The sequence below is a fragment of the Canis lupus genome, chromosome 35 (assembly GCF_011100685.1).
Source record: "Canis lupus familiaris isolate Mischka breed German Shepherd chromosome 35, alternate assembly UU_Cfam_GSD_1.0, whole genome shotgun sequence".
Classification (NCBI taxonomy): Eukaryota; Metazoa; Chordata; class Mammalia; order Carnivora; family Canidae; genus Canis; species Canis lupus.
The window spans coordinates 11574403-11718581 of record NC_049256.1 but is presented as its reverse complement, the minus strand read 5'-3'; the positions used below and the strand labels follow the sequence as shown (position 1 = coordinate 11718581).

The 144179-nt window shown below is 42.2% G+C and overlaps 1 protein-coding gene, 1 long non-coding RNA gene and 1 other non-coding gene across 12 annotated transcripts; 1 reads left to right on the top strand and 2 right to left on the bottom strand.

The window, feature by feature from the left end:
• Positions 1-29625: 29625 nt before the first annotated feature.
• GCNT2 (glucosaminyl (N-acetyl) transferase 2 (I blood group)) lies at positions 29626-112633 on the bottom strand. Of its 6 annotated transcripts, none has more exons than XM_038584149.1 (3): positions 62247-63202; positions 36674-36766; positions 29626-32239 (listed from the first exon to the last, which is right to left on the bottom strand). In XM_038584149.1, the coding sequence occupies exons 1-3, from the start codon at positions 63169-63171 to the stop codon at positions 32049-32051; spliced, it is 1209 nt and encodes a 402-aa protein (XP_038440077.1). In that variant the 5' UTR covers positions 63172-63202; the 3' UTR covers positions 29626-32048. The 6 variants fall into 6 exon arrangements, with proteins under 6 accessions (XP_038440077.1, XP_038440078.1, XP_038440079.1 ...); XM_038584150.1 differs by lacking the exon at positions 62247-63202 and adding an exon at positions 111108-112606 and having other exon boundaries at positions 31707-32239; XM_038584151.1 differs by lacking the exon at positions 62247-63202 and adding an exon at positions 86498-87599 and having other exon boundaries at positions 31707-32239.
• LOC119867650 lies at positions 63595-84838 on the top strand. Of its 5 annotated transcripts, none has more exons than XR_005384317.1 (3): positions 63595-63915; positions 81119-81230; positions 84239-84838. It is a non-coding gene; the product is annotated as an uncharacterized LOC119867650 (long non-coding RNA). The 5 variants fall into 5 exon arrangements; XR_005384320.1 differs by lacking the exon at positions 63595-63915 and adding an exon at positions 79581-79716 and having other exon boundaries at positions 84243-84838; XR_005384318.1 differs by lacking the exon at positions 63595-63915 and adding an exon at positions 79581-79716.
• On the bottom strand, positions 98247-98318 carry TRNAK-CUU. Its single transcript has one exon. It is a non-coding gene; the product is annotated as a tRNA-Lys (tRNA).
• Positions 112634-144179: the final 31546 nt, after the last annotated feature.

The window sequence follows — 144179 nt, the reverse complement described above, 5'->3', positions numbered from 1 at the left end:
AATATATAAGGATTTTTTTGAAGGATTTTATTTATTCATAAGAGACACAGAGAGAGAGACAGAAAGAGACACCGGCAGAGGGAGAAGCAGGCTCCATGCAGGGAGCCCGACGTGGGACTTGATCCCGGGACTCCAGGATCATGCCCTGGGCTGAAGGCAGGCACTAAACTGCTGAGCCACCCAGGGAATCCCCAAGGATTTTGACTAAATGGGTTAGATTTGTAGTTAAACACTAGGAAACAGCCACTTGTGCCTAGGTGCCGAGTACAGAAGATTGAACTTTGTTCCAATGTTATCAGCCTTCAGAGTGACCTGAGGATATTCTTACTGCAAGTTCACAGACTGGCCACGGGTCTGCAATGTGTCTTGGGCAAGATCTATGATGAAAATAGGGCACACACACACAAATAGGGCACATATTCCAAAATGAGGGTTATTGCTTTTCTTATTGCAGCATATTCATATTTGTAGTATATTCCTTAAAATAGCTCATAATTTAGGAGCAAATACCAATCTGGTTCCACTGGGATTTCAATATGATTTGGGGCTCTCTCATGAATCCTCACCTCTAAGCATTCCTATGGATAGAGGAATGTTAACAGACACGCTGGAAGATTTATAGACACCCTTCAAGTCATTGGGTCTAGAGATACTCCTATCTTAACAGTGACCACAAATGAACAAGACATCAAAAAACACAACGTAAAACAATAACTGAAATGAAACATGAAAGACTCCTAACTCTGGGAAATGAACTAGGGGTGGTGGAAGGGGAGGTGGGCGGGGGGTGGGGGTGACTGGGTGACGGGCACTGAGGTGGGCACTTGACGGGATGAGCACTGGGTGTTATTCTGTATGTTGGCAAATTGAACACCAATAAAAAATGAATTTATTACAAAAAAAACAAAAAGAAATTAAGCCACCTTATATTGTAACTGATATATATTTATATACTTATAATTGAAAAAAATAAAAATAAAATAAATAAATAAAAAAAAATAACCGAAACAAAAAAGTCTTATGTTCCTGAGAAGGAAAACATTTTAAATTCTTTGGACTCTCTAAAATGAGTGCTTGGTATGTAAGATATGCTTTTTCTTCACTTTTCAATGAACAGGTTGTTGCAAATGAATTTATTAACTGCATTCATTTGCATGAGCAGCAGGGGTGAATCTGAAATAGAATTTTGTGGGAGAATGCACATTTTAAACTGAGAAGTTGCAGAAATTTATAGCACTAATTTATTCAATAAGCAAATATTATACATTACACTTCAGATTTGCAAGATGAATCAGGCATCCGGTCATACCTGGAGAGGCTCATAAGCTCAAGAAACTCTTCAAGCTGCTAAAACATAAGATAAAATATGATGCATCCCCTGAGATGTACAGTGTCCTGTGGACGTTATAATGAGATAAAGAGGTAGAAATCTCTATGCGAGGTGGTGGATTCATTTTATTTTATATTATCTCAAATTGTACCTTAATCTCACTTAACCATCTTTGTATAGTCAAGAAGCAAGGATTTGGATGAGTCCGTGTTCGTCATGAGGGGATTTCCTTAAAGTCACCTGTGGCTTCATGGCTTCTGTGACCACGTTCCATGACCACACTACAGTTATGCTATGTGTATAGTTGGAAGTTTGGGAAGTAAAGCATTTCCCCTGCCAGTAAATCTGCAGTCATTACATCCTCCCCAAGGGACCCTTCCTCTTCTTCTAGTACCTTCTTGTTGAGTACCTCCTCTGTCCAACTAGAACTTAAGAAGCCACCCATTCCTTTCTTCCTCCCCACAACTGTTCACCTTGACAGAAACGTGGGTAGCCCACAGGTCATGTTGCCAATCCCTTAAGAAGCCTGATCTCAAGATGTTCTGTTCTCCTCTAGCCTTTTGTCATCTCTCTTACTCCTTTAGCTACCATGCCACCCTGAGGGGAAATACATTTGAAGGGCTCCTGGGTTCTGAGCACACAAGGGCCGTGGGGAGTGGTTCAGGGCTAGATGGCTCTTGTCCCTTTTGACAGGACTCCACTGAGAAGGTAGGGAAGAGTTGTAAGCAGAGTCATGGCCTGCTTGCCTTTGTGGCTTTCAAAGAAGACACTGGCAACATTGTAAAGGAAGAATTTAAAGGACAAAGATGGCTTTACCTGACAACCCAGTGGTGAATTCACAGGCATAGCAGGAATGGATGAGGGACAAGAGCTACAGGAAGGGGCTAGTTGAGCTATTTGGAGAGAGGCGAAAGGTATCAAGGCTCAGGAGTTTCACTGAACAGCAGGTGAGGGAAATAGGATCAAGGCAATGCTCAGAAGTGATATCAGTTGGCACAGGGAGAGAAAAACATGGTAGTAATTTTCCTTCTTAATGAAGTGCAGTCTTGGGAAGAAGAGTGGGCATACCAACACATCCACACATTTCCAGCATGGCTCATTTTAGAGTTCCAAATGGAAAGTTAGCACAAGGATGATGACATCAGTGGTCCCATCCAAGTAACAGGCAAATGCTATTTTTCAGAGTATGTTTCCCCAGCTGTGATCCATGAAACACCAGAGTTAAGAGAAAGACATTAAAAAGATACTTGGGGCACCTGGCTGGCTCAGTTGGTACAGCGTGAGGCTCTTGATCTCAGGCTTGTGAGGTCGAGCCCCACATTAGCTGCAGAGATTGCTTAAAAAGAATATCTTTAGGGGTACCTGGCTGGGTTAGTTGGAAGAGCAAATCTTGATCTTGGAATCATGAGTTTGAGCCCCACATTGGAAGTGAGAATGTAAAATGCTATAGTCCCTTTGGAAAACTATTTGACAGTTTCTTTAAAAATTAAATATAATTTTAAAAACAATAATAATAAAATCTTTAAAAAAGAAAGATGAACTACCAAAAAAGGGAATGGTCGTTCTGTGGCCAAATAAGTTCAAGAAATTCTACAATATTACTCCCCATATTACCAGATGAAAGATGCTGAACATTTTCTAAATGGATTGGACCATAGAGTCCCTTTGCCCATCACACCTTGGCAGGCCCTGGTGTTGGAAAGAGTGTGATGTCGTAAATGAAACTTTCAGTGTACTGAAAATGTGCCTTGCAGACCAGGGCTAGTCCACTGACTCTTTACCAGTCTGCAGCAAGGTTAATGCAGAAATTGAGCAGCTTTGGAAGCTTGTATAGCAATCATCAGATTGCTGCAACATCCAAGCAACATTTTATTTTTCTAATAATTTACGTCATTGGTTTTTTACAAATTCATCACTACACAACTTGTTGGAGAGAATATACTGGCTTTTCACCGCAGATGGTTAACAACCACTTTATTTTTTTAAGATTGCTTGATTAATTGATTGATTTAGAGAGTGAGAGCATGGGAGGGGCAGAGGCAGAGGGGGAGAGAATCCTAAGCAGACTCCATGCTGAGCCTGGAACCTAAAGCGGGACTTGATCTCATGACCCTAAAATCACAACCTGAGATGAAACCAGGAGTTGGATGCTGACTTTGCCACCCAGGCTCCCCAACAAACACTCTTAAAAAGACCAATGGCCCAGAGACATTGTTCTCATAGACATTTTGATTTCACAGATTAAAAAAATTTTTTTTAAGATTTTACTTATTTATTCATGAGAGATACAGAGAAAGAGGCAAAGACACAGGTGGAGGGAGAAGCAGGCTCCCTTCAGGGAACCTGATATGGGACTTGATCCCGGAACCCCGAGATCATGCCCTGAGCGGAAGGCAGAAGTTCAACCACTGAGCCACCCAGGTGTCCCAAAATAAAAAATTTAAAAAATTTAGGTGAAATCTATATATAATGGCCAACTCTCTGTTTTAGCATTTATTTGTTTGTTTCATTGTTTTCAGATTTCCATCATCCATTCTCATCATCTCATTTTTAAATGTGGCATCTTAAAAATGAAAGAGGAAGAACTTAATTTCAAAGAAGGGACAGTACAGCTAAGAAATCTAGCTTTATGAAAAACTTGCTACAATTTTTTTCTTCTCATTTTGCCAAAGACCAGTGAGACCTTGTCACCTAATGACATTTTCAGTAAACCAAGCTGTGAAAACGACTGACAGAGAAATATGAGTTGTTGGGTTCTGACACAGAGAGGAAGAGGTAGTGGGAGGGAGGAAGGGCTTTCCACAGACTGTTCTCTAGAAAGTGACTGAGAACAAAAGCAGAGCAAACCTCTGTTGTGGTTCACAAATAGGAGGTCATTTTCATACCGTTGTATACATCAAGGATGAGGCATGAACCAAGAAGACAAAACGTCAAAGAATTTTTGTAAATGATGCCACATCAAACATACGTACGTGAGTGGGGAAGGCTGGTCAAATGTTAGCACTTAGAGTGACCTCCTAGGACTTCCAGGGTTCTATGGAGCTATTACTACAAGAAACTAGATTTAAGGGGAAGCGGGTTATAGAGACGAAAATCTTAGACTCAAAGTTAGGATGGCCACATTTGGTGCCTGGTTCTGCCTCTCACTAGCTTGTCATTTAGTCTTTCCATTTCAATGTCTATAAAATGAGGGAAACTAGAGGATTTCCAAAGTTTCTTAGAGTCCTAAAACTCTAAATCTCTAAGATAAAATAATTACTGTGGATCCACTGCCATGTTTTTGGAGCTATTAATTCTTGATCACTCACTCTGTGACCCCGACACAATTATTGTAGCTAGACCCTCTCTTTCTGCCATTCCATCCCCTCTTTTTATTCTCATGGCAAAAATGTGGCTCCAATGAGGGGGAAAAAATGAGAAGGAGAGTGTTCCCATGGCAACTTTTATGAATATTTTTCTGGAAAATGTACTTCATGGTTCTAAGACTCCTATCTGAGATTCCTAGAGTCCTGGGTCCAGGGACACTTGGAGAATCAGTGAGGAGAAAGCCAGAAGAACTAAAATAAACCACTGGAACTTGTGGAGTTTCCCTGAACAAACCATGTTTGGAGGGACCTTTTATGAATTTGAATTTTTTTTCCCTTTGCTGTTTGTTCTTCCATCAGCTCTTTTTCTTTAAAAAACAGATCAACCAACCAACCAACCCAGAACCACTCTTTCCTTGATCCACCTCTGTTCATCTTTGACTTAATGAAATACTGAAATTTAATACATTAATTAGAGATTTCATTTTTTAAAATATAATATGTTGTTAGCCTTTTAATAAATATGATTTAACATCTACAATAAAGATTCAAACACAAAGCTACTTTGAATTTCTCATGAAACAGTAAATTGTAGCAAGGACAGCACCTCTCAAAGGTCAGCATGCACCAATATCACCTGGCCAGCCAGCTAGGTAAACACACATGGCTCTCCTCTCACCCCCAGCATTTCTGATTCTATAAATCGAGGCTGGAACCTGAGAATTTGCATTTCCAGCAAGTTCCCAGGTGGTGCTATTGCTTCTCCAGGGACCACATATACTCTGAGAATTGCTGAGTTACAAAGCACCTGCATCTTGATGAATTTATTTAAAAAAAAAAAGAAGATTTTATTATTTGAGAAGTGAGTGTGAGTGTGAGAAAGAGCTTAAGCAGGGCGACAGGCTGATGGAGAGAGAGAAGCAGACTCCCTCCTGAGTAGGGAGTGTGACACGGGGCTCCATCCCAGGACCCCGAGATCATGACCTGAGCCAAAGGCAGACACTTAACCAACAGAGCCACCCAGAGAGCCCTCAACTAATTATTAAATTATGTGTTGTATACTTGTTTTGTAGAGGAAGAGGTAATACCATCCCCCACCACACACACACACTGGAAACACACAGTCTTTCTAAGACAAAGAAGGAGTTGGGGAGATTGGGTCCTATCAAGTTTCCTTGTAAATAAAGAGTTTCACATAAAAATACTAAATCTGCTACTTCACCATCCTCTTCCTCTCTCCTGGTATTTCTGTGGCAGCAAGTTTGAGGTGATCAGCCCTCAAGTCCAACTCCCCTTCCCATCCTCCTCTTCTTCTTTTGTAAGCTGCCTGTTGATGCCATTTGCACAATTTTCTATGGAGACAGTCCTCTCATAGATTTATAATTGCCCTCTTCATATAAAAAGAGAATATTAAATCGGTGTCAGTTATATATGCTAAAATTATTTTTCCCACCTTGTCTTTTCTCTTGAACATTTCTTGTTCAGATTATTTATGTGTACTTCATGTTACTGGGATCTTCTCCTATTATATTTCTTAGAGATATTCCAAGAAAGGGATTGGATTTCTTATGTTTCAGTTGGTTCATTTGGCTAACTTCTTAAGCTCTCTTTTTATTTCTAAGGCAGTTAACCTAGCCCAGTAAGAGGCACCAATGTCCATCTTTATAGGAAGTCACATAAGGATAGAAAGAAATCAGTAGTCACTGGGGTTCCAGGTAACTCAGAGATTGCCCAGCCCTCTGACCAGTTCTAAGACAACCACTTGGCTAGCCTCTGCTGTGCTAAAAAAAAAAAAAAAAAAAAAATGTTTGGTGGACAGTGTGCAATGGAGTCCAAGGCCTTGAAGAAGAGGGGATTTGTATCATAATATTCTGATCTGTTGGGGCTCCTGGGTGGCTCAGTGGTTGAGCATTTGCCTTCGGCTCAGGGTGTGACCCCGGGGGTCCTGGGGTTGAGTCCCACATCGGGCTCCCCACAGGGAGCCTGCTTCTCCCTCTGCCTATGTCTTTGCCTCTCTCTGTGTCTCTCAGGAATAAATAAATAAAATCTTAAAAAAAAAATTCTGGTGTGTTGTGATAGCTTACTAATGTTCAACTATAAGGAAGGCTATTGACAACATTTCTGTATCTAGTCCCTGCATGCTACCACTACCTGTGAATGAATTATTGGGCTTTCGGAACGCTCCCTAGACTACACAGTCTCCAGGTTTAGGGAAGATGTAATTCATTTGTCTCAGTTTCTCCATTTGTGATCAACATTTATGATCAATATTACCAGAATGGGAGGACTCAGATTATTAATCTGGGGCTCATAGCTGAACACACTGTCTGTTTTTTGAGGCCACAGGTTACAGGAGAAAGAGTGTTCATAAACATGTGGTCCTCACCCTTTCCCTCTGCCAGGAACACACAGGGGCCTTTTAGCAAATGGCTGCCTGTGACAGTGAAAAAAAAAAAAAAGACCTGGGGAGAATGACTTTAGGGCGTTCTGAAAATTTCAGGAAGTTCAACAACAAAAACAAAAACAAAAACAAAAAAAAAAAAAGAAGAAAAGCCTAATTTTATCACTGGAAGCTCTTAAAGGAAAGATGATTCAAAAGGGGACAGGAAGTTCTAAAGAACAAGAATCAGACAACACAGTCATGAATGACTCCAGGGAAGAAGAGTGGGAAGTGGCTCATGAAATTTGGGTAAGGTCTATTTGATGGTCCCGGTTCTAATATAAGTATAGGGGTGCCTGAACTGCTTAGTTGGTTAAGTGTCTGCCTTCAGCTCAGGTCATGACTCTGGAATCCTGGGATCAAGCCGCACACCAAGCTCCCTGCTCAGCAGGGAATCTGCTTCTCTCTCTCCTTCTGCCCCTCCCCATACTCATGTTCTCACTCTCTCTCTCTCTGATTATCTCAAATAAATAAAAATAAAATCTTTAAAATTTTAAAAATAAAACGATAAGTATAGAAAGGCATACAAATAAAAATAAATTGTGTGAGCATTGGGAAAACAAATTTTGATTCTGAATGAACGAAGGCTTGTAGAAATTTGAAGAAAAACAGAAAGGGCCTCTTTAATTATATTGAGTTCAAGGAGAGAAAGAAAGGAATAGATTAAGCTTAAAAAGCCAAAGACTCTAGAAGAGTCAAAACAATCTTTAAAAAGAAGAAGGATAAAATCAGAGGACTTATACTTCCTAATTTCAAAATTTACTACAAAATGATGGAAATCAAGATGATGTGGCACTTCCATAGAGTAGACATGTAGATCAATTGAAAAGAATCACCAATCCAGAATAAACCCTTATAATTATGGTCAATTAATTTTCAATAAGGTTGTCACAACAATTCGATGGGAAAGAATAATTTTTTTACAAATGATACTAGAATTGGGGCCCCTCAGTTGGTTAAGTGTCAGACTCTTGATTTCAGCTCAGGTCATTATCTAAGGGTCATGAGATGGAGCCCCTTGTCTGGGCTCCACACTGGGTGTGGAACCTGCTTAAGATTCTCTCTTTCCAGGATCCCTGGGTAGCTAAGTGGTTTAGCACCTGCCTTTGGCCCAGGGTGTGATCCTGGAATCCCAGGATCAAGTCCCCACATCAGGCTCCTGCATGGAGCCTGTTTCTCCCTCTGCCTGTATCCCTCTCTCTCTCTCTCTCTCTCTCTCTGTGTGTGTGTGTGTCTCTCATGAATAAATAAATAAAATCTTTAAAAAAAAAAAAGATTCTCTCTATCCCTCTGCCCTCCCCCCCCACTCTCTCTCATATAAAAAAAAAAAAGATACTAGAATAACCTACTATCTACATGTAAAAGAATGAATTCAGACTCCTACCTCACATCATTAACACAAATTAAGTCACTTCCTGATAAAATTTTATATATTCACAAAGGCAAAATCTTCAGATTCTATATAGAGGAGAGAGAATAAATTACCTATAAAGATCTCATTGGTAACAGATTCCTCATTAGTGACACTGGATGCTACAAGTGATCAAAGCAAAGCTCCAAGAGAAATTATTTTAAAATAAAAATTATCTATCCAACTAATACAATATTCAAGAGTGAGATCAGTGCATTGACCCAAATAGCTTATACTACCTTCAGGACATTTATTTAAAAAATCACCCAAGGATATACTCCAACTCAATAAAATATCAATCTAAGAGAAATGAGGGGCTCTTGGCTGGTTCAGTTGGAGGAGTGTGGGACTCTTTTTTTTTTTTTTAAGATTTATTTATTTATTTGAGAGAAAAAGAGAAAGCACATGGGGAGGGGCAGAGGAAGAGGGAGAGAAGTAGACTCTGCTTAAGTGTGGAGCTCAACGCAGGGCTCCATCTCACCACGCTGAGATCATGACCTGGGCTGAAATCAAGAGTCATTCGTTCAACCGACTGAGCCACCCAGGTGTCCCAGAGTGTGGGACTCTTGATCTCAGGGTCATAAGTTCAAGCCTCACATTGGGTGTAGAGATTACTAAAAATAAGTAAGCTAATTAACTCTAAAAAATAAGAGAGAAATGGCATAGAAGAAAAAAAATAGAGAAATTAAATGCATAGCTAAGTCTAAGTAGTTGTTAATGACATTACTTTGAGGCTCAGGGCAATTGTGAAGAAAATGTTCCCAGAAAGTAGTAGAGATTGGATAGACATTGTGAATCCTCCCCTCCTACGCTAAATCCTACCTACGCTAAATCCCCTCCTATGCTAAATCCAAAGATTTCTTTCTTAGGAAAGATATGTATCTTTAGATATGACTAATTATTGGCAGCACTGGAGGGTAGTAAGAGTAACTCTGGAGGTCCTTTGGAAGGCAGAGAGCAGTAAATCAAGTTCAGAGCTTATCGGAGGGATGTGTTCTGGTCAGAGTAGGAAAGGTCCTAGGATGGCATCAGGCACAGAAACAAGTGGTCAAGAGGAAGAAGGTAGGACCCTGGGCAAATGTCAGAATAATTGGTTATAAAATGAAATTAGCAGGAATCTGATAAGGAAGTCCTCTCTTTCATCCTCCACTTATGAAAGAGACATTTATTCCAGGTTAGAGGAAGAATGTAGAATCAGAGCAAGGGCTGGCAAACCATGGTCCACAGACCAAATCCACCTGTGAGCTAGCTTGTATTGGCTGCAGGCTAGCTATAGTTCTTACATTTTACATTTAAAACATTTTAAAAAGGCAAAGAATACACAACAGAGACCAGAGGAGGCCTGCAAACCCTAAAAACTTTATAGAAAAAGTTTGCTGGCCCTTGGTGTAAATGTCTGGGAAAAAGAAGTTGTGCTCTATCTGAATGACTAGCGATGCTCAGGATGAGTAAGAGCAAAGCTATAAGTGAAAGGGTACAACCTGCACTAGCTGCAAGCACATCCTGCTGGTTCCCCATAATCACAGGCCATGATGAATATAACCAATGTGCACAGACAGGAGGACAAGGCATCTTAAAAACAAGGAAGCAGACATACCAACAAATATCAAAACAATTGAAGAAAATAGAAATATGAAGAATCCCCAAATTCAATAATAGGAGCATGAATACCTAAGAAAAACAGTTAATAAAGAAAAGGACAACTAAAATAAAACTATAGAGCCATTCTGTTTGGGGTTCTTTTACTGGCAGATCAGTACTAGGAACAGCTTATAAAGCTCTGTTAAGAATCCTGCTGTGATTTTTATTGGAACTGCAGGGAATTGGGAAATTAATTTGGGAGAATTGCCATCCTTAATATATTGAGTCTTTCAGGGCACCTGGGTGGCTCAGTCAAGCATTTGCCTTCAGCTCAGGTCATGATCTCAGGGTCCTGGGATGGAGCCCTGCATCGTGCTCCCTCCTCAGTGGGGAGTGTGCTTCTCCTTCTCCCTCTGCTGCTCCTCCTGCTTGTGCTCTCTCCGTCAAATAAATAAGTAAAATCTTTAAAAAAAAAAAAAAAAGAAGAAGAAGAATCACGCGGGCTGGTCCAACCACAACACTGACCCTGTAAGTAATACAGTTGGGACAAGTGGCTCAGGCATTGCTAGCCGATAGCGTCATTATCAGGAGACTGGGACCCATACCACATGAACAATCCAAATGTGGCCTCACATCTTCCTGAGCATCCTTTTTCTATTCTGTGAATAGAAATAGATGTAAATTTTTTCCTACATCTTACATCAGATTAAGATTACGAACATAGCGGGATGAGCACTGGGTGTTATGCTATATGTTGGCAAATTGAACTCCAATAAAAAAATAAAAATAAAATAAAGATTATGAGCATAAAACTGAATTTAATATTTTAAACATTTAAACACAATTTAATAACTAATAAAAAGAGCTGGAAAACATACTACTTACCCAAATACTTATACTACTTATTCAAATGTTAGTACTGCCTGTAAGGGAAACATTCATTCAGCAGTGAACATTTAATGTAGCCAGGTATAAGGAATTTAGGGCATCAAATAAAATCTGGTTTCCTCTAAAAGGATTTCCATCCTGGATATGAAGAGAAATGGACACTAAATTTGTAATGAGATATTTCCAATCACAGAGGAATAACAAAAGTGCTATGAAAATAGAGTGATGATTATTCTATCTGCGAGAGTCAGAGAAATGAATCTGTGTCTAGTTCTATTTACTTCAAGCTTACTCAAATATCTCCATTCTGGAATGTTCTCTGGCTAAGGCAATGTGGTATACACAGAGAAGAAGCTGATACAAGAAATGCTCCTTGTTTAGAAACTAACTGGAATATGGTAATCAGTGGAAAGAGAAGAATGCAGAATGTCTCAGAACATTGTGCCTTGAAGATGAATAAAAGAGGAAAAGCAGTTTGGGCCGGGATGGGGGAGCGAGGGATTGGGGGAGGGGGAGATATCTTTGGGAAGAGATATGTTGGTGGGGAGATATCCTGGAGATATGTTTATGGGGCAGTTAAAGGAAGTGAATCTTCCTGAAGTCACTTGTGAATTTTTGCATCCCTAAAATGGAGACAACCAGACATGATATGTATCCTTACTCCATGCAAGATGATCCCCTTGACCTCCTGGCCAATCTAACCTTAATCTAATCAAGCTTTTATTTTAGATCTAATCTCCAGTCTGTAAGCAACTCATGGGATAGAGAAACAAAATGAAAAATGAAACAAGAAGGCAATTAGTCAAATCTAGAATGTGGGATGTTCTGCATGAGTAAAGATCTGTTCTAGAAGAAAAGAAACTTAAAGAGCTTTGAGATGTGATAAACAAATTCAATTGGTGAAACTTGTTCAGATCCTTATTTCAACAAACTAACAGTACAAACCTTTTCAGACAATTAGGAAATTTGAATTTGAATTGAGTATTCAGTGACATTGAAGAAGTATTGCTAATTTTCTTATATGTGTTAATGGCATTTTGTTGAGTGAGAAAAGGTGTTTTTTTTTCTTTTGAGATGCATACTGAAGTTTTAGAGGTGAAAAGAAATAATGACCTGGGATTAGTTTTCAAATATTGAAGTTAAAGAAAATGTGGAGGGTAAATAATTGAATCAAGTATAGATAGCATTATACGGATCATTCTTTAAAAAAAAAAAAAAAAAGATTTTATTTATTTGAGAGACAGTGTGCATGTGCACACCAGGGGGAGGGATAGGAGGGGAGGGATAGAAGAGGAGGGTCAGAGGGGGAGGAAAAAAAACAAGCAGATTTCTTACTGAGCACAGAGCCTATTGTGAGGCTCAATCTCATGACTCTGAGATCATGACCTGAGCTGAAATCAAGAGTCGGACGCTTAACCAACTGAGGTGGCCAGGTGTCCTGGATCATTCCTAAATCTGATTGATAGGATTATGAGGTTCATCATACTCTATATTTAAAGTATGTTTGGATGCTTTTATATTAAAATATTAAAAATAAATTGCACCAGGAAAAAGGCTGGGCATGGAGCTGAGTAGAGAGTAATAAAAGTAATAGGCTAGTAATAGAAATATACGGCAGGGTTGCACCACTCAAAGTGGACAGCTACAGCTTTATATTCCAGTTGAGGGTGACTGAAGGATAGTGCTAATGGGAAATCCTCCAATAGGCAGAAGTTTGAGTATATCTGGTAGTTTGCTTTGTCTGGAGGGAGAGATGGCCAAAAGTATGGATCTATACTCACTACATGGGCAGCTGCATAGTTGGGCTGGATGTTAGGGACTTGGGGAGAAATAGGATTGGAAGATGGGTGACAAAGAAGTCTGGGGAAGAGACATGTAGATGGGTCTCTCACAATGGGAAAAGACCATGAAGATATTTGCGTCTAATGTGAATGCCCACCAAATGCCATATACTGCAATGGAGGCTCTTAATTATCAAGTGAAGCAAATGACACATTCTGTGTATATTAGCCAGCCACTTTTCCCCGTCATCCAATCCTTATTCTTTGGGCCCATGAACAAAGTGACTCTGGTGGAGGGGTGGAAACTAAGCATGGGCTCAACCATGTGGAATTTCCATTACCAAGGCTACGGCCAATGCTACTGCTGAATGCCTAGCCCACTAACAGCAGAGACCAATACTGAGCCAGCTATATATATAGCTATATAGCTAGCTGTCAGGTGTCAGGGTAATCACACTGGACCTCTTTCATCATTGAAGGAGTAAAAATGTGCCCTCACTGGAATAAACATACATTCTAAATATAGAATATGGATTTGCCTTCCCTATCTGCAATGCTTCCACTAGCCCCACAATCCATAGACTCATAGGATGACTTATCTATCATCATGTCATTTTATATAAAGATCAAGGAACTCATTATAGAGCAAAGGAAGTTTGGCAGTTCACTCATGTCCGTGGAATTAACTGGTCTTGCTACCTACCTTATCAAGTATGAGTGGCTGGCCTAATTTAAATTTATAATGGATTTCTGAAAACTAATACCAGCTCCTCTTGGAAGGCAAAATCCTGAAAGAATGGAATTCTCTTATAAGGGATGCCATATATACTTTGAATCAGAGATATTTATATTGCAGTCTTTTTTTTTTTAAGATTTTACCCATTTATTCATAAGAAACACACACACACACATACACACACATACACACACAGAGGCAGAGATACAGGCAGAGGGAGAAGCAGGCTCCCTCCAGGGAGCCCTAAGCAGGACTCAATCCCAGGACTCTGGGACAATGCCCTGAACCAAAGGCAGATGCTCAACCACTGAGCAACCCAGGTACCCCTTATATGGCAGTTTTACCTGTAGACAGAATACACGGGTCTGGGAATCAAGGACTGAGTCCCATAGAATTTTCACTTCTCATCCTGGCAACGTTGAATTCTATGATTTGGAAGTCTTGGTTTCTAAGGTGGAGTGCTCCCTATAAGGGGCACCACAATGGTTCCATTGAATTCAAAGGTGAGATTTCCTCTTGGTCATTCTGGACTCTGTGCACTGAACCAACAGGGAGAAAAAAATATTATTCTAAGAGAGAGAAAAAGAAAAAGCATCACTCTATTGACTGGAGTGATGACCGTTTTCTTTTTTTGTTTATTTTTTTTTGTTTTTTTTGATGATGACCGTTTTCAAAGGTAATTGCATTGCACTGCCCAGTAGGGACAAGATGGACACTTTTGGGAACTGCGGGAATTCTCTGGGCATTACCTCTTAATATTCCCATGCCCAATAGTAAAGGTTAATGGAAAACTATAGCAACCAAAAAGAGGCAAGATGATAAAGGACTCGTACCACTTAGGATTGAAGACTTGAATCATGAGGAAGCTGAGAACGTGAGGAATATGGGATGGGTGGTGGAAGAAGGAAGTCATAGCTATAATGTGCAAACTTGTGACTTTTTATAAAAGTGAGGACTGTAGTTGGGAATGTAAAATGGTGTAGTCACTATGAAAAACAATATGGAGTTTCTTCAAAATATTAAAAGTAGAATTATTCTACAATCCAGCAATTCCCACTTATGGGTACACATTCAAAAGAATTAAAAGTAGGATTTTGAGGTTGTATTTCCATACCCTTGTTCTCTTCAGCATTATTATTCTTAATACCCAAGAGGCGGAAGCAATTCAAATGTCCATCAATGGATAAATGGATAAAGAGAATGTGGTCTACACATACAAGGGAACATTATACAGTCTTTGAAAAGGAGATCCTATCCAAAAGGAGAGGACATATGACTCTACTTTTATGAGAAATCTCTAAAGTAGCAAACTCATAGAAATAGGAAATAGGATGTTGGTTGCCAGAGGCTAGCAGGAAGGGAAATGGGAAGTTGTTCAATGGCTATAAAGTTTCAGTTTTAGAAGATGAAAAAATTCCAGAGCTCTGTTTCACAATAATGTGAATATTCTTAACACAATAGAACTGTACATTGAAAAAAATGATTGTGATGATAAATTTTATGTCATATATTTTTATTTTTTAAAGATTTTACTTATTATTAGAGAGAAGGAGACAGAGTGCATTCATGCATGCATGCATGAGAGGGGGTAGGAAAAGAGGGAGAGAGAATCTTAAGCAGACTCCACACTCAATGCAAAGCCCAACTTAGGGCTCGATCTCACGACCATGAGACCATGACTGGAGCCAAAATCAAGAGTTGGATGCTTTAACGACTGAGCCATCCAGGTGCCCCTGTTATAGATTTTTAAGCACAACTTAAATAAATGATTAAAAAAAATTAAGGCCTATGATGGTTTTTCATGTTTTCTCATTGCTTGTGCTTATTTGTACATACTAACCGTTTTTCTCATTCTTCCCATTATTATGATTATTATTGTATAGATTTTTATGTACACAAGTTATTGAAGGTTAACTTTCCAATGTTTTCCTTAAGCAATGGGATATTTAGTGGGACTGTGACTACACTTGAGTCATTAACATAGCCAGTAACTGTTTCGACTGTGGGTCCCCCAATTTTGAAGTGTGAGGTCCTCTTACATAAGTGGTAGCCAGATCTTGTTGGGTGGAAACAAAGAATTGTTTAATTGTTACAGGGAAGTTCAAATGTGTAGAAAAAAATGACATCTAAGCTCCAAGTACATCCCGTGTGATACTAGAACTGGACCCTCGCTTTCTCTTATCATTTAGCTAATTCAGCTCTGCGTAAAGACTTGAGTAGTTCACAGAGGGATATAAAGAAGAGGCAGGGGGCACCTGGGTGGCTCAGTGGTTGAGCGTCTGCCTTCAGCTCAGGGCATGATTCTGGGGTCCAGCGATCAAGTCCTACATCAGGGTCCCCTCAGGGAGCCTGCTTCTCCCTCTGCCTATGTCTCTGCTTCTATGTCCCTCATGAATAAATAAATAAAATCTTTTTTTTAAATGCTTTAAATAGAGAAGAGGCAGATTTTCCTTCATAGATGTGTGTGTGCCTGTGTACCTATGAGTGTGTGTTCCAGTTTCTTGACACTGGCATGTGTAGCCAAAAAGACTAACTATGTAGACTCCAGATTAATGAGGTGTTACTATACATTGATATTTAGTTTTCAAATAGTCTCAACCCAGGGATATATAAACACTATGCCTTTTCCTCCCAGGAGGCATGGCTCCTAAATGTGCTGCTTTAACTCTCCTTGTCTTCTCCATGGCAGATTTGTTAATAAATAGCACCGTGAGCAGATTCTAGAACTTCCAGGTCACCCTCAGTTATGAAAAATCCATTCCCTTTAAAGCTACAACCCCATTCCAACCTAAGGCTTTCCTTCCCCTACCACTGACCACGTTCCTGAATCGAGGAAGGCAAGGTCTGTCCTTTGAGCCCCCTTGCACCTCACCTCTGAGTGTGTGGTCTGGTGGAGAAGAGAGGATATGTGGTCTGGCCCTCACTCTTCTTGGGAACAGATGAGTGTCTTCTACTGATCTGGCTGCTAGTGTGGCCTTTTGTTGGCTGTGGCTACTTGTTTTTTTCACTCCAGCTGGTTGTGGATACCTACTTGTTGGCAGGTCACCAACGACTCTCTCTTTGTGGCATGGTATATATTCTTGGGGAAGCCTGGAAGCCTCCCTATTTACCAGGTTCTCTACCCTGGGAAGTTTGGCCCCTGTTCAAACGCATTTACAACTGATTGGGTAGTCTTTGGGCCAGGATGCAAATCCTCTTATATGAAATTACAGCAAAACCAATCAAATCCAGTTTCCTTCCATAGTGACCCCTGGAACTAAGGGAATTCTGCACGTCTTCGTCACAGCAGTTGGTTGTTCCTTCCTCGGCTATAAACTACCTCGCTCTGCCCTGCCAACTCCAGTTCTTTAGCTTGTTTACCTAGATGAAGTTCAGAGCTATAAGTTCACTCCCTGAAAGAAGATCTAACTAGAGCAGGAGACTCCAGTCTTCCCTTCAGGCACACTTTGTATTTTCAAGTGATTTTCTTGTCTCCCTCACTTTGCTCAGGAGTAGAAAGTGGGGGGGCAACCACGGCATTCTCATTCACATCTACGATGATGCTCTTTCTCCTTCATCAGTCTTAGCCTGATATTAGGGCTGTGTTTAGATCAGGAGTCAACAAACTATAGCTCATGGGACAAATGAGGCCCATGGCCCATTTTTGTAAATTAAGTTTTATTGAAACACAACCACATTCACATATTGTCTATGGTGGCTTTTGCACTACAATGCAGAGTTGCATAGTCTTAACAGAAACCATACCCACATAGCCTACACTATTTACTATCTAGTCCTTCACAGAAAAAGATTGCTGACCTCTGAGTTAGAGAATCGTGGTTGATTGTAATAAGACTGGTTTTGGGGATGCCTGGGAGGCTCAGTCAGTTAAGCATCTGCCTTCAGCTCAGGTCATGATCCCAGGGTCCTGGAATCTGGCCCCCACATCAGGCCCTCTACTCAGTGCGGAATCTGCTTGTCCCTCTCCCTCTCCTTCTGTGATCTCTCTCACTCTCTCCCAAATAAATAAATAGAATTAAAAAAAAAGAAAAGATTGGTTTGCCATGTCTTAAGAATCCCTGATGAGTATTTATGACCCCAGGAAATGTGGAACTTAACCCCTCTTTGACCTCAGTTCTGGCTCTTGTCACTAATTCCATGGACAAGAAGCTAAATCCTATTTAATATTTTGTTACAGTTGCTTAGACACACACACGCACACACACACACCATTCAAAATTTAACTTTTTGCTTGATACTTGATTCTTTGGCTCATAGACTAAAGTGACCCATTTAAGTAATAATTAGATGAAACTTTTTTAAGATCTTATTTTTAAGTAATCTCTACACCCAACATGGGGCTCAAATTCACAACTCCGATATCAAGATTGCATGCTCTACCAGCTGAGCTACCAGGTGCCCCTAGTTGAATTATTTATAGCCAAGATTCAATGTGAGTTTCAGAGACAGAAAGAAACAGAATTATTTCTCACTCTACCCTTCTATTCACTCTACCTAAACTTATGTCTGAGACTTCTAAATAACAAAGAATTAGCTCTTGACTTTGTTGATTATCTTTATTGTATATTTTTTCTTATTTCATTAATTTCTGCTATCTTTATAATTTAATCTTCAGGTGCTTATCCTCTCTAACATATGCATTTATTCCTATAAATTTCCCCCTTAACTATACTCACATACATTTTATCAAATTATCAAAATTTTAAATTATCATTATCAAAATATTAAAAATATCTTCTACATTATAAAAATATCTTCTAATTTTCATTTTGGTATCTTCTTTGACCCATGGGGTATTGGAAAGTAAATTGCTTAATTTCTGAACATATGAGGACCACCTAGTTACTTTTTAAACATTTCTTACTTAATTGCTTTTTGGTCAGAATATATACTCTGTCCATTACCAATTCTTTGAAATCTGTTGATTTTTATTATATGAAAGATAAATTATTGTAAATGTTTCAAGTGTGCTTGCCACAAAAATTGTTGGTTAGTGTTCTTTTTATGGACAATAAACCAAATTTGTTAATTGTGTGTTCTTAAGTAGACTCTACCGGCAATATGGGGTTTGAACTCACAACCTCGAGATCAAGAGCTGCATGTTGCACCCACTGACTCCAGCAAGCATCCCTGTAAATTATGTTTTTAAAATCTTATGTAGCTATACTGGTTTTTTTTTTTCTGCTTATTTTATCAATTAACAAGAGAATGTGTTAAAATCTCCTCTTATGATTATAAATGTGGCTATTTTCCCTCATTCTGTAATATATTTTGAGGCTATGTATTGGGAAGATATAAATAAGAGTAGTTTTATCTTCCTGGTGAATTAAGCCTTTTATGAAATGACTCTTCTTATTTTTTTTTAAAGATTTTATTTACTTATTCATGAAAGACAGAGAGAGAGAGAGAGAGAAAGAGAGAGAGAGAGGCAGAGACCCAAGCAGAGGGAGAAGCAGGCTAGGGAGCCTGACGTGGGACTCAATTCGGGGTCTCCAGGATCACGCCCTGGGCTGAAGGTGGCACTAAACCACTGAGCCACCCAGGCTGTGCCTGACTCTTCCTATTAATACTATTTTTTTCTCTCAATGACAGCTTTTTTTCTATATTTACGTGGTATGCCTACCATTATTTCAACTTTTGGTTTCCTTATATTTCTGATGTGTCTATTGTGAACAACAAATTTTTTTTTCTTTTAAAAATCTTATCAGACAACTGGGACATTTAGTTTACTTATAATTAACACGATAACTATTACATTTGAATTTAATTTGCCATTCTATTCCATTTTATATTTTCCCAACCTTTCCTTGTTATCGTCCCTTCGTTTGACTTTTTATTTTTTTTTAAGTTTTATTTATTTAAGTAATCTCTACACCCAATGTGGTGCTTGAACTCATGACCCTGGAATCAAGAGTCACATGCTCTTCTGACTAAGCCAGCCAGGCTTCCCTCTTTGACTTTTTTGAATTAAGTATTTTTATTGTGCCCCCCCCACCCCCTGCTATTTTTGCTCTAGTAGTTCAGAATGTATATACTCCCATTAATTTTCTCATGGTTGTCCTATAAAATATGACATGCATTCTTGACATCTTAACATTTAACATTAATTGGAACTTTTACCCTCTTCCCCAACAATGCTATAGAATACTTAACATTAGAATACTATACCTACTTAATTTTGAATACTATAACTCTATTTATCTCTTCCCAATTTATATGCTATAATTTGCCATGAACTTTGGTTACCAATATACTTTTAACCTCATAACATCATCATTATTATTTTATGTAGCCAATGCTCATTTTACCATTTTCATTTCCTTTCATTCCTTCTACTATTTACAAGCTTTCCATCTCGGATTTTTTTTTTTCCTGAAGAATATTCTAGAATTTCCTTTAGCATAGCTCCACTGGTACTAATTACCTTGTGTTGTTGTTTTGAAGTGTCTTTATTTTACCTTTATTCTTGCATGATTTTTGCTGGGTTCTTACTTGCCATTTATTTTCCTTCTATTTATTATAACGTCTTTTAACTGTATTATGGCTTCCATTGTGATTTTGAGAAGTCATCTGTCAGTTGAACTCTTGCTCTTTTGAGGATAAATCCAGGAACCCCACCCAGCTCTTATTTTGGGATTTTTTGTTTTGTTTTGTTTTTGTTTTGTTTTGGGTTTTCCACAACTTCGCTATGGTGTCTCTGGGTGTAGAATAATATTTGCCAAATTTCATTGATTTTAAATTTCACTTTTTTCCTTCATATTTTAATATCTCTGAAATCAGGATGTGTCTTGTAACTAGAGGTCTTTTACAATAAGCTGCTGGCCGGGGTGCAATCCTGGTGTAACTGTCATTGCTTGCACATGGACAAGGTCATGGCTGAGCTTGTGTGAGCTCAGGGCTTCCATAACCAATCGTTTTGAATTTTGACTTTGTTTTTCAGCCCAGGGTTCAGCAAACTCTGGTTCACAGGCCAGCTGCCTGTTATTGTCCATAAAGTTGTATTGAAACATAGCCACTCTCGTTTGTTTATGTATTTTCTATGACTTCTTTTTTAAAAAACATTTTCAAACATTTGATTCCCAAAACTTTGTTTCCAACAAACAATCCTGATCACTAACTACATGAACAACCTCACTGATACTCTTTTCTGTTATTATTACATACATTTTTTGGTTGTGGTAAAACAACAACAACAACAACACACACAGAACGTAAATTTACCATCCTAACCATTTCTGAGTGTACAGTTCAATCATGCTAAATATGTTCACATTGTTTTGTGAAACAGATTTCCAGAACTTTTTCATCTTACAAGCCTGAAACTCTATATTCATTAAATAACGATTTACCTTTCCTCCTCCCCGAGCTCCAACATATTCTCTATGATTTTCCTTCCTTGTTAAGGCTCAGTAATATTCTATCGTATGTATTTACTACATTTTGCTCATCCATTTATCTGCCAGTGGACATTTGAGTTGTATTCACCTCTCGGCTATTATGAGTCGTGCTGCTATTAACATGGATGTGCAGATATCTCTGCTAAAACTAAAATTTTATTCTACAATGACAAAATTGAATAATTATGACAAAGAACCAGAGACTGTATGGTCTGCAACCCTAAAATATTTAACATCTGGACTTTTAGGAAAAAAGTTTTCAGACCCCTGTCCCAAACCAGTCAGATTGTTAGTGGTGCTGTTCTGACTCTCAGCTGTTTCTTCTCCCAGAGCAGAAATCTCTGGATTTCCATTTCTATGGTATCTTGGTTTAGTCCTGCCTCACTATCTTGCCATCTCTGTGATGCCGTTAGGAGGGACACATTTGTATTTCATCCAGCTTTCTTAGTTGTTTTCAGCAGAAGGGTTGGTCTGCGTTGCCCAGTCTATTAAAAAAGTAAAAGTCAGGGGTGCCTGGGGGGCTCAGTCTGCTAAGCATCTGACTCTTGGTTTCAGCTCAGGTCATGATCTCAGGGTCCTGGGATGGAACCACATCAGGCTCAGTGATCAGAAGGGAATCTGCTTCCCCCTTTCTCTCTCCCCCAGCCCCTCCCCTCCTCATGCACACATACTCTCTCTAAAATAAATAAATACATCTTTTAAAAAATTAAGATCAGCTCTAGTACCTTTTAATAAATCCCTTTTCTGCTTAAATCAGCCAGAATCCATTTCTTATCCTGTAGGGATAACTTCAATCATACCACCAGATGAAGCAGCTTAACCAGCCGAGGTTTGGGGTATGTTTGGTTGGTTGGTTAATTGGTTGGATTTTTGGTAATTTTTCGTATTGATCTATTTTCATACTTACAGAAAGACTGAAATAGCAGTACAAGGAATTCTCTTATACCATTTCCCCAGATCCACTAAATGTTTGCATCCATCCCCTTTGCTTTACCATTCTGTGTGGATGGATGTATACATTTTTTGAGACTTTTGAGAATATGTTGGAGACATTATGCTACCTTATTCTCTAAACACTTTGGTATAAAGTACAAAGAAAAAACTTTTTATATAATCAGGAAATTTAACATTGACACAATATTATCTAACCCATAATGCATATACTATTTTTCTCGGTGGTCTCAGGAATGTCCTTCACAGCTTTTCTTTATATCTCCAGTTTAAAATTGAATCCAGGATCATACATTGCATTGATTTTCAATCTCCTTTCATTTAGAACAATTCGACAGTTTTTCTTTATATCTTTGAAGAGTCCAGGGCAGTTGTTTTGTACAATGTTGACCAGTGTTGGCTTGTTTGATGTTTTCTCATGACTCTAAATTCAGTATGTGGTTTGGGTATGAATACCACTGCAGGGATGTTATATCCAACTCTGCTTTCTTTCAGGAGGTATGTGAGTTGATTGTCCCAGTGTGAGTCATGTCACTTTGCTCACTTGATTAGGTCATATGTCCAGGGTCTTTTTTTGCACTGTAAAGTTAAAAATCTACCTTTACAATTAATAAGTAATCTGTGGGAAGATATTTTGAAACTATGTAAATATTCTATTCCTTATCAAACTTTTATCCATGAGTTGTAGCAACCATTAATGATTTCCTAACTCCATCACTCCGTCTGTGTTATTAGCTGGACTTTTACTGTAAGAACATTCCATCCTCCTCCATTTATGTATGTATGTATGCATGTATGGGTTCATGAACTCATTTTATTTTGGGAGTTACAATGTATTATTCCCTAAATATGAATTTTGATGCTCAAAGTGTCCCATGGTGGCCGGTAGGAGCTCCCTCAAGGTGACTCTGGCGCCTACAGGCCACCATGGACACTACAAGCATCACAACGAATATGTCCCTCTGAGGAGAGGCCTTGCCTGACAGCCTAATCGTCAAAAAAACAAACAAACAAACAAACAAACAAACAAAAAACAAAAAAAGGGTATTTTTCTTACTTGAAGTATAGTTTATATGTAATATTCTATTAGTTTCAGATGTACAACAGAGTAATTCCCATTTTTATGTGTTATGAAGTGACCACCATGATAAGTGTAGCTAGTCAGCATACAAAGTTATTACAGTATTTTGACTATATTCCCTACCTTATACTTTATATCTCTGTGACTTACTTATTTTATAACCGGAAGGTTGCACCTCTTACGCCCCTTTTACCTGTTTAACCCATCTTCCCACCCCTATCTTCTCTGGTAACCACCATTTTATTCTCTGTACTTAGGAGTTTGTTTCGGTTTTGCTTGTTTATTTGTTTTACTTTTGCGATTCCATGTGTAAGTGAAACCATATGGTATTTGTCTTTCTCAGTATGACTTATTTCACTCATCATAGTGTCTTCTAGGTCTACCTATGTTATCAAAATGGAAAGATTTCATTCTTTTTGGCTGCTGAGTAATATTCTATTGTGTATACATACACATAAACATCTTCTTTATTCATCTATCAGTGAACACTTAGGTAGCTTCCACATACTGGCTATTGTAAATAATGCTGTAATACACACTGGGGTGCATATATCCTTTTGAATTAGTGTTTTTGTTTTCTTTGGATAAATGCCCAGAAGTGGAACGGCTGGATCATATGGTATTTCTATTTTTAGTGTCTTGAGGAAACTTCATACTTTTCCCATAGATCCTGCACCAATTTAGATCCCCACCAACAGTGCACAAGGGTTTCCTTTTCTCAACCTCCTCACCAACACTTGTTATTTCTTGTCTTTTTAATACTAGTTATTCTGGCTGGTGTGAGATCATATCTCATTGTGGTTTAGCTTTGCATTTCCCTGATGATGAGTGATACTGAGCATCTTTTCACACATCTGTTTGCCATCTGTATTTCTTCTCTGGAAAAATGTTTATTCAGATCCTCTGCCCAGTTTTTAATTGCATTGTGGTGAGGTTTGGGGGGGTGTTTGTTTGTTTGGTGTTGACCTGTATGTGTTCTTTATATATTTTGGAAATTAACTCCTTATTGGATACATCATTTGTAAATATCCTCTCCCATTCAGGAGGTTGCCTATTTCATTTTGTTGCTGGTTTCCTTAGCTGTGCAAAAGTTCTTCAGTTTGATGTAATCCCAACTCTTTATTTTTGCTTTTGTTGCCCTTGTCTGAGGAGATGATCCCCCAAAAATATAGCCAAGACCCAAGTCTAAGAATTTGCTGCCTGTTTTCTTTTAGGACTGACAGCTAATCTAAAGGAGCCCCTCTCCCTCTCTGTCTGTTGATCTCTATCAACTCACTTTGCTTTATCTACTTCACAGAACTAATCACTATTTAAAAGCATCTTGTGTGTTGATTATCCTTGTAATTTTTCTATCTCTTCAGCTTGAATATAAAAGATCTATCAGTCCTAATACATAGATATATTACTAGAAGCTGAACCTGGCACAATTTCTTTGTTAAATATATAAATAAATAAGGGAAATCTTCCTGCTTAAAAATCCTACGAAAACACAACATATTTCTGTACCCTTATTTTACATCTAGACCACTCTCTTTCACCATACACAAAGATAAACTCAAAATGGATGAAAGATCTAAATGTGAGACAAAATTCCATCAAAATCCTAGAGGAGAACACAGGCAACACCCTTTTTGAACTCGGCCACAGCAACTTCTTGCAAGATACATCTGTGATGGCAAAAGAAACAAAAGCAAAAATGAACTATTGGGACTTCATCAAGATAAGAAGCTTTTGCACAGCAAAGGATACAGTCAACAAAACTAAAAGACAACCTACAGAATGGGAGAAGATATTTGCAAATGACGTATCAGATAAAGGGCTAGTTTCCAAGATCCATTTATGAAAGTTTTTCAAGTGACATTTGCTCTGACTCCCACCATTCCTCAGAGAAGTTTCTTGATTACACATCCAAGTAGGAAACTTTTGATGTATGGTAAGGACTACCACATTAGTGTGGTTTTTTTTTTTTTAATTTTAAAAGATTACTTACTTATTTATTTGACAGAGAAAGAGAGAGAGAGCAGAAGCAAGCAGAGAGGCAGGCAGAGGGAGAGGGAGAAGTAGGTTTCCCGCTGGGCAGGGAGCCCAACTCTGGCTGATCCCAGGACCCTGGGGTCATGAAGGCAAATGGTTAACCGGCTGAGCCACCCAGGCACCTCCCACATTGGTGTTTTAAATTTCCAACATTTTCATAGATTTGTCTACCAGTCTCTAACGTATTTAAGTCACTCCATTGTTCTTTGTAACTGTATCCCCAGAAAATCTCATGCTATTATTGTAGTTACTCTTTAAACCATTCTTCTTCCACTGGGTCATCTCTGATACACAGCCATGCAGGCGGAAAGTCTACTTTAAGTACTCCTTGCTGAGTCCTCTGTAAAAGCCACCACATGAATGCTAATTGTAGAGCTTCCATGCCTGGCCCACTCAGAGGTATGCAGAAGGGGATCACCAGAGGTGTTAAGCGTCAGAGTTTCAATGTGTAGACATGGCAGTAATCAGTGCTTTTCCTCCTAGCTCTTCATGACCCATTAAATCTATTTAGTGAAATCCTGAGAAAATGAATCTAAAATAGAGTTTTCCAACCAGTGACCTGTAAGATACAAGATACATTTTAACCACCATACACCTTTCTTCTCCACCATTTTCTCAGTGATATGACTTTGGATCTGCTCTTTTGTCTTTTTCTTTTATCTCACTTGCATAGCCTGGAATAGAGAATATATATAGAATCTTCTTTTCTGTAGTACAATTTTCATCAGGAAATATCACTTGAGACCAGTCCCTCGCTCTCATTTGGTCTAATATGATGGTACTACATGTTATTGGGACTCATGTACCATCTAGTCTGTCCTGTGCAAAGGTAAAAGTCAGTTGGCTGCAACCCTCAACACACAGCCAGTACAGAGTTAAAAACCAAACAAACTGGTTTTGATAATGAAACATTGGTTATGTAAGATGTTAGCATTAGAAGTGGCAGGTTGAAGGAATATATAAGAACTCTTTGTAATTTTTGTGACTTTTTCTCTAAGTTTAAAGTTATTTCAAAATAAAAATTTTTAAAGAATCCCTCTAAAACCCTACATTTTTGCCGTGTGTACCCGGCCTGAAGTTCACTGATAATTCATTTTAACTGAAATAAATGGCCTGAAGTTCATGAATAATTCACTTTAATCTTGCACTAACTTTCTTAACTGTTTCTCCTAATATCCTTAGCTTCTGATGACATTATGCCCAAAATTCCCTTCTACAGTTTGACACTTGACACTGTCCATCAGCTTCTGGATTTTGTATTTTCTTAAGAACCCTTTATTTTTGGATCATTCAGCCCATTTATCTGATAAAACCCTTCCCAAGGATTCTTCCCAAGATGTAGGTTAGGCTTCCTGGGCTCAGCAATAGGACTCATCAGATTAGTCTTCCAGATAGCTACAGTGGGTGCCCCACTTTCTAAGTGTGTAAGTGTTCCTCATGGAAAAGTGAGTATGGACAGCCTCACCTCTTACCCTCCTGCTCTCAGAGATAACGCTGTTAGTCCTCTTTCCAAAACCAGAACTTGGCTCTGAGAGGTTGACTTCTGGTCTGTTTTCTGTTGGTGCTTAATCCCTAAGCCATCCTGACCAGAAGAGGGAGTAGTTATGATAAGGAACCTTCCAGCTCAGTCAACATTAGTCTCAAACTTCAATTGCTTGCCTAGTCTGTTCAAATGGACCCCTGCTATAGTTTCCTATTTGGCATAGACTACTATAGACTTACTGTTTAAAAAGATTGGAATAGTAACTTTTTGCTCCTATTTCCTGAAGTAATATATGCAAAGAAAAAATTTTAAAAACCACTCACCCATAAATTGCACCAAGCAACAAAAAAGAGATAGCAACCTATATATATATGTGTGTGTATATATATATACATATACATATGAATCATGATATATTTCAATGTATATTTATTTCCTAATATTCTCTTCAATAAATAGTATCTACCAGAAACTTATATCAAAACTCAAACATCATGCACAAAAGTTAACATGCCCTTTAATGTTGGGAATAACTCAAGGATAACTGCTATCACTGACACCATTTAAAATTGTATCACAAATTTTTGCCAATGTAAGAAGACAAGAAAAAGAAACAAGAGGACTTAATATTGGGAAGGAAAAGGCAAAACTGGTAATTATAGATAATTACCAGAAAATGTGAGGTATGATAGATTGAGGAACCTATTAGAAAACACATTGAAGGGGTGGTGTCTGGGTGGCTCAGTTGGTTGGGTATCCAACTCTTGATTTCAGCTCAGGTATCAATCTCGGGGTCGTGAGTTCAAGCTCCGCATTGGGCTCGATGCTGGGGATGAAGCCTACTTAAGAAAAAGAATGGTAAGGGATTTCTCGTCTTGCCAGAGTAGAGATCTACCGTAATGTTTGAAATATAGTTTTGGCATGTGGATAGACCAAAAAAATCAATAGAACAGAATAGATTCCAGAAAGAGACTCCCAAATTTATGAGATTTAGTGCATAATCTTCAAATCATCCGGGAGAAGATGGTATTGGCATAGCTGGTTCTCCTTAGCAGAATAAAAATTTAGGTGTCTACCTGAAATCATATGACAAAATAAATTCTAAATGGCTTAAGTCTCGAAGAGTTAAACATAGAGGGAAAACAAGCAACAAACAATGGAGGTTAAAGAAAAAAATATAGGTAAATTTTTGTATCATCTTTTGTGTGGGGAAACACAGTATAGGTGAGGTTCTCCAAAAATCAGGCTCTAAAATGGAGATTAGTGTGCAAGGGAGCTCTTCACATTCCGTACTTATGGAGGAATGGAAGGCATTGGGATTATAGAAAGAAGCTGTGCTGTGATACAATTATAGTAAGGCCTCGCTTCACCCCAGAGAGCTAATCAGGTGCTATGGGCGCAAGTTAAGGTGAGGGTATTGGCCTTTATAGCCCCACACCCTCCTGGCATTAGGTGTAGGCTCACCCCAGATGGGACGTGACCTGGGATGGGGTCACTTTCCTAGGCTGAGGGTAATTCCCAGAGAAGGCTGACAGCCTAAGTCCTGAGAAAACCCCATTTGTGCAGTGCACCATCCACACTTTAGCAGCTTTGATCAATTTCTTCCTATAAACTTAAGGAGCAGCTCCTCCAAATCCTTGGAGTGTCTTTTCTTGGGGGAAACTAACAAAGGGAAAATTAGTGGAATGACCTACAGCTTCCACCATTGCAGCTGGTCTTGAAGCCCTAAGATACCCAATGTCTCCTTCTTCTCTCTCTCTCATTCCAGAATCTCCATATCCTTCACTAGCACCTCTGCTAGTCTGTATGGCCTACTTGGTGAGGTGATCCAGACCCTCATCTGAGAGTCTGAGCCTCTGATCACCATGTACTTCTCATGCCATTGCTATTGTACTTGTCATGCATTCCTCAAAACTGAATAAGAGAACAGTAAGAGTTGCTTGAGTGGAGCATTGTGCAATGCCAAAAAATAAGAGTGTTCAAGAAAACATCCACAGTCTTGAGGATATGTCAAAGAGATTCAGGAGCTGACTGAAAGAACTACCTATGGCCACAGCTGGAACAATTGGAGGAATTGTATTATAACCTGAAGTTTAAAAGAAACATCTATGAGCCCACATTGATATAAATTTTTAAATAAATTAGTAAATTTGGGGAAAGAGAAAAATCTCCTTTTTGATTTCTAAATAATTTTTGTAGGTACTTCTACTCTAAAGAAGGTGGAGCATAATTCCCCATTCCTTATGTATAGTTGTGAATAATGACTTGAGTACTATATGGAAAGGGGAGAACAGTAACTCTACAGTGGAGAAATCTGACAAAGACTACTTAAGTCAGGTGATCAAGGTTAGCCTCAACTGAGAAGTCATGTTGATAGAATGTACACTTTGTATGATGTGATGAAAATGGCACTTCACCTCTGTGGTCTTCCTCCAAACCCAAAAGTGCAATCTGATCATGAGCAAAACATGAGACAAAACCAGGGGGGCAACTTTACAAAATGCCCAACTAGTACCCCTCAGGATTGTCAAGGTCATCAAAAACAAGAGAAGTCTGAGAAACAGTCATAGCCCAGTAAAGCCTGATGATTAAACGTGATGTGGCATTCTAGATGGGATCTTGGAACCAAAAAAGGATATTAAGTAAAAATTTAGGAAATCTAAATAAAATGTGCCATAGTAACATAATATGTTGATAATGGGAAACTGAGTAGGGGTGTGTATGGGAACTTTCAGTACCATCTGCCATTTTTCTGTAAAACTAAAGCTATTCTAAAATTAGAAGTTTATTTATTTTCACGTATTTTTTTAAGATTTTATTTTTAAGTATTCTCTTCACCCAACATTGTGCTCAAACTCACAACCCCAAGATCAAGAGTCATGTGCTCCACAGACTGAGCCTGCCAGGCAACCCTTTATTTGTATTTTTTTAAAAAACACTAGAAGAATTAGCTTGTTAAACATGGTCTTTAGTGGATGTTAACCAGCCATCAAATAAGAAAAAAAAAAGGTGCCCACAAAAGCGGGCACCTGGGTGGCTCAGTGGTCAAGCATCTGCCTTTGGCTCAGGTCATGATGCTGGGGTCCTGGATTGAGTCCTGCATTGGGCTCCCCCACAGGGAGCCTGTTCCTCCCCCTGCCTGTGTCTCTGTGTCTCTCATGAATAAATAAGTAAAAACCTTTTATAAAAATACACAATAGCACCAAAGGTGGAAAACAATATATTAATTTATTTCCAAGACAATAACACAGAACATCATTGCAAACAAGGACGGATTTAGTAGTTTCAGCCATCCCCATGGGCTAGCAGAAACCCACTCACCCAAACACTATAATCCTCCAATATTAAAGTATTTAAGACATAGAGATGACCAGCAAGACATGTAAACATCTTCTATTCCAAAAGGCTTCTCGTTCTAGATGAGAAAGATCCAGTGTAAAACATTTCTTCTTCTCAGGTGGGGTCATTTAAAGAAGTTAAAAAAAAAAAGAAAAAAACATGATTCTTGGACTCCACCATTAATTCCAGGCGTGTTCCCTATGCTCTAACCCTTTACCACTCCATACAGCTCCATCTTTTTCAGTGGCAGGAAGAAAAGAAGACTTACTTCAAAGGCATTCCCATAAATATGATTAATATTCAACAGGCACAATCACAGAAAAAAAATAATAAAATTGTGTTAATTAAAGGTATCATTAGTTATAGCAACTTTTTCTTCTGTTAGAATAAATAAATATTGAGGAGCTCAATGGATTTAGGAGTACAAAAGTAGACTTCACATTTTTCTGAGGTGACGGCATGTGTTCTCATTTAACACTGAGACCATTCATAAAACCCACCCTCTCTGGTATACTAAATATGGCTTTATTTCACCTTCTCCAAATCTTCCACCTTAGGAAACTGAACTAAGGAGACCAATGAGAACATCCCAGTCCTCAGAGAACTTGTTTCCTAATGCTTATTAATAATTTCTCTAAGACTACTTACTTCATCTGCAAAATGGGGGTAATCACGTGGGCCTCCCAAGAGTGTTGTAAGGTTTTAGTGCAATGAGCCATAAGGGAGCTATCGGGATGCCTACAACACAACTGGCTTGAGCTTCTATTCCTTGCCTTCTTTCTTTGGAATCCTCTCTGATTTCAATATTGATTTCTATTTTTTGTAATATTTTTAAAATTTATTTGAGCGATAGAACAAGTTGGGGGGAGGAGTAGTGGGAGAGGGAGAAGCAGATTCCAGCTGAGCAGAGAGCCTGAGGTGAGACTCGATCCCAGAACCCTGGGATCACAGCCTGAGCTGAAGGCAATGCTTTAACCAACTGAGCCACCCAGGTGTCCCTAGACCTCAATTTCTAATTACTTATATCCTTGGCCTGATCTCCCAATCTATAGCCCTGCACATGAATGTGTTAAAATATTAGCAATCCATGAGATTCTCTAGTGTAGCCTTTCCAACGTTGATGCTATGACCAAGAATTTGAGAGTGGAAAAGCTCTGTCTTCCTTTTCTCCTGTGTCAAACATGGGTCTGGCCTACAATAGACTCTCAAGAAATATTTACTGGCTGCATGCTGAATGAATGAATTGGATAAAGGAAGGGGATGGGGGTTAAGTGACACAAATGCTGATTCACAATTGAAAGCTTTTAAAAATCTAGGCACTCTTATTAGCACTTAAGCATTGTAAAGCTACTCAGAGACTACTCTCTGAGAATAAGCTACTCAGAGAATACTCTGGAGTCCTTAAAGCCTCATGGCATAGAATTTGGACTCCATTGTGCAGGTAAGATCACTTTGGTGGGGGTGGAGGGTGGTGACCGAAGAGGAAAGTGATTCATTCTGAGGTTAGGTTAGAGACTTGGGACAAGATCCACGCCATAGCACCTGTCTTCTAGAAATCTCTTCGTTCTGTGGGAAAGTTTCACTGTTCTCCACAGAAAGCAATGGCAGAGGGACTACAGTGCATTCTGACCCACAAGAAATGCCCTGTTTCCCTGGGATTCCTTTGCTGAAGCGGCAGGCAGTGGCCACTGTCTAAAAATGCATCCCGCCTTCTGTCCGTGACTTTACCTCCCATGCAGAACTTCAGACACAGTAAACCGGAAGGGCTTGGGAACAAGACCGAACTCTCCATTCTGTAGCTTAAGTTGTAAAGGAGATCGCTGAGTTGCCCCAAGAGCTGTTTCTACGCTTATGTGTGACTGAGCAAAGAGGGGTGGTGTCCATGCACACGTGGCTATAGATCTGTCCTAAATGATTCCTTCTTCAAAGAAATGCACCTATTTTCCTAAACAGTATTATCTACGGTTCTTTTCATGAGAACATTTCCCGAGGATGAGTATCTGGTGCAAAGGTTTGATGCCAGTTAAACTGACCACTGAGCAGGACCTTAGCCCGCCGTAGAAGGGGCATCAGGAGGCTGCCAGGGGGGCCAAAGTGCCAGCATCGCCCTGCGCAGTCATTCTGATAGCAGAGTCCACAGTCTCTGGTGGATGTTTTCACGGGGGATAGCACGGCCAGGTCCTGGGGCTGCCACCTTGCTCGGGCAACTCTCAATACCAGCAGGGCAACGCTCTCTCCCAAAGAGAGGCTCTTCTTGGCTGCGGGGGCCTTGGAGCCTGTGCTCCAGGGGGTCAGAAATACCAGCTGGGCTGTATCACCGTTTCACTCTGGTTCAGAGTCCTCTCTCGAAGCCTCAGCTCCAGGCATTCCACGGTGAGGGGGTAGGTTGTCAGCTCAAACTTGTTAGCGAAGAGGCTGGGCGAATCAATCAACCACTTCAAGTCTCCGTTTCCATAGATACAAATGCCACGTACGTAGCGGCCTGCAGGGGAAGCACAGGAGACAGTGAGGACACACTGGTCTTCCAAAGTGGGGGGCAGCTGCCCCGAGGTAGAGGCTCGCCTGCCTACCGAGTAGCCGAACATGTGCCAAGTGCTATGGGATTCTAATGGAATCGGATCGGTGCAGGCCCAGGCCCACAAGGAAGTTAAGCCCTTTATGGGAAGACAAAGGGTAGGCATACATACTTAAAGAACAGCAGGGTTAAACAATACAAGGCAAGGACACAATAGGCTTCACCAGACAATACGTGTATTATCAAATGACAGTGATGGATGGAAGGTTCTAGAAGGGTACAGATGGGAGAGGTCATTATGGGTTGCTCTGGTCAAGTCTGTTCTTTGAGCCCCAGCCTCATTTACCCAAGTATCTACTTCTATCTTTGCTTGCATGAGAATCAACCTCACTGGTGTGACCCATCAGGCCTCAACTCCTAACCCCCTCCAAGTGTTCCCCATGTAACCCACAGCAATCCTATTCCTCGGGGCCCTTTCTCCTCCTTTCTCCCACAGCCCTCACCCAATCTATCAGCAACTCTGTAAGCTCCACCTTCAAAATACAGATAGTACACGAGCCCTTCCCACCACCTCCACCTCTACTGTCCTGGCCCACAGCACCTCCACCTTCCTGTCTGAATTATCACGATGATAACTGGACTCCGTCTCCACCTTTGTCTGTTAGTCTCTACTCAGCACGACAGCCAGAGTGACTGTCTTGAATATAATAAGCACATCATGATGTCTCCTCTGCTCAAAACCCTCCGAGGGCTTCTCATCGCACTTGGAGGAAGAGCTGAAATTCCAGCAATGGCATCAAAAACTCCTCAGAGTCTGGCCTCTACCTCCAAGCACCTGCTCATTTGCTTACAACCCTTGACAAGCATTGCTCACTCACTGAGGCCACACTGGCCTCCTTTGCCAGCCCTGTGCACACCAGGAGTGCCCTACTCGAGAGTCTACTTGGCTCTGCCCCCCTCTCCCCTTCCACCAGACCTCCCAGAGGCTCCTTCCCACACCGCACCCTGGGATCTGCCTCAAGGCCGTGTTCTCAGTGTCTCTCTGACCCCTCTTTCTTCCTTCCCTGATTCATTTTTCTGGGCTCTCATCACCAGATAATTATTTATTGTCTCTCTCCCTAGGCTAGAACATTAGGTCCAGAAGAGCTGGGCCTTGAATCTATTATGTTCCTCTCTGCATCCCTGGCATCTGGGACAGTACCTGGTAACTATCAGGTGTTATGCTAATAGCTGTTGAAGGAAAGGACAGAGAAGGATGAGTGGAGAGTTAGTGGAAGGACAGACCCGTGGGGAGAGGGAGCGGCATCAGGGGCACAGACAGTGGCTTCAATGGGGACAAGGCCTCTGGAAAAAGGTGCCAAGGTGGGAATTTTCTGGTAGAATTGGGAGTTTGGTTGGGAAATGGATTAGGAAAAGAATGGTAGGACATCGAACCTCTTTTCTAGAGGCTTCTTGGCATGGAGTAGAACAATTACAGTTGACTGACTAAAACAAACTGAAGGGCTGGGCCCTTTTTACCCCATAAATAGGGAGAATTTTTGAACGTCTCTGAATGGAAGACTCAAATGGTGAAACAGACTTTAGCAAGATGAATTTCGCAAAGCTTTGCAAGGTACATTAGGAATCAATCATGAGGCCACAGTAACAATTTAATGTAAACCAGAGAGCTGGTTCAAAGTTAATGGTGGCCATGAGTGGGAAAGGAAGGGTATTAGAACAGAGGAGGGGCTGGCAGGACTTGTGATTAATCTGACGTGGCTGGGAGGAAGTACAAGGGAGAGTGGAAACCTCAGGGCACAGAAGCCAGAGGCGTGGGAAGTCAGAGTGGAATGGGGGTGGGGGGGGGGAGTGGTGGTGTTGAGAACTGAATACACAAGCAGCGTGCCCATGCTTAAGAAAATGAACAAGAGAGATTGTTTCTGTGCAATTGAAGTAGAAGTAGCACAGACAACTTGGTCTTCAGGCCAGAGGCAATCTTCACACACTTGGCAGAGAGAAAAGAATCACTACCCAGCAGCCCAGAAGGCAAGGCTGGAATGCATGGAGAGTGAGGGGATCACTTAGAGGAGCCTACACAGAGCTGAGACCCCAGATGGTGACCCTAGCTGTGAGGATGGGTGCTTTTCTTCGGGACACAGGAAGGAACAATGAGAGGGTGAGATGGAGGGATGGGCATGACAAACTGGTATGGGGATTTTGATCAAATGTCTTGAAAAGGGACGCCTGGGTGGCTCAGTGGTTGAGCATCTGCCTTCAGCTTAGGCCATGATCCGGGAGTCCTGGGATCAAGCCCTACATCGGGCTCCCCACAGGGAGCCTGCTTCTCTCTCTGCCTATGTCTCTGCCTCTCTCTCTGTGTCTCTCATGAATAAATAAATAAAATCTTAAAAAAAAATAAATTAAAAACCCCCACAAATGTCTTGAGAGTTCTTCCTCAAGTTGAAATCATTACCTTTTGAGAGTGGGAAAGGCCATTTTAGCGTAAGATTGAATTTAAAGCAAGCAGGAAAGATGAAAAGGACACCAGGAAGATAATGAGATCCAAAAAAAGAATAATTAGGCAGCCAGGAGGGTCTAGCCTCCCTCTTGGGGCTGAGTTTGGGACAATTCTCTAACAGTCTCCAGTAATGCTTTGCTTAGGGAAACACACGTTGTAAAGCAGATGGTGGTAATTGTCAGGGATAGGAATTGACCTTGTAGGGTCAAATGCAGGGGAATCTGGAATGTTAAGTGAGAACAGCATGGGACGGCTGACCCAGTACACAGGCTGGACAAGGAGCCCTCTAATCAGAGGACTTGGTCATGAGCTGGACGTGCTCATTTCTCCTCTGGAGAAAATACGCTGAAGAGCAGACTGTATGGTGATGTGAGGGTGTTGCCCTCCACAGTGGAAGAGGATGCTCAGAAAGACAGGAGACGGGGACCGGGTGTGAAAAAGAGCTGCAGACAGGCAGCCATTAGGAGGTTTTCCTCAGAAACAGCAGGTCAAAGAGATGCACCTGAGAGGGAAGCCAGAGGCTGCGGATGGACAGACTGGCAGACAAATGGAGGAGGCCAAGCTTTGTAACCATGGGGAGCAAACGTCAAAGCCTCACACCTACTTATTCACTTAAACACTCACCTCCTGTTATGAGCTGAATTGTCCCCTTCCCCAAATTCGTATGTTTTAAGTCCTAGCTCGGCACCCCCCTCCCAAGTACCTCAGACTATGACCGTATTTTAGACAGAGAGCCTTCAAAGAAATATTCCAGTTAAAATGAGGCTGTATAGGATGGGCTCTGATCCAATATGAGGGATGTTGGTATAAAAAGAGATGAGGACCCAGACACACCCAGAAGGAAGACAAGTCTCTCAGGAGAAAGCAAATCTGTAGCCACCTTGATCTTCAACTTCTAGCCTGCAGGAGTGCGAGGAAATAAATTTATGTGTTTTTTTTTTTTAAAGATTTTATTTACTTAATCATGAGAGACAGAGAGGCAGAGAGAGAGGCAGAGACAGGAGAAGCAGGGTCCATGCAAGGAGCCTGATATGGGACTCAATCCTGGGACTCTGAGATCATGCCCTGAGCTGAAGGCAGAAGCTCAACCACTGAGCCACCCAGGCGTCCCTAAATTTCTGTTGTTGAAGCCACCCCGTCTCTGGTACTTGGTTATGTTAGCCCCAGTTAAGGAATACCATGCTCGCTATGGACCAGGCAAGAGAGTGAATGGACTGTATAAAGTCCAGGACTGATAAAAACCCTTCTTTATAAAGTTCCGTGGAAATGAAAAACTACTTAAACTTTCTCATTCTTGTGTTTTTGGAGAACTATCTCTTTTTAGTGTTGCTTGCCTGCCATCATGCAGCAAATTCCTCAGGGCGGAGAGGGGCAGAGGCTGGCGTGAGGGGTAGGGGAGGCTCCGGCTTGCTCTGTGGTGAGAACATGATCTCACTTCTCATCCTGACCACTTTCCCTCCTAACCACTACACTCCCAAAAGGAACAGAAAGATGAATAAATAAGAATAAAGCAGAAACTAGCAAGAAAGTACCATTATAAGTTGAGCCTACCTCTATACCCCCTCATTGATCATGAGCTGGAGAACATCAGTGAGATACTTAAATTTACTTTTCTTTTTTTTTTTTTTTTAATTTAAGTAGGTTCCAAGCCCAATGTGGGGCTTGAACTCACAACCCTGAGGTCAAGACCTAAGTTGAAATCAAGAGTTGGCCGTTTAACCAACTGAGCCACCGAGGCACTCCCTAAATAGACCATGTCTTGAAGCCTCTGGTTACTCTAAGAACTCACAGATTATTCTAAATAAACCAGCAGTTCTCTCCATGAGAACCCCTGTATTCCACAATGACCTTCATGCCAACACCAACAAGCAGTGCAGCCTCCAAGTGTGGAACTAATGGCTCACCATGGCAGCCTCCATGTTTATCTTCCATGTCAATCCACTTTATAGCTCTGAGGTTACCAGTCCACGATGCATTTGGCATGGATCCAGGGACACCTGCGTGTTAATAAAGAAGAAAAGCAGAAATGAGAACCAAGAGAGAAGCATGTCATCTCATCAACGAAGTCTCCAAGTTTTGCTTACTTTTTTTTTTTGGTAGGTCATCTTTCAGGTTAGATTTTCCATCATCAGTGCAAGACCTCAAAAGCTTATGGTATGAATATGTGGGGGTCATGAACTCTACCTTGCCACCAGCACAAAAAATACATACATATATATATATATGCATATATATATGTATATATATATTTTTTATTTTGTCATCACGTGTGCCCAAGTCTGCAAAATGAAGTTTAAGAAATACCATAGTGTGAAATCGTAATGCAGATAGCGGAGTTGGGGGATTTGGAGTTCTCTCTCAATGGCCTTTAACTGAATTGACTTTCAATCCTAATATTCTACAGCTTTGTAGGATTTTCCAGATGACTTCTATCTTAAAATGAAAGCTCAGAAAGCAGGCTGCCCTTTGTGCTAAGTGCTAATAAGTGAGAGGAGAGATGCCTGGGTGGCTCAGCGGTTTGGCGCCTGCCTTCGGCCCAGGGCCTGATCCTGGAGTCCCAGGATCGAGTCCCACGTCGGGCTCCCTATATGAAGCCTGCTTCTCCCTCTGCCTATGTCTCTGCCCTACCCCTCTGTGTGTTCTCTCATGAATAAATAAATAAAATCTTAAAAAAAAAAATAAGTGAGAGGACTTCCAGGGCTACTCTTACATGAAGTTGCAATATTAGGCATACAGAAGGAAAATAGTTTGTTCACTACTTATAAACTCAAATCCCTTAACACAGTACCCTTTATAAAATTATTTTAAATTTTTTACACCCAACTTGGGGCCCAAACTCATGACCCCAAGATCAAGAGTTGCATGCTCCACTGACTAAGCAGCCAGGCGCTCCCAACACATGATCCTTTTTTATTGGTTAAAGTGCTTTTTGAGCATTTGGTGTTGCCAAGCATTGTGCTAGGCCCTGGGGAGAGAGAGAGAGAGACAGACAGAGACAGAGACAGAGAGAGAGAAGGAAGACATGATTCTCCAACACCTAGTGCAGATGATCTGTTGACCTCAAGTAGTAGGTTTCAAGGTTTGAGTTTCTCCTAGGATGATTGCACTGACCTATACCCAACTTCTCTATTTCTTTCAGCTGTTCTTTGGCCAAAAGTTTAGTGGCTAACCCATTATGTAACTCGTTATCTAACTCATCTTTGAAATGTAAAGAGCGTTAAAAAAGGAGAGGAGGACTTTAGGTCACCATCTGGCTAAGCCAGGGCTTTTCCACCTTGGCATTATTGACACTTTAGATGGGATAATTCCTTGTGGTAGGACCTGCCCTGTGCATTGTATGATGTTTAGCAGCATTCCTGGACCCCACCCATCAGATGCCAGTAATACATACCCCTCAATTTTAACAATCAAAAACATCTTTAGGTGTTGCCGAATATCTCTGGGAGGAAGTGGGAGTGGGCAAAACTGCCCCATTTGAGAAACACTGTGCTAAACTATTTTTCTTTTCTTTTCTTTTCTTTTCTTTTCTTTTCTTTTCTTTTCTTTTCTTTTCTTCTTTTTTAGTATTTAATTATTTATTAGAGAGAGCATGAGCAGAAGGGGCAGAAGGAGAATCCCAAGCCGACCCCCCACTGAGCATGAAGCCCTATGCAGGGCTTGATCCCAGGACCCGAAGATCATGACCTGAGCCAAAATCAAGAGTCAGACGCTCAACTGATTCAGCCATCCAGCTGCCCCTGTGCTAAACTATTTCAAATTACCCTCTCCATCTCAGTAAATTTTGGATAAGTCACAGAGATTAAAGGGTCTATTTAATTCTAGAGAGTAATTTTACCCCCAAAGATTTCCTTTACTGGAATGTAAGTATATGGGAATCAAAGGTAAATGCAATGGAAGAATAAATACTTTGCTTCATAAGAGCTCCAACTTCACCAACTCCAATTTCACCAGTGGGCAATGCAATCTGAATGTCACTTTGATGTAATGGCACCATTTGCATGACATCTGTACCTAGACTGCAATAGTCCTTTCTCAGAAGACCCAGTAGGCGGAATAATGCCCCTCCCCATGACATACATTCAAGTCTAGATCCTAATCTCTGGAACTTGATATTATGTTATGTTACAGGGCAAAATGGAATTCAGTTTGCTAATCAGGTGACCTTAAAATAATAGGAGATTATCATGAATTATCCAGGCTGGCCCAGCCCAATGCAATCACGAGGATCTTTAACAGTGGTCTTGGTTTTTTTTTTCTTTTTTCTTTTTTTTTTTTCTTTTTCTTGTGTGTGTGTGTGTGTGTGTGTGTGTGTGTGTTTACCATTTGAAGGTAGAGAAAGGAGCTAAGGAACATGGGTGGACATTAGAAGCTGATAAAGGCCCAGATCCTACAGAAAGGAATGGAGCCCAGCTGATGCTTTGGTTTCAGTCTGGTGAGACCCGCGTCAGACTCCTGTCCTACAAAATTAGAAAATAATATATTTGTGTTTAAACTGCTAAGTCTGTGGTAGTTTGTTCCAATGGCAAATAAAAAAACTAGTATACATACTAATGAGAAAAATATTATCCAAGATGATAGATATTTTTTAATAACTGAGCAAAACCAATATTTTTCCTAAAGTTTAATTGGATTAAGCACATAAACATGTTTCCTCTTTAGAAACATTAATAAAAATGTGCATTTTCAGAAGAAGAAAGCTCTGTGCTTTTGCCCTGATGTCACATATTATATGAGGATCTAAATCAAGAATTGTACCAAGGTCTCCCAACTAAAATCAAATTTTGCATAACCTTTCCTGTAAATGGCATGAATCCTTACCCTAAGGGCTTGCTATAAGACAGATTCTTTTCTTCTCGCTGCCAAACTCAGAAAGTTTGCTTGGAAATATTGAGCGGTCCCCAAGAAAAATACCATTTATTTAGCAATATTTCTTTCTATTGCTTTGATTTGCATTTATTACTTTAAAAATCACTGTAGCAAAAAAAAAAAAAAAAAATCAGTTTAGCATTTGCCTTTCCCAAAAGAAGCTTCCTTTATTCTGCAGCTGAGTACTCCAGGTGGGGGTGGGGGTGGGGTGGGGGGGAGCTTTCCTGCCATTGGGCACCAGGAAGGGAGTCTCATGCCTGTTGGGCATCAAGGTGGTGGGAACTTCAAGGTGCTCTCTGGAAGCTCCTGAGCCCAAGCCCCTGGCCAAGGGACACAGGCAGGAAGTGTCTAGTGCACCAGGGCAGGTGCCGCACAGGTGTTACAATGTACACATTGATAACGAATAAAACAAGCCTTGGTTAAGTTAGTGGGGGGGAGGGGGACCAGGAAACAAAGAGATAATGTGGTATATTTACTTGTGCCAGCAAGATTAGCTGACACGGAAGTGATGTTTATGAGTCTGTTTTGATGAAAAGCTACCGCAGAAGAGTGTGAACAACATGCTACCAATAACATCAAGTCCCTACTTTCCTTTACATGATTACAGTCTTGAAAGGACAAGGTATTCTTTTCCTCATTCATTCTCACCAATACTGATCATCATAAACAGACTCTTCCTCAAAAACACATTTCATTATTCTAGAGATAAGACGGTGACATTTATAATTAATGACTGCTGTCTGTAAAATAAACACACAACTTGTGTGAACCTCCTGCTCGTGGGATTACAAACCTCAACTTTCTTTCTTTTCTTTCTTTCTTATTTATTTATTTAATTAATTTATTTATGATTTTGTTTATTTCCTTGAGAGAGAGCACAAGCAGGGGGAGCAGCAGACAGAGGGAGAGGGAAAAGCAGACTCCCTGCTGAGCAGAGCCTGATGTGAGGATTGATCCCAGGACCCAGGCAGATGCTTAACCAACTGAGCCATCCAGGTGCCCTGAAACCTCAACTTCTATACTTTCTGTTTAATGACAAATCTCAAGCATGTCTGTTTAAATATTACTCATATCCATGCATACAAAATTACCTTCTTTTTGTTATATATATATTTTAAAGATTTATTTATTTATTCATGAAAGACACACAGAAAGGCAGAGACGTAGGCAGAGGGAGAAGCAGGCTCCAGGCAGGGAGCCTGATGTGGGATTCCATCCTGAGACCGCGGGTCATGCCCTGAGCCGGGGGCAGGTGCTCAACCGCTGAGCCACCCACGTGTCCCTTGGTATATTTTTTTTATTGGAGTTATGATTTGCCAACATATAGTACAGCACCCAGTGCTCATCCTGTCAAGTGCCCCCCTCAGTGCCTGTCACTCACTCTATCCCCCTGCCCACCTCCCCTTCCACTACCCCTTGTTCAAAAATTATATTTTTAAAAGTAGAAGAGGGGAGAGGGACAAAGTCAAATTGTACTGTGTCTTCTCTCGCAAAGAATCCGGAGGTCCAGAAATACTGGGCAGGAGTGGGCACAGCCTCTGGCTTTGCAAGTGTGGTGGCTGCAGGCCTGGGCACTTGGGCATCCCCTGGGAGCTCGTTAGAAATGCTGAACCTCAGGGGCACCTTGGTGGCTCAGCGGTTGAGCATCTGCCTTCCCCTCAGGTCATGATCCCGGGGTCCTGGGATCGAATCCCGCATCAGGCTCCCTGCAGGGAGCCTGCTTCTCCCTCTGCCTGTGTCTCTGTCTCTCTCTGTGTCTTTCATGAATAAATAAATACAATCTTAAAAAAAAAAAAAAAAGGGAGTTGAAGCTCAGACATTCCACACCAGAATGGGCATCTTCACAAAGATCCCCAGAACCTCCTGGCACACGAGCAAGTCTGAGACGCTCTGGGCTGTAACCAGCATTGCAAAGAGGACACAGCTTCTGTCTCCTGTCTCCCTGAGGCCCCTCCCTCAGCCTTCACCAGGTTGCCATCTGCCATCTACCTTTTCTCTCTCCTTTGCCCGCATTTTGCCCTCCTGAAGACATCTGGTACTATGTACCTGCCATCCTTCAGTTAATTTAACAAACCTGTCCCCACCTCAGGGAACACAGGCCTGTGAGCAGACCTCTCAAATCATCACTTCCTTGAAGACGAGCAGCCCACCTCATGTGGGAAAGGCCACTCTGAGCAGAAAATGGGTCTTCATGGTGCCTTTGGCTTCACAGCTTTGGGCCCATGGGGGGATTCTCGGTCCCAGGTAAGGGAGTGAGCGAGTGTGGCACACAAGGGCTGCCCATCAACTCAGTCCCTGGGGATGACGGTAGGACTGCTTGGCTTGTCTGTGGGTAAGACAGGCCTGCTTGCCATCTTGGTTTCCCACCAGGTCACTGTACTTGGAGGTGTAATCATGCTCTACCTCTCGGTATCAAAAAGTATTTTTGATACCCTCTTAGCCCAGGCCAACATGTTTCAGTTTGCCCTACAGCAATTGCTTAAGTGGCCATCAATCACCCAATTCTCCACATGGGGCCTTCCAAGGAGCTTTGGGAGGTGATGAAACTCTCAACAAGACTTCTGGTGACTCCAGCTCTAATATCAACTCAATGTGTACGCTTTTTTTTTTTTTTTTTAAGATAATGTGTCAATATCCAGATGCTCCTCTACCTCCTTTTTTTTTTTTAATTTTTTTTTTTTTTTTTATTTATGATAGTCACAGAGAGAGAGAGAGAGGCAGAGACACAGGCAGAGGAAGAAGCAGGCTCCATGCACCGGGAGCCCGACGTGGGATTCGATCCCGGGTCTCCAGGATCGCGCCCTGGGCCAAAGGCAGGCGCCAAACCGCTGCGCCACCCAGGGATCCCTACTCCTCTACCTCCTAAAAGTATCTACTAAGCATAATTTTCTTCCAGAGATTGACCTGAGGCGGACACCGCCCCTAGCCCACCTCACACATCCCGTCATGGAACACACTGGCCTTCTCACTGGGATTGGGGGACTTAGCCCTTACCCCAGCTTTGTCACTAACCAGCTGTGTACCCTGGAACATCATTTAACACCACACAGACTCACCTTTCAAATGAAGTATAGAACAGATCAGTGGTTTTTCAGCCTTTTAGACTGCAATCCACAGAAAAACAACTCTATACCATCGTAGGCACACACGCGTACATGAAGTAAACAAGAGTTTCACAAACTACTTAGGCTTATTACGTGCAATGCACTTGTTTATGTTGTGTTATTTCCTCATATTAAAAATTCTGGTCCATACCTACTAAAGTGATTTCTGGATCCACTTATGGGAAAGAGTGCTTCTTAAAGATACTGGACTGGATGACTGTGTTATTATTGCTGTTATGACTACGCTCATTATTACTTGCCAGGATTCTAGGAGGGTAGTTATGAGGTATATGGATAAAGTCTACCCTCAATTCACCAGTCTCCTAGGAAGGGTCTATTTTGCATTATTTCTAGGATAGGGCAAAAAGAAGGCAGCAGTATCATCAGAGAAACCACTTTAAGCTATAAACCCCAATTCTCTCATTTGCTCTTCATAGGCTTCTTTAAACAAAATATTTGAGATGAGTTTACACAATAATCAAGAATGTTTTTCTTGGAGCTTAGCCACTATTAGTCAAATAGCTGCATTTGTTGAATAAATGAATTCTTTGAAATGCAAGCTTTATTTATATTGACTTGAGTTTCTCCTTGTTCTTACACAGGGTGGTCCTCATTTTGGGAAACCTACTTGTGGTAACAAATTCCAGAAACTGCTTCTTACTGATGCTCAGATATATACTTTTTAATGTATTGAATAAACAAGGAGTTTTGTTTTTAAATGTCAAAAGCCAATGCTGATGTCAGTGTATTGACAAGGGTTTTCTCACAAATTACTGGTGGTGCTCTAAGTTGTTATAACTCTCAAAAATCAATTGGGAAGTGTGTAGGGAAAACCACTATAATCCCCAATTCCCTTTGGCCCTTTAAACCAACAGCTGCAAAATAAGCGAAGGAACTAAGCTTCTAAGTGTAAGTATCTGTATACGAAGATGTCCATTTTGACATTATTTACACATAATGATGAAGAGCACAGGCTTTGAGGTTAGAGTCAACATTTCAAATCCTTATCTTTGCTATGACTGGTTGTGTGACTTTGAACAGTTAGCAATCTCTTTAAGATATCATGTAGTAATCTTCAAAACCTTAACAGGGTTTTGTGAATATTAAATGAGAGAATGTGGGGCACCTGGGTGGCTCAGTGGTTGAGCATGTGCCTTGGGCTCAGGTCGTGATCCCAGGGTCTTGGGATTGAGTCCTACATCGGGCTCCCTGCTCAGTGGGGAGTCTGCTTCTCCCTCTGCCTATGTATCTGCTCTCACCCTGTGTCTCTCTTGAGTAAATAAATGAAATCATAAATAATAAATAAATAAATAAATAAATAAATAAATAAATAAATAAATAAGAGAACGTATGTGTTGTGCTTAGCACAGGGCTTGGCATACTTCACTAAATAAGTGGTCGAAAGCATAATCCCTCTATTAAAATCATGGGGACAGCTGTAGCTGTGGAAGAGATTGCTTCTTTACTAGAAGCAGAAGCAAGTTTACCCACCTTGGTGCTACGGACATCTGGCTGGATAATTGCTGTGGGGGCCTGTCCTGTGCTTTGGAGGATGCATAGCAGCTGCCCTAGTCTCCCCTGGTCTCTCTGCCCTAGATGCCACCAGCAGTCCCCACACCTGTTCTGTCCTCCTACCTCCCACTCCCTGCCCCGGTGATAACCCAAAATGTCTTCAGATGTAGCCAAATGTCCCCTGGGAGGCAAAACTGCCCTGACTGAGGACATGAAATTGTACATTATTAATAAAATCATGTAAATATTTGTGCATAAAATGAACATATTCTTTTTAGTTTACAAAACCTTCTTTAATGTTCTTGCTTTTATACTTCTAATATGTTTATTTATGGACCTCCAAGGCTTACTGGCTTTGCTGACTTAGTAACTGTACTTGCAAATATCCTAAGACTAATTCAACAAAAGAAAAAGAAATGCAGAATGTTCACTGGTGATTCACTTTAACAACGACAAAAAAAAAAAGGAAAACTACCTAATAGGGAAATGTAGTGTGGAGTAATGCGTAGCCTTTTCATTGTTGGTTGGGGTCATGGGTAGCAATAAAAAGGTACGTTTTGTTTTTACCTACAAAGTGTTGCTCGTTACTCAGCTAGGATTTTTAACACAAAAAACTTACTAAAAGAGATCCTGTCTTGTTTCCTATGGATATTTTCTGGAGTTCTGCTGTCTTTGAGATCACAGCATAGTATCCTTAAAACGACACCCGTCGGGGCTCCTGGGTGGCTCAGTGGTTGAGCATATGCCTTCAGTTCAGGTCCTGATCCTGGGGTCCTGAGATCGAGTCCCGCATCGGGCTCCCCGCATGGAGCCTGCTTCTCCCCCTGCCTGTGTCTCTGCCTCTCTCTGTGTGTCTCACATGCATAAATAAATTAAATCTTTAAAACAGAACAAAACAAAACAAAAAAACCCCACAACACCTCCAGTTATTGTCAACAAATTGATTCTTCTTTGGTTGTAAAAGGAAAAGATGAAATGAGTAAAGGAAGAAAACCCCAGAATTTTAGACTTGAAGGGATTTTAGACATTTTAATATGCTCTAATATTTTAACATATTCCTTCTCATTGGCATGCCGTGAAAACTAGAGCCTAGGAAACTTAAGTGAATTGCCCAGGCGTGTGGACGTACTAAATAACTTACTGATTTTTTTTTTCAAGATCAATTACCCAGTTATTCAGTTTTCTTGAATGTTTCTTGTGTTCTAGACTAGATGTTGAGGGTAAAGCTATGAATGAGATGTTCTTGGAGCCTTTGGCCCTACTGTAACCAGAAGGGCTTATATTTATTAATATTTCTACTAGCACCTCAGACACCTATATTCGTCTTTCCTGGAGAGTGAAGAACAGAGAAGGTCAGTGACACAAGTAGGAAGGTGGAAAATCTTTGACCCAGAGCAGTTCACGTTTCACTACAATCCTGACCTAAAGGCTGACCTTGACCCATTGACCCTCTGCCTACTTTTCTCTTTGGCTGCTTATCACCTTTACATCTTGTGAAATACCCTTTTAATTATGGCACATTTTTCTAAGACGGTGAAGACCTTCAGTTTCACTACTTCCAGGCTAACAGGCTGTCAACTTGCCTTTCTTTCCTCCACTAAACCATGTGACAGTTTTCAAAATCCTTCACCTTCCCAATGAACCCAAATCCACTCACTAGTGAATCCCTTCCAGCCAAGACTTGGCCATTTGGTGCAGTAAGGGAGCCCCCAACTGATTTCCAATGGACCAGGGGTTCTTTAAACTCTACGTGGCTTATAACAGTGATGATTCCCTTTGCTGGCGCTGTCCTAATTCAGGGCCTTGAGATCTCTCACCAAGAGAATTATGATTGCCTCTACTCTGTCCACTTCATTGGCGATGCCACTACATGGCTTTTTCTATAATCAGCGTTGACCTTGTGCCCTCCTCTTTTAGTGAGGGATGCAGGAGTACTTTGAACCTCCGGCCCGTGTGTTTCTTCAAGCCACTCTGAGATGCTTACCCACCAACCACTCATCCCCCAACAAATGAAAGCACATTCAGACTTGCCATCAACCCAAACCTCTCCTCTGGGTACCCCCATTCTACGTCTTACAAGAATTCTGACTCCTTACACAATTACTCATTTTACAGGGCTGCTTCTGCCCCCCCCACCCCCCCACCCCTGGACCCAGTGTGACATTTATCTCCTTCCTCAAAAGCTTGACTCTCAACTGGTATTTTTAACTTTTTTGCTTCAGACTGTCCCTAGTCAAGCAGCCAGCCCCAGCTAGCTCCTCAGAACCGAAATCCTATCTGGGACCATTAGTTCGATGCTATCATTCGCATCTGGCCAGGAAGATATCGAAATACTGACCATGACAACAAAACGATTGTTTCGATCCTGTCCCTAGACTACACACAGCAGACTGGCAGCTCATAAGCCACATCCGATCGCAGGCCTATTTGGTTCAACCCTCGTAGAAGTGGAGGTTGAACACTGAAAAAAACCAGAAGGTTCCCCACAGAAGTTTGGACTGCCAGTGTCCCTTGACAACAATTCTCTGGGGCTTTAAGAAGCCAGGAAATCTCCTACCACCCTGGTCCCCCACCATGCTCCACTCACTCATATTGTCTATCCGGCCCTGTCAACATGTAGTTTGTAATACTCGGTTTCTAGACCTCATCTTTCACGCTGCTCACCTCACCGTGCATCACTGTCCACACACACTGGGCTGTCCTGCCACCCTTTTGGGAATTCCTGAATTGGTCTTCCATCTTCGCTGGTCAGGGGTAAGGTCCAGATACTGGTGTTTTAGAAAATGCCCATATTATTTTAATGCATAGCTAGAGTGGAGAACACTTGTTCTTCACAGAATATTTTATTGAACATCTCTTCGTAAGGATAATACTTTTTAGCTTCTCAAATACCAACCATTGTGCCTCAGTAAGGAGCGATTTCATTTTTCACCAGATAAAGCAATTTTAAGTTTTAGGGATTGTAAAAGCACAGAAAAGTTCAAAGAGACCAGTTGTTTATTTTCCAGCTCCCCCAAATTAGCCAGTGTCAAGCTTTGTGGCACATCCGCCTGGTGAATCTTTTCTTTTTCTTTTCCGAAAAATATTACTCATTAATTTGTGAAAAACTGAACCCTGGTTATTAGAATGGGTTCAAATAATGCATAAAAGTACAAAGAACAAAAATGAAAGTTAAAAAAAGAAACCAAAATGTTACAAAATCTTACACCTACAGATAACAATCATTGAGAAAACACAATTTCATAAGAAACAAGTGTTAAGGATGTGGAGAAAAAGGAACCCTCATGCACTGTTGGTAACGCAAACTGGTGCAGCCATTGTGGAGAAGTATGGAGGTTCCTCAAAAAGTTAAAAATAGAACTACCCTATGATCCAGTAATTGTGCTACTTACTGGCTATTTACCGGAAACCCACAAAAATACCCTGCTATTTCTAGCAACATAATTCACAATAGTCAAATTATGAAAGCAGCCCAACAAGTGTCCATCAATAAATGAATGGATAAAGATGTGGCATATTACTTAGCTATAAAAAAGAATGAAATCTTGGGGGATCCCTGGGTGGCTCAGCAGTTTAGCACCTGCCTTTGGTCCAGGGCGCGATCCTGGAGTCCCGGGATCGAGTCCCGTGTCAGGCTCCCGGCATGGGCCTGCTTCTCCCTCATCCTGTGTCTCTGCCTCTCTCTCTCTGTATATCATGAATAAATAAATAAATAAATCTTTAAAAAAAGAATGAAATCTTACCATTTGAAACTATATGGATGGAGCTAGAGGATATTATGCTTAGTAAAATACATCAGTCAGAGAAGGACAAATACCATATGATTTCACTCATACGTGGAATTTCAGAAACAAAAAAAAATGGGCAAAAAGAGAGAGAGAAACCAAGAAACAGGGTGATGTATGGCAGTGTTGAATCACTATATTGTACACCTGAAATTAATACAGCACTCTATGTTAACTATACTGGAATTTTTTTTAAAAAAGCATTTCATAAAGCATCTTCTTAGACAAATAAATACTTCCATGTCACCTTAAGACTTCAACACAGCTATTAACTAGTTGACTAACCTATATTGGATATAGATTGCAAATAACCTTTCACAAGTGGCTTTTACCATGGGGTGCTGGGGCGGGCACCTGGGTGGCTCAGTCAGTTAAGCATCCAATTCTTGATTTCAGCTCAGGTCATGATCTTAAGGTCATGAGTTCAAGCCCTGAGATGGGCTCTACACTGCTGAGTGTGGAGCCTGCTTAAGATTCAATCTTTCTCTTTCTTCCTCTCTCTGCCCCTCCTCTGCTCACATGCATGCTTTCTCTCACTCTCTCTCTCTTAAAAAAGAGACTGGCAGTTCATAAGCCACATCCGATAGCAGGCCTTAAAAAGAGAGAGAGAGGGAGAGGAGAGAGAGAGAGAGAGAGAGAAATGGGTTAGGGTTCTTTATAAATGAGTCTGGACAGTCCTTATGTACACATTTACCACTTTCATAGGTTTATCAATTCAAAAAACTGTTTCCTTAGGACTTAAGTTTTGATAGATTCTAGAAATGAGAGATTCTGTTGTGACTTGCAACATATAAACATCAAGTACTATCATTTTCTCTGTGATTTAAACAAATAGATATTTGCAGCTTCAATTAAGTTATTTGCCCTTCCACTTAGCGGGATGAGCACTGGGTGTTATGCTATATGTTGGCAAATTGAACTCCAATAAAAAAATTTTTTTAAAAAGTTATTTGCCCTTCAAGTAGCATTTCCTAAATTTTATGTGACTCTTTCAAATAAAAGCATTCACCAGATAGACCTCTTCTCACTCCATTACACGATAAAGGATTTCATGTCAGGGTTGCTCTCTATTGGAGTCACCAGAGCATAGCATGCCCTGTACTACTTCATTTGTTGTCTGGGAAAAGGTTCTTAACAAATCCATTAGACAAATTTTCATCTTGTCCAGGAAACACTACCTCCTTCACCTTCAAAACAAGGACCAGGCTACAACCAGTTGGACGTAAATCAAGAATTTATCGTAAATTGTAAAACATTCCTTCTAATTCCATGTAAAAGCAGCCAAATAAAAAATCATGCTGGCATTAAGACTTGTCTAATTTTAATCCCTATTTTCAACCCAAGACAGGTCCAAAGGAGTTAAAGGTCAGTGGTAAGTTCCATTTGTTGCTGCATGTACCGGGGTATATATAAAGGTTGCTAATTCTGGAACCTAAGTGCCTATCTATAGCAAGCCATCTTTTATACAGAACTGGAGAAGTAGTTCTTCTGTTTACAGTCTTCTTCTGCAAATATGAGAAACATCTAAATAAACTTTCAAAAGAGAAGAAACATGGGAGGAAGAGTCTTGGGATGTGCCCCGGGTATGTGGGTATCCCCTACCCTCCATCCCCTTTCCTGCAACCCCTATTCTGCAGCAGTTTTTAGAAATACAGAAAGTCACAGGACAGGCCTAGCATTTCTTCTGGAAACATCTATTGAACCTGAACATTTGGATAAGAAGCACTGGGCTACAATTCGAAGTTACATAACAACACAAAGACAGGCAAAAGTCATTTAAGGGGTGGGGATGGCTGTCACTCTTGGAAGTGCCTGGAAGGGTTTCCTGGAGTGCTAGCTGTAACATATATTCTTGTGCGGGTTACTCAGGTAAGGATCAGCTTGAAAATTCAGTGATCAATTCCAATAAGTGCAGTTTTATGTATATGTAATATTTCAGTAAAAAGTTTAGGAATGTTATTGATGTGAAGGAATGTGATATTCTTATAAATTTGTAAAATAAAAGATCAGACTTCAAAGGAACATTGGCCCCTTTGGTTCCTTGCCTGCCCCCTTTCCTCTGCCCAGGGTCACCCTTGGGATCACAGTGCCCATTTTGAGTGTCCAGCTTTCAGTTTTCGAGGCCCTGATTTTTAAGTACTTGATTTCTATGTTAATTATTTCAATATTTTAGAAACTCTGACTTACGGACATATTTAGATCAAGACCAATAACTAATACATCGTTCAATTTATAGTAAAAGATAAACTCAAGCCACCTACAAATCTAGACAAATCTTCTATATGAGTTTTTTTGTTGGTTTGTTTTTTAAGTAGGCTCCACACCCAATGGGAGGCTTGAACGAACAACCCTGAGATTAAGAGATTAAGAGTTGCATCTTCTACCTACTGGGCCAGCCAGGCACCCCACCAAATGAGTTCTGGTAAGAGATCATATTGGGATGTTGTGACTTGCTCGTTATGATGTCCTCGTATGCTGACTGAAAGGACTCACAATGGAAGTTTTGTGAGTCACTTGTTTCTGGAATAAAAGTGAAATAGCTTTTGTTATTCATATATTCTTCCAATTAAGTTTGTGATGTTACAAATTAAGTTTGTTATTATTGGATTAAGTCCCAATAAACCCACTCTAAATGGAAAATATCAAGCTGAAGGGCGTCTGGGTGGCTCAGTCAGTTAAGTATCTGCCTTTGGCTCAGGTCATGATCCTGGGGTTCTGGAATCAAGTCCCACATCGGGCTTCTCACTCAGTGGGGAGTCTGTTTCTCCCTATCCCCCCTGTTCATGCTCTCTCTCACTCTCTCTCAAATAAATAAATAAAATATTTTTTAAAGTTAAGAAAAAGGAAAATATCAAGTTGAAAATACATTTAATACACCTAACCTACGGAACATCAATGCATAGTCTAGCCCACCTTGAAAATGCTCAAAATACCCATATTGCCTTTGGTAGGGCAATATCACCTAACACAAAGCCTATTTGTTTTTGAGGGTTTTTTAAAAAGATTTTATTTATTTGTTTATCAGTGAGAGAGCACACAAGCAGAGGGAGTGTTAGGCAGAGGGAAAGGGAGAAGCAAACTCCCCACTAAGCAGCAAGCCCCATGTGGGGCTGAAACTAAAAGGGGAAAATCAGAGAGGGAGATAAACCAGGAGAGACTCTTGACTCTGGGAAACAAATTGGGAGTGGCTGTGGAGGGGTGGGAGGATACAGGGTAACTGGGTAACGGGCATTAAGGAGGACACGTGATGTGATCAGCACTGGGTGTTATACTATATTGGCAAATTAAATTTAAATGAAAAAAATAAAAACTCCATTTTGTAGTGTAACAATAAAATTTTTCACTTGAGAAAAATTAGTATTATTTTTTGATGAATTCCGAACACGTTTATAGAATCTGACCATTAACATCTATCTTTCAGTATTAGATAACATATATATCAAAATGTTACAGCCTTTTTGCTCCAAAATCTAGAGAATTTCAGAGAGAAATTGTGAGAACCACTAAATGGACAGACCATTGTATTATGACTTGGAAGTCCCATCTTCAAGACTCACTTCAGCTGCTAACGCAGGTCACCTTCCTGGGCTTGGTTTCTCTAAGCCTAAATGATGGCAATATCCCTTCCAACTCCAGAATGAAATTACACAAAGTCATCTTGTTTTTCGTGAAGTCACTGTTCCATGTTCTTTACTCTTTCTAGTATGGTCCATTTAAACCAAAACCAAAACCAAAACCACATTCAGTGAGTACCTTCTTTTGTGTGTCAGGAGGGGCATTCCAGGCTTTAGAGCTACGACTGGAGTTATAAGTTACCAGTTCTAGAGTTATGGTACAGGTAAGAGTTACTACTTTATTTATGTCTTTCAACACATGGCTCCTTTCCCATCACTACCATGAGATTAGCGGTATCATGCTCTGGTTAAGGAAATGAAGTATGAAGAGTTGAAGGGATTTGTCCAACATCACAAGATAGAAGAAGCCATGATTTGAGTCCCCTCTCTTTTGAGGGAAGGGGACCCACATACTTCATTCTACCCCGGTTCTCAATTCCATGTGGACCACTGGAGGACTCTGAAGGTCAATGAGGCCAAGCCTCTTTCATTCGGCACGTGTCCTTATTTGTTTTTTAGTGTTTTTAAGAACATTTTTTAATGAAGAAATAATCCCATTCCAAAATACAGATACACAATTAAATAGCTTAATCACTTCACAATATAAAATGTCCCCAAGAGGTTCCAACACATACATGCACACACCACAAACACACACACAACTCAATGGATGGAAGTTGACAGGGAGATGGACCAAATGTCCCTTACTGAGACACCTTGTTTCAGGGGGCACCTCATTCTAGAGGAGACAATAGTGCTTTTTTTTTTCACTTGGGGCAGAGAGAGGAGATTCAAAGCATCTGTAAGTTGCAGGTATCCTCACAAGTCAAGATGTCAACATTGATGTAGGATTGTTGTTGTTCACCTGTGTTTCTTTGCCCCTAAGCACGAGTTTGCGCACCTACCCATGATGCACGTGAGACAAGCACTCTCACTAACCAGTGTCCTACCATCAGTTACTCTGTTCCTCTTATTTACCCACACGGAACAGTAGTATTGGAAGCTGAGGGGAGGGGGAAATTCAAGCTGATTCTGAGTTCTAGAAAATCGTCCAGATCCTTTGTAGTAATTTCAGAAGCCTCTGCATCATGGAAAACTTGCATTTTTCCAGTACCTGATGTCTCTTAATGAGGACAACTGGGTGGAATAAAGAAACAAAACCAAAATAAAAAACCTCACAGTTATTAATACTTACCAGGCACCAAGCACCATTTTTGGCAACTGATAAGTATTACTGCACATAATTCACTGACAATGGTAGGTACGATTATCGTCCCATTTTACAAACACAGAAACTGAGATTCAAGTGATTATATCATTTGTCTCAAATTGTATACAGTAGGAATCTGCAAAACTGCATTTGAAGCCACGCAGTCTGGCTCCAGAGGGCCTCGCGGCTCTGCCTAGCTCAGTATTTATGGGTGTGCCCAGAAAGTACTCTCCAGAAACAAGAAGAAATGTGCCCTTCTTACATGGTCCAGTGGCTGGAGTTTGAAGAACTTGTAAAAAGGAAAATGAAACATTCACACCAGGCTCATGACACTTGTCCATTTCTTTAGTATTCTGCTGTTTTTAGGTGTGTGGTGTGAAGTGTTTAAAAACTCAAAGTCCACACACTGCTATTCTAATTCTTTTTTTTTTTTTAAGATGTATTTATTTACTTCAGGGGGGTGAGAGAATGAGGGGTGGGAGGGGAAGATAGGGAGGGAGAGAGAGAATCTTAAGCAGACTCCCTGCTGAGCTGGGAGCCCTACTTGGGCCTGGATCCCACAGCCCTGAGATCATGACCTGAACCAAAAATCAAGAGTCAGAGGCTTCAGGGACTGAGCCAACCAGGTGCCCCTGCTGTTCTGATTCTTGAGTGTCCTTGGGAATCATCTAAAACTCTCACTGTTAGAGCTACCCAGAGATTCTTCTGGCTCTTTTACAAACATCTTTGAAAAGAAATAGTAGCAAGTCAGAGCCACTGCTGTGAAATGCATTATTCTACACATATATATTTTTTGGTGGGTTGGGTGGGGGAGTTTAATTGAATTCTATGAGAACAAGTGATAATGGAAAATACATTCATATGTAGCTGACAGCAAAAGATCCTTGTGTTATTTCCACGGTCAAACATACAGAGACTCCTAAAATAGGAAGACTATCTATTTGTCCTTTTCCGCCCCCTAAATAGAGGAAGTGGATATTCAGTAGTAGCAAGAGAGGAACAAAAGTATCACAAAACACTGCACATGAACAGTCTATCCCACTAAATCGGTTTACTACTTTTAGTAACATCGTCCTCCCATTTTCCCGGGCAGGAAGAGGAAGGCCAAGAGAAGAGAAATATTAACAAGCATTATTCTGACTCTTGCTTGTAAAGGCTAAAGGCTTAAAGAGTCTGTAGATTCGGCTTTGTTCATTTAAAAAAAAAAAAAAAAAGGAAGACAAAAACACAGTCTGGTTGATGTCATATATCCTATAAGATTAGGCTGGATAAAAAGATTTTCACTTTTCAGGAAATCATTATTATGGGATATGTAGAAAGCATATTTTATATTTCCTTAGGAACTTTATATTGGAATTTTATCTTTCCTTTGAAAAGAGGAAGCTACTCATTTCTGAATATTAGAATCAATTCAACAATTTTTCATAGATTTTGTTTTCCGGCTTTGAGTTTGTGCAGTATGTTGGTAGTTGTAGAAACTGACTGATGGGCACAAGGGGGTTATGGTGTTGTTGCGTGTTGGTGAATTTGGTACTGGAACTCATAAATTATCCCTGTGTAAGTAGCTAGGAGGGGCAAAGTTTGTTTTCACTTTGAGGAAGTTGAACACCCAAAATGGGAAGGATGTGGCTGCGCCAGCAAAAACCTGTATTGAATGATTGCGAAAAAGCTCACATTTCTTTTGTGTCCTGGCTGTGCTGATTTCCTTTTCTAAGAAATTATATTATGTTCTAAACAAATATCTCTGTAAGGCCCATCTGGTTCACCATATGCTGTCAGAAAACAAAACAACCTACTAATCCCGATTCCTGTTCCTTTCACCTGATGTGATCACAAAAATAAAGTCTCAAAGACACTACCGAAACCCTTTGGATTTTTAAGGAACCACTTCTCATAGATAAATATACACTTGGCAGTATTCGTGTGAGGACAAAGTGAGCTGTTTCAGTAGTTTCAAAAATTACGCCGATAACATTAAGGGAAAACAAAGTTACAAAGATTAAGTACCCATCCCAACATGTTAAACTGCTTACATTTTCTTCTACTTCCTCCTCCTTTTCTTTGGGTTTATCTATATCTACTTGTACATGGTGGTGGAGCCATTGTGTAGACATCCTTTTTTTATTATTATTTTTATTTTTTTAGACATCCTTTTATAGTAAAAAGATATTTACATTAATTTTAACACCTTGTTGGTTTAGGAACTCTAGGCCACATTAAGGTTTTCTTTATATATATTCATATTATTAAGAGGATAAACACTTATCCTGTCACTTGACACTCAGCTTTTTCATTTAATTCTCAGAACTACTTATTTTTTATTTTTATGGTTATGTTTTATTTTATTTAAGTACTCTCTGCACCCAACGTGGGGCTCAAACTCATGATCCTGAGACCAAGAGTCACACATCTACCAACTGGGCCAACCAGATGCCCCTCTCAGAACAACTTATTAAATAGTTGTTGTTATCAGGACGGTACAGGTGAGGCGTTTGAGGTTAGGGTTACCTGTGGTCACAAAGCTAATAAGGACAGAGCTAAAATCCATCAGCAGGTTTTGCCCCATTCCTGAGCCCAGAAGATATTTACTCAGTATGAACATTTCCCAATTAGCCCTTTACGCACTACTTTTACGACATCCTCTACATGCAACTGACACCATCAAGCTTTTCTTTACACAAGCTCATTTTCCTTTTTCCTGGTGGCTGCCTTTTCTCAGTCAAGGAGAGTCTCTGATGGAAATCAACAGAAACAAGAGTTGCTGCAAATCTATAAATGGGCCAATCTCTGGAAAAGATGGTTGATATCCGCAGTTCTCCAAGCATGCTTCCTAGACAGGAAGCATCAGTATCACCCGGAGCTTGTTAGAAATGCAGATTCTGGGGCTTGCTGCAGACCTGCTGAATCAGAAACTCTTTGAGGGGAGGGCCCAACAATCTGTGTTTCTACAGGCCCTACAGTGGATGCTGGGGCTCTGCCCGGGAACCATGGCACCATACACATTATGTCACTTAATACTTAGAACTTCTTTGGGAACCAAGTGCTGTTTATTATTCCCATCAGTGGGTAAACTGAGAGGTAGCATACATCAAAGCCAATACCACATAGTTAGCAAAATGGGAGCCAGGACTTAAACTTTGTCTGGCTCTGAAGCCCTTTACTTCTTTTCTTTCTTTTCCTGTTTTAACCCTCTGTCTCATTTTTTTAAATTTAAATTCAATTTGCCAACATATAGTATAATACTCAGTGCTCATCACATTCTGAAGCCTTATTCATAGTACCACGTGGACTCAAAGGGGGTATAAGAGATGTAGTGGTGGTAGTGGTTCAGAGAAATAGACATATTTCTGTTAGATAATGTTGACATTATAATACTATACATCTATGAGGGCTTTGACACACAAAATATTTTATTGGATTGCTTCAAGAGTCATTGAAATGACATTTCATGTTTTTGTTTTTAAAAAAGGCAACTGCTGCTTCTAGAAAATATCTTATACAATTAGTAGACAATGATGACAATGAAAGAATGTTGGAAATATGGTCTTGCCAGTTCTGAAGTGGTAGCTCCATTAATCCTTTCTGCCAGGATTCAAGTCATGTTAAGCTCTGTGAATGTTTACCAATCATAATGGTATTTATATTTAATTAAATCTTCATATATACTGTAATCCAATTTCTTCTGTCTTGCATAATGTTGTTCTGGAGATTAGGAATTAAAAGCTAATTAAGAGCAGTTGTTTCCGGATTATTTCCTTCACAGGGGTGGGGAGCAAAGAATGTTTGGGCACAGATTCCCCAGTAAAGATGATTCAAATATTACAGCACAGCCAATGGCTGGAGGCATCATAAATGATCTTTCAACTGTCTACAGTTTCAGCAGAGCTTAATTATGTAATAGCAGGCAACCTGCCTAAAATTTCTCTACCAGGAACTCACCATTTTATGATATAAACTCATCAGTCTAGGTACTCAAGAGCCAGGATGAATTGTAAATTATAAATCTTCCCCAAATTACTGACCTGAGAAGAGCCTAGAGCTCTTTTCTTTCTTTCTTTTTTTTTTTTCTAAAGCTCTTTTCTAATGGTGGAATAAAAGGCCCAAAGGCCCAAATCACTGATACAATATTTTTTAAATGATGCACAAATGTATTATGTGTAATTAGTATTATCTGGCTATACAAAGTGGTATCATTTATTTTTTATTCTTTTAAATATATTTTTTTTTTGAGAGAGAGAGTGTGCATGCATGCACGGTTGGGGGCAGAGGGTGGGCACAGAGCGAGAGGGAGACAGTCTTAAAACAGGCTCCACACCCAGCCTGACACAAGGCTCCATCTCATGACTCTGAGCAGAAATCAAGAGTCAGATGCTTAACTGACTGAGCTAGCAAGGTGCCCCCAAAGTGGTATCATATTAAAACTCTGTTAAATAGATAGGAACCCGCGGAAGTTGTTGTTTTATATAATTTCTCCTTCAACTGGAATTGATCTCCATATTGACAAAAGAAGTACCAGAGTGAATTGACATCCGGCCCCATTCACAAAATCAGCTTTATGGTAGACCTGACTGTTCTAATGACATTGAGACTCGATTCCACTAGTCCATCAATTTGTTCTCATTCTCCATCATTGGTACAACCGGCATGACTGAATGCACCCTTTGTGGTTCTAGAAACTGATTTCTAAATTTAGGCTGATGTACAGAGAGCACAATGCATACTTTGAAAAAGACTGGGACTGATCCAGCCCCGCCCAGATTTAAGGGCCTGGTAACCTTTCTGTAGAGAACACATACCTTCTCAATGGCTCAGTGTTTACATTTGCTGGGAGCTACACCTGGAGAAATGTTTCAAGTTTCTTTCTATTGTTGTCTTTTCCTAACCTTTCATTTCCTTATATTCTGGGTTGGTTGTTTTGTTTTGGCTTTTTTTTTTTTTTTTTTTTCCTAATCCAGTAGCTGAGATGCAGCCTAGATCCAAATAAGACAGTAGAAGCCCACTGCATGAATGGTGAGTGGGCCAGAAATAAATACTAACAGCGGGCTTGGATGGGTGCCAGGTGGTGGGAGAAACTCAAACCAGGTGCAGGGAAGGTAGGAACTAACTGGAGGCGCCCACATAGGGTGCCAGTGCTTTCTCTTGGAATCAGATGCAAATGCATGATGGGCCCCCGGAGTGGCTACCTGATAACCAGATTTTTTTAAGGAGGAACTTTGCCCTATGAACTTTCCAGTTGGAACTCTGGGACTTGCCAGTTCTAAAGGTCTACCTGATACCTTTATCTTTCTCTTTACTGGTATCACTTGAGGGATTTAGCTATTTTGGAATTATACCTCCAAGCAGTATCTTATCTCCTGTTTCTCTAAATCCTTCCTATCAAAAATTAACCCCATCTCACCCAGATACAGGACCCTTCTATACATCCTTCCAATCTTCTCCTACCTATCCAGCCCCTCTCCAAACCTAACCCACAGCCACCCAGCAAGCTCCATTTCCTCAAATCAGGATGGGTGGTAGTATGGGGTAGTGATGGGGAAGACAAGGACGGTTGTCCTATTTCTAACCCTTAAGGAACTCAAACACTGAGGGTGTAGGGCAGAGGAGAGATTCACTTAGCATGAAATTATAATCCAATGCTGGCAGCAGAGACATTGAGCAGAAGAACCCAGAGTTGGGGTACCAACCATTTAGGAAGTGAGTGATTGGAGATGGTTTCCATAAGTGCCATCCAAGGTGGGTTATAAAGGATGAATCAGAGTCAGGCAGAGATGGCAGGAGGGATATATTCCAGAGAGGACATCACAAAAGGCCACCATCCCTCAGCCCTAAATTAAGTGAAAATTGCAAAAGTGTGTGGAGCCAAGAAGTCTCTTGGAACATAAAGTCCAAGGCATCAAGTAAAAAGAAATGAAGGTAGCAAAGGGAGGAGGAGTCAGGTCATGGAGGTCATGTCAAAATATGAATTTCAACGTGATCCTCAAGATAATGAAAAGTCACTGTAACGTTTTAAGTAAGGAAACAACACGTATTTTACTGGCCTGAGAGTTCTATGCACTCAGCATTGTTGGGGTCTGGGAAGCAAAGATCCCTGGTGCCTTTGTCCCACAAAATTGTTTGGGTCCAGATTATAAAATGCTTCAAAATAAGAAAAACTTGAGCATTTAAATTAAAATTAGCTCCTTAAATATCCGCATATGATCTATGTAAATAAAGAACACATTTGGTAGTCTTTTGTTTCTCACAATTGGGCACCTAAAATAAAGATCAATTTTCTTTTTCTGTGTATTTTTGTAGTAAACTTAAAAACAGTGTATGTAAACATTGTTTACATACAAGAGGGGCCTGGCAGGCTCAGTTGGTAGAGCAGGTGAATCTTGATCTCAGGGTTGGGAGTTCAAACCCCACATTGGGTGTACAGATTACTTAAAACAAAAAACAATCTTGGGGCACCTGGGTGGCTCAGTCAGTTAAGTGTCTGCCTTTGGCTCAGATCATGATCTCAGGATCCTGGGAGTGAGCCCTGCATGGGGCTCCCTGCTCGGAGGGGAGCCCGCTTCTCCCTCTCCTTCTGCCTGCTGCTCCCCCTGCTTGTGCTCTCTCTGTGTGTCAAATAAATAAATATAATGTTAAAAAAAAATCTTAAAAAAAAAAAAAAGAGGACCTCTCTTCATTGTAAAGACAAAGTCCTCAGGATGCCTTGGTGGCTCTGCGGTTGAGCATCTGCCTTCGGCTCAGGGTGTCATCAGTGTCCCGGGATCGAGGCCCACATCGGGCTCCCTGCGAGGAGCCTGCTTGTCTCTCTGCCTGTGTCTCTGCCTCTGTGTGTGTTTGTGTGTCTCTCGTGAAAAATAAATAAATAAAATCTTAAAAAAAAAAAAAAAAAGACATAGTCCTCAAGATGCTCCACCCAGTGATTAGGTTCAAAGTCAGCCTGGCTGCTTCTCCCCTCGCCAGCCTTTTCTAAGAACATTAACAGAAAAACACCCCCCAGTTCCACAGGCTCACAGAAGGAAGAGCCAGACCAAAGCCTGTTCCAGATGGGGACCGAGGAGGCTGGCACAGCAGCCTGTGTGGGGTTAGTGAGCAGTTGCAGGAAGGCCACCTTCCCATGACTCCAGCTAGCACTGGGCCCTGCTACGCCGCAGCATGTTCACTGTGTTCCTACACGCACACGCGCGCGCGCACACACACACACACACACTAGCACTTCATATTCCAGCGAACCTTCTTTCCAGCAAAAGTTTGCTGGAAAGTGAAGGGAGAGCTAAGTTCCCCTGTTTCCCCACAACCCCTCGCCCTGCCGCGCTCCTCACCCTGTCTCCTTTCTGGGATTCAGCAGGGAACTTGCTTTAGATATAGGAAAAAAGAAGTGACTATTCCTTCCTTTCCTGGTGCAAATTCAAGCTTCAGGTCACACAAATCCAGGACTAGATCCCAGCTTTGCTTGGGCAAGCCGTGTAAAGATGAGCATGTTAGTTCAATCTCTCTAAGCCTCCTTTTCTTCCTCTCTCTACATGAGGGTAACAATGATTACTTCTCATCCTTGAAGAAATGATGTAGAGCCTGCATCTGGAGCAAACTGGATCAACCAAGACTATATCAGATATATCAGATGCCACCTACAGCCTATTGACATGGGTTTGAAATAGTCGTTTGTAAATAATAAGAATGAACACTTACTACACTGTGATAAATGTTGGTTTACTCCTGTTCCTACAAGTCTTTGCGATCTGACAATTCAGTGGCCCATGGGAGAGCATACGTCTCTGTTCCTCGTCACCTGGCCCACGCTCTTTCTGCCCTGAATAGATTTTTGTGACCCCCACTCCAATTTGGCTCTTAGGAATGCTGAGTTATTGAGAAAAGAGGCACCGCTGTGAATCCACTTTCAGATATGAAGGTAGCTTCAAACTGCACTCAAATGTGCCCATGATAATAATACTACATGTACAAGCAGGGAGTTATTGCACATATTGGCAGGCACAGGGCCACCCTCACACAGAGCTGATACACACAGCCTTGCTGTCACAACAACAGAAACTCGTTTATTGGGACATCACCAGGAACAGGTGCTGCAGGCCACACTGGTGTTCTTAGACAACACACAGAAAACAAAATTTTGAAAAGAAGCTCAGTCCTGAATCGAAGAGGGAATCTGGTGCTGTTTCCTGCCTTCAGTTGCCTAGTATATACCTTGGACCCCCTTCCAAACGATCATGAACAATGGGAAAAACTTCACAGTATATGAAACCAAGAGACTGCCGGGTGGAATTTCCAATAATCTGTGACTTTGAAATTGGGAATTTCCTTTGGATCAACTCCGTATATTCCAACTCATTTTACCCATTCTTCTCGACAACGAGATATCAGACTGTTTTTGTTGAACCCAGTCGGTTGAGACCTGAGTACTTGATGAGGTCTTAGATTAGAGACATTTAACTGAAGAGATAATTTATCAACTTCCAAAGAGTCACAGATTTCTAAAAACAGCCCCACCAACTTTGAGCAATGACTTTGAGGATTAATGTGATACAGCGTCAATGTGCTCTGAAAGAAACACTACCTATTTCGACCCATAAATTCTAGAAGGCTTATTAAAAATCAATTTCATCATGTTGTAGCCGTGCTTATCAAGGGCTGTGAAAAGCATTTGTTCACAAGACTGAGCTGGTGTATGTCAATTATACCTCAGTTAAAAAAAAAAAAAAAAAGACAAACAGGGAGGCCTGGGGTGGCTCAGGGGTTGAGCATCTGCCTTTGGCCCGGGGGTCCTGGGATCGAGTCCATATCAGACTCCCTGCAGGGAGCCTGTTTCTCCCTCTGCCTATGTCTCTGCCTCTCTCTCTCTCTCTCTCTCTCTGTCTCTCATGAATAAATACATAAAATCTTTAAAAAAAAAAAACTTTAAAAAGACAAAAAGAGTGAGCTACACGATACATGATCAGAGACAGCTTTGCCAGAGCTCCTGTAGCTCTGCATACTTCTTCCATCGCTATACTGAACATAGTTGCAAGACAACACAGTTGGCATTAAACTGTCACTAAATGGGATCCCTGGGTGGCTCAGCGGTTGAGCACCTGCCTTCAGCCCAGGGCATGATCCCGGAGTCCCGGGATCGAGTCCCACATCGGGCTCCCTGCGTGGAGCCTGCTTCTCCCTCTGCCTGTGTCTCTGCCTCTCTCTCTCACTCTCTGTGTCTCTGATGAATAAATAAAATCTTAAAAAAAAAAAAACTGTCACTAAGTAGCAACTTAGACTAACAGCTTTCTAAGCATTACAATTTTTCCATCAAATAACTTCAGATGAGTCTGTTCTCTCTGGAAGAGCTGAATGCCAGTGCGCCCAATCTGTGAATAAGAAAACCGGCAACGGAAATTGGCACATACCTGGAATCCTGTTAAGTGTCACCCAGAAATGTTCATCGGGGCTGTAGGTATCTTTGGACCAGTGGAGTAGATCAATGGCCCTCTTGTCATGAAAGATAAAGTCGACAAACTCTCTGGTGAGGGCCACGTAGGCAGTGCCAAAGTAGATGGTCATCTGATGTGGAGGCGAGGTCTTCAAAACATTGGTGTTTTTCACAAAAGAGCCATCCTTGCCTATGTGCTCCCGGTGCACGAATTTCGTCCGCTTGACGGCGTGACTGGGGGGCAGCACCCCGGGGGTGATGTTTTTCCCTTTAAAACCCTTCAGATGCCGGACGATCTCCTTGTTGGTCTTCAGGGGGAAATCCTGGCCACACGTGTTGATGGCGTACTTCCAGGGCACCTGGGAGGCCGCGAGGTCCTTGAGGCAGTTCAGGTCGGCCTGGAGCCTGGAGATGCCCCCGTAGACCACGGGCTCCATCCTCGAGGCCAGGAAGGCGTTGGGGAAGCAGCTCAGCAGCTGCCGCACAGATTCCTTAAACTTGGCCGCGGCTTTCTCATCCACGTGCACGCAGTAGACATTCTGGGGCATGTAGACGGCCCTGAAGAGCCTTTCGAAGGTCTCGAAGTTCTTGTGGATGACCATGACATAAGCCAAAGGGAAAGCCACCTCCTCCTCCGACAGGGGGCTGGTGATGTAGTGGCTCTGGAGCAGGTAGTCCTTACAGGGGACGCTGCCCACGGGCGACGGCAAGGTGTTGGCCCACAGGAAAGCCGCCTTCCCTTCGAGGGCGACCTCGCAGGCGCGCAGCCTCACGTGCCTCGGGCCGGGGCCACTCGGCTTCCCCAAGCTCCGCGGCAGGTGCAACTGGCTGTGATAGACCATCAGCAGGATGAGCGCGCTGAGCAGGGCGAGAGCGAAAAGGCAGCACCTCCAAAAGTTCATGCTTTTCACTTCCTCGGGGGCGGGGGGGGGGGACCTCTGTCTCCAGGGGCTGAGGAGAGGTGGCCGGGGCCGGGGTCCGGGCCGCGACGGTGGAGGGGCGGCACCGACTCCTCCCACGGGGCCTGCGGGCCAGCGGGGCAGCGGCCTCCACGCTCCGGGGCGCGGACGGCCCGGGGGATGCTGCGGCGGCCGCGCCACTCGCCCGCCCCGGGTGCCGAACCCCCGCCGCCCGCGCCTCCGACCCGCGCCGCCCGCGAGGTGCCCTCCTCATTTGCATACGAAATGCAAGCGGCGGAGCTCGGCAAACCGCGTTCTGGAATCGTCCTGTCCACCCGGGCCGAGCTCCCCTGGCTTCACCCCGCCCCCGCCCCCTCCTCCCCCCGCCTCCTCCCATCCCATCGATTCCCATCCGACCTCCCGTCGCTCCTCAGGCTCCCTCCCCGCCCCCGCTCAGCCCTGCAGCCCGCGGGCGGCCCTTGCAAACCGCGCTCTCAGGACTCCCGTTCCACCCCACCCCGCCCTCCACCCCGATTTTAGGAACAAAAGGGTTTATTCCCTTTTCCCGTTCCGCAGCCCGTCGTTTGCGTTTCGGTGGCATTTCTACCTCTGGGCACGCGGACGCGGATGGGGGATGCGGGGGCTGCGCCCGTAGGGTGTGAGTTAGGAGATTCCGGGGCGACGTGGGTGCGCCCTGGGTCACATGAGACCGTTTCCGACGCGGTTCCAGCGCCTGGACGTGCTTGGGTAGGTTCGTGGGGAGAGGGAAAGAAGAATCCCACCCTCGGGTTGGGGGGGGGGGGCGCCCGGGAGGAGGGTGGAAGGGACCTGGCACTGCCCTGGCTTGTGCCACCAAAGGAGCCGCGTGGCTGCCACGGGCGAAACAGTCACACCTCAGTCTGCACGCCGCGGGGCAAGGGGATGGTCGCCGTTCCCAGAAGGCGGGTTCCCATTTCACACGAACTCATGACTCGGTATTATCTGCATCTGCAGCACGTGGCGTCACTGGCCACTGGGTCGTCCGAAAAGGCTGACACCTTGATTGGAGGTCATTTCACAGAACTCAAAGGAGCCTCCCTCCCACCCAGACCCGCCCCCCCCCCCCCCCCACTTCCTTACTCTGAAGCAAGAACAAAGGCTTCAGGGCTGCTGCAAAATTCCTGGAAGTCTCAGTCAGTGTAACTCAAGGGGAGGCAGGAAGGGAAGCAGGTCTGGTCACATTACAGAGGGGTTGTCATAGCTCACCTGTGCCAGGTGCCTGGAGCACTCAGCAAACACGAGCCCGTGGTAGACTTAGGAGGGCGGTAAGGACGTTTCTGGGGGAAGGTAAGTGGGCCAGCTCAAAAACCACTTGTGGCAGCCTGGGTGGGATGCTACCAGCGGCCTGCTCCCATCTCCGGGCAGTCACCCAGCCATCCTACCCGTCGGGGCACCATGTGGCAATGGCAGCAGGTGCCTCTGTTAGGAAGGGGTTCGGTGTACAACGCAGCAATCTCCCTGCCCCCCTTGCTGTCCCACACGCCCCTTAGCTTACTGTAATTCGCGGAGCTAATAAATGACAGCAGTGCGGTGGAGATGACCGATATTGATTTGCAAACAGACTCAGAGAGCTGGCAGGGACTTTAAAGATCATCTAACATGACCCTTTATTTTACAGATGAGGAAATGGAAGCCAATAAGAATATTTTTTTCCCAAAGTCATTCAGCTGGATAGAAGCCAGAGACCTGCACTCCGCAGCTCCCTTGTCCAGATGCTGAAACCAGTCTATTTGGCTTCAAATCCCCACTGGTCAGTGACCAGCTGTGAGACCAGGATAAAGTAATTTAACCTCTCTTGGCCCTGGGTTCTTCATCTGTGAGATGGAAAATCACCGTGGTTCCCATTTCGAGTGGTTGTGAGGAGCAGTGAATGAGAGGACTCCTGTTCGGGGTTTGTGTATATGATCTCATATGTTCAACACCCATTGCCAGTTACTGTTGTCATTTCTCTTTTGAAAAATATCCAACATTTCCGACCGACCCTGTGAATGAACTGATACTTTGACTTCTGTTCTTAGTAATAGAGAAGAGAAACATCCTGCTCAGGCTTTCCCACTGGGTTGATTTATTCCCACTGAAAAAGAGGGGAGTCTAAATCTCGCTCTTTTCCTTTCCCATCGCAGAAATATGGCCATAGGAAGAGAAGAACTGAATTGTCCATTTGGGTGCCTTCACTTCCCTTTGTTCTTATTAAGCCACACCCTTTTCTGCAAAATATATCCTTGGCCGGACCTGGGGAGAGCAGAAAGGGAAGTGCTGAGGAGGGCAAGAGAGATTATAGGTTCCATGGGTTGTTCCCCCCTTTTAGCCTTGAGCCTTGGTACAAGAGGGAGCCCGGTGGAATGCCCCTCCAAATAAAACTCAGCACATCTTTAATCATGATTTAGCCGAGGCCGATTGCAAATGGGACACGGAGTGGTGCGAGGTGATTCATGGTTCAAAATGCCAGCACCCCAGAAACCCTCCTATAGTCTGTCCTGCCTTATTTACAGTGGTTTAGACGAACAACCTGACATGAAAATGGGATGCCTGCTAAGCACTTAGCCCAGCGGGTAGGTTTGTTTTGCTTGGTATCTGTGGCAACTGAACAGGCATTTTCTTCTAGCAAACCATTGGGCGGGCTAAGCTATTAACTTCCACCCAGTACACTATTTCTGCTCTGTTCACTTGAGTTGGCTTAACATTCTGAACACTGTCGTCATGTAGACATTCTATATCACACTCCCTGCCTCTCTCTGTCCCAGGATAATTTTTTTTTTTTTATTTATGACAGTCACAGAGAGAGAGAGAGAGGCAGAGACACAGGCAGAGGGAGAAGCAGGCTCCATGCAGGGAGCCCGACGTGGGATTCGATCCCGGGTCTCCAGGATCGCGCCCTGGGCCAAAGGCAGGCGCCAAACCGCTGCGCCACCCAGGGATCCCCCCAGGATAATTTTTAACAGCACCAACAAGAAGACAGCACCGGGATGGCAGCGAGCAGCACATAATCAGCTCAGCTGAACAGTCAAGAAAGAGGCGAGGCTATCTGGGGCTTTCTGAGAACACGGTGGGATGTCTTTCCCTTATGTTCCCATAGTTCTCATTAACCTTCTAGGAGCTACATAGCCCTGGCTGGGTCATGAGAGGTAACTGCAAATGCTGGTTCAGTTGTCACGGGGGCCGGGGAGGAATCCGGGCCCGACTCCTTTCCAAGTGCTTAGAGTCCTCCTTTACCTCAGATTGCTTCTCTCAGCTTAATTATTGCTACTGAATCAAGGTGATGCTTTTGGTTGGGTCCCCCACATCTCCACCAAGCATACACCGTGAGGGGTCAGTCTGCCAACCCCCAACACGTTGGCTTCAGGGGAGACACAGAAAGCAGACAAGAAAAGATCTCCCAGCAGCCAGAACAACGATCACAACTCTGTGGACTGGACTCACACTGGAATGTGTATAGGAAGATAAATAAAAAGAGGAAGCGAAGCTGGTGGAGGAAGGGAGAGACGGGGCTCGTAAGTTCAGGAGTGGCAGCCAATGTTTGGCCAAGGTGTCATGGCCATAGAGGGAGGGTGGGGACCACAGTGAGGAGCCTGGGTCCCACCTAAAGCAAGCAGCTCCCTCTCAACGCTGGCTATTAATGCCATGCTGGTCATCGGGCCAGTGCTGCTAGCTCTTCAGATATTTTTAGCTGAGAAATCTGACTTTTATATATTAAACGAAAAACAACCCAAACTCTTTCAATGTTACCAAGTAACTAACACATTTTTAAGACACAAGGGCACGCATACATATGCATCCTGAAGATTGCATTTGGCCCAAAGGATCCCAGTTTATCATCTTCGCTTTAAGCATTAAAGGTCATGTCCTTTGAATCCCTCTTGAGACTTAGCCTATGAACTTTTAGTTTAGACACAATCCTAACAAACCCACTCAGAACTAAGCAGATAAAAAGCCACAAATTAGGGATACCTGGGTGGGTCAGCGGTTGACTGTCTGCTTTCGGCTCAGGGTGTGATGCCGGGGTCCCGGGATCGAGTCCTACATCGGGCTCCCTGCACAGAGCCTGCTTCTCCTCCCTCTATGTCTCTGCCTCTCTCTCTCTCTCTCTCTCTGTGTCTCTCACGGATAAGTAAATAAAATCTTAAAAAAAAAAGTCACAAATTAGAAGAGGGATGCAGCACTGGGAGATCGGGGCATGCCATTGTCAGCAATGGGTGGCAGACAAAAGATGAGGTAGGTTCCAGAAAAACTCCAGAAGCAGAGCAGTGCACAATCATTCAGTTAAAGGGTGACTGCCACTCATACAGCTTGGTGACCATTTTATTACAGTCGATTGGTACCTCCAGTATTTGTAAATTATCAAATAAGTTAATGTGTATGAAAGAGCTTGACAATCGTAAAGATCAGGGCAAACATTGGGCCAACCAGATCTTGTCTGAAAACAAGCAGAGTCCTAACATGTAGTGAATAAGAATATAAATGTATTTCTATATCTTATCCATGTGTGCTGGATATGCTATTTAAAAAGTCATTTGTGGGGGTGCCTGGGTGGCCCAATCCGTAAAGCATCTGCCTTAAGCTCAGGTCATGATCTCAGGGGTCGTGGGATGGAGCCCCGAGTTGGGCTCCCTGCTCAGTGGGGAGTCTGCTTCTCCCTCTCCCTCTGCAACTCCCTCTGCCTGAGATCTCTCTCTCAAATAAATAAATAAATAAATAAAATCCTTAAGAAAATTGAAAAAAAAAAGTCATTTGTGAACTCTTTATTCAGAATCTTTTTTCAATTAGCCATTTTCTGCACAAAAGGGGAGGTGTTCAGTTATTTAATAACCTCACAATTATGACAAATTTTTTGCTGAAAGTATTAGGTAATTATGTTGACCACATGATTCTACATCAGGCATTGGCATTTTTTCTTTTTTCTTTCTTTCTTTCCTTTCTTTCCTTTCTTTTCTTTCTTTCCTTTCTTTTCTTTCTTTCTTCCTTTCTTCCTTTCTTTTTTTAGCATTTTTTTCTGTAAAGGGCCCCGTAGTAAATATTTTAGGCTTGTGGGACTTCTGACCTCTGATGAAACCACTCAATGCTGTTACCTTCACAGCATGAAGGTAACAATAACAATATGTGCCTGCGTCCTGCTAAATCTTTATTTGTGAACACTGATATCTCAAGTTCATGTAATTTCCACTTCACCAGTTTTTTTTTTGATTCTTCGCCAACCATATAAAAATGTAAAGTCACTCTTAGTTTGTGGACAGTACAGATAGGGGCCAGATTTAGCCCAAGGGCTTTATGTTGTGTGCTAATCTCTGCTCTAGATTGCAATTATGTTCCTCTAAGGTCCACATTTTGCAATATTGGAGTCTTTGCAGTCACCTGTAATTCCTGTGTAATTTCTGTCTTGTCTTTCCAGATAAAGAAATGTGAAATGAGGGCAAAGAGTAATGTTGGTAAAGACTCCTAACTCTGGGAAACGAACTAGGGGTGGTGGAAGGGGAAGAGGGCGGGGGATTGGGGTGACTGGGTGACGGGCACTGAGGGGGCACTTGACGGGATGAGCACTGGGTGTTATTCTTATGTTGGCAAATTGAACACCAATAAAAAATAAATTTATTATTTAAAAAAAGAGGAAAAAAAGTAATGTTGGTCCTTACACCTGCACGAAGCCCTTTTATATACACCATCTGGGTTAGAGTGCAGGGCACTGGACTATGTACCTCAGTGTCCTTCCTTCTTCTATAAAATTGAGATGTTAAGAAGCCTGATCACATAGAGTTCTAAAGAGATTTAAATAGTATGGGACATAAAAAGAGCTTAAAACAATGTGTCTGCTAAAGACACATAAGAATTACTCAACACATCTTAAGGCATCTCTCTGTTGGTAAACTTGGTTCAACTAGGAAACTACCTGCCCTGCCTGCCTTCTTAGGTATGTTTAGTGCAGCACAGCAGCTGTGCTTGAAGGGTCATTTGCTGCCTATGCTGGGGGCACCTTCGTGGCTCAGTTAGTTGAGTGTCCGACTCTTGATTTTGGCTCAGGTCATGATCTCAGGGTGATGAGATAGAGCCCCATGTTGGGTTCCAGTCTCAGTAGGGAGTCTGCATGAGATTCTTTCTCCCTCTGTCCCTTCTGCTCATTTTCTCTCTCTCTCTCTTTCTCAAATAAATAGATCTTTCAAAAACAACAACAACAACAACAACTCACAAGGCTCTGCTGCTTTCTACATGACCCTGAAAAAGTCTCTTAGGATCACTGTGCCTTAGTTTCCCAATTTTTAAAAAACGAGTAGTCTATCCAAGTGGTGGAAAGTAAATCTGGCTAAGAAGGCTTCTTCTGCATCTTCTTCTGCTATGCCACATACCACCATCCTAGCCCACCTTGTTCTTCTGGGGTCACACTCTTTGTCCTACTTCCCTGGAAGCCTGCTTCAGGTATCAAAGTTCTTTCCCTTCTGGGGTTAATCGCCCAGATTTAATTCTTTTTTTTTTTTTTTAAGATTTTTGTTTATTTATTCATGAGAGACAGAGAGAGGGAAGGGCAGAGATACAGGCAGAGGGAGAAGCAGGCTCCCTGCAAGAAGCCCAACGTGGGACTCAATCCCAGATCCCGGGATCATGCCCTGAGCTGAAGGCAGATGCTCAACCACTGAGCCACCTAGGCATCCCCCAGATTTCATTCTAATTGCCCAAACAAAAACAAAAGTAAAAATCAAATAAAAAATGCAAACAAAAATTATATCGTTGGTTGTAAGCTGGTAAGTTTCAAGGAATGGGATGGGTGACTGTCTCCTCTGCCCCTTTTCTAAATATCTCCTTTGAGGGAAAAAAAGATTGCAAATTCATGAAGGGAGCTTGCATGTCCAAGGTCCGTCCAGATCCAGGATAGTCTCCTGCCTCCCTTCTAATACCAACTACCTCCAAACTCCTCCACCTCCATATTTTTGAACATCGCACTGACATTGCAACGGGGATGGTATTTCTACTAAGAGACATTTTATCATTCAGCAGCTTCCAGAGATCTGTATCTGGAAGATACCCTTTATCTTTTTAACATTTTCAAATAAGTGGGAGCCAAACAGTCTTAAAATAGAGATAGGCAGTGGTTCCCTCCAACTTCTACTTTTAATAGCTCTATTAAATTCTTGACTTGTGCTCAGTTTATTCAAACCACTGTCCTACTAGCTTTTTTTCCCACAGAACCTGTTATTAACTTGGGTTTAGACTGTTTATAGGACAGAGGGCTTGGATCAATCCCAAAAAGCAGACACTTCTTTCTTAGACATTAGAGCTGGAACACATTTTTCTCCAAGATATGTCCTGTGCAGTTTATTGAAGATCTTTGCATTTGATTCTCCCACTGGCTAACATGGTTTTCGATTCAGATTTTATGTGTACCAACTTATCCTTTTGAATGACTTCCTTATACTCTTATCCCTTCTCCTCAAAAACAATGGAAAACTTGTTATAAATAGAGTACACTTGGTCCCAGGCTGCTTTGGTTAGGGCCCTCGTGACTGTTAGTACAGTTTCAATCACTACCTTCCAATGAGTCTTTGGTATAATGGAAGCTGCATACCTGAGTGGTTTGATTCTAACTTTCCCCCAGTTTATTGATCAGTGCTGTTCTATGGAACACAAGTATCTAAGGCTCTAATTCTTGATCCTGAGATGACCTTGGCATTGGGAAGTGAGGAGGAATGTGCTGGGGCAGCACTTAGGGTAACCATCTGTCCCAGTTTGCCCAAGACTGAGGGACCTCTGGGGAAGTGGGATTTTCAGTGCCACAGCTGGGAAAGTCCTGGGAACACCAGGACGAATGGGTCACGCTAGACACCAGCAGTCTTACCCACTCACAGCTGAAATATATTTGACTAAAGAGTATACAATAACTGATCAGTGTGTGGGGTGCTTGGGAGGCTCAGTCAGTTAAGCATCCGACTCTTGAATTCAGCTCAGATCATGATCTCAGTGTCCTGGGGTCAAGTCCTTCCTCCACCACCCGATGCTGGGCATTGGTTAAGATTCTCTCTCTTCCCCTCTCCCCCTCCCCCCCTCAAAAAAAGGGAAAAAAAGGTTAAAAAGAAAATACCAGGTGCACCTGGGTGGCTCACTTTTTTTTTTTTAATTTATTCATGAGAGACACACCCAGAGAGAGGCAGAGACACAGGCAGAGGGAGAAGCAGGCTCCATGCAGGGAGCCCAAAGTGGGACTCGATCCCGGGTCTCCAGGATCACTCCCTGGGCCGAAGGCAGATGCTCAACGGCTGAGGGTAGCTCACTTGGTAAAGCATCTGACTCCTGACTTCAGCACAGGTCGTGATCCCAGGGTCATGAGAGCAAGCCCACAACGTGCTCCGTACTCAGTGGAGTCTGCTGGAGATTCTTTCCCTCTTTCCTTCCCCCTGGCACACTCGCCTCTTGCACCCCCCCACCCCGCCAATAAATACATAATTTTAAAAAATAACTGATCAGTGTGGGAGGAAAAGAAATGTTCAAACCACTGATCTGGGTTGTGGAGCATACAGGCCATCAAAAGTCTGCAAACTGTAATGCATAAAAACTGCATACCCCTTTCCCACATATCCCAACCACTGAGGACTGGGGACAAAGTGATTAGTGTTTGTGGGATAGCTTCACCACGAACAAAGAGAACACACAAGTCAGTTGTGCTACCTGCACAGATGCTCCCCCAGTGGATATAAAAATGTCTTAATAACAACCTGGGTAATGGAGGGAGAACCTGAAAGGAAAATAAGTGTTATTAAAGTGTTAATGGATTCTGAAATCCCTTCCCTCCACGTCACATGTGAATTGAGAGACATTTTTCTATTAAGAGGAGACTAATAGAAAAACGTGGGAAGGGGGGTTCTTATGAATAAAAATGCTCATTTTAACATTTGCAACAAATGGGCAATAAAGCCAGAAAATGTTCACTTATTTACAGAGCAGCAGAGTCAACCAGCCATTTGAGCTCTCCGGCTCTCAATTTCCAAATTTGTACACCCTTAAGATTGGAAGTAGACGCTCCCTCAGGCTTCTTTCAGCTCTAAATGCTGTGATTATTCTAAATGCTGCCCAGAATAAAGAGGAGGCTGTCTTTACAGAAAACTGCACTGGGGAATTTTGTTTCGATTCACTAAGTGCAGAGGAAAGTCCAAAATGTGGCAGGATAACTGACCCGAGATAAAATCAAGAAGTTTTGGAGGTGGGGTGGAGGGCAGGTAAGCTCAGATAGACCAAAGCCCTGGGAAAGGAGAACCCACATGGGGGTGTGCAGCCTCTCCAGGAGACTGCCTGACACTTAGCCAGGACTTCAGGGTCTTAGCTGGACAGTTTTCACATGGGATGTGGGAGAGTGTTTGGGGTCCTGGGCAGGAGGGCTTTCCTTCTGTAGACTCCCAAGGAGCTCTGACTTGAATTGAGGTCAGAATTATAGACTTTCATGAAAGAGGAATCCAATGAGTTTGTGGGGCTAAGGAAGGGGGTGGCTAAAGAGGAAGCGTCTAGAAGAGGTGACTGATGATGGCAGGAAGCCAATGCATTAGGGTGATCTGAGTATCTGCAGCTTGATTAGTAAAAATAGGCAGTTTTGGAGCACCTAGGTGGTTCAGTCGGTTTTGGCTCAGGTCATGATCTCAGGATGGTGGGATCAAGCCCTGCATCAGGCTCCATGCTCAGTGGGGAGTCTGCTGGAGTGTCTCTCTCTCCCCCTCCTTCTCTCCCTCCCCTGCTTGTGCTCACATGCACACGTGCTCTCTAGCTCTCTCTAAAATAAATAAGTCTATGTAAAAATGGCAGTTTTATCCTCCAATGTATTCACAATTAAGTTCTGATCTTTTAAATCTGGCTGAAAAGAAAGATTATGGGGAATGAATATCATCCATCTATTCTCTGAAAACATGGCACTGATGTGGATACGGGATAAACAGATTTGGGGGAAAAGCTTCTGCCACTAATGATGGCTTTTGTCCAAAAGCATCTCAAGAAAGAATGTCATATACTCTGCAGGTCAGAGGATGAGGGAAAGACAAGCTTATAAACAGCTCTGGCACTGAGAAACCACACGAAGAAATGGTTAGGAAACTAATCTATTTACTGCTTTGGATGTAACTTTCTAAGATTGCAAATTGTCTACTCAGAAAAAAAAATCACCTAAAATCTTAGCAAGGTCATTTCCTTTATCAATTGATGAGTTAATTCCATTAAATAAACAGCCCTATGGGGCATCTGGGTGGTCCAGTTGGTTGAGTTTCTGACTCTTGGTTTTAGCTCAGGTTGTGATCTCAGGGTCGAAGGATGGAGCCCCGAATTGGGCTCTGTGTTCAATGTGGAGACTGCCTAAGACTCCCTGGCCCTCCCCATTGTACTCTCTCTCTCGTTTTTCTCTCTCTCTCTCTCTTTCTCAAATAATAAATAAATCTTAAAAGAAAAAAGCAGATTTATGAAAACCCAGATCTGATCTTTAAAGCAGGGCCTCTACTATTGAGGTTTTCTTTTTACTTCTTTGGTGCAGAGTAAGGCACCAATTTGGTAAGCTCAGGCATGAACTTATGCTTCAGACTGAAGCATAGTCTGGCTTGAGCCAGTACAGTTCCCAAAATAAGATTGGCATTGCGAAGCGTTCCCAAGGTGAGCAAGATGCTTTGGAAAAACTGAAGGAGAAAGAATAGTCCCATTGCTGTTGACCAGGAGCAGAAAAGACTTCAGGAAATGTCTGAACATAAGTAGAAAATGCTATCTGAAACTGATCCTTGGTGGTGGAGGGGATGATGATTTGCACTGGGCAGCAGGGCTGAGGGGCATACTAAAAATTATTTCCATTTAGAAAGAACAGCATTGGAAGTATCACAATTTCAGATGTCAATATATACTGCAAAGCTGTAGTAATCAAAACAGTTTGGTTCTGGCACAAAAATAGACACATAGATCAGTGGAACAAAGTAGGGATTCCAGAAATAAACTCCAGCTTATGGTCAATTAGCCCATGGCAAAGAAGGCAATAATATACAAAGGGGGAAAAGACAGTCTTTTCAACAAGTGGTGGTGGGAAAACTGAGCAGCTACATGCAAAAGAATAAAAATTGGCTTTCTTACACCATACACAAAACTAAACCCAAAATGGACTAAAGACCTAAATGTGAGACCTGAAATGGTAAAAATTTCTAGAATACAGTAATTTCTTTGACATTGGCTGTAGAAACATTTTTTCTAGCTATGTCTCCTCAAACAAGGGAAACAAAAAATATGTAAACTATAAACTGTTGGACTATACCAAAATAATTTTGTCAGTGCAGGAAAGCAACAAAAGACAACTTATTACATGAGAGAAGATATTGGCAAATGATATACCTGATAAGGGTTAATATCCAAAGTATGTAAAGAACACAGAAACTCAACACCATAAAAACCCAATTCGAGGGATCCCTGGGTGGCGCAGCGGTTTAGCGCCTGCCTTTGGCCCAGGGCGCGATCCTGGAGACTCGGGATCGAATCCCACGTCGGGCTCCCAGTGCATGGAGCCTGCTTCTCCCTCTGCCTGTGTCTCTGCCTCTCTCTCTCTCTCTCTCTCTGTGACTATCATAAAAAAAAACCAAAACCAATTCGACTACAAAATGGGCAGAGGCCCTGAACAGACATTTCTCCAAATAAATAAAAAATACAGATGAACAATAGACACATGAAAAGATGTTCCACATCACTCATCATCAGGGAAATGCAAATCAAAACCACAATGAACTATCACCTCACACCCAACAGAATGATTAAAATTAAAAAAAAAAAAACAAACTAGTGTTGGTGAGGATGTGGAGAAAGGGAACCCTCATGTACTATCTGTGGGAATGCAAACTGGTCCAGCCACTCTGGAGAACAGTACAGAGGCTCCTCAAAAAATTAAAAATAGACTTACCATATGATCCAGGAATTCCACTACTGGATATTTACCCAAAGTAAATGAAAATGCTAATAATTTGAAAAGACATATATAATGCACCTTTCCTTTTATTTCAGAATTATTTACAATAACCAAGACACAGACGCAACCCTAGTGTCCATCTATAGATGAATGGATAAGGAAGATGTGGTGTGTGTGTGTGTGTCTGTATACACAATGAGATATTACTCAGCCATTTAAAAAAGAAGGAAATCTTGCCATTTTTGACAAGACCATACAAAAGGAAACAAACAAGAACCCAGACTCTTAAATACAGAGAGCAAACTGGTGGTTTCCAGAAGAAAGGTGGGGGGAGGGGGTGGATAGGTGTTAACAGACAAGGAGGGGTAATAGTTTGGGGGTAACACTTATTTAGGGGTAACGCTTATTTTGATGAGCACTGGGCAATGTACAGAATTGTTAAATCAATATGTTGTACACCTGAAACTAATATAACATTACATGTTAATTATATTTGAATAAAAAATATTTCCATTTAAATCAATTCAATAACTATTCTCATCCCGCTGGATGCTCACTATGTTGGACTGCCAAAAATGTAAAAGGTCAGTCAGGGCAATATGATATTCACATAATTATAATGTACAGAAGACTGTAGAATGACATAAAGGAGTTACAGTAAAGGTTTACAAAGTGTATAATTGGAAACCAAAATCAGGAAAAGCTTCCTAAATGACAAGCCATTGAATGCAGACATATTAAAGCTGTTATTTAAATGGGAGAGGTGGAGGAGAATGGTCCATGTAGAGAAGATGACCTGAAGAAAAGTGCCAAAGGCAGGAACACAAGGCACAGTGGTTTTTCTGGAACATTCTTTCCAAGGAAAGCAGCAGTGGGAATTGACAGTGAAGTGATATTGTGATAATGAGGTGATATTTACTAGGAATATGCTGATATCCAATACGCCATGTTGAGATGTTTATACAGAGTAATTCAATAAGCTGTGGGAACTCCCTGAAGCATTGGGTTTGAGAAGTTATTCTTAGAGCCATGCCTTGATTAGAAAAATATGTCAAGAGTGTTAGAATGGTTTGAAGAGAGAGACCTGAGCTAGAGAGCCCACTTGGACGGGTCTAACAATCTATTTGAGAGGCACGATGGGCTGGAGTTTCAGTGGTAGTGATGGAAACAGGGGGGTGATACTCACTAGAAACCATCCCAGACAGAATGTACAGAATGTGCTGATTAGATATGGGGCAGAAAGGCGTTGGCTAACAGGGGAGAATGGTGGTACCAGTTAGAGAGACTCTGGAGACCTGGGTTTGTGGGAGTAGGGAGGTGGAAGGGGAAGCATCTCAGCAGGTGCCAGTGGGAGTCTCAGGAGGAGATATCCAAAAGACAAGGAGAAAAGTAGGAGAGGGCATGGGGAGCGTGATGCAGGATTATGATGCATTAGTACCCAAACAGTGTTGAGCTGTAGACATAAATTAGAATCACCAAGGGAAAGAGAACAGTAAGAGCAAAAAAAAAAAAAAAAAAAAAAAAAAAAAAAAAAAAAAAAAAAAAAGCAAGCTGAGGAAAGACTCCACGGGGATGCTTCCTGAAAATTCAAATTTCCCCAATTCTGAATTTCTCTGAGAATAGTGACTCTAAAATCAATTATCAACCAAGTCTTAACTCAATAGTCAGTAACCAAGAGTATGAAAAGAACAAAATTATTCATTTAAATACAAGTTTCTCAAAGAGAGATTATAAAAGCAATGCCCTTTAACACATTTGGCAACATGATAGCCTTTCCATAGTGTTGAAATCATAGCTGAAAAAGTTAAAAATAGAACTACCCTATGATCCAACAATTGCATTACTAGATGTTTACCCAAAGAATACAAAAATACTAATTCACAGGGATACATGCACCCCATGTTTATCTCAAAATTATCTATAATAGCCAAATTACAGAAAAAACCCAAGCATCCATTGACTGATGAATACATAAAGAAGATGTGGTATCTATATATAATGGAATATTACTCAGCTATTAAAAAAAATAATTAAATCTTACCATTTGCAATGGCATGGATGGAGTTAGAGAGTATTATGTTCAGCGAAATCAGTCAGAGAAAGACAAATACCCTATAATTTCACTCATAGGTGGAATTTAAGAAACAAAACAAATGAGCAAAAGGAAAAAAAGAGAGAGGCAAACTTACCATAGACACACACTCTTGACTATAGAGAACAAACTGATGCTTACCAGAGGGGAGGTGGGTGGGAGATGGGTGAAAGAGGTGATGGGGATTCAGGAGGGCACTTGTGACGAGCACCCAGTGGTGTGTGCAAGTGCGGGATCACTATGTTGTACACTTGAAATTAATGTCACACTGTATGTTAACTAACTGGAATTTAAATAAAACTTTAAAAAGATCATGTACTTCTTCCAATATGTAACAGATTATAAATAAATAAATTAAATAAATAAATAAATAAATAAATAAATAAATAAATAAATAAAACTAGACAGTCCTCAAGAAAAAAAATTGCCATGACAAAGTATCATTCAAAGACTACTGGCTTGAATCTTCGGTAATTATTTCCTTGTGGCTCTTACCCTATCTGCCTTTCTAAGTAAAAATGACTTACAGAAAAGAACAATTCTACACATGAACTGTAGGGAGGAGACAAAACACTGGATTAGCCCTAAGACAAACTGAATTTGTGTTCTGACTGTGCTAATGACCAGCCGTTCAATAAACTCACGATATATTGAGAGAAGGATGTGCATCCTACAGGGAGTTTAGGTTGAAAAGTCAGTGTATAAAGGGGAAACAACATTCAGTCAAAATTCCTCTGGAGAAATCCCTTGGGAATGTGCCACATTAAGATGACACAGAGTCTCCATAATCCCAACACAACTGATTTTTCCCTTAAATCTTAGTCCAGAGGGTGGTTTCTTCTAACAAGAGCCAGATGAAGAAGTTGGCTCGAGCTGAGGAGCTATCTTATGAGATGTACACGATGTCTTTAACACTAGGGAGCTGTGGGAACCAAACCCATGGTGGGTATAAGTAGAATCCACCTCATTCTCACTCTGAGCCCCAGACAAACTGGATGGAATGGAGGGCAGAATGGCAAAACCATTAAAATTTACACACACTGTGTGTGTGCGTGTGTGTGTGCATGTGTATGTGTGAAAGCAGTTGAGTTTGTGCAAGTGAAATGAATATAAGTTGAGACTCCATTGTATTGAGCATTGCTCATGTACCAAGGGTTGTGCTGGGTATAAAGAAAACAAAAACTAGCAGGTGCAGCTTCTACCTTTGAAGCTCAGCCTAGAAGGCTACGGAGAACACAAACACAGCACTCCAAGACTAAGGATAGTACAGTGTGGTATGGGAGGAGTGAGTCCCCAGGAGTGAGAATTAGGAAAGTCTTTTTACAGAATGACTTTAAGCTGAATCTTAAAAAATAAAAAAGTCATATGTCAGTCAAATGAGTGAGAGGGAAGAAAAGCCCAGAGATCCTGTCAGGGGGACTGGCATGAGTCAAGGCAGGGAGGGTGGGAATGGCACATCTGGGACTCACAAGTCATCTGGTAGAGCTGGAGTACAGTATGGGATGGGGTGCATAGCAAGAGAAGGTGCTGAAAGGCTGAGAGGCCAGACTGCAGTGAATGCCCTGTGCCCAGTGAAGGGGCTGAGATGTCATATTGGAGATGATGAGGCTCCACTGAAGGTTGTCCAGGAGAGAGATGATTGCATGATCAACTTTTTTTTTTTTTTTTTGCATTATCAGTTTTGATAAAGGTCATCCTGTCACTATGGAGGATGGGTTAAAGTAGGCTGGGAATGGAGTCAGGGGAAATACAGTCAACCCTAGAACATTGCAGGGCTCAGGGGTGCCAGCCACTGGTGCAGGAGAAAATCCACAAACATCTTTGGACTCCCCCCAAACTTAACTATGAATAGCCCACTGTTGACGGGAAGCCTTCCCAATGACACATAGACAACAGAAATTTTGTAAATGATACGTATCGTATACGATATTCCAACAATAAAGTGACCTAGACAAAGGGAGGTGCTATTTGGAAAATCATAAAGAAGAGAAAATACATTTGTAGGACCATACGGTAAAAATGTGTAAGTGGACTTACCGAGTTCAAACCCACACAGTTAGAAAGAAAGGAGAGTGTTGGGGGGAGGGGGGGCAAGGGGACACAGATGGGCAGCACCAGGGGTGCAGAGGAGGCAGGGAGCCAGATTCAGTTTATTGACTGTTTAGTCTGTATCCAGCCCGGTGCCAAGAACTTGTACTCATCGTCTTGTTTTGCCTGTTGCCAGGTCATGTCATCCCCGTGGCCGTCACATGAGGGCCGGGCCCACCTCATGCCAGGTCCAGAACTCACCATCACTCACTTGGCCACGACACACTGGCTGCTTTTCTAGCTCCTGAACCCCCAGATCTCCTGCTCCCCCAGGGACATTTGCCCCCCCCCCCTCCCGCCTGGAAGCTCTTTCTCAAGGGCTTGGCTGGCTCGTTCTCATTTAGGAGACGCAGCTCTTGTGCTACTTACACCCAAAAGCCTTCCCCGACCCACTCCATGGGTCCCTTTCTGACCAGCCTGCGTTTCCTTCAGAGCATCTACGGTAATCTCTAATTATCTTATCTGTCTGCTTATTCTTATCCGTGTTCCGCGTCTGGAATATATGCTCCGTGAGGTGGGGGGGCCTTATTTGTCTTGTAAAGGACTATACCCCAATGCCGAGCCTAGTATCTAGGTGCTCCACAAATATTTATTAAACAAATATGCATTTTATAGATGAAGACATCATAACAACAGTAACAGTAATAAAAATTAACGCAGGGCACTGGCCCAGTTCATTTAAGCTTCACATGCTTGATGTGATGTAAATATTGATGTAAATATTACTCTCTTCTTCATTTTATAGATGGGGAAACTGAGGCCCCCAGTTCAGGTAACCTATCCAAGGTCACACAGCTTGTAAATGGCACAACAGGCATTTAAATGCAGGCAGTTTGGGGACACCTGGGTGGCTCAGTGGTTGAGTGTCTGCCTTTGGCTCAGGTCGTGATCCCGGGGTCCTGGGATCAAGGTCTACATCAGGCTCAATCCCCACACAGAGCCTGCTTCTCCCTCTGTCTATGTCTCTGCTTCTCTCTCTCTCATGAATAAATAAATAAAATCTTTAAAAAAATTAAAAATTAAAAAATTAAAGATACATAAATAAATCCAAGCAGTTTGGCTCCAGGCTGCCCAGGCTTTCAATACCTTTGCTCTACTACTCGAAGACTGTGCTTTTTTTTTTTTTTTTTTCTAAATAAATGTCAGGCCACGTGGCTGGGAAAGGAGGAGCTGAGATTCCAACCTGGGTCTCTCCAAGCCTTGGAACCCAAGCTCTAGGGAAAGTCAGGTCCACAGAGATGAGGCAATGAGAACTGCCGAGAGAGAGAGAGGGAGAGAGAGAGAGCCCAGGCCGTGAGGCAGAGCTCAGAGAGGATGGTGTGGGATTCGAGGACACACAAAAGTGAGGATGTAGGCTGAGGTCCAAGTGTGCAGGATTTGAGGTGCTCTCTCCTTCGCCGTGCCTTCTGCTTTTGGAGCGAGGCACATAACTCAACCCTTCCGATTCCATCTTCACATCGGGTTCAGGTACTGACCAGACAAGATTCTTGAGATTAAACTAAGATAAGACAAACCCATTGGCAGATGTTCAGTAAATAGGCTCCTCATTTTTCCTGTACCTCTCACTCACACGGAAAAGCCCGAGTTCCCGGAAAATGGCCTAACTATCCAGATGACATAAGGAACAAGACAGGACATTCTTGGGTGGCCCCAGCCATATAACCATTCCACAAGCTTAAAGAGACTTAACCAATTAGCAAACTTGCATCTTCTGAACATTTGCAGTTTTTGCAACAATTAAATGAAGAATTCATAAAACTCGGTGCCATTTAATCTAAATGTATTAACACAGGTCTCACCTCTCCTTCCTTTACATGTTTCTTTTTATTTTTACTTCTTGCTAGGTATACGAAATATTTGCCTTTGTCACGTATTTTGATCTTCGAGTTTCTCGTCTGCAAAATGGGAACGATGGTCCTTTTATAGGGGTCTTACAGGGGTTAAAGGAGATCACGCGTAAGTACTTTTCACAAAATATTCTTTGAACATAACAAAGGAACATTATTAAAAATATTTTTATGGGGGTGCCTCGCTGGCTCACTTGCTAGAGGATGTGAGGTTTCTTTTTTTAAAGATTTATTTATGTGAGAGAGAGAGAGACAGCAGGGTTGAAGGGCAGAGGGAGAAGGAGAGAGAGAATCTCAAGCAGACTCTGTGCTGAGCATAGAGCCTGACTTGAGGCTCGATCTCACGACCCTGAGATCACGACCTGAGCCAAAATCAAGAGTTGGATGCTTTACCAACTGAGCCACCCAAGGGCCCCAAGCACCCCAAGCATGTGACTCTTGATCTCAGGGTTGTGCATTTGAGCCCCATGTTGGGTATAGAGACTACTTAAAAATAAAATCTTTTAAAAAAAATCTTTTAGGGCACCTGAGTGGCTCAGTGGTTGAGCATCTGTCTTTGGCTTAGGTCGTGACCCTGGGGTCCTGGGATCGAGTCCCACATCAGGCTCCCCTCAGGGAGCCTGCCTCTCCCTCGCCTATGTCTCTGCCTCTCTCTCTGTATCTCTCACGAATAAATAAATAAAATCTTTTAAAAAATGCTTTTATGAGGCAGAAAGGATAAGCTTATTGAGATCATGCCACCTCCAAGAAAGTAATTTAACTAGTATTCTCCAAATTACAATTGCCCAAGGGCTTAAAGTTTTGTAACTCAGCTAAATCTCACCCCTCTAAGACCAGGTGGAGATGCTCATTAGCACTCTGCCCACAGGACCAGGATCCATGTTGCAGTGGGGAGTTGTGCTGTCACCTCACCAGTGTCACCCTAAGGAATCATCTTCCTCCATTGCCTGCCCTTTGGGAAAGTGACCCAAGAAGAACTGGTCAGCATCCTTCACTGCACCCCCTCCCCACCCAGTTTAATTAGGGATAGGAATTGAGACTGAGGAGGTCCAATCTGAGGACTCTTAAACTATTGCTGGAACTCTCAGGAAAAAGACTTTCTTGCCTTTCTTGACTTTCTTGAATGGGGCTGACACAGAAAGAGAGGGTGACCAACTTGTTCCAGTGCACCTGGGACTTTCCTAATTCTAGCACTGAGCATCACTCAGACCTCCCTTTAGCTCTGGAGAAATAGGGATGGTTTTTAACCCCCCAGAGAGACAACCTGGCAAGAGAGAGTCCTGAATACATTGTTTCCACTCTGCATCTAGCTTTATTTGGAGCCCTTGAGCATCTCAATTCTGTGACCCAGGGGGTTCTGGGATCTATTTCAGCAACTTTCAGTTGTGTTTCTGTCACTTGCCACTTAAGGAGTCAGAGCACACTCCCAAAGAATGTGCCCATATAAATAAAACTCAAAGTGAAAAAAGCAAAATAAATTGAAGTAGGAAACACGCTATTTTTAGATTTGAAAAATGCGGAAATGTGATCATGCGGTCACTTCTGAGGTTGAGATAATTTATTTGAAGAAGGGGCTCTGAAAAAAAAATGTATACAAAATGGAAAAAGGAAGAGAGGCAAATGAAAACATTCTTATGGAAGAAAAACCGCATGGCATGAGAAAGGTCAGAGTAATGCATGAGCAAAAATTCAAAAGAACAAACTTACGTGAGAGAGAGGGTGGTGGTGGGGGAAGTAGCTGGGAAAGGACCGGCCCTAAAGTGGGACCAGAAGACAATTTAGCCACGGGAATGGACTTGCAAAACAGCAGCCCAATAGCTGTTTCTGCAGATACTAATCAAGTCCACAAGATTGAAAGCAAAGACTTAAATGGCCTCTGGCTCGCCACCATGGGGCAGGTAGGCCAAAAACAATGTTATAGGAATAACCAGAAAAGTTAGAGAACTTGGTCTTTTTCCAAGGTGACACAGATCAATGATTACAAAAATCTGATCAGTTAGAAAATAAAAGCATACACCAGAATTCAAGGTGGACTATTGCTAAGCAGAGCCTTGTGTTCTGTGGTGTCAATCAGCGAAATGTTGAAAATTGTGCTCCTGGAGGGTTTTCTTTGGGAATATGGCCTGAGGGAGAGGTCTAGACTGTTTGTCCAGGAGCCACATAGAGTGGCATCATTCCAACGATGTGAGACTGGGGCCTCTTTTCCCCAAGGGACTCTTTCTGGCCCATTTCAATATCACTTCTAATTCCATTGCAATATGGGAAAAGCCTAGGGGTTGAAAACCAAGAGAGAAATCATTTTCTCAATAGAAAGAGAACATCAGGGGAAAAAAAGCTACATGAAGCTATGTGATTCGGTGCTACCTCTGTGAAGGTACTTTTTATTGAGTCTTACTTACCAACTTTAAACCAATTTCACTTGTTTTTCTGATGTCATCTAATTATAAGGAACTAGTCGTGTTCTTGGTCCTGTTACTCTTGTGGGTGATTTGGAGAACCTGATGCACCCATGCACTGTCTTTCTAGCACAACCCTTTTAATTTAGGATGTGTGATAGAAGAGAGGAAGGGACTTTTGAAGGAGGAAAGGAACAACACTATTTGTACTTTAATTTTTTGAGAAAAGATGTTGACACTGTGCTTGCGGAAGGACTTTTCTTCTCTCTTTTTTTTAATAAATTTATTTTTTATTGGTGTTCAATTTGCCACCATATAGCATAACACCCAGTGCTCATCCTATCAAGTGCCCCCCTCAGTGCCGGTCACCCAGTCACCCCCATCCCCCACCCACCTCCCTTTCTACCACCCCTAGTTCGTCTCCCAGAGTTAGGAGTCTCTCATGTTCTGTCTCCCTTTCTGATATTTCCCACTCGTTTTTTCTTTTCTTAACCTGACATTGAAAACAGAAGAGCTACTATCGTTAAAGGTTGGTTGGTAACCAAGAACCAAATTTACACACTAAATCTCAAGTCACAAGGAATACTCAAGCATAAAACCCCGGAGTTACTTGAGTGTGTGATTGGATTTTACATTGCCTTTGAAGATGGAGACATCCAGCATGGGTTAGAGCGTTTGATGAATTGGTTTTTGTTTTTCTTTTTTTAAACTTGCAATTCAGGAAGGCCCCACCTACAAGCAGGATATCCTTTCTCCCTGAACCAGGATGCCATCCAGCGTCTCGGAAAGGAAGGAGGCAAAGCTGCAGGAGACGTCCTGTTAGACTGTAATGCATCCCTTGCAGAATCACACCTGAGGGATCACTGATCCTGTGTGGTACTTGCCTTCCTCCCTGGAGGATGTCTTTGGGGGAGCTCTTCCTTTCCTCCAAAGGAAATGGAATGCATTCACCAAGGCTAATGGTCAACCCAGAATCCAGACTCACCAGAATTTTTACCTTCCTACAAATTCCAGGGTCTTCTGCAGTGAAAGGCATAGGTAGAGACAAAGGGGGGTCTTCTTACCTGGGCCCTCATTTGGTAGTTGGAGAGATTTGAGTTTCCAAGAGGTTATGTGACTTACAAGGAGTCATACAGTTGCTCTGAGAAGCTATAAAGCAGCATATGACAAACCTATGGCAAAAATGTTTTCCTCGGGATCCTTGGGTGGCTCAGCAGTTTGGCGCCTGCCTTTGGTGTGATCCTGGAGTCCCAGGATCGAGTCCCGCATTGGGCTCCCTGCATGGAGCCTGCTTCTCCCTCTGCCTGTGTCTCTGCCTCTCTCTCTCTCTCTCTGTGTCTCTCATGAATAAATAAATAAAATCTTAAAAAAAAATGTTTTCCTCTCCTGTGCTTATCTACATATCAATCTTGGTCTCTCACCTTGTCTATTGGACTAGGGCTGGAAAGGAGAAGGAGGCTAAGGAGATTTAAAAAAAAAAAAAAGGAAGAGGGTGAAAGATTCCTTCTTCCCTTGGTTTTCTTCTATTGATTTGACAGACTGACTGTCCACCTGTCACAGTAACCAGGAACATTTAACTCCAGCCCAAATCCACATTTGTCGTTTTTTAAAAAGGAGAGATTCCAGATTTTGTTAAGTTCATGAAATGCCTTCATCTCAGACCATATGTAAGAAACCACATAGCTAGTACTGACTTTTTAGACATCAAAAGGGAATAGTGAGAACAGAAAGGGACTACATATTTAAATATGAAAATCAGCCTCTAAGGCCCTGAAGCGCCCAAATTATCTGCAGATGATGGAACAACAGACAAGAGGTGAAAGTGGGGTCATGCAGAGAGGGAGGTCAGGAGAGAGAGAGCTCACAGTACAAGAGCAAACCCTGTTCACCAGGCCAGTCACCCTGGGATTCAGAGACCAAACACGGTATTTTCCAGAGAATACTGGCATGTTTATCGCCCAGCAGGCCCTACCCTGCAGCCTGAGAGCACCTACCAGTGTTTCCAAGTTGGCAGCCCCCCAAAACCAGAACAATGATTGCTTTTCTCTTGCTATAATAATGCTGTTGAGTTCATCAGAGATCCATTTTGTATTTTTTTATTGAGTCCAAAGCATGCGATTTCCTTCAGAGGAAATCCTATCATGTTTTATGTAGCTTAAAAAATAATTGATCTCGTCCATTAGTAAAGGCAGAAATGTTTTGATGAGAGAAGGAGCTGCTCCTAGAATCTCATTTGTGATCTGAAGTAAGATGTTAAAAAAAAAAACCCACAAAACTCTACACGTGTGATACAGCATATGTATGAGTCCAAATATTTTCAATTCAGTGGGTCTTAGGGAGACAACCATAGTGTGAAGCCTTATGCTTGTCCATTCATTCATTCATTCTATCACTCAATCATTTATTTAATTTATCCACCATGCAGTAGATAACAAGATAGAAAATGACCCCAACATCATGGAGCTTATAATGCAGAGGAGGCCAAGAACAAACCCATGCAAATAAGTAAATATGATTATTCCGAATGAAAAAAATGGTTGTTCCAAATTCCTTTGAAAGAAGAACAGTGGGGTGGGGTGGTGAGCTCAACCTCTGTGAGCTATAGACATCTGGCTGACAAAAAGCCTATAAAGGTCTGGGGGTAGGAAGGAGATTGGCTGAGGCCAAGGCCCTGGCGTAAGAGCGAGTCTGACAAATCTGGGGGAGAGCAAGACCACCACCATGGACTGAGAACAGTAATACCTATTGTGGCAAAGATGTAGCAAGATGCACACAAGAGACCATGATCAGTTGTCAGGCAATACTGCTGAAAGGTAATACTTGGCCACGCCAGGCCCCGATTCTGCGTCTGGAAAGGATCCAGAGCGAGAACCATGGATTTCACTTTTCATCCTCTACGTCCACTACGAAGGACCAGGCTCTTGAAAAGCCTTTCCAAGTACACCACGTGCCATTATGTGAAACACGGAATCGCACATACCTGGGATCCTATTGAGCGTCACCCAGAAATGTTCATCAGGACTAAAAGTGTCTTTGGACCACTGGAGCAAGTCAACAGCCCGTGGGTCGTGGAGGACGAAGTCGGTAAACTCTCTTGATAGAGCAACATAGGCAGAGCCAAAGTAAATGGTGAGATTATGGGGAGGGGGTGGTTTCAACGCTGTGGTTCTGATCACATAGGAAAGCTCTTTGCCCAGGTGCTCCCGGTGGACGTACTTGGTGCGGCCGATGGCGTGACTGGGGGGCAGCACCCCGGGGGTGATGTTTTTCCCTCTATAACCCTTCAGATACCGGACGATCTCCTTGTTGGTCTTCAGGGGGAAATCCTGGCCACACGTGTTGATGGCGTACTTCCAGGGCACCTGGGAGGCCGCGAGGTCCTTGAGGCAGTTCAGGTCGGCCTGGAGCCTGGAGATGCCCCCGTAGACCACGGGCTCCATCCTCGAGGCCAGGAAGGCGTTGGGGAAGCAGCTCAGCAGCTGCTCTACTGCATCTTTAAATTCAGCTGTCGCCTTTTCATCCACATGCACACAGTAGACATTCTGGGGCATGTAAATGGCTCTAAAGAGCCTGGCGAAGGTCTCGAAATGGTGATGGATGACCATGGTGTACGCCAAAGCAAAGTCAGCCTCTTCTTTAGATAAAGGGGCTGTGATGTAGTGGCTCCGGGTCAGGTAATCCCTGCACGAAGTCCTCTGGTGGATCATCAGTTTGTTTCTCCACGGGAACGGCGCTTTGCCTTTGATAAAGGATGTGCAAACCTGAGTCAGCATCAGAGCCTCCGAGTGATTCAGCTTCTGGAAGCTTTGCTCTCCCCCAGGACCCAACATGTAGCACACGATAAAAACGACCACGCAGGAGACGGAAGCTATGAAGAGGTAGCGCGTGGATGAAGGCATGCCTCCCAGGGGGGCGAGGCTGCAAGACGGCCAGGATCGGCAAGTCCTTCCCCAGACTTTCTTCTGCCTCGGAGTCCTGGCTTCGGCACATGCTCCGGTGCCTCCTGGCCCGAGGGAGCGCGGGGAACTGAGTCAGTGTCACCCGGGAGGCCTCCCTGGGCTGATACCAGCAGCCTCGTTCTGCTACTGGATCGCCTTTGTCCACAGCCCGGTGGCAGGTCCCCGAAGCCCAGCCTCCCCCCCCCACCTCCTGCCTGCACCTGCTGGCCGCCGCCCCCCAGCTCCGGCAGCTCCTGTCCCCCCGCAGATTTGGCTTCTCAGATGTCCTGCCTTGGAGTTGCCCGTGTGTCTGCCCCCCCCAACCCCCACACCCTCGTTTTGGCCACGCAGGGAATTAGCCCAGCGAAAGCCAAAGTTGAAATAATGTGCTCTGGCAGGCGTGCTGCTTCCTGCTAGTCATCCCCAGGCCGCTGTCCCGTGGGGCTGTCCCCTCTGGTGGCTCCTGGCAGTCACCTGGCCCTGCGACCCTTCCTGCACAATCCACGGGATGCAGCGCGGCCCCCCTTCTCAAACCCTTAATGAAAAAAAAAATGCTCTAATGACAAAAGCCACCGAGGTGACAAGATCTGAAATGAAAAGCAACAGCATCCATCGCGGCTCCTTTGTAATGCTTTGGGGCCCGCCCTACCTTTTTCTAGAACAAGAGATGACGGGATTTCCAGTCCTAGGGGACGGGCCACTGCAGGTTCCCCATCCTGGGACTTTGAGATTAGGTGCCAGCCCCTCTCCTCCCCTTGGGAGGTCCATGGCGGTGCTTTGTCACAGGGTGCTGGAGCCACACGAACAAGTCCCAGGTGACCTCCTCTCGTTTACTTAGGGCTTTAAAGCTTCCCTGGAATGAATTTGAATCCTGGCCACAAGTGATGTTCAGATTAGGGGACCTGGGGGGCACTCGAGTCTTAAACACCCAGAGAACATCAGCTGATCCTCAGAGAAGGGTTTTGTACCTGCCCACGCAGGCTTGTTGACCACCTAGGAAATGAACGCTGTTTCCCCCACCTGTAAAGGTAGTGTTTTGGCTAAAGAATATCAAGCTCTTTGACTTAGAAGTTTCTCATCTTCAACCCTCCACTTTTCTAACAGTTGTTTTTTTTTTTAAATATAGATGAATATATTTTATTTATGATGACTTCTAAAATGCAGGTTCAACTCCTGAATGCCTTCCTGTTTCTCCTCACTCTGAATGTCATACCTCAGACCCTCCACCCTATGGCATTAACCCAATGAGCCCCCACCCACCCTATGAAGAAATCAAGTCCTTCAGTGTGCTTTCTCTCCCTTCTTTTGAAAAGTCTCTACCCTGCTACTAATGGAAGGAAGAGGATAGTGGGCTGACCCCTTGCTTTGGCAGGGGTAGGAAAATCAATCCCAGCCCCCATGATTCCAGACACCGAGCTCCAAATGATAGACATACCACTTCCTGAGCACACTGTATTGTTTGTTTGTTTATTTTCATTTTTTAAAATATTTTATTTATTTATCAGAGAGAGAGAGAAGAAATGGGGGGAAGGGCAGAGGGAGAGGAAGAAGCAGGCTCCTCTCTGAGCAGGAAGCCCAACAGGGGGCTCGATCCCAGGACCCTGAGATCATGACCTGAGCCAAAGGCAGACACTTAACCGCTGAGCCACCCAGGCACCCCTGTTTGTTTGTTTTTGAAATAAACTCTATGCCCAACATGGGGCTCGAACTCACGACGCCCAAGATCAAGAGTCTCGCGTTCCATGGACCAAGCCAGCGAGGTGACCCTCTGTAGCTTTCCTTTCTGCCACTTTCCATTGTTCCTATTTTTCATTCTTCCAACTTGTACTTTATTTTCCTCTCTTCATCACTAAATCTTCCTCCTTCTTTAAGACCCACCACAAATGAACTCCATGTAGAACCCACCTTCAACTTTTTCGGCAAAGCAGGAGAAAAAGAAAATGTAGCCATTATGAGCTAAAAGGCAGGTAAATATAATTCTTAGCGTCTTCCACAGAAGAGGAATAAAGCAAAAAACATGACAGAGGTGTGCATGATCATGGAAAAGTCAATCCCAAGCTTCTCTTTTTCCCAATAACACCTTCAAATATTAGGTTATTGTATATTTTGTTTCAAAACAACAGAGAGTAATTTCAGCATCTGGCTTGGCAAAGCTTCTTGGCTTAGAATGACTATTAATATATTTGCAGCCTGACGAAGTGTTCAGGGTGCAGATGCGTAACTTAATTAGGCCAACAGAGGCTGTTTACACTGTTGTTTCCAACTGGCCTGCAGCACAGGGGTTTGCATCTACACAGGCTTGGGGACAGACATTATAGTGCCATGATATTAAGAAATATACACTGGCCAAATTAGGAGCTGCCCTAATGTTTCTGAATTCACTCCATTACTTCAAATGGCATTGTTTGTGCGTTGAAAATTTAGCTGTTTCTCCTCTCTGCCCTTTTGGCTGTCCTGGAGCCAACTTCCCCCACCCCCAGGTTCTGCTATTTAATAAAAACCAAGAGAACCCACAGGAGAACTTTTTAAGCAACCGCATGTCGAACAGAGAAAGGCTGTAATTGTTACCTTTCCCTCCTAATAGGCCCTAAGACCTGCTCACCCAGAACAGACACCGTGTATTTTTTTGATACTGAGACTGAACAGCTCAGCCTTCCTTCCCTACACGCCTTTGACTGAAGGCAAGGACCCGGCTGGCACCTGCAAGCCTAGCAACCGAGCCTCGTCACTCACCTTGGAAGCAATTACTCTCGAACTAGCCAATTAATCAGGCGAGACATGTTTACCCTCCCCTGGGGCCCCCTTAAACACTTGCTCTTTCTTCCACTCAGTTTTTATTTTTTGTGTAAATTTGTAAGGAATTCTTCTAGTCATGGAGCTATCTAGAACATAGCTCCAAAATTAAGAGAGTATCCTTTATTTGGAAGGATAGAAGATTCTGAATCTCTATGAACGAAAGAAATCACCAAGGGGACAAAAGAAGATCCACTGGCACCTCAGTACCACGAGGCTTCCCATGTGAAAAGGCAAGGTGGCAAGACCTAGAGAGCACTGAGTTGAAGCTCTGTTGTGCGTGGCTAGGCAGGCTGTCATAAAAGGTCTTGCATGAAAAACTTGACCTTCATCTTGTTGCAAAGGGAAACCATCGAAGACATTTTTGGGTGGCGGAGGGCTCCCAGGCAACAAGTGCCAGCCAATGGAGGGGCAAGAGCAAAATAAACCATGGTGAGAAAGTGTGTGTCAGCCCATAAATGCATATTGCACCTGTTGATGATAATAATGATAAATGTAAATAAAGCCTGTTAGACTATGAGGTAAAGGTGCTAGCGACACCTTAATGAACAATGTCTCCTAGAAACCACTCTGAGGCTTTGGTGAGGCTCTAGTCGTGTAAAATAGCCACAGAACATCAGATACTGCATCTTTTGAGTTTTTTCTTAAAGAAAGAAATACAGATAGAAAAAGGATTTAAGACCCAGGGTCACTGGGACGCCTGGGTGGCTCAGTGGTTGAGTGTCTGCCTTCAGCTCAGGGTGTGATCCCGGTCAGGGGATCGAGTCCCACATCAGTTCCCTGCGAGAAGCCTACTTCTCCCTCTGCCTCTCTCTGTGTCTCTCATAAATGAATAAAATCTTTTAAATACATACATACATACATACATAAATAAAGTCCCAGGGTCACTAAGGAATTAATGGGCTGGGAATTAGTGGAAAGTCTAGCCTTACTTTTCCATTCCCTCAACCTTGTAATGTATAAATATATATGTTACCATATTTATACTATTGATTTACCTATTTGTGTGTGTTGAATGAAGGAATGAATGAGTAAAAGAATTCCACATCTCCCTTGGTTCCAGGCACCCACTGGTAAGTATACTCCCATTTTTTAAAAAAGCTTTTATTTATTAATTCATGAGAGAGACAGAGACATAGGCAGAGGGAGAAGCAGGCTTCCTGCAGGGAGCCTGATAAGGGACTCGATCCCAGGACCCCGGGATCATGACTTGAGCCAAAGGTAGATGCTCAACCACTGAACCACCCAGGTTTCCCAGAAAATCACTCTTCACTGGAATTGGGAACAGAATAACTGATACCTTTTATTTTGACAAACAAAAACCTGACCAGATAGTTTTTTTAAATGACATTTAAAAATGCACAACTTTCAATCAAATTTCTGTGGGAAATCATGCAAGCTGTGTTTTCACTTGTGTGATAAGAAGAGTTGCCCAGGGCCGCCTGGCTGGCTCAGTGGGTTGAGTGCCTGCCTTTGGCTCAGGTCATGATCCAGGGGTCCTGGGATCCAACCCCAAGTCATGCTTCCTCCTTAGTGAGGAGTCTGCTTCTCCCTCTCCCTCATCCCCCTCCTCTGCTTGTGCTCTCACTTGTGCTCTCTTTCTCTCTGCCAAATGAATAAATAAAAAAAACTTAAAAAAAATGAAAGAAGAAGGGCTGCCCATGAACCTGAGTAAGACAGAGGCAAGGTAGGGAGAGACAGGGGAACATGGAATCAGGCTCACAAAAATCCCAAAAACATGGAGATGAAAGGAAATCAGAGATAAATAAAGCAGACCATCCTGCCCAGGTGTCAGAGGTGGGGTCTTGTTATAACAGCTACTTACGACCAACGAAGAATTACCAGACACTAAAAAGGAAGCAAGCCATTGAAGGTGCTATCCCTAGTCCTTCCTCAATGGTGGTATCCATAGAGGTATTAAAAGGATTTGGGTTCCTTGGTTGGCTTTCAATACAAGACCAGCCCTATAGAGCCCCCAGTGGCAACCCTGTCCGGACCCCTCTCACTTCTGAGAGCTTTTTCTTAGCCTCACTGAACAAAATTCTATTGTTTTACTCTCTTTTGTCCTCAAGATTCATTCGTCGACTCCATGAGACCAGAACCTACTTTCCCGCTTCAAACCCTCCCAATATTACCAACTATGGTGCAAAAATCGGGACACCTGGATTCTAGTCATTTCTCTGACTTTTACCGAGTACGTGATCTCAGGTCCCTACTTGCTTCATCTTTAAAAAGGATATTCTCTATAGTCCCTTTTCACTAAAATGAGCTATAATTCAGGATGTGAATGGTGAATCCACTAAGTAAGGGTGACAGTATCCAGGAAGTGTGCGGAATGGCCCCTGTCCTGTAGGAAATTACATCTGTATGTACGTACACAACCTGCAAAAACACAGAAGACTGTGGATCGGTTCCAAACGAGAGGATATCCACGAAGTGTTCTGAGCGCTCAGAGGGGAAAAAGCTCCTTTGGAAGTAAGATGGGGAGAAAGGGCTTCCGGTGGGTGGATTTTGACACTCAGAACATGGAGAAGCCATTCGGATTGGAGAGATGACAACAGCAGAGCAGAACAGAGACAAGAAAGCCCAATGTGGAGAAATTTCCCAGGCAGAGTTGTGAATCTGGAACTTCTCTGGCGTAGCAGCAGATAAAAACCTCCCTTTCAGCCACCTGTGACCTCAGAGTACGGGTCGTGGTCAGAAGGTGAATTGCAGGAGAGCTGGGACTTCTTCTTCCCCAGCAACTCAAACAGTCTTCTGTTCTGGAGGATGGGCCATTTGGCATATGCTACGTTCAATGCTTGTTGAACAGGTCCAGAATCATCCGGGCATTTGAAAAGAACAGTTTTCAGGCTCCCTCTGCCTATGTCTCTGCTTCTCTCTGCCTCTCATGAATAAGTAAGTAAGATCTTTAGGGACAATGATGAAAAGGGCAGTTTTCAGTGATGGAAAAAGGAGTGTTAAAAATCTATCTTTGCCCATTGTTTCAATTTGTGTTTTAGCACAGCATAGGAGAGTCCACCATGATTTGTGATTTTACTGTTCCGGTAATCCTTTTTTTTTTTTGCTCTCCTGTCTCTGTGTACACCTACAGAGACCTCACTATGCACGTACCACATTGGCACTGAACTCTTTGAAGTGGCACCTCCTCACACACCTTTTCTTTGCTTAATTGCATGTACTTATGCAAACTTCATTATAGTTTCATAATTGTTCTGGGAATTGTTTTTCCATTCTCAATTAACTGCTGTCCTTTACTTGGGAAAGAAATGGAGGGGACACAGTCTTGTGCAGGCATACTACATTTAAAATGTTAAATAACAGCAGGAAGGGCCCCACAAGGACAGAGTCTGATGAAGTTTATCAAAGTAACATTGAAAGCGTAAGTCCCGTGGCAGAAAAGGTTGGGTGAATGAGGTGAGATGTTATCATTTCTTGGGCTCGCTGATGGCTGTCCTTTGGAAGGACATTTTAGTGTGGTGTCCTTTGTTATTGAAGCAGGTCAAATGACTCAGGGACTCACTCTTAACTATAACATGTAGGGGAATATGTTTTTCCGTTGAACTAAGAGCAATTCACAAGGAAAGGAGAGAATGGTGACAATCCAATTCACTTTGGACAGCCAACTACATAATTCTGTTCTGGTGGCCAGATAGTTTGTAAATGGAGGTTTTTGGTTTTCTTTTTCATGATGAATCACAATGTTAAACAGAAGAAGAAAGAAGACATTTATAAAACACCTCTTCAACTAAAACAACAACTCCCATAACTGAAGAGTCCTCTGATGGGGTTCTCTGGGGAAAATCCACCTCTCCTGAGACCCAATCATTTTGCTTTCTGTACTGTTCATCTAATTAGCAACAGAAGAAGTTGTTGTCTAGATCACCGAACCCAAAGCATTATTTCAAACTCTCATTTCAGAGGAAGGAAGAAGTTTAATATGCAGATTTTTAAAACCTAGAGAGCAGGTCCAGGGGATGGTTATGCTAGACTGAACCATGGCAGTTTGAACTGAAGTGATCTGCATCTGATTTTGATGGAGCAAAGGTATCATGGAAACACTTCCTGGATACTTAAGAATGCTAGGCAAATACTTGCAAGAGATAGCATATACATATTCAAATAGGCAAATGTCCAAGCATGCGTAGATAGGCGGCAATGTTCTGGTAGCATAAATGTAGCAACTGGAAATATGAAGATCCTGAAATTTGGAGGTTTAGGCAATGAAAACAAAATTACCCCAAATAAGTCACAGCAAATTAATATTCCAAGATGAAGGTACACTTCATCTGAATTTACATATGGAAGTGAATTGCTTAACCCTGGAGAACCAAAACATTTGTTTCTATAAGTATGTAGCCAAACTAGGTGTGTCTGTGGCTTGGGGATAAGGTTTTTCCAGGTCAAAAGTATGCAAACTTCTGCCAAGCATCCCAACACCTGGAGGGGCTGTAAAAATACAGGTTGCAAGGGCCCTCACCCCAAGCGGTCAGTAAATTCCAGGTAAATTTAATAATCCACTTTTCTTTTTTTTTTTTTAAGATTTATTTATTTATTGAGTGGGAGGGGGAAGGGCAGAAGGAAGAGAGAGAAACTCAAGTGGGCTCTGACTGAGTGTGGAGCTGGACTCGGGGCTCGATCCCATGACCCTGAGATCATGACCTGAGCTGAACCCAAGAGCTGGACACTTAACCAACTGAGCCATCCAGGGGCCCCAATAATCTATGTTTCTAACAAGTTTTTGGAACCAACTGTTTGAGAACCAATAGCTCTAAGACCAAACTCTTTGATTTTGTTTTTCCTCAATGACCCTACTTGATCTCTTTTCCTGTGACTAAGTAATTTACCATAAAAACAAACAAACAAACAAAGTTTTGGGAAAAACAATACGGTACGATTTGAAAATACTTAATAAGCATGAACTCAAATAGTGGGTAATCTGATCTCTTGAGTAAAATTTACCTTGGAAAGCTTATCAGCACCGCCAGGAAGAATGGAAGAAAATGGACATATAGAAATGTGTTAATACTGCTATTTAAGTGAGAAAAAAAGCCCAGGGGGCACCTGGGTGGCTCAGTCAGGTAAGTGGTTGACTCTTGATTTCAGCTCAGGTCATGATCTAGGGTCGATCTCTGGTCGTGAGATTAGGCCCCACCTTGGGCTCCATGCTCAGCAGGGAGTCTGCTTGAGATTCTCTGTCTCCCTCTCCTCTGCCCCTACCCCTCACCTCTAAAAAAAAAAGAGGGAGAGCAAAGCTCTAGCTGCAAGGGGTCCTGCCCCAAATCCCTTCTCTAATTTACTGTATACAGCAAGCACACCTGTGCATAATTCCAGTCTCCTGCAAAAGATAGAATAGGATTACTTACTGAGAAACACTGATGTTTTGGGTATCTAATGTGCCATAAACTGAATTAGAAGAAGGGTATGAGAGAGATTTAAAAATAACAACTCAGGGGTGCCTGGGTGGCTGAGTCAGTTAAGCGTCAGACTCTTGATTCCAGATTGGGTCATGATCTCAGGGTATTTTTATAAAAATAAAAAACAACCCCCCCAAAAGAGAGAAAGAAACAGAAATACTAATTATTGGGGGCAAATGTGGGACAACCTGAACCTCACATGCTGCTGGTCAAAGTGCGAATGGAAAAAACTCTGGAAAATGCAGTAACTTCCAGAGCTGAGCACAGGCAGGTCCTATGACCCAATAATACCATTCCTGGGAATTTACTCAACAGAAATGTGTCATGTTTATGAAATGACCTACAGCTCAGTATTCACTACAGCCATGTTCACAACAGACCCAAATGCCCATCAACCCAAATGCCCATCAGGGTTTCTCAACCTTGGCACTACTGGCATTTTGGGTTGAATCTGCGTTGTGGGGGCTGTCTTGTGCACTGTAGGATGTCTAACAGCATCTCTGGCTTTTACCCACTACATGACAGTAGCACCCCTTGCCTCCAACTGCAAGTTGTGACAACCAAAAATATTTTCAGATATCTCCAAATGTTCCCTTGGTGTGGGGGGGGACAAAATCATCCCTCCTCATTTCATGCCCCTCCTTCTCTCTACCAAGCAATGAGGAAAAAAAAATATATTGTGTTTGCAACACAGAAAATGAATCTCACAGACATAATATTGAGCCAAAAAAAAAAAATGAAAAAAGCCAGACAGAAAAAGAGTACAGGCTGTTTATTTCCATATATAGAAAGGACAAAAACAGGTCACAGTAATCTATGGCATTAGACATCAGGGTAGTGACTGGGATGCGGATCATGTTCTGGGTCTTGATGGTTGTTACTTGAATGTGTTCAGTCCGTGAAATTTTATCAAGCTGATCACTACTGATCTGTGCACTTTCCCATGTTCTAGAATTCTTCACCAAAAACGAATGAATGAATGAATGAATGAATGAATGAATGAAATGAGTCATGGTCCTTTTCCCAGAAAAACTCTGCTAGGTGAGTCTTCTAGGTGAACGGGGATCAGGAGTCCTAGAAAAACTAATATTTACAGGTTATAATCCCTTGTGATTAAATGCGCTGCAGTACCACGTGCAGAGCCTACTCACTTCCTCAAGGGGACGGATTGCTAAGGGTGTCTCTGCTCTGGTTCCTGGCACCAGTCACTCTGGGCCACGACCCAACCGGCCACCTCTCCTTTCTGCCAGTCAGCAATGCCCAGAAGAAAAGGAGTCAAGAGAAAACAGAACAGGAAGTCAAAAATTCAAAAATTCAAAAACTCTTCGAGCTCACCAATGAGGAGCTGAGTGCCAGCCACTTGTAACGTGGAGCAGATGAGGAGAGAGGGAACACCCAGAGACAAGCAGGATGTGTGTTATCAACGGACATGATGACTGCTGGCATCTGGGGCCATCACCCTTATCTCCCCAGCGAGGAATTATGACTCAGGGATCTCCTGTCTAGGGTCACTCAGTGGGGAGGTGTGACCTGGGACTGGAAAGTGAGCCACTTTGCCATCCAGTGCCCCATCAGGCAGGCCCAGGAAGGCATCAGCACCCAGATGGCTCCATGGAACCATTGTGAGAAGGAAGTGGGCCTGGGTTCACTTCCAGGGAGACGCAGGCATTCCTTTTCTCCAGCGCTTCTTTTTTCTGTTTCAAGTTCAATCGGTCAACAGTGTTGAGAAAGCACCTACGTCAGAAACACTATGGAAATTCTTTCCTTTCCACTGCTTTCTTTCTATAGCTCAGAAAAACCATCTGGACAAATCTTTTCCTTGCAGCTCGTATTATGATTGATTTCCAATCTCCATCCCTCCCTCCCCTGTGCAGGTGACCACACTGCTGCATGTTCTGACTGGTCACAAGCAGAAGACATGATCCAGGTAACTCTTGGCCCCAGGTGAACTGGGTGCCTGAGGCCTGGCCCTTGAACTAATTACCAGGTGCTTGGTAAGAATCTGGAGCCCAGAGGCCCCGTGAACCATCCTCTCTCTCCTCTTTCTGCAGAGAACAATTCCCCACGCCCAAGGTTCTCCTTCCTCTGTTCTGACTTGGGGACACCAGGTGTTCAGATCTTGCCTCATGCTTCCTGGATTCCCAGCCCTTTGCAATCCTTAGACACCTGCTGTCCCAGTGACTTTTGCTAAGTTTCTTTTCTTTTCTTTTTTTTTCAAGCTTTCCTTTTTCCGGGAGACTAGGTCTGAGGCCATCCACATGACTGTTTTATTTGACTGGGGTTTGATACACTATTGCGAGAATTCCATCACAGCATAACCCTGCTCCCAAACTTGAAAAACAGTGTTGAATAGCTCCCATTCAGTCCTTTTATTTATTTAAAAACTTTTGTTGTTGTTGGAGCACCTGAGTGGCTCAGCTGATTGGGTGTCTGACTCTTGATCTCAGCTCAGGGCTTGATCCTGGGGTTGTGAGTTCAGGCCCCATGATGGGCTCCACACTGGGCATGGAGCCTGCTTAAAAAATAATAATAGTAATTTAAAAATAAATAAATAAAGATTTTTATTTTTAAGTGATCTCTACACCCAACATGGGGCTCGAACTCACACCCTGAGATCAAGAGTCACATGCTCTACCAACTGAGCCAGCCAGGCACCCCTCCATTTGGTCCTTTCAGATCCCTCCCTCTGTTCTCCATCCTGCAGGAGGGCTGATTTATGGGGAGCTTATTAAGCAGCTCTGGCTCTGGTTGGGTTTGCCAATGAGGGCACAAGAGAGACCTCAAGGTGTTTGCTCCCCAGCTCCTCTCTTGCCAGTCACAGCAGGATAGCTGCTTCCTTAGACCGAAGCTCTCCTCAAAGGGGCCCAGTTCACAGCACTTTTTCCAACCACTCCTTCTTCCAGGCCTAGAAATGATAATAGTCCCATTATCACTGGCTCTGGGTATTACCATGCACTTTATGGTTTCCCTCCACTCTGCCCTCCTTGTCAAAAACAGTCCCTTCAGTAACATTGCATGCCTGCAAGGCCTCATTTCTCTGGTATCTTTGCCCAAAAGGCATACCTTGACTCTAATCATGAGGAAACATCAAAATTGCAGTCTTCAAAATGATAAGATCTGGGGGGACAGAAATTTTCTGAGAAGTTGTTCCAAATTAAAGGGGATTAAAGAAGTATGACAGCTAAGTGCAGCTTGAGATCGTTAATCAGATCCTAGTTTAGGAAGGATGTTCTCAGTACCACCAGTAAGACTGGAATAGGGTCTGTGGTTTGAAGAATCATGACGTTCCACTGGATGGTTGTGCTACAGTCATGTAAGAGATGACTGCGCTTAGGAAACACTGCTTGAAATAGTAAGGAATAATTGGCAAATGGTGTAGGAAAAATAAATAAAAGAGAGAGGGAATAAAATAAGGCCAACATGGTAAGATGTTATGGGTTGGAGGATGTGGGAATGAAGGGTACCAGAGAGCTCTAAATTATTCTTGTAAGTATAATAATTTTGGGGGATCCCTGGGTGGCTCAGCGGCTCAGCGCCTGCCTTCAGCCCAGGGCGCAATCCTGGAGTCCTAAGATCGAGTCCCATGTCGGGCTCCCGGCATGGAGCCTGCTTCTCCCTCCTCCTGTGTCTCTGCCTGTCTCTCTCTTTATGTCTATCATAAATAAATAAATCTTAAAAAAGTAATAATAATAATAATAATTTTGAAATGAGTTTAAAAGAAAAGGTTAAAAACTCATTAAGATCTTTAAACATTTTCTAAATAATCAGTCATGTTTTCTTTTTTTTAAAAAAATGTTAATTCCAGTATAGTTCACATGCAATGTTGTATTAGTTTCGGGTGTACAATACAGCAACTCCATGGTTCCATATGTTATTCAGTGTTCATCATGACAAACGTACTCTTAATCCCCATCACGTATTTCACCCGTCAGCCCACTCAGCTTCCATCTGGTGACCATCAGTTTGCTCTCTATAATTAAGGGTCTGGTTTTTTGGTTTGTCTCTTTTTTCAAACTCATGTTTCCATTAAATGCACAGCTTCAGCTGTGGGAATTTCTGCAGGGCAGCCTAGTGGATTAAACTGATCATGAAGTAGGGGGTCAAACAAACCTAGGTGAGGTCATTTTACCTTCTCAAGTATCAGATTCTGCACCTGCAAATTGGAGGTAATAATATCTACCTCTCTTAGAATATTCCTTTAAAAAAATTGATTGATTGATTTGAGAGAAAGAGAGCATGAGCAGGGGAAGGGACAGAGAGAGAGAAGCCCAAGTAGGCTCCCTGCTGAGCACCAAGCCTGACTCAGGACTTGATCCCAGGATCCTGAGATCATGACCAGAGCCAAAACCAAGAGTCAGCCACTAAACTGACTGAGCCACCCAGGCACCCCTCCCTCATAGGACTTCTGTGAGGCTTAAATGACTCAATCCATGAAGCATCAGTCTTAAATCTTCTGCTTTCTCCTCGAGAAAGCATTTGTTCTATAGAATTTCTTCTTTGAGAAAAACGTACATTATTGACATCAACAGAACTGCCAGCATTGGGGCCATCTAGAAAGTGGAGATATCCCCATTTTATAGAATTAACATTGGACAACGATGCTACTTAAAGATCCATGCTTCGTTATTGGATTCAGCTTTTCCCTACATTTTATGACCAAATGGAAAGCTTGCTTCTCTGAGATTCTGAAATCTAGGGTCTAACGTGGGATGGCATAGTAAGGGAATACTTTTGCACAGTTTTTACCCTGTGACATATACTGAAAACAATCATGTGTCTGGCACTTGTAAAAAATATGGTCCAAAAAAAAATATATATATATATGTATACAAAGCTCTCTCAGCCAGAAGTGTCTGGCCAAGGGACACCAACTGTCTGAGGCCTTGCGTGCCATGCGTGCTGCCGGGATCAATATGCAGCTGATCGGCAACTACTGCCAGCACATCAGCACACAGACAGCTGGGAAGTTCAGCAATGAGCACGAAGCCTAACAAGGGAAGAGGCTGTTGTTACAGGAGACGGTTTGGGAAGAAGCTGAAAGCACTCCACACATTCTGGGAAAAGACTGAGCTGCTTAGTGGGGCCTGGGTGGCTCAGTCATTAAGCATCTGCCTTTGGCTCAGGTCATGATGCTGGAGTTCTGGGTTCAAGCCCTGTGTTGGGGTCCCTGCTCAGCAGAGGGTCTGCTACTCTGTCTGCCCCTCACCCTGCTTGTGTTCTGTCTCTCTTGCTTTTCTCTGTTTCTCAAATAAATAGATAAAATCTTTAAAAAAGGAAAAAAAAAAAGATAGAGCTGTTTCCAGCTGTACTATGCATTCAGCTGTGCTGGGTGAACCTATGACCTTCAGAACAAGGCAAGGTCTCTACTCTCAGGACCCACATTTTGCCAATAGTGACCTATCATTGTAAGTAATTTCCTTCCCAATCCTGCCTTGTCCGTGATTTCATTTCCACTCCTACCTAATCTTCCCTTTTATGGCTTCAGACCAGGAAACAAGGAGAGCCATAAACCCCAACCCTCGCCTCGCCTTTGCCTGATTCATGACACTGCAGACACTGGAGTTTCACACACCAGGAAGGAGCCCCAAGAAGTCGCAAAAGCAGCTAAAAACAGCTGCACAGGTTCAGCATTTGCCTGGAAAATTCTACCAGGGTGACTTTACCTTCCATAAAAACTGTTATGATCTTTCATTGAGGCTTGAAGGAGGTTAGTCAGGATTGCACAGATTATAGGAATTTGAAGCTTGCTTCTTTCCTAATAAGGAGAAAACTGTAGAGATGCATTTAGGAATCCTCTGAAGTAAAAACAACTGGTTGTGAAACCCTGTCCAGTGCAGCCCTGAATTTGCCAAGCTCAGTAACATAGAATTAGCATTTGGAGCAGCAAACTGAGGTGGATTTAAACCACCCATCTTCCTCAGTGTCCAGGTGTCGGAATGCAGCTAGCACAGAGCAATGAGCACCCTCAAAATGGAGACCACAGCCATGGGGAGGGACCCTTGAGAAATGGAAGGAACAAAAAATAAAAGCTGCAGAAACGTCAACTAGGACTTCAGCACAAACCCTTCCTTATAAAGATTGGGGAGGAGAAGGATGCAGGCTAAAATAGTAAAATAGCCCATAGGGTTTCCTTAGAAAAGAAGGATTGGTGCCATTTGCTTCTTAAAAAAAAAAAAAAAAAAAAAAAAGGAGGAACCACAGTCTGCATAAATCCAGAGAAAAAGTAACTGCATATTATGAGCTCCCTTATTTATTTTTAAAAGATCTTCTTTAAGGCTTATTTATTTAAGCAATCTCTACACCCCATGTGGGGCTTCAACTCAAGACCTGGAGATCAAGAGTCGTGTGTTCCACCTACTGAGTCAGTCAGGCACCCTGCTTTATTTATTTATTTTTAAAATAAGTCTTAGCCATTGCTTAATCAGGAGATTCAGGAGGCAGAGACTTGAACATTTGGGGCCACAAGGTATGTTCTTAATCTGTGTTGCACAATTTCATCTCTTAACCCACTCCATCTTCAAAACAAATTTAATCATCTTGACTCTTGTACTTACAAGCTGGGTGTCTTCGGGCAAGTACCCCCAAATTTTCCATTCCTCCATTTTCTCATCTATAAGATTGGATTGCAAGTACCGAAATTCAAGGAAATAATGACCAAAAGGCAGTTCATCCTCTCAGAAGAAGATATACCAAAGGCCAACAAGTACATGAGAAGACATTTGACGCTGTTGTTCATTGGAGATATGCAAATCTAAATCACAGATGTGATTTTACAGCCACTAGAATGGTGTAAATAAAAAGACAAGCAGTAACAAGTGTTGGTGAGCATGTGGAGCACTTGGAACCTTAAGGACTACTGTTGGGAACGTAAAATGGTGCACCTGCTTTGGAAACCAGCTGGGCAGGTCCTCAAAATGTTAAACATGGAGTTGCCACATGGACCAGCAATTTCACTCTTGGGATCTACCCAGGAGGAAAGAAAGAAAACATATGTCTGTACAAAGACTTTCTCAGGCATGTTCTCAGTAGCACTATTGGTAATGGCCCAAACATGGAGACAACCCAAATGGGTACCAATGGACGAATAAACAAAATGTGGTACGTCCACATGATGGAATAGTAGGTCACCCATATAATGAAGTAAGTACTGATTCGTGCTACGACATGAATAAACCTCAAGAATATCACACAAAGCAGAAAGAGCCAGATATGAAAAAAATACATATAATTTGATTTATATATAGTCCAGAAAAGACCTATCCATAACAGACAGGAGAGTAGGGTTTGGGTGTGGAAATAGAAAGTAGCTATAAAAGACATGAGGTTCCTTTTGGAGGTGATACAAATATTCTAAATTAGATGAGGGTCATGGTTGCACGATTCTGTAAATACAGTAAAAATTGTTTGATTGTTCACTCAAAATGGGTGAATTTATTATTCTACGATATGTGAACTAGGCTCCTGAATCACATACCTCACTTTTGTGGTATGTAAATTATACCTCAAGGAAGCTGTTAATCTGAGGGTGGGGGAGGTAATTTATCCAGTGCCTGATACTGCAAGGGCTCAGACCTTCTGGAAAGGCTTTACAGCACGGAAACCTGAGGCTGAGAAAGCAGCTGGTAATCCTGTCAGCCTATTGTATGCTGTCAGTGACTTGGACAATAGGAAACTTCCGGATTTGCTTGAAAGCACTACCCTATTTATTTTATACAAACAACATAAGGTGAATCGAATTCAACCTGACTGACACCAAGCTCTGTGCGGGTTGAGGCTTGCAGAAACGTAAAGCTCTCATGACCCTCTAGGACTGCATTCCATCAGGCCCTGTAGATGCTAAAAGACAAAAACCTAATGAGAAGATAAGGGCCATCCATCAGGTAAAAACCGAGTAGCCAGGGTACAGAAGACACAGGCCCTCTCTGCCTGGGGCTGTGGATTGTCAAAAGTTTCACCGACAGTACCAGTCAGCTGGGCCCCGGAAGATAATCAGGATTTCTACAAAGAAGGGCCCAGAGGGGAAACTGGCGTAAAGGCCAAGAAATCTGTTTGGCGCCTAGCAATAACGATTAAAAAGAGTTCAAATGGTAGTCAATTAAACCTCTTTGCCTGTATTTTCTGGATTTTATTTATTCATCTGTTTGTTTGTAGGCAAAATATTATCTCTGCACCTTCAAAACCAGGCGTTCCTGGGTTCTTGGGGTCACACATGGCTTTAGAACAGTAACACTAAAACCTCAAAAATCAGTGTCCAAGGAGTTAGTCTGTTCTCTTGGACACAGAGTTCCTACAATAGACCAGAGCCTTCCAAAAGGCCTACAAGGAGATATTTCATCTTCAACATAAGGTGAAGAATCAGTCTCAGAGAAATTAGGCACCTTGCCCGAAGTTACAGAGTGTAGGTGGCAGAGCCAAGGCTGTCTGCTTTTAAATCCCACCAGCAAATGGAAGCCACCCTCTGAGTCCACAGAGTAAACAGATCTTTAGAGCATTTCTTCAACCCACTTCACAGACCACTTACGTTTAAAATGCGTTCTAGTTGACCACTGACTCTAGTTGAGTTAGGCCTAACCCTTACTTTTCTTTCTCTTCAGTCTACTTTTATCTTCCTCAGTATAAAAGTAAGATGGGTTACCACAGGAAGAAATGTTATCTCTGAATATTAAATATTAATAATATTTTCATTAACTTAATTGAATCTAAATATTAATATATTAATTTAATTAATCTAGGATCATGTCTCCGGCTATTCCTCAGAAATCCCAGAAGACGCTCTAATTAACAAAGTGAAGTTGTTCATATACATCATCATTATGATGTAAACCATTTTTGATAGTAATATATGTGGCTATGTAAAATGCATATAAATCAACTAATCAACTAAATGCGTATAAATCAACTAAACTTAGGGCAATTTCTGATTTGTGGAAATTAACATTTTGGGTTTTTTTTTAAGATTTTATTTATTTGAGAGAGAGTGAGCAGATGCTTAACCAACTGAACCACCCAGTTGGCTCAGAAATTATCATCTTTTTGAAAACTCAGAAAGTACCCAAGAAATTATCATCTTTTTAAAAACACAAAAAATTGTCATTATCTCCAGTGGTTCTTGATTCTCAGTCATCATAAGCAGATAAGCCTGTTATTCTATAACTTAAACCATAGAAGACACTGAACTTCTAGGTGCCCTCAGTCCTATCAAGGTGTCATTGTCAAGATGACAAAGGTCATCCTCTTGAGAGGAAAGAACCAGGAAATAGTCTAACTTAGTAGGAAGGATAAAGAGGAAAGTTAAGGATAGAGTATGAGCCACAGAATGCTCAAAGAGCAAATCCTATGACCAGGGAAGGAGGGCAGACACAAGTATAGCACAGATAAGATCATTCAAAGGTTACAAACCACTTCCCCCTGCCTTGCTCCCATTTCATCTAGAGGAATAAAACTAATACCACTATTTCCTTGATAATCTATCTACATAAAGGTGAAATGTGTCATGCCGTTTATCACCTTTTCAAGGGACTGTATTTCCTTGAAAAGAACTCACGGGGGCCCCACTCACTGATTTCCTTTTCTGTAAGTTGACAAAATTGGTATTTTCTAGCAGACATAAAAAAGATATTGTTCAAGCTAATAGTTAAGACTTAACTCCCCGCCCCCCCGCAAGTCTACCCATATGCCCGGTGAATCTGGGAAGCTCTGTGAACGTAATGTGTTTGAGCAATATAAATTCCCTCTGGCAGCCAAATCACCAGGGCCACAAGCACAAGATCCCAGGACCACTGTGATTCAGATCTGCTCTCCCCTGACTCTTGAGAGAAGCAAGAGCTGGGCACCTCAGCCCTGCATTTCTACAAAGATGGAAACTAAAGAGATTAGCCAATCTCCACTAAGGGTAGAGTCAATCTAGTGTGGCCTCTACAGGAGGCCCTCTATCAAGGGCACAGGGGTATGACACACAAACCATGGGGCTGGTCTGTAGGCTGGCTCCAGGAGGAAAAGAAATAAGAAGCAGGGAGTCTGCCTTCCAGGTCCACTATCTTGAACATTCTTCCTTTTTCTGTTTCTTCCCCTCAGGCACCTTGGCATGCCTTTCTCCTCCCATCTCCAACAAAACTTATAGTCAGGTTCTGTTTTTTCACTCATTCAGATTTTAATATGAATTTTGAGTAAACTCCCATGGAATCATATTCCAAGTACTCCTTAGTAGCAAGTGAGGCAGTCATCATCGATCAGTTTTTAAATCTTGAAATCCAAGGAACCCTCGCCGAATGTCACAGCTACTGGAAGTCCTTAACCCAGGTAGAACCATGCAAGCCAGAAGAGCTCAAGAGGAGAAACTTAGAAGGAAAGTGGGAGGCCAAGAACTTGCACCTCGACCTACAAATGAATCTTTTCTCCAACTGGACACCATGCCCAGCTGAGTCAGAAGATTAAGGGGCTGCATTTTGTGGCAGATAGATTAAGGAAAAGAAGTGGGGGAGAACAGAACTTGGAGAAAAATAGGGGAAAGACGAGGCAGAAGGAGGAACCAAGGAGGGCAGGAAGGCCTAAGTTCATAGCAGCTGGTGAAGTTTATTGGGCAACCTCTTAATTTTTTTTTTTTTTTTTAATTTATGATAGTCACAGAGAGAAAGAGAGAGAGGCAGAGACACAGGCAGAGGGAGAAGCAGGCTCCATGCACCGGGAGCCCGACGTGGGATTCGATCCCGGGTCTCCAGGATCGCGCCCTGGGCCAAAGGCAGGCCCCAAACCGCTGCGCCACCCAGGGATCCCGGCAACCTCTTAATTTGTTTTAATTTTTATTTATTGGGAGAAGGGCAATCTCTTAAGACCATAGCTGAGGGAGTCCGGGTGGCTCAGTTGGTTAAGCGTCTGCCTTCGGCTCAAGTCAGGATCCCAGGGTCCTGGGATAGAGGCCCATGTTGGGTTCCTTGCTCAGTGGGGAGTTTACTTTTTCCTCCCCTTCTATCCCCCACTTCCCCTCCTGCCTGTGCACACACTCTCTCAAATAAATAAATAAAATCTAAAAAAAAAAAAAAAGACCATAGGTGAACTCCTTTTCTATCACCCTTCTGTCCTCATGGACACCCTCGCCTGTGTAGGCTATGCGCAAATCCTTACCTTCTGAGGCTTCCAGAGGACCTGCTAACTTCTTAGGGAACTGATGATGTACAGGGGGCCATGTTTTGTTTTGTGCTTTAAGCCACAGCTGCCCAGAACTACCCGAGGCCTAAACAAGTGGCAGCCAGGCACACGGTAGGCAGCAGCACCCTGTGAGGTGACGTGAATACTCGCCATGTAGTTCCTACATGACCCAAGGAAAGCAAGACCCTCCGGGCATATCTGAAGAGGACACAGTGAGAAACTGCCATCAACGGAACAGTCCAGAATCTGGCAGCCAAGTGGGAAGGTGCCAAGAGTACAAGCCATGGGACCATGGGCATCACAAATGAGTGGAAGCTCTGAAGCAGGGGTAAGGATTTCAGACAAGGAAAAGGAAGCAGGCAAAGCTCAAGAAGCAGAGGTGGAGACGCTGAGAGACAAGCATGGTTGACTTCTCGATGCTGCTGGGAGGGCACCACGGTTGTTTGACCATTTTACCTGGAAAGAGGAGGACCCCCGGTTCACGTACACCCGGTACAGGAGCCACCAGCCACAGGTACAAATAAATGATAATTGGGGTATACTGGGTTAAGTACAATATTTATTTAAATCAATTCCCCCATGTGTGTTTGTTTGTTTGTTTGTGTAGACTTTATTTATTTATTTATTTATTTATTTATTTATTTATTTATTCATGAAAGACGCAGAAAGGCAGAGACACAGGCAGAGGGAGAAGCAGGGTCCCTGTGGGGCTCGATCCCAGGATCCCGGGATCACAATCTGAGCCGAAGGCAGATGCTCAACCACCCAGGTTGAGCCACCCAGGTGCCGTGTTTGTTTCTTTTAATGTGGCTACTAGAAAATCTAAAATCACATACATGGCTCACATTATATTTCTATTGGATGGTGCTGTTCTAGCTCCCTGAGGCCATTTTGGTTGTGAGATATTTTTTGTCCTGGCCTATTACTTCTTTGAGAATCCTAACAAGCCCCCGATCACTGCGATGAACTAGAACAATCTTAAAATGTCCCAAACAACCAACCAGCCAATTCATACATCAACAAGAAGCCCCTTCCAAACAAAATCCGATTTCCACAGAACAGGAGTAATAGTTAAACAAGACAGCCACTTCGGTTTCAGTTCCCTTCCCTCTTCATGAGCAAGCCCTATACTCAGGCTCACCCAGGTCCTGCATGTGCCAGCTGCACCAGTGAGAGGGCACTGGCTTCCAGAAAAAAATCCTTCATACATATAAAACAGAAACTACTTCAAGGGCTCAGTCTTCTAAGTTTTTGAAAAGCACGGAGCAGTACATGGACTTTCTATAGCTTCACTGCTAACCAGAAGTGTAAGAATCCATTTCCAGTAGATAAACCAGGGTGAGAAAACAGGCTTTTATCTTTAGGTTTCTGTTCAACGAACTGATTAGAATCATCCTTTAGAATCTAACTCTCAGAGTGGAAGAGACTCACAGGCCATCTTGTCTAACGCTTGATAAATGAGCTGCCTTTGCAGCATTTCCCCTCTGTTTCTCCATATCACTTGGGCTTGTTCACCACTGAGGAAGCTACTCATTCCAATCCCAGATTGACAGGTTTTTAAATCTCCCAACACTGACCCTAGATTCTTCTTCCAAATGAACAAATCTTTTAGTTATATGAAGACAACGATCCTTCTTCAAATCTGTTTCAGATTGAATAAACTTTTTGTCTTGGTTCTTTCTAGAAAAAAAAAAAAAAAAGAGGGGGTACTGGCCTCTTATCCTTCTTGGGTACCATCTTTGGAACTGCTTTGTCAACATCTCTCCTTAAAATATGGTGCTCATACCTGAACAGTCTACATCATGCTTGATCCTCACAACACTTAAGACAGAAGTGGGGTTTTTCCTCCCTTATTCTGGACACTATAATTCTGTTGAAACAACTATATGCTTGTGACTCCTCCACCTCACTTTCTTGAGTCCTGATATCTTTTATCACTGCAACATTACCCCTTCCATTTTTTGGAAAACCACAGATTTAAAAAGCATTCTATGAGATAACACCTCACACTTGTTAGAGTGACTATTATTAAAAAGACAAGAAATATCAAGTCTTGGAGGATGTGGAAAAAAGAGACCCCTCTTGTACTGTTGGTGGGAATGTAAATTGGTGCAGCCACTCTGGAAAACAATTTGGAGGTTCCTCAAAAAATTAAAAATAGAACTACCCTATGATCCTATTGCTGGGTATTTATTTGGAAAAAAAATACTAGGTAAAAAAGATATGGCACCCATGCTCATTGCATTATTTATGATAGCCAAGATGTGGAAATAACCTAAGTGTCAATAAGTGGATGAATAAATAAAGGAGATATGAAATCTCTCTCTCTCTCTCTCATCTATCTATATAATGGAATGTTACTGAACCATAAAAAAGAATGAAATCTTGCTATTTTTAAAAAATTTGTCTCATGTCAATTGAATTCTTAGACCAGTCAGAAGAACTTTGAAGAAGAGGGGTACATTTTTCCTCTCTGACAGTATATTTGAAAATTGCTAAAAAAAGCAATTCTTAAAAGTTCTCATCACACATACCAAAAATTCTTGTCACAAGAAAAATAAAATTGCAATTATATGTGGTGATGGGTGTTAACCAGATTTCTAGTGGTGATCATTCTGCAATATCTACAAAGAGCAGTACACCTGGAACTAATATAATGTAATATGTCAGTTATATCTCACTTAAAAAATAAATCTTTAAAATAAATAAGTAAAGAGGCTGTTTTCAAGTGTTTGAAAAAAAAAAGGGTCCTAAATCTATAAAGGTTTGTAAACAACAGTTAAGACAAGTATCTGCAATGATTCACAGCCCTGGCTGTCCCGGAGAATTACCTGGAGACAGAACAAACACCTAAGGTGAGGTCTACCCTAGAAGTCAGGCCCTATGGGAAGTGGGGCCTGGCCTTATGTATTTTTAAAAGCTCTGAGTGAATATAGAATGCATCCAGGGTTGAGCCACTAATCTCAAGAAACCATGAATCTGGTCCTCATATTGATTCAAGTTACTTCTCCCTTGAACTATGAATCCGAATTTTTATTTTGAATTGAACTAGTAGGACTGAATCAGTTCACTATAAACAACTAAAGGTCATTCAAATCGGTTAGAACTTGGACCAAAGGAAAGGTGCAGTTAATTTAGTAACAACTGAGATCTAATGGAAATAAAAAGAACATCAGGCTTAGGAGACCTGGTTTATATCATTTGCATGATCATTCACTAGCTGGGTAGCTTTTGAGCATATCACGCAATCACACTGCAGTTTCTCTGTCTATACAATGAAGGCACTGGTCTAGAAATCTTTAAGGTGGAGATCCCTGGGTGGCTCAGTGGTTTAGCACCTGCCTTCGGCCCAGGATGTGATCCTGGAGACCCGGGATCGAGTCCCACATCAGGCTCCATGCAGGAAGCCTGCTTCTCCCTCTGCCTGTGTCTCTGCCTCTCTCTCTCTCTCTCTCTCTCTCTCTGTATTTCATGAATAAATAAGTAAAATCTTAAAAAAAAAATCTTTAAGGCCTTCTAAATTTCTGATTCAATTCCAGGAAAGAAATTGCAAAGAAGTTTTAAAGTCATACCCTGCTCCCAGTTTGAAAGCCTGTGAATTTAGCTATTGGAACTTCAACAGGAGCGAAAGTATTATTAAAACGTTCACATTATATCATTCAAATTTACTGTATAATATTTATCTCTGATTGTAAATGACATCACACTTAGGGGAGAATTGGGTTTAGTCTTTCATATGCACAGCAGGCTTTCCCTCAATCCTTTGCCCTGTCCAAGGCTGCAGCACACATCTGACATGGGTCTGTGGATCCAGAAAGGCAGCTTGGCATATGAGCAAAATCCAGTAAGATAGCTGAGCTCCACCTCTGCCCTGCTAATCTCTATGCCTTAGTTTCCTCATCTGTAAAATGGAGATGAATTATATCATCAGTGATATCTGTGAGAACTGCTATAAAGATTTTTTTTAAGATTTTATTTATTTCATTCATGAGAGACACAGAGAGAGGCAGAGACACAGGAAGAGGGAGAAGCAGGCTCCCTTCAGGGACCCCAATGCAGAACTTGATCCCAGGACCCCAGGATCATGTTACAGTTGCCTGTAACACCCAGTGAAGGCAGATGCTCAACCACTGAGCCTCTCAGGTGTCCCTATAAAGATTTTTTTTAATTAACATTTGAAAATATAAAGATCTTTGAAATAACCTTTTGGTTTTTTACTATTTTTTCAAAAGCAGCTCATTCAGTATTGACTGTGCAATGTTCACTCAGAAGAACAAAAGTTAAGAGACTCACATACCTGGGATCCTATTGAGCGTCACCCAGAAGTGTTCATCAGGACTGTAAGTGTCTTTGGACCAGGAGAGCAAGTCAAGTGCATGCTGGTCTTGGAGGACAAAGTTGGCGAATTCCCTGGTGAGGGCCACATAGGCAGTGCCGAAGTAGATGGTCATGTTGTGAGGAGGTGGGGTCTTTAATTGTGTTGTTTTAAGCATGTAGGAATTCTTTTTGCTTAAGAGCTCCCGGTGGACGTACTTGGTCCGTCCGATGGCATGAGCGGGGGGCAGCACCCCGGGGGTGATGTTTTTCCCTTTAAATCCTTTCAGATACCGAACGATCTCCTTGTTGGTCTTCAGGGGGAAATCTTGGCCACACGTGTTGATGGCGTACTTCCAGGGCACCTCAGATGCCCCAAGGTCTTTAAGGCAGTTCAGGTCCGCCTGGAGCCTGGAAATCCCACCATAGACCACGGGCTCCATCTTCGAAGCAAGAAAAGCATTTGGGAAGCAGCTGAGCAATTGCTTCACTGCATTTTTAAATGTGTCTGTTGCCTTTTCATCCACATGCACACAGTAGACATTTTGGGGCATGTAAATCGCCCTGAAGAGTCTCTCAAAAGTGTCAAAGTCTTTGTGGATGGTCACTGTGTAAGCCAGAGGGAACCCTGCCTCCTCTTCTGATAGTGTTTGTGTTATATAGTGACTTTGAGCCATGTACTCGTAACAGGTAGAGTCACTGAGAGTAGTTTTCAGTGCGTTCCCCGTTGGGTAAAAAACCCTCCCCTTAAAAATCTGTTGACAGACTTCTGTTAACACCGAAGCATTGGACAGAGATGCCCTCAGAAAATGCTTCTCCTCCCATAACTTGTGATTGTAAACAAATACAAAAACCAGGGCAGTGATAAGAGACACAGTGAAAAGGTAATGCTTCCAAGAGACCATCATTCAAGACCAGAAAGCGAGGAAAATGTCTCCTGAGATCCGATCAGAGTGTAGATATATTCAACTTACATGTTCTCCAGAATCCATAGATCATCCTCTTGGTTGACGTGATTCTGAGCAGCTATTCCCCGTGCCCTTCCAGGTAACCGTTTGGACCTTTTTCCTGTCTTGCCTTCTCATTCGCCACTATGTTTCATTTCCACCTTTCTTTGACACATTTCTGAAGTAGCTCCTTTGGATTTGCTTTGCTCCGGCTCCCGTTCACCATGCAACCTGTTACCACACGAAAACAAGCCGTCTCGGGGAGGTTCTGATTCTGAGGTGTCCACCTCTCGCTGCTGGAAAGTCACCGAAGAGTGAGGTCACCATTCTGCAAGTCAGCGCCCCTTAGACTTTCTCTCCTAGCCTTTTCTCCCAGCCAGAGGTTGCGACTGTGTCAGTTCCCCAACTTCCTGTTAATCATTGCGTTCAACTGACTGGCTTTGTTTGCTTAAACAGCACTGCCAAGTTAAAAGCTTCAGTTCTAAGCATGTGAACACCGCCTGGAGAGACATTCTGTCAATAAATATTTAGTGCTTAAAAATTAATCGCTTAACCTGTCTTTTTCCACACACACACACTCCGACCTCCCTATATCGACTGGGTATGCTATAAAGCAAGACGTATGATTGGCTGTTGAGCCAAATTCTTTCCAGGGCTTAATTGTCTCTGCTGCTAGTAAGGTCCTTAGAAAGGCACATTTGCAAAATTACCTCACCACCTAACTTATTACACAAAGTGACTGGGGTGCTTGATGAATTAAGGTTAATTAAAAAATATATATATATATCCCCCCAAAAACACCCCACCTCAAACATCTGTCCCTACCCCAAAATTATATAAAGGCTAAAATTGCAGTTTGTGAAATGCCAAGTTGATCTCACCCGAGCCCAAGTTGTGGGTATGTAGAAAGCTAAGAGAGAGACAGTGTCTCACTCTGGGAAGTTCCAGAACTCACAGAGAGAGGTTTTTATGAATTTACAAACCCCCTCAAAGGGTTTTTCCCTATGCAAAAAATGAAAATAATTTTACCACCTCCCTAGGTTAGTCATGAGAATAAAGTGAAGTAACATGAAGAGTTCAGGGCCTTGCCCAGCAACCAGTTGAGGTGAGAGAGAAGAATGAACAAAAGTCCCTCCCCCATCATGTGTCAAGAAAACGACACAATCACCACCACTCTGTTGAAACCTTTTTACACTTCCCTTATTCTTCCTTCTGTGAGCCCGAGCCTGTTAGATGAAATGTCAAAGTTAACCCTGATCAGTTTTAGTTTATTTGGTGGTTAGCTGCATGGGGGTGTGAGCGTACGCTGTGCATACTTGCAGAAGTGGTGGGTTAGCACTGAGCTCACATAACCTTCATCTGTTTCTAGCTCCCACCACTGTCTGCACATGCTAGACAATCAAATATGTATTGATCGAGTGCTCTAGTTTTCATTTCTCTGTTTCCCTGATCACATTAGCATGAGATTCCAAATATTAAGGACTTCTAATCTTTATTTGTATCTATGGAGGTGGGTACATTCAACATACTTATTTTCCCAATACATCTTAGTTATAAAGACAACGTACTATTACAGAGAGTTGGTAAACACAATGTTTTCATGTCTGGTAGTCTATTTACCTCTTGCCCACAGACACACACATTTTGATTTTTGTGCTCAGGGTAGATGCAAGTGCACATCCTGCATTTTGTGTTTAATATCATAGCCTAATATTTCCATGGTGCTACTCAGTCTTCATGGGGTATTGTCTTCACAATCATTACCTTAGAACACAAGACTGGGATAATTATTTGTTGTTTTTTTCCCACCTCAGTTGAAAGCTTTATGCATTGGTGAAGGGATCTTCGGGAGCACAGGAAATGATGATAAGAAGAGATGCTGGGAAATTCTCCAGAACTAGGTACATCAGTCTCACTGGTTTCTGGAATCTGATTCTATAGCATGATTCAGACTCACCATCTTGTCTATATGATCCCAAATAGAATTCAATCAACCCAAATACCTATTTACTTAACTATCTCTCATGTGCGTACCTACAATTCTTTTGTACTAATCATCTCTTCAGTAAAGTAGTCATTTAAGAATAATCTTTTCTGAAATGATGACTAAAATTTCTCTTGTTTTAAAAAAAAAAATGTTACTATCCCTCTAGGTCTCTGTCCACATCAAATGAAAGGGACCAGTGATGATTAAATGAAGCCATCAATACCTAACATGGCTTATCTAAACTAGCCAAATTTTTACAGCTTCTCCTCTTAATATATCCAGATAACTTCCTGGGTTTATTCGGGCTATCACCTCATTCTTGGCACAATCCCATCCCTCCAGACATTTCATATAGAAATGCATCTCTCACAGCTTGCTGGCTCTCCTCTGAATCTACAATCCCTGAATTTATAGTTACAGGGTGAAAAACAATTACAGTTTAGTACTTTGCTTAGTAGTTAACTGTACCTCACCTGACCTGCTACAAGGGTCCTCTGATTTTAAGCTCTAGAAACATTCACAATTATTTAAAATAGAATCTTCAACAATGCTAAACATTTATTTATTTTATTTATTTACTTTAAAGATTTTATTTATTTACTTGATGGGATGAGAGAGAGAGCAAGCATGAGCAGGTGGGGAGGGTTAGAGGGGGAAGGAGAAGCAGGCTCCCCATCGACCAGGGAAGCCCATGTAAGGGCTCAATCCCAGAACCCTGAGATCATGACTTGAGCCAAAGGCAGATGCTTAGCCAACTGAACCACCCAGGTGCCTGGTAACAATGCTAAACATATTTTAAAGAATTAGTACCTAGCCTCTTTTTTTTGTTGTTGTTTCCATCAACCCAATCTATCTGCTGCTTAACTTCCTGGTAAGCATGTAGGAAATGTGGGAAATGCTTATTCTGATCCTCCTGGCTTTCCTGAGGCCCTATGCAATGTACCTCTAATCATCCTTCTAAATCCTGAGTTTTGGGCTCTTGCACTTATGCGAAATCATAGAAGAGGATGGTAATGGGTGACCATAAAAAACAGTGTGATTCTTCATCCCAGCTTGAGCATTAGATCAAAATGAATACCCTCAATTCTAAATTGGAGGCAGTAATCAGGTAAGATGGAGTTCTGAAGAAACGGAATTTGTTCTGACTGGTGGCTTGGTCACTCAATAAATAGTAGGTGTATATTTACGTCCCCAGAGTTCAGCCTGTGCTTACTTATTAGCGTTTTTTTTTTAAGTTTATTTTTTAGCAATCTCTACACCCTACATGGGGCTCGAACTCCCCACCCCAAGATCAAGAGTCACATACTCTTTCGACTGAGCTAGCCAGGCACCCCATTATTAACGTATACTATAAATCCTTATCCTGGGCATAAATTAATTTTTGGTCCTCTAAGAAAACTGTGCTTAGAGTTTAATCTCAACAACTGATTTTAGAAAGGGAGCAGAAGGGCTCCATTTCTACAGATGTGGATAAGCTACCCACGATCCTCATTTTACTTATTCTTGGGGCCACAGGATGCCTAAAGCACTTTTTACATACTTCACCATGACATCGCCTCTATGCTCAAGTTAGAAAAACTAAGGAAGCCACATGGATATTTGCTCAGAGTCTACAAAAGTCTCGTTGAGATCGCAGGGAATGAGCGTCTTGGATTAAATTGGTTTTACATGCTCTTGACATTTTGCCTTTTTTCATTATTCCAGCTCTTGCCCTGCCCTGGCTCTCCTCTCCTCCTCTTCTTTCTTCCTCTACCTATTGATGTATTTACTATTGTTAAATTCAGTACCCTGTCTTATCCTCACCAATACTTTTTTATAACCACAGGAAACAGCCTGAAACAAGAATATAGACTAGAAGAGTCCTGGATTCTGTGTCAGAAAGTCTCCAGTTGGACCAGTACCACCATGGATAGCTCAGAGCCCCTGCACAAGGTATTGGATCTCACACCTCACAACTGGAGTTCAGACCTCACAGGAATGTCATGGGGAACTAATGAAGTAAAAGTACATTTAACCACCAGACAATGCCAAATACTTTATTAAAGTCTGGAAACATTTTCCCCTTGCCAGAAGAAAACTGAGGAACATACTGTAAATCATTAAATTAGAAATGAACATTGTCCTTTAATAAAAACTTAAAAGTTGTAATTAAATATATGTGGATATTAATGAGTCAACAGGACAAATGGAAAAAATCCCAGTCCCCAGTAAGTACATGGCATAATGGGACACACTACTCTGAGCTAGTCTTTGAAAAGCCTTTAGAAATGGAAATCCTGTGTACCACTATCCAATGATTCATTCACTCATTCGACAATTACCTTTTGTGGGCTAACTTTATGCCAGGCAATGTGCAAGGTTCTAGAAATATAAAACATAAAGGCAGCCCACATGAATATAATCCTACTGGATCGTATACTGTTTGGGATTAAACAGAGATAATGGTGGGTGCCTCTCCAATCTCTTCTCCCCAATAATTTTTCCTAAATTAATCTCTCTCTCTCTGTCTCTCTCATTCCCAGGTGGATGAAGTTGCCCAGATGCATTCCAGAGCAAATACCTCCTTCTCTTTAAGGTAAAGGCAGGTTAACCAAATTAACCTTAATATTTAGAAGTGGAGTAACAAAATGTGGAAGCACAGTGCTCTGTTTGCCTTTAGTCCCACCCCAGAGGACCGGCCTGGGAACCTAAGAAGGATCTGTGCCTGGACTCTTGATGTGTCAAGTCACTGTTATCTAGTTACTACTGGTTTATCCCTTCCCTTCAGAATCCAGAAGGGCTTTGAATCTAATGCTTCCAGTCCCGAAGAGGTTAAAAGCAGTTGCATAGGGAAACAGCCATCCTTGCCATAACTGGATCTCCCACTAGGATGCTTTCATGTAGGATGCATGAGATTTATTCTCTGGGGTTCTTCTGAGACTGCCCATCCATTTTCTCCACTCAAAGTTTGCTTTTGCCAGAGAAGGGATTTTTGGATTTTCTTCAAAGATCGTTGCTGCTTATGGTTCACCCTTAAACTAAGTTCCAGATGGGAAATCTGATGGTCCCAGATCCAGAGTGAGTTAGCCTGGATTTAGATCTGTGTTCCTCCCACAGATCTGCCCACTAAGGACGGGAAATCACAAGATGGCAACAGGATTTAGTAGCAAATATCCTGGGTTGGGTGTTAGGAGGCTGGATTCCAGCACCCCTAATGCAAGTTGTCTACCTTGAGCAAGTTACTTTTTTCACAATGAGCCTCAGGCCAGGCAAACTAGGGTATGTGCGCTTTACATACCCTTCCAGAAATGAATCATGGTTCGAGTTCCAGCAGAACAAGCAAGGTGACATTATACTTTTAGCCAGGTTCCCCTTCCTATAAATGACTAGAAGCAACTTATAAAATCCAATGGGTTTTTAAAAACAACATTTGCAATGGAGTCAAGAAAAGCCAAAGGAATAGCATGTCAGCAATTCTCAAAATAACTTTTTCCCAAAGAGACTAAAAGAAGCCCAACTGTTTTAATAGAGTTTTCTTTTAAGTGTTGGGATTCTGAGAAAGTACTGCTTTTATGTACTTGTTCCTGTTTTCATACTTACGGTCACGGATTATTTTTCTAATCGGAAAAGAAAAATTGTAACGGCTTCAGCTGGTTATCTTTTCCTTCATCCCCAGCCCCACTGTGTGTGTTGGACATAGATCGACAATTCAACTTCCTCATTAGCATTCAACTTCCTCAATATCTTCAAGGCCTAACATTCTGTACCACTTGCAAAAGTATGAAAAAAACAGACCCTACTCCATAGGAATCTTGCTAGAGAAGTAAATACAATGCTTGTTTAAAGAAAAATTTATTTTTTCATGAGAGACACAAAGAGAGAGGCAGAGACATTGGCAGAGGAAGAAGCAGGCTCCCTGTGGGGATCCTGATGTGGAACTCGAGCTCAGGACCCGGGGATCATGACCTGAGCCAAAGGCAGACACTCCCACTGGGCCACCCAGGTGCCCATAAATAACAATGCTTTGTGGGATTTTACATCTTTTACCAACAAAGGACAAAAATCATCAGATATCTATTTTTGTATACATTGGTGCTTTTTGGACTCAGCTTTTGAAGGTGGAGGGGGTGGGGGTGGGGAAGAAGCAGCTCTTCTGAAGGTTAAGGATTGGGTCCTCTGGTTTTGAAAGAGCCAGTCGAGCCAAATGATCTCAGCCAAAGCTGATTTTCCATTCCTTGGCAATGACTTTATTACTTCACCCTACCGGTTAACAGATCGTGCCCATTCAAATTACTTCAGGACTTCCCTGATCTTTAGGGGCTCCATTCTCTTTTCTAAATACCCTCATCCTTCCTTCCTCTTGATCCACCTAACTGACTCTTCTCCATAATTAACAAGAGAACATTTAAATTCCACGCCCTCCATGGAGAAAACTGGCCACCCATAAAGACAAAGAAAAATGGCTAGTAGACATTAAGAAAGGATCAGCTCTCAATGAATTGCAAATAAAAACAACAAAGCATCTCTTTTCTCTTTAATACAAATAGCTTTTAAAAAGAAACACCTAAAATGGGATGCCTTAGGCTCAGGCGTGATCCCAGGGTCCTGGGAGGAGTCCAGCATCCGGCTCCCTACTGGGAGCCTGTTTTTCCCTCTGCCTATGTCTCTGCTCTTCTCTGTGTGTGTCTCTCATAAATAAATAAATAAAATCTTAAAAAAAAGAAACCAAACCCACAAACACCTAAGAGTACCCCCTGGGAACAGAAGTGTGATGAAATAAGCCCTCTTGTACACTGGTGGTCTGATCGATAGTTAAAACATACTTTGAAATGCAGTGAAAGGGTTCAGAGTATGCTGCTCAAAGTCTGCCATTTTGACCTAAGGATGATTGTGAGCTCAAGTGATTCAGAAGAAGGAAACAGAGGAAAGTCTGCCCTTCCCCTCTCTAGCAGGAAAAGCAGGATGATCCTTCACACTTGATCTTAGCCAAATGGCCTTGAAGTGATAGGATGGTCTTAATCCCTGACACAACTCTAGACCCTATGGAATAGCACCAGAGGAATCTAGATCACAAACTCTACTAACTAGCTCTTATTTTCCATAGTGTCCCCCACATATTCCTTTTACTACAACTTGCTGCCTCCCCGGGAGCCTAAGCTCCTTTTCCTTTGTCTTAGCACTTTTCTACAAATGTATGGTTCTTTGTTAAGATGCTGTATACACTCCAAGTTTCAGCCATTCCTCTGAGTTACTCACCCCTGAATCTCTCCTGCGTGAATGTGCGCTGCATATGGTAATAAACTTTTTCTCTTGACTATCTGTATTGTCAATGTAGTTTCTAGAACCCTTAGGTGAAGAACCCAAGCAGGTAAACCCAAGGTTTTCTTTTCCCTCCCTTGGACAATTTTACAATATATATCAAGAACTTAAAGTGTTCCTGTCTCTCAATTTCTTTTGTTAATTGTTGTTATGATATTTTAACTGAGGTATAGTTGACACACAGTGTTACATTAGGTTCAGGCTTATGACATAGTGATTCCACTATCTTCTGATTCTTGAACTTTTTATTACAAAGGCAGTAACACGTGTGACAAAAAGCTTTATGTGAAAAGGTGTTACTTTACTTTTGATGTTCTTCAGCATCGATTATAACATTTTCCACAGTAGGAAAATGGAAATAAATGCTCAGCAACTGGCAAATTATGCTTCAACCATACTGTGAAAAAGAAAGTGATTACATCATATTTCCAAGAAGACAGGGCAATCATTCTCATATATTATTAAGAGAAAGTAGCAGGAAACAAAATTATATAAATCGATATGACCTATCTACAGGGGTGCCTGGGTGGCTCAGTCACTTAAGCATTTGACCCTTGATCTCAGTTCAGGTCTTGATCTCGAGGTCATGAATTCAAGCTCCTTGCCAGGCTCCACATTTGGCATGGAGCCTACTAAGGAAAGAAAGAAAGAAAGAAAGAAAGAAAGAAAGAAAGAAAGAAAGAAAGAAAGAAAGAAAGAAAGAAAGAAAGAAAGAAAGAAAAATATATATATACGACCTAAATACATAAAGCAATACATGGAGAAGGAGAAAAATAATACAAACATTTTCACAGCAATTACTTCTCAATTTGTTAATGTGTAATTTTTGTTTCCTTACAATTTCCCCTTAGCAATTTTACTTTACTCTTTTCTTCATTTCTCAGATTTTTTACAATAGGGCTGTATTTTAGAATAAGAAAAAAGTGTTTTTAAATTTTTTCTGCTCATCAGTAACTAGTGGAGTTTTCAAATTTCACATGAAGGGTAAGTTCCTGAAGGCTCATCTACACCTGGAGTACAGAGCTAACATTGGATGGCAGGATTTCTATTCACCAAGCAAAGTGAGGCTGCTGCATGACCGAGCGTAAACACATTTGGCCTACAGTGCTAAATTCTTGAAATTCTGGACAGCTTTAAAAAAAATTAATTTGGACAGATTTGCATTATTTCAAATTGTTTTTATAGGGATCTTATTGACATTTTTCAGATATCAAACTTCCCAAACTCACATAATTCAAATTTGCACAAAACAAGACCGTAACAGATAATCCATATTAAAGATAATTGAATTCCTAAACCACACAATGTGATTGCTTTAAAAAGTTTCGTGTGTCCTATCAAAGATTAGTGACATACAATGCAGTAAAAATTTAATAAGTATGTTCTATAAGCAAACAGCATATTTATTACTGATATGTAAGAAGTATAATTTATTTTATATGAATTCCATTGAAAAAGACACACAAAACAGTCTATTAGGATGTCCATAGGGACGCCTGGGTGGCTGGCTCAGCGGTTGAGTGTCTGCCTTCGGCCCAGGACATGATATTGGAGACCCGGAATCAAGTCCCACACCGGGCTCCCTGCATGGAGCCTGCTTCTCCCTCTGCCTGTGTCTCTGCCTCTCTCTCTCTCCTTTTTGTCTCTCATGAATAAATACATAAAATCTTTTTTTTTTTAAAAGGATGTCCATAAAGACTGGAATATATATAATGCCATCGAGCTCATTTTCAAAGTGTAAAACATGCACACACACTGCTTCCAGACTTTGTGTAGAATGGAAATCAAGTTTCATGTACCTCTAATCCTCATGAGTGTCACCCAGAAATTTTCATCAGGAGAGTAGGAGTCCTTCAGCCACCCAAGTAAATTGATAACCTTCTGGTCTTGAAGAACAAAATTAGCAAATTCTCTTTTAAGGACCGCAGAGGCAGAGCAGAAGTAAATGCCAGGTTATGAGGAGGTGTTTTTCTCATCCAAGCAGCATAAAGTAGAGCAAACAGTATCTCTGCTCTGAGTGCATGTATCTGGTCCTTCTGATAATATAAGGAGGCAGCGATCTTGGAGTTATATTTTTTTCCCTTAAAATCCTTTCAGATACTAAACTAGTTCCTTATTGGTTTTCATCTTACCCACAGGTATTGATGATAGACTTCCATGGAACTTCAGAAGCTACAAGTATTGCCAGGTTGTTATGATGACTGAAGCCTGGAGATTTCTGCATAAACCACAGACCCTGTCTTGGATCTGAAAGGTATTTGCAAAGCAGCTCAATAGCCTTCCCATCGCATCTTTGAAAGCAGGGATGACTTTCTCATCCACATGAACACGGTAGAAATGTTGAGGTGTGCAAATAGTCTTGAAGAGACCTTCAAATATATCCAAATCTTTGTGGATGGCTATGACAGATACCAAGGAGAACTCAGCTTCATATTTATTTTTTTATTTATTTTTTAAAAAGGTTTTATTTATTTATTTGAGACAGAGAGAGGGAGCACACGTGGGGTGAGGGGCAGGGGAAGAGAGAGAAACAGACTCCCCAGGGTCTGGGGCTCAATCCCAGGACCCTGAGATCATGATCTGAGTCAAAGGGAGATGCTTAACACACTGACCACCCAGGCACCCCTCAGCCTTCTCTTTAGACACGGGTTTCATTAGGTATTGATTTTAGATTCAGTATTGTTGGCAAGTTACATTTCTCAGTGGTGTTGATGAGATTCAGGGCAGCCTGCCCCAAATATGCTTCTTTGGCATATTGATTATTTTGAATTAAAATTACTTAAGAAAAAGCTGCTGCAAGAAGGATGCACTGACTCTCCTTTGTTCTCCTGGAAACAGGAAATAAATATCTCAGGTGGAAGGTGCCCTCCCTGTATTTACTAGGAGAGAGAGGACATCCTTACCACTAGAGATAGGGAATTTAGGGCCAAGAAGGCCACATAAGCAAACCTTGTTGCTTTTTCACTAATTTACTACCCTTGACCAAACTTTTTCATCTTTTTCAATTCTTCACAAATTTATCTTTTCTTTGTCTAAACAGTATAAAAGCTGCCTGCTTGGATCACCTCTTTGAGTCTCATATTGCTATGAGCTCCCATATATATGAAATTAAATTTGGTTTTCTCTTGTTCATCTGTCTTATGTCAATTTAATGACTAGACCAGCCAAAGAACCTAGAAGGGAAGAAGGGAAATGTTTTCCTCCCCTACAGAGTCACTGGCATATTTTCATCCCAGGAGATTTTTCTATCCTTTCATGTCACAGGACTTCTGCAAACACTGGAGTTTGAGATTTTCCTCACTTGCAGCTATTTTTGTGACACTGAGTTAGTAGAGAGGAATAAAAGAGTTATAGAAATGGCTGCAAGACCATTAACAAAACCAAACACCTTCAGCTTTATTTTTCCTACTATCTCTTCTTCGTTTGTCACTTGCTGGACTTCGTACCATTGCCGAAGTCAGTCTGCAGGTCTATCCCTAGGTTACTAGGGAATCTACTCCCACTTGTTATTTTGAGCAAAAAGAGAAATGTTGCAACTCACTTAAGGGGATCAACTGGAAGTCTGAAGTTCTTCTCTTACATTGAATGGGTTAAGCAGATCTGAGAACATGAGCAGCTGGGGCCAATGGAGCAAGAGCTGGACAGTGTTGAGTACCTTTGTCTAAGGCCAATCTCAAGGTAAGACCCTGACAAATTGGACACAGCCTCCAACTCAGAGGGGGGTATTCTCATGTGGGGTGAAGGTGGAACGTTTGTCCATCTTGCAGTCCCTTTACTCCACAGAGGGGCCACCTTCAGAATCTCTTGATGCCATCTATGAATACAAAGGACAGTATATTTCTTCAACTTTGGGCACTTTCAGTTTTGGTGAGGCAAGTCACCATTGACATTGACAACATCCAGAATTGCTCAGTGGCAGTGTGTCTCTTTATTTAAAAGTTAAAAATCATGAATTCGTAGAACTTCAGGGCTGGAAGGAATGTTGCACATTATTCAGACTAACTCATTTGATTCACAAATGGAGAACATTGACTATGAACTATAATTGATATTCTATTACACTCTAGTCTCTGTCTTCTTACTGACAACTGATGAGGTAAGCATTGACATTATATCCATTTGGGACACAAGGAGACACAATGGAAGCCCAAGGGTACACTGACTTGCCTGATGGCCAATAATGAGTTAATGGTAACCATCAGGTCTCAAACCTAATCCTTCTGACTATACAGGTTTTCTACCTGAAATATTCTCTCCCTCTACATTTTCTTGATGAGTTCCACCCATCCATTAGGTCCCCATGTGGTACCACTTCCCTGGTGTCCCTTCTCTATCCTCCCAAGTCTGGGTTAGGAGCCCTTCCACCTTCCTAATAGGACTTTGTACCTTTCTAATTGCTTGTTTGCTCTGGCACTAGTCCACGGAAGACTCTTTGGTCTACTGATGACTGTATTTTCAGCACTTATCAGACAATAGGCAGTGATTCCTCTTCCCTCTACACAAACCATGACAGGGGATGCGGAGGGGGCCCCAATCTAGGCCTCCACGTATTTTTGTACAGCCTGTGTACTAAGAATGGTTTAATATTTTTAAATAATTGAAAAAAATCTGAAGAAAAAACTACTTCATGACAGATAAAAATTATACGGAATTCAAATTTTAGTCTCCATAAATACAGTTTTATTGGGACACAGACATGTTCATTTGTTTACAGATTGGCTATGGCTGCTTTCATGTTGTAACAGCAGTTGGCTAGCTGGAACACAATCCATCTAGCCACCAAAACCTAAAATAGTTACTATGTGGCTTTTGACATAAAAGGTTTGCTGATCTTTCCCCTGAAATTACCAATGTCTCTGCAAATCCTTGTGTTTTCACCTCATCGAGGTGATTGTTGTGGACTTGGTACAGCTGTACAACGTTTTGCTTTATTTTCTAGATTTCCTCGCGAATGTTGTAATAATATTTAATAGCAGAGCATGGGTTTTAAAGAGGGACTTACGTGGTTCTGCTGGTTCCTAGCTGACTGACCTTGGACAAGTTGCTTTACCTTTCTCTTTCAGTTTCGTCATCTGTAAAATAGAGACAATACCAGTAGGATTTCTTGTGAATTAATGAGTTAATAAGTGGGATGCGCTTTGGACAGACTCTGACACATAAAAAATATTCTCAAATGCTGGTTATTATTCTCTATACATGGTCACTTTTGAAGTCTACCCGCACCCCTAGTAAATAAAAATTCATAGCACAGTGCTTTGCCTGACTCCGTTGGGCCCAAACTTAGGCAAGATGTGGTGCTGCCACACAGTGGCTCCATACTGTGTAGCTGGACATGTCTCTTCTTTCCTCTCAGTGGTCAAAAATCTTGTGAATGGGAGGAGAGAATTTCTTACCATTATAGCATTTTGTTCCCCACTAGACTGGGCATAACTTGAAGGAAAGTACATGTCTTCAAAGACATGGGAGGAGCACTCAATGTGGCGTTGGATGGGTACTGGAAAACACGTCCCTCTCAAGGTCTCCTTCCCAGCAGCCAACCAAGGGATCCAGAATGCTATTTAAGAGGTCTCATTAGAAGGCACATTGTTTAAATGAGTTATGCAAGAGGGATGACACAGTAGATATTTCTCGGTATCTCATTAAGCCATTAGCAACCAATGATACTCAGTAGACCCTCTGAAAAAAATGGAGTGAGGACAGGTTAGATTAGATGGAAGAAATGCAAGCGAGGCCTGGGGTATGGAGTGCTACTGGGGACCCTTTGGAGCATGCTGGCAGGGAGGGCGGACAGGACAGACTATGAGGGCAGGAAGCTGCAACCGGGGGTCATGCACCATCACTCATATTATCATTTTCAGAATTAGAGATGTCTTACAAATAAAAATTCCCCCAATGTCCTAGGTACACTCACCTCAAAATTCAAGTTTCATTTCAATTCTTTTCATACCGTTCGGCTGAATATTAAATTTTCAACTCTATTTCTTTCTAGAACAGTTAAATGATTACAGAAGAGAACAGTCCAAGGAGACAACTGAAAGAAGGCTAGAGGGCCTCTTATCCCATGCTGTCACTCTACAGAAGGAAGCAAGATGCCAACCAGAGGAAGAAAGTGACTTGCCTAAAGTCACACAGTGATCGAGCACCAACCCCAGGAGTGACAGCTGGCCCATGCCATCAGCTACTTCCAAAAATGTTTCCTTTCTTGGTCCGATAGAGAAGACTTTAGAAAACACAATTTCACAAGCACTTGCCTCTCCTAATTCTGAAAGGCAAGTTAAACAAGGGATGAGATTATGTTAGCTTCATGGGCTTTGTTCTTATGTTCAGTTTCTACCCTCAGAAACCCAGGCTAAAGGTAATATTTGTGCTCTTTGAAGAGGCGGGTAAGATATTTGCACTTTGAAGCACAGTGAGATAACGCTTCATCTGGTTAGTCCTATCAGGACTGGGAAAATATATCCACAGCAAAACAATGATTTTGGAAATTTTGTGGCCAAAGCCAACAGGTATGTTCAAAACTCTTGTGAAGAGCCCCTAGTTGTCCTGACATCTATGTTTATGAATGTCCTCTCACTCCCCAGTTATCTTCTGAAAATAGGTTATTTCTGATAAAAACAAGCATTAACCCAACGCATTGGTGTATTTCCAAGCTCGTATTCAGTATCTCCTCCATGAGGTTCCGCTGTAGATCTTTTCACCCATCTTCCCTCCTGTGGCCTCCACCCTGTCCTCCCAAGGTTGACCTATGCTTGCATTTCTGTCTGATTGGCTAGAACAGGTGCACCTACAGGAAAATCTGACACAGAATCTTTTCTAGCCCCTAATACTGAGTCTGAAACCTCTAAAATTCAAATCCAATCCGTAGTCATTGACGTGGAAGACTTGCTAAATCAATTCCTTTTGTGATATAAAAACACATAAAACTTGCTTTCTTAACCACCTTTAAGTGCACAGCGCAGATGTGAACTATACGTATATTGTGCAACAGACGTCTAGAACTCTCATCTTACCTAACTGAAACTCTATACCCACTGAACGATTTCCAAATTTCTCTCCCCTCACAGCCCCTGGTAACCACAATCTGCATTTTGTTTCTGTGAATTTGACTACTTTGGATACTGCATTATAAATGGAATCGTGCAGTATTTGACTTTTGGTGACTGACTTATTTCATTCAGTAATATTCCCTGAAGCATTTTTCTTAAAGATTTTATTCATTTATTTCTGAGAGAGAGAGAGAGAGAGAGAAAGCGAGAGAGCACAAGTGGTGGGGAGGGACGGAGGGAGAAGCAGGCTCCCCGCTGCGCAGGGAGCCTGACTCGGGGCTCAATCCCAGGACCCTGCGATCATGACCTGAACCAAAGGCAAACGCTTCACTGACTGAGCCACCCAGGCGCCCCAGCCCCCACCCCCCAAAGCATTTAACATGCACTAATCTACCCAACAATCATGAGGTGAGGGCCTAGTACTGGCTACTGTCCCAGGAATTACTGTTGTACTAGAAAAATCTACTTGTAAAACAACAGAAATAGCAGCTTGGATTTGTCAAGTGTTTATGTTCATATATTATGCCATTTTCATTAAAAGCAGGGTGTCTGGGTCTCAGCACGACTGACATGGGGGGTTGGATAATTCTTTGCAGAGGGGGAGCTGTCCTCTGCATTGCATGATGTTTAGCATAAAATTTCTGGCCTATGCACTAGACACCAGTAGACACCCCCAGCTGTGATAACCAAAACTGCCAAATGAATGTCCTTTGTGGGACAACCTTGGGCCAGTAAGTTAATTTCTAAAAGCAGTAAAATGAAGGCAACACTACCTACTTCATGAGATTTGTATAATGACTAGTAAATAACACACGAGCTACCTGGAAAACAGCAGGCACAAAATAAATGAGTCATCACTTAATAACAATATTACACCAAGGAGATGAAATTGATTAGCGGCCTATTGATTATGATTCATTAATGTAACATTGGACACAGATTCGCCGGATGGGACTGCAATATTTTTATTCTACATCTGGTTCTACCTCTGATTTGTGAGTGATGTTGGCAAAATCCCTGAGACCGTGTCTCTGGGTCTCAGTCTCACCCACTGTGAAGGAGATTAAATAAACTTGCCCTGCGTACTTCATGAGGTCATAATGAGGTTAAGATGATATAATAAAAGGAAGGTACTTTGAAAGTCGAAATGTATTACAACTGCAAGTCATTGCTATTACCATATAAGGTTTTTGTAGAGTCTTTAAGGAGATCTAATTCATGTACTCCCTAAATCACCCATTTGAAACTTACCTTTTGGTGACTTTCCTTATATTTACAAGGTTATACCACCATCACCACTATCTAGTTCCTTAATATTTTTATTATCTCTCAAGGAAGTCACCTACTTATTAGCGGTCACAGCCCTGACTGTCCCCCAAATCAGACCCTGGGGAACTAATCTGACTTTCCACAGATTTCATAAATTTGCCTATTCCGTAAGTGTCATGCAAACTGAAAATGATACGAATTTAGTGTGTATAGTTTTATAATCTTTTATACAAGAATATTTAGTTGTGTTTATTGGACGTCTCCTCTATAGTGGGGATAAAGCTCAGCATGTGCTCAGTGCTTGGGAGATGGGTGAGAGGCAGACTTTCTTGCCCGCCCCCCCCCACTGGAATGTTAACAGTGGTTATTCCTGGGTTATAGGAATACAGATTATTTTTGTTACCCTCACTCCATTCCAGAGTGTACATTGCTTTTATTCATGGGGAAAATATGTTGTTTAGTCTCATTTTTAAGAGCTAAGTACTGGAATTCAGGAAGAGCACAGTGGAAGCGACCTCGACTCTAGGAGTACGGCGGTGTGCTAAGTGTGGACATCCTGAAGAAGGAACAGTGTTTCCAAATTATTGTGGATCTGAAATTCCTAAGAGAAATATCCAGAGACTTCTGGTGGCATACATTCATGAGAAGAAAAAGAAATCATATCTGATATTTTTATTAAGTTCTTTTCTGTGTCCTGGATAATTTGATTCAGCTTAATGAAATTAAGAGATTAGTCAGGAAGAAATAAAACACTGTCTTTCTTTCGACATGTTCTTTCCAGAGCCAAGAAAAATTGAGAGGGGGCAGGGGAGGAGCAGTCATGTCCTCCAGTTCCTCCATCTGCCCTGTCCTTGACTCTGACCTTCTGGCTACTGAGTGAGGCACACAGACCACCTGTTCATATCCTTCTTGAGCCACACGCTTCTAGAGTGGGAGCTTGGACTCATTAAAACAGTGCTCACTATCAGGGCTTGTTTCATTTTGTCCTGCTGCCTTATATTTCAAGTTTAAATGCCTACTATTTATCAACTTTTATTATGGATTTTACTCTGCAACAACAAAAAAAGTAATTTAAGAAATACTAATCTCCCTCCTCCAGGAGTGACAATTCTAACTAAGCCGTCAAAGGTTCTGAGATGCCCGGTGGTAAAGAAACCTGCTGCACTTTGTTTAATCCAGTATTGTCCCAACTCCTATTTTAGCACTTGATTGTTTATTTTACTGTGGTAAAATATGCAAAAGATGAAAATGTACAATTCAGGGATGGTAAGCGCACTCTTAATGCGGTACAACTATCTGCACTATTTCCAGAACTTCGTAATATCCCAAACACAGATTCCGTACCCATTAAGCAGTGTCTCTGCATCCCCACCTGGGCCCCTGCTAACCTCTACTCCGTTCTCTCTCTGTGAATTTGCCATTCTACATACATCATATGACTTGCAATCATATATTTATCTTTCGGGGTTTGGCTTACGTCACTCAGCATAACATTTTCAAATCCACACTGTCACGTATGTTAGAAATTTCATTCTGTTTATGGCTGAGTAATCTGTTGTTTGGTATGCTACACATTTTGTCTATTCGTTCATCTGTTGCTGGACACTTAAGTTGTTTTAAACTTTTGGCTATTGTGAATTGTGCTGTTATGAACATTGGTGTACAAGTATCTGTTTGAGACCCTGTTTCCACTTCTTTTGGATTAATCCTTAGGACCAGACTTGCCAGCCCATATAGTATGCTCTGTTTACTTTTTTGAGGAATGGCCAAACTGTTTTCCATGTGACTTATAACACTACATTCCCACCAGCAATGCGCCGATTTCTGCACATTCTCACCAATACTTGTTATTTTGTTGTTCGGCTAATAGCCACTCTAATGGGTGAGTGCCCATACTTATTTTGACACAGAATGCTTTTGTTCTAGGAGTCCCATCAGTAACCCAAGGAGCTAGTTAAGGTCACATAGAAGGCACTTGAGCAATGCTGGGTGGTCCATTCGACATGTGTGATATACTACATTCCAACTATACTCACATACATGTCAGACACACTTTTCTTTTTTTTTAAGATTTTTAATTTATTCATTTGAGACAGAGAGCACGTGAGAGCACAAGCAGCAGGGAGGGGCAGAAGGAGAGGGAGAAGCAGACTCCTTGCTGAGCAGGGAGCCCAATGGACGCTGGGCTGGATCCCAAGACCCAGGGATCATGACCTGAGCAGAAGGCAGACACTTAACCAACTGAGCCACTCAGGTGCCCCTGGGACACACTTGTCTTTTAAAGAATTCTCAATAAGGGCTTTTACCTCCTTTATACCAAGGCAGTAGACACCACCAACATATTCAATACCTTGATTCCTATTTTTTATATTACTGTTGCTTTTTAAAATATATTCTAGGTTAGTTTCTCCTCACACCATAGTCCTGTCTAGCATAAAGGGCAGAGATTACACAGGTGTAAATGCCTGTATCTCCTTCTCACCTTTACCCATTTTGTCCATCCCCCCACCTTCTTCCTCTTTGGCAAGTTTTATGTGTTTTTATATCACAAAAGGAATTGATTTAGCAATCAATAACCATCAGCTTATTCTTTGTATTTATAGGTCTAATTCTCTTTGTTTACTCATTTGTTTTTTTTTTTTTAGATTCTACCTATAAGTGAAATCATATGGTATTTGTGTTTCTCAGTCTGACTTATTTCACTTAGCATAATATCCTTTAGATCCACCCATGTTGTTACAAATGATAAGATATAATACTTTTTTATGGTTTTGCAATATTATATATTATATATATATGCCACATCTTCCTTATCTATTCTTCCTTGATGGACACCTGGGTTGATTCCATATTTTGGCTATTGTTAATAATGCTGCAAAAAACATAGGTGCATATATATCTTTTGAAATTAGTTTTTGTTTTCTTTGGGTAAATACTCAGTAGTGGAAATACTGAATCATAAAGTAATTTATTTTCTTGAGGAAGCGCCATACTGTGCTCCATGGTGGTTACACCAGTTTGCATTCCCATCAACAGTGCACAAGGGTTCCTTTTTCTACACATCCTCCTAAACAGTTGTTATTTCTTGTGTTTTTTTTTAATTTTAGTTATTGTGACAGGCATAAGGTGATACCTTATTGTAGTTTTAATTTGCATTTGCCTGATGATGAGTGATGTTGAGCATCTTTTCATGCATCTGTTGATCATCTATATGTCTTCCTTAGAAAGATGTCTCTTTGCATCCTCTGTCCATTTTTTAACCAGATTGTTTGGGGTTTTTTGGTTTTGAGTTGCACGTCTCCTTTATATATTTTGGATATTAACCCCTTATCAGAAATATAATTTTCAGGGGGATCCCTGGGTGGCGCAGCGGTTTGGCGCCTGCCTTTGGCCCGGGGCGTGATCCTGGAGACCCGGGATCGAATCCCACATCGGGCTCCCGGTGCATGGAGCCTGCTTCTCCCTCTGCCTGTGTCTCTGCCTCTCTGTCTCTCTCTGTGTGACTATCATGAATAAATAAATAAAATCTTTAAAAAAAAAAAAAAAAAAAAAAAAAAAGAAATATAATTTTCAGGGGGGTCTGGGTGGCTCAGTGGGTTAAGGGTCTGCCTTTGGATCAGGTCGTGATCCTGGGGTCCTAGGATTGAGCCCTGCATCAGGCTCCCTGCTCAGTGCTGAATCTGCTTCTCCCTCTCTCTCTGCCCCCACTCCATTCATTCTCTCTCTCTCTCTCTCTCAAATAAATAAATTAATTAAAAAAAAAAGAAATTGGGCAGCCCTGGTGGTGCAGCGGTTTAGCGCCGCCTGCAGCCCGGGGTGTGATCCTGGAGACCCCGGATCGAGTCCCACATGGGGCTTCCTGCATGGAGCCTGCTTCTCCCTCTGCCTGTGTCTCTGCCTTTCTCTCGCTCTCTCTGAATGAATAAATAAATAAATCTTTAAAAAAAAAAAGAAAAGAAAGAAATTTGGGGATGCCTGGGTGGCTCAGTGGTTGAGCATCTGCCTTCAACCCAGGGTGTGATCTTGGAGTCCTGAGATCGAGTCCCACATCTGGCTCCCTGCATGGAGCCTGCTTCTCTTTCTGCATATGTCTCTGCCTCTCCCTCTCTGCATCTCTCATGAATAAATAAATAAAATCTTTAAAAAAAGAATATCATTTGCAAATAGAAGATAAAGTCTTTAAAAGGGTAATTAAAATTCAGTGAGGTCATTGGGATGGGCCCTAATCCAATAGGACAGATGTCCTTATAAGAAAAAGAAATAAGTACATAGACACACACAGAGGGGAGACCATGTAAGGACAGTAAGAAGGTAACCATCTGCAAGCCAAGGAGAAAGACCTCAGAAGAAACCAACTCTATTGACACACACCTGATCTTCAACTTCTAGCCCTCAGAACTGTGAGGAAATACATTTCTGTTGTTTAAACCACCCCGTTTGTGATTCTTTGTTATGGCTGCCCTCAGAGAAGGTCACCAAGGGCAAGACCACTTTAAGGACCAGAGGTCTGTGATAACAAGAATGAAGGATTTCCAGGGTCAGAGTCAGGTGCCAGCCCAGCTGGTGAGGATCTTAGGATTCATGATTGCAAAAGATAGAAATTTGTTGGCAAATGACTTCTGAGCTCTCTCTCAGAAGAGCAGATCACCCTCTCTGCACACTCGGCCACTTGCACATGGTCTCCTTTGGCTGCCCCCAAATCACAAGCTCCTTAAACAAATCTACAGAACCTTTGAAATCAGCATCTCCACAGCTAACCAACTAAAGCACTAATAAGATACTGACTTTAATAGAAATTCCTAGGGAAAAATGTGCTAGATTAATGTAGGTTGGGTCAGTTTTCCATCCTAATAGTTGTGATTGGGAATGCTAGAAGAGTAGAGAAGGGCAATGGGTATAGTTCTACGTCACATACTCTCATGGAAAGAATAGGTTCTTTTTAATTTTATTTATTTATTTTTAATGATTTTATTATTTATTCATGAGAAACACAGAGAGAAAGGAAGAGACATGGGAAGAGGGAGAAGCAGGCTCCTGCAGGGAACCCAATGCGGGACTCCATCCCAGGACCCCAGGATTATGACCTGAGCCAAAAGCAGATGCACAATCACTGAGCCACCCAGGCATCCTAACAGGTTCTTTTTCAAAGGAACTATGAGTGGAGAGAAAATTCTATCCCTGACTTGGAAAGAAAAGTCTCCATTTCATCAGATCTAACTAAAATCCAGAATAATGGATTTGGGACTCAAACTTGTAAGAACTTCACTCTTCTAGGGGTATAGGACTAATAGTTGGGCCAGGCCTACCAGGCCTAGAAAGTGAAGTGTATAAATCAGGAGAGCCTGAATTCAAACAATTCAGGGAGGTAGAGAGGCCTGTGGACTCTAAGAAAATGGAAACCTGTTGTCCTTGGGAAGAACTATGAAGTCACTTACAGCATCTCCTGGAGGAGCTGTAGTGTTTCACCTACTCTGATAATAGCCCACTTTCTTTTCAGAGAAGTCTCCCCCAACATCACGTAGTTCTCTTGAGGTTACAATCCACAGTAGCCTTCTTTTCTCATGCTACTAGGATATGTAGGTTCAGAATCAAGAAATACTCTAGTGTATACATTATTTAAAATAATTCAAATAAGTTATTAATACAAAATGAAAGCTCAGTTAGATAGCTTTCAGTAATCAGGAGACACACTTGATCTTATTATTGCTAACAGTTTTCAAACATAGGATATCAGGTGGACAGGACAGTGACCCCTGAGGAGGGGCTGTCACATGCAGTGAGCCCTATGATTGCTCCAGCTTACTGAGAAGGGCGAGTTTCCCAACCACAGAGTGGGAAGGAGGAAGCCTTCCTGCTTCCATATTCCTGAGCCTGCCATATTCCTGAGTTGTGCAAACAGATTTGAGAGTTCTAGGAGGTCAAGAAGCATCACAGGAGACAGTGTTGAAAAAGAGAGAGTACGAGGGCGAACCCCAGACTCATACAGACGGTCCCCTCAAGTCTCAAGCTAAGTACTGATCAGGAAATAGGTATAAGAAAACTATCCCAAGCCAGGGAAAGAATAAAAAGTATTAAAGAGAAGAATCACCAAAACTTACATGGGGTTGGCAAGAGTGTGTGTTCCTACCAGCTAGAGTTGAAAAACCTGGGGGTGCTTGGGCAGCTTAGTCAGTTAAGCGTATGACTCTTGACTTCAGCTTAGGTTATGATCTCAGAGTCGTTAGATTGAGCCCCACCACGGACTCCTTGCTGGGCAGGGAGTCTGCTTGAGATTCTCTCCCTCTTCCTCTGCCCCTCTCCCCAACTATGAACTCACATGGGCTCAAACTCTTTCTCTCTCTCTCAAATAAATAAATAAATCTTAAGAAAGAGAAAAAAGAATGAACTCTTGGTACATGCAGCAACGTGAATAAACCACAAAATATTTGTGCTGAAAGCAGCCATACAAAAAAACCTAGTACTTACTCTACGATTCCATTAATATACAAATCTATAGTGGCAGAAAGCAGATGAATGGTTTCCTAGAAATGGTAAGCAAAGACAGGAGAAGTTACAAAGAGAAAAAGTAAACTTTGGGGTCTGGTGGATATGTTGGGTATTTTGAACATGGTGATTGTTTTATGAATATATTAATATGTCAAAGCTTGCCACTTGTATCCAGTGTATGGTAGGTCAATTATACACCGATATTGTGGGGGAGGTCTAACAGAAGAAAGTGGATAAAGCAATCTATAGGATAGTTTGATAGTAAAATAATGCATATTGCATTTTTATCTCAATGCCCAAAATATAAATGTATGGAAAGATATGGAATATTTGCCAATGTGCTGGGCACTCTTTATGCCCTTTACTTACAATAAATCATTTGAAACTCACAGCAACTCCAAGAGAGGAATATTATTTTTATCCTCAAGAAAAAAAAAACTGAAGCACTGAGAGGTTAATGACCGGCCCAAGATCACACAGCTCAAAGCATCAGAACCAGTCTCAAAGGCAGGCAGTTTGGAGCAAGGATCCACGCTCTTGGCAGCTACACTGTATCACCTCCTTGGAGGAAGGCAACTAGCGTTTACTGAGCATCTACCATGTACCATACATTGTACTTAGTACCTTAGTGTTTGTTGTACAGCTTAATGTTCATAATTGCTCAGAAAGATATATTATTCCATTTTTTTATTCCATTTTTTAAGAAGAAACAGCCTAAATTCAGATAATGAGCTACAGCGATTTGTGTGTGTGTGTGTGTGTGTGTGTGTAAACATAAACCTTGTTTGGTCTGCCTCACCTTTCATGACTTGTTCACCAGTCTGTTTCCTATTCACCTTCATGTCCTATGTTCCCAATTTAATCCCTAAAGCAGCTATGAAATATTAGACACATTCCCTATCCCATGACATAAATAAATGGAAAATTATAAATGGATGGATGGAGCAGAGTGATCCCCAGCTCTTGAGAAAAAAAACAAAAACACAACTAATTATTCCCATCTCAGGAGGTTGAGTTCAAGCCCCCAGTCCTTGCCCATAGGCTGGATTCAGCAACTCGCTTCTAAACTTTAGAGTATGGAAAAAGAAAAATCATGACTTTACTAGGGAGAAATCTGGCAAACATTACCTTGACCACATGATCAAAATGAACACCTCAGTTTCATTATATGGGTGTCAGGGACTCCCTGAAATGATAGGATGAGCAGGGCATGCCACTTCATTCTTCCCCCCAAAACTCCAAATTGCAGGATAATTTTAAGAAAATACATCAGACAAACCCATATTGAAGGCCATTCTAGAAAATATGTGGCCAGTACTCCTCAAATCTATCAAAGTCGTGAAAAACATGGCAGGACAGAAATGGTTAGAGACCAGAGGAGCCCAAGGAGTCACGATGACTAAATGCAATGAGGTAGCATGTGTTGAATTCTGGGCCAAAAAAGTGTGTGTATTGTGGGGGACGGGTCTACTGTGAAAAACCAGTAGAAGCAAATAAAGTCTGCAGTTCAAAAAAAAATAAAAATAAAAAAATAAAATCTGCAGTTCAGCAGTAGGGTACCAGTGTTAGTTTCTTAATTTTGGGAAGGGAACCCCAAATGTAATGTGAAATGGTAACATTCGTGAAAATGAAAACCAGGTGAGAGGTATCTAGGAATTCTCTGTACTATTTCTGCAACTTTTCTGTAAGTTTAAAATTGTTCCAAAATAGGATTTAGTTTTAAAGAATCTGATTTAGTAGCTCTTGTTCAGGCAAAAGCAGCGAGATATTTAGGGACACTGTGGATGCAGCCTGGCTTTCAGACCATCCAGTGTTGCTGACGGGTCCTTTGGTCCTGCACTCAGGTCTCCAAGCACAAGCCCGAAGTCTAGCGAGTGCCAGTCGGCTGATGTTAGCATTCTGTTAGGGTGGCTTAAACATTGACAGCTTTAGTTTACTTCTAAGTAGAAAATTGACCTCAGGTCTTGTGTCCATAAAGAGGATAAGGGTGGGTGTTCTTTCATTAATTTTGGCATCCACTGATAATCTGACTTGATAACATTCCAGAAGAGTTTGGAATGAAGTAAAAAAACAAACAAAAACAGAAAAACTCTGGGTGTACTGGGTTGTTGCTCTGGTAAGAAGGGCAGAGTTTTGGTTCCTACACTCACTGTGTGAACTTGAGCAAGATTCTCAACTGAGAGCAACTTGGAAGATAAATAGATGATAGATAGTAGATAGAGAGATACGTAGACAGACAGACACAGACCTTACAGGTTTATCTCTGGGCAAACTCCCTTCTTTTTCTCATTCCCTCCTGGGTGGCCATCCCACCAGGCATAAGTGGTGCTATGTCAAAATTTCCAGAACTCCACATCTCTTCGTAAAATCCCACCAATCTCATATCTTAACTCTACAGAGCTGACTTTTGTTTTGTTTTTATTTTATTTATTTTTTTTTGTTACAGAAATCATGCATTTTTATTTGGTAATACAACAGAAATTAAGTTTCTTCAAGTTAATCTATATGTTATTATAAATCCAATATGCTAGTATTTTATTTTATTTTTTATTTTTTTATTTTTGTTTTTTTTTTAAGATTTTATTTATTTATTTGTGAGAGACACAGAGAGAGAGAGAGGGGCAGAGAGAGAAGCAGGCTCCATGCAGGGAGCCCGACGTGGGACTTGATCCCAGGTCCCCAGGATTACGCCCTGGGCCTAAGGCGGCGCTAGACCGCTGAGCCACTCGGGCTGCCCCTTTTTATTTATTTATTTTTAAATATATAAGCAGCATTAATCAATGCTAATAAGTACTAATAGCTGCCCTGCTCAGGACAGCAGACAGGTTGTAGAGTTCCAAATAAAAGTAAGTTTAAGGGCACCCAGGTGGCTAGGCTGTTAAGCATTGAACTCCTGATTTCAGCTCAGGTCCTGACCTCAGGGTGGTGAGATTGACTCTGTGCTGGGCATGGAGTCTGCTTAAGATTCTCTCTCTCCCTGTCCCTCGGCCCCTCTCCCTCCCTCTTCCTCTCTCTCTCTGTCTCTCTCTCTCTCCCTCTTTGAAAACCAAAAGTAAGTAAGTTTGGCTGAGTAGGGCAATGAGGGTGTGCTTGGGGATGGGTTGCCTATCAGATGCTGTGTAGATATAATACATTTCAAAAGTAGGCAATAAATCATATGATTTAAAAAATACTCACTTGAGACCATGCTTTAGAGTAGATCACACACACACGTGTGTGTGCACAGAGAGACAGAGAAATGTGTATGTATGTACGTATGTTGTATGCTCCAGAGAAAACATGACCTTTTCATAGTCTGGATTCCAGATATTTCTTGCCTTCACTTCCAGAAAGTACAAATGATTGCTGCTGGCGGACACTGGCTGCAAGAATTCATTAGCACTAGCATACCACATTTGGTACCAAGCCAATGGAGATGACTAGCCTTGATATCAGAACTCTAGCCCTGTGTTGCTTTTATAAAGGCCACTCTAAAGCAGTCACATGATGAGCAGAAGTGAGGACTTGCCTGGCTTTGGGCTGCCAGGACATGATTTCACAGAGAGGTGCCTGCTGCCTTAACAGGCTCTTTCTAAGGCTGGCCAGAGCCCTTAAGGATAATGAAGATGCTCCCAGGAGAATCTACTCTAAATTGAGTTACCACTTACTTTCATTCAATTAAATTTCCTATCCCATGACTATGCTTTCATGCAAAGAGCCAAATACCTGAAGTCTTTTTTAAAAAATCTCAAAGCAAGACCTAGGTGAGAAAAAATGCTGAAAATTCATACAAAGGGCTCAGAGCAGGCTTTCTAGTTACGCACCATGATTCATGGAGCCATGATGCTTTCCTGTCTTTGCAGCCAGGCACGTACTGGGGAGTGAGGAAGGCTATGATTCTTGATGCCACCTTCTTGCTCTCCTTGCAGGACTGAGGATGGCCCTCTGACCCCCATGGTTTTCCCACAAGAAAGTCAGTGCAGCAGCTCCAAAGCTTTCCAGCCCCTGGGAGGCTTCTCTGAGCCCGTGGGGCAGCAGAAGCCCCAAGTGGGTCCATTTAGGCTTTTTCCTTTATCGATGCACCTGTCAGCAGGGTTCCTTTCTGACTTGACATGGATAGTAAGTAAGATAAATGCTTCCAGAACTAAAGGCAATGGAGAATAGGACTAGTGAATCTTTGAGAGCCTTCCCCGTGTCACTGGGAGAGAGGGGAAGGCAGGGTTCCATGGTGACTGCCCAAACCTAAGAGACAGGAGATAATCACTCCTCAGTTTAAAGAGGAGAGAATGAAAATGACCTGTTTTTTTAAGGCAAGGTTCAAGTTGGGGCAAAATCAAACTTGCCAGAGCACTTAGCCCTTCAACTTCTTTTGTATCACAAGAAGACAATCGTTGATGGTTCTAGAGAACAGGCCCTGGGAGCTGGGTGTGGTGTGTGGGCAGACTTCTCGAATGTACCTTCTCTTTCCTGAGCCTCCAGATGCCAGCAGGGGCCCCATCCATCAACACAAAGAGAGGGAACCAAATCCTAGTGCTCTTGGTCAGTGTGAACATGTTAGCCGAACCAGAGTGCCTCAAAATCCATTTAATTGGCTAATTAACAGGAACTACTCACCAGGATTTGCCATCGCATCCTACACTAAGCCTGAGATTGGGATGGTGGCTTTGGGGTCACCCCTGGCCAGCTCACCTCTGCTCTGGTGAATCGTGATTTTATTACCTCAGTAGCCAGTCCCTGTGTTGGAAACATCACTAAAAAATTGGCTACTTAATCCTTAGAGACTTTTTTTTTTTTTTTGCCTTTCTCTCCCCTTTAATCCTGATTTTTTTAAAGATTTTTATTTATTTTTTTTAATTTTTATTTATTTATGATAGTCACAGAGAGAGAGAGAGAGAGAGAGAGGCAGAGACACAGGCAGAGGGAGAAGCAGGCTCCATGCACCGGGAGCCTGATGTGGGATTCGATCCTGGGTCTCCAGGATCGCGCCCTGGGCCAAAGGCAGGCACCAAACCGCTGTGCCACCCAGGGATCCCCAGATTTTTATTTTTAAGTAATCTCTTCCCCAAAGTGGGGCTAGAACTAACAACCCCAAGCTCAAAAGTCAGGTGCTCCACAGACCAAACCAGCCAGGGGCTCCTAATCTTGCTTTCATCATGCACAGATTTTTATTATGCATTTCAAAAATATGTTAAACAATTAAATGGGCATGTGGGGACACTAGCCCAGAGGACATGGTGTACTGCTGGCAAACAATCCTGTAATAACCTTCTTACGGGAAGGAAGAAGTTCCTTATAAGAGGAAACTGAGTGTCTGTGGGGGTCAAACAACTTGCTGTAAATCACATAGTGACAATTCTGTTCTGAACCTGAGTCTGTCCTGGCTTCAGAGTCCATGAGCTGTTGGTCACCTTGACCTTCCAAAAGAATCTCAGCCAAAGGGCAACAGTGCCTGGCAAAAATCCCACCACTAGAGGCTCTTAATTCCATGTCAGGGTGGCAGCTAGGAGTTACTCTGGAGTCAGACTCCCTGAGTTTGTTCCAAATGGTGAAGCTTCTGGAAAGCTCACTTAAGTTCTGGAAGCCTCATACATTCAAGGAGAAGGAGGGTGATGCTGTACTTCACTTATAGAACAGTGTTGAATATCAAGTAAACACTGTACCTAAAGCGTGCCTATTAAAAAAAATAATAAAGCATGCCTATTGCTAACAAAAGACAGAAATGTTAGCTGCAATGGGGACCAGAACACATGTGTCTTTGTGAAAGGCATACTTAAGTGGGCAGGGATCTATTTCTCGTCCCTCTTTGTCTGGAGCTACGCCACCTACTAGGAATATACTCATCCAGTGACATATGTGATGTTAAGTTTTCTTGTAGCCACATTGAAAAAGTAAAAGGGGGACGCCTGGGTGGCTCAGCGGTTGAGCGCCTGCCTTCGGCCCAGGGTGTGATCCTGGAGACCCGGGATCGAGTCCCACGTCGGGCTCCCTGCATGGAGCCTGCTTCTCCCTCTGCTTGTGTCTCTGCCTCTCTCTGTGTCTCTCATGAATAAATAATAAAATATTAAAATAAAAAAAAACAAAAAACAAAGAAAAAGTAAAAGGGACGGGTGCCTGGCTGACTCAGTCGGAGCGTGTGACTGGATCTCCAGCATGTGAGTCCCAGCCCCATGTTGAATACAGAGATTACTAAAAGAAAAAATAAAAAAGAGTAAAAGGGGGAAAAAAAAAGTGAAAGAAAACAGGTGGAATTAATTTTAATATTTGGCAATATATTAGTACTATATTTATACATTAATATAGCAATATATTTACAATTCATCTGCTATGTAATATACAATATAATGTACAATTAGTATATTTAATTATCTAAAACATTTATAACATAAATAATATATTTCATAATCTAAAGTTGTAATATATAATGGCTTAATATAATATACTTATATTAATGAAACATTATATAATAAAATTATATTATTATGATCACATACATTTATAATGTAATAATTTAGCAATATGATAAATATAATAAAACATTGACAGATATAACAAATATATTTAAAATATATTTGACTTAATATAGCAAAAATATTATTTCAACATGTAATCAATATAAGCCATTGCCAGCAAGACATTTTATACTCTTTTTCTCGTACCAAGTCTTCGAGATCCTGTGTATTTTACATTTTATGAGGCACTTTAATCCACCAATCACATCTTAAATGCTCAAGAATCACCCATGCCCAGCAGCTACCACACTGGACAGAGCAAGTGTACTTGGGTTAAATGAACCTTGAGAGCAATCCTGAAAGAAAACAATGGACAAATCATTCCCCGAAGGATGAACCTATAGGGAGAATTAGAAGCAAGCCCCTCCACTTTGCTCTGGTGATGATGGGGAGATTGCATGCCGAGACTGTGACTATGTTAGAAGTCTGTTTTCATTTATTACCTTTTGGACTTAGTGCCCAGAAGCTCACTCCTGCCCAACACCAGTGCACAGCTGCTGTGATGCTTGAAAGCACAGGGTCAGGGACCATGGCTTTGGCTTCTCATTATCCTCTGCAGGACTTGCTCAGAGCTGGGCCACAGGGACAATCCTGGGCTTAAACTTCATCTCCAGCCCTCATACACTGTGTTCTGTGGAACAAATCCTTAATATCTTTGAGTCTGTATTTACTCTGTTTATTAGTCAAGGGTTCTCTAGAGAAATGAGACCAATAGGATCTTGATCTCTACTAGATAGATATTGAGAAAGATTGATTTATTTTTTAATTTTTTTTTTATTTATTTATGATAGTCACAGAGAGAGGGAGAGGCAGAGACACAGGCAGAGGGAGAAGCAGGCTCCATGCACCAGGAGCCCGACGTGGGATTCGATCCCGGGTCTCCAGGATCGCGCCCTGGGCCAAAGGCAGGCGCCAAACCGCTGTGCCACCCAGAGATTGATTTATTTTAAGGAAATGGCTCACACAACGGTGGAGACTCACAGGTTGAGGATTCAGGTGAGGGTTGACGTGAAATTCAGGCTGACGTGACAATCTGCAGTCTGGATTCCTCAGACCAGCAGGTGGGAGACTCAGCACAGCTTCCACGCTGCAGTCTTGAGGCAAAACTCCTGGAAACTTCAGTCTCTACTCTTAAGGCCTCCAACTGATTGGATGCAGCCCACCCACTTATAATCGTCCTTACTCAAGGTCTACTGATTTGATCCCGCCAGTAGTTGACTGCATCTGTGAATACCTTCACACAACATTAGACTGGGTGGGTTTGACCATGCAGCGGGGCACTGTACCCTAGCCAAGGTGACACCTAAAATTAACCACTCTGTAAAGTATGAATAACAATCTTGACCCCTTCAGAGGGTCCTTGCAAGAACTGAATACTTTATATAAAGCCCCCACGGTGCCCTGCACAAACAAGACATTGGAAGAGAGACAAATACAATTATTACCACCATCTCTAATTTAAATGATTTCAAGAACCAGTTAGCCTAATAATTGGAGGACCTTTCAGACAATTCTGGGGAGAATTCTGACTCCGCCTTCTAATGATGTGGACTTGGGTGAGACATTCCTGCCCTTCTTTGGGAAAGCAGGGATTAAATGCCCATCTTTCAGAGCTGCTGAAAGCTGGAGAGAATGCACATGAAGTACACGGCACACCAGGTCCACGCACAGCTGTCACTGTGGTTGTCATTATTATAATGAAGCTCTTGAGCACCCACCACTTGGTGGGGCAAAGCCCATGTCAGAAACATTTCAGGACAGCCCAATGGGGAGCATGGTTAACAAGCAGCTCTGTCCAAAGGGCTCAGAGTAAAAATAAACAGTGACAGTCATAGCTTGCACACAGGCCTTGTGGTGTGCAGGGCCCTGTCCTTAGTGCTTTACAGGTGTGAACTCTCTTACTCTTCCCAACAAGGCTGTGAATCAGATGCTTTCCTGTGACTTACTTCGCAGAAGAAGAGACTGCCTCACAGAGATGATGGGCGACTTGCTGGGGACCCACTGCAGTCACAGTCGCAGAGGCTGGGATCCACACCTGGGCAGATGGCTACGGCGTCCACTCTCCTCACTGCTGCTCTGTACCCAGCGTCGTGCCGGGGGCCTTAGCTCAGGAAACCAGAGTTCGTATCATTTGGTATCTTTAAATTATTTTATGGAGTCCTTCAAAAGCTTTAGGGAAACCTGCTTGTCCGATTGTTAAAAATCATTCATTCAGTCACTCATTTGTTCAGGTCACAAGAGTACTTTGCAAGCCCAGAGCAAATCCTTAAGAAATGCCTCCAATAGGGGCACCTGGGGGGCTCAGTCCATTGAGCGTCCAACTCTGGGTTTTAGCTCAAGTCGTGATCTCAGGGTGGTGGGATCAAGCCCCCACATCAGGCTCTGCACTCAGCAGGGAGTCTGCTTCTCCCCCTCTCTCTCTACCACCTCTTGCCCTCACTCAGTCACTCAAATGAATAAATAAAATCTTTTTTAAAAATTAAAAAGAAATGCCTCCAATATAACCCCTGTGAACAAACAAGGCATAGGCATTGGGTGATTAGCTCCCAAAGGGTAGGCATGGACAGAAGGGCCTTTAAAAGAACTCAGAGTGATGGGGAACCCTAGTGGTTGCGGAAGTCTCCACAAAAACAGTGGGCCACATCATTGTCACTGTGGGTCTAGGAGGATGTGCACAGAAACAGTAACGTATGCAAATGTCCCACTCTGCTGATAAATGGAGAGACCTGCTGATGAAGCCTGGAGGATGAGACGGACACAGGGAGGTTTGGTTTCTATGCCCGCCACGGCCAGGCTTGCCCCGTGAGGGCTCTAACAGCTTCTCTTCCTGACACCTGTCCATAGGTGAATTATGCTTAGGATCAGCTTCAGGAAGCTGGTCAGAACATAGAGAGCGTGCATCTTCCCCTGCACAAAACGACACAGGCTCGGAGATAGCTCCTCTGCCTTCCCAGGGGCAGACAGTGTGTGCTGGCCTCGTGCAGTTGGAGGGCCCCTCTGTTCTGACACCTGCGGCGCGGTGGTGTGGTGGCTAAGAGTGTGAGTTTTGAGGACAAACACATGTGGTTTCAGATCCCTGTTCTTCCCATCTCCACTGTGACCTTGGGCAAGGAATGGTTTTAACCATCTTAGTTTTATCACCCCTAGGAGAGGGCCTGTTAGGGATTAACTTGTGCCCCCCAACATTCACATGTTGAAGCCCTAACTCCCAATGTGACCGTATTTGGAGATAGAGATAATTCAGATCAAAGAGTTCATAAGTTGAAATACTACTCAGCCACTAAAAAAAAAAAAAAAGAAAGAAAAGAAAGAAAGAAAGAAAGAAAGAAAGAAAGAAAGAAAGAAAGAAAGAAAGAAAGAAATCTTGCCATTTGCTGTGATGTGGATGGAACTGGAGGGTATTATGCTAAGCAAAATAAGTCAATCAGAGAAAGACAGTTATCAGAGGATCTCACTCATATGTGGAATTTAAGAAACAAAATAGAGGATCATAGGAGAAGAGAAGAAAAAATAAAACAAGATGAAATCAGAGAG

Excerpts from the sequence above, each read along its gene's own strand:
- GCNT2 (XM_038584150.1), bottom strand. The coding sequence starts at position 112,032 with ATGATGGTCTCTTGGAAGCATTACCTTTTCACTGTGTCTCTTATCACT. Across the intron at positions 36,767-111,107 it reads GACGCTCAATAGGATCCCAG|GTGTCCCTGGATCCATGCCA; the intron begins GTATGTGAGTCT and ends ATTAACACGCAG. Across the intron at positions 32,240-36,673 it reads TAAACATGGAGGCTGCCATG|GCCGCTACGTACGTGGCATT; the intron begins GTGAGCCATTAG and ends CTTCCCCTGCAG.